At 39.3% G+C, this 127,718-nt stretch overlaps 2 protein-coding genes and 1 pseudogene across 4 annotated transcripts; all 3 read right to left on the reverse strand.

Moving 5' to 3' along the window:
- Positions 1–250: 250 nt before the first annotated feature.
- On the reverse strand, positions 251–43,825 carry LOC126071552 (guanylate-binding protein 4-like). 2 transcript variants are annotated; one of them, XM_049875737.1, is made up of 13 exons: positions 43,723–43,825; positions 33,202–33,276; positions 32,162–32,310; positions 30,683–30,878; positions 25,993–26,120; positions 14,116–14,225; positions 13,718–13,914; positions 11,791–12,036; positions 10,438–10,718; positions 3,510–3,722; positions 2,472–2,574; positions 1,782–1,969; positions 251–870 (listed from the first exon to the last, which is right to left on the reverse strand). In XM_049875737.1, the coding sequence occupies exons 2-13, from the start codon at positions 33,263–33,265 to the stop codon at positions 670–672; spliced, it is 2,076 nt and encodes a 691-aa protein (XP_049731694.1). In that variant the 5' UTR covers positions 33,266–33,276; positions 43,723–43,825; the 3' UTR covers positions 251–669. The 2 variants fall into 2 exon arrangements, with proteins under 2 accessions (XP_049731694.1, XP_049731693.1); XM_049875736.1 differs by having other exon boundaries at positions 32,162–32,313.
- Positions 43,826–50,364: 6,539 nt separating this feature from the next.
- Positions 50,365–77,964, reverse strand: LOC126071354 (guanylate-binding protein 7-like; annotated as a pseudogene).
- An 18,602-nt stretch (positions 77,965–96,566) lies between these two features.
- LOC126071561 (guanylate-binding protein 2-like) lies at positions 96,567–115,761 on the reverse strand. 2 transcript variants are annotated; one of them, XM_049875754.1, is made up of 11 exons: positions 115,516–115,761; positions 111,107–111,316; positions 110,462–110,589; positions 108,901–109,010; positions 106,342–106,538; positions 105,768–106,010; positions 102,887–103,167; positions 101,289–101,501; positions 99,100–99,202; positions 98,396–98,589; positions 96,567–96,918 (listed from the first exon to the last, which is right to left on the reverse strand). In XM_049875754.1, the coding sequence occupies exons 2-11, from the start codon at positions 111,294–111,296 to the stop codon at positions 96,805–96,807; spliced, it is 1,773 nt and encodes a 590-aa protein (XP_049731711.1). In that variant the 5' UTR covers positions 111,297–111,316; positions 115,516–115,761; the 3' UTR covers positions 96,567–96,804. The 2 variants fall into 2 exon arrangements, with proteins under 2 accessions (XP_049731711.1, XP_049731712.1); XM_049875755.1 differs by lacking the exons at positions 110,462–110,589; positions 115,516–115,761 and having other exon boundaries at positions 111,107–111,193.
- Between the last annotated feature and the right edge of the window lie 11,957 nt (positions 115,762–127,718).

Consider the following 127,718-nt stretch of genomic DNA (forward strand, 5'->3'; position numbering starts at 1 on the left):
TAAATTTATCATACACTAAATTTCTGTATGACTTTGCATTGATTTCTAGACTTTCAAGTCTGTTATATTGCTGTTTGAGTATTAAGATACCAGCACTACTGCGCTAATTGTAAAAAAAATGCGCTAATTGTAGAGATGTTTTAATGTATGGTTAGAGCTGGTCCCCCCTCATTTTTTTCCAAATTGCATTGGATATTTTTGTTTGTGGTTTTCCCTACAAACTTTAAAATAAATTGGTCTACTTCCAAAAAAAGGTGTGATATATTTATTTGAATCATGCTAAGTGTATATGTTGACTTATAGCATATTGACATTACTATTTTGTCCATTTTATTAGTTTTTGTATCCTTTAGTAACATTTTAAATATTTCTTCATAGTAATTGTACATTCTTCTTGGTAATTATATTCCACCATATTTTTTTTTGTTTTGATGGTATTGCAAATTTGATATTCGCTTCTATTACACCTTCTAATTTGTTTTTTCTCATTTCTTTAAATTTATTCTATTTTAATTTTGTCTTTGTTTATGGTAGTCTCTTATATTGTCTAGAAATTACTTTTTATTTTTAAACTTTTGTTAAATGAAACTCACATGACATATATACTTCAAAAATGAGTCACAACATAAACAAAAGAATCTTCGTTGTATAATTTCCTTAACAAGAATTCTAAGGCAAGACAAGTTTTAGTGCAAGTGACAGCAGACTTAGTGCTGCCTGTAATGTTGGCGCAGCAGCAGCAAGTACCTCTAAAATCCTGAAGAATTTATTTTTCTTTGTTGTTTTAATCTCTTCTCGTAGTTCATTTATCTGTTTGTTTAACATCTCAGGTTGCTTTGTACATCCTTCATCCAGCAGCTCTCCGTGCAACTATAAAGAGGCAAGGATACATTTTTAAAATCTCCAGTTTTGAAGCGTCCCGGTTGTGTCAGGTTAACAACCTCATTGGGTACAAGCACGTTGTGTCTATTTTTCTACCACCATAGAGGGCTCTTTGATGAATCTGTCCAATTCTCCATACATTTGGACCTGGATAGTCAGAGTATCCATAGTCTATACCAACCTAAGATTCTCTCAGGAATATCTCAATTAAAATGAGGAGAGGTCAAAGTTCGGTCAGGCCTGAAAATGATTCCCATAATGAGTTCCAGCCCAAATGATGCCCTTTCAGATGGAATGTAGGTTGATAGGACTTAATTTTCAGTTTCACCCAAGGGAGCATGCTACACATATCTAATAAATAATGGGAATTGCTGACCCTATAGATAACACTCATTATCAACCTGTATGTTGTGACAAGGAAAAAATTTTCCTCTGTGCTTTACAGGGTGACTCAGGCAGATTGGGAAACAAATGCAACCAGTGTTAGAGCTTTAGGACTCTTGCATTTCATATGAGGCCAAATCAGGTACTTTCAGGACTAGATGGATCTATTTTAGGTTTCTTTGATGTACCGCTAAGAATACTAAGGACTATAGGATGAGAGGCCCAAGATCATATTCAACTGGGGCACGATAAGACCATCCTATAATCAACACAAATAGCAGCCCAAAGACCTGGGAGATGTTATTCATTCTCTCCAAAGCCTAACACTAGAGAAGATGCACAGTCTTGTGGATTTTATGACTTCAGCTGGATCCGAATGGATTTGTTGTTTTATTGAATCATATGATGTTTACATTTCTTTAGGCTCATAAATTTGTTTCAAATTTTGACTCTCCCCTTTCTGATGTACCAGAGCACTGCTTGTCACGCACTGCCCGGGCCCAGGAGAGACTTACCTTCAGCTTATGCTCCAACATCTTTTTCAGCATTTTCAGAGAGCTTTCTGTTTCCCTCTGTGTTTTCCTTGCTAATTGCTTCATGTTTTCCTCAAAGCTCCTCTGTAGGTCCTTTATCTGCTGATTCTGATATTCACCTTTTAGCATCTCCTGATTCTTCTCAGCTTCCTCTATCCTCGCCTTCAACACTGTTCCACAAAGGTTTTAAAAAGGAAAGAAAAAAATAGGGTGGCACAGTGGTTAAGAGCTTGGCTGCTGACCAAAAGGTGGGTAGTTCAAGTCCACCAGCTGCTCCTTGGAAACCCTACGGGGCAGTTTTACTAAGTACTAGAGGATCGCTATGAGCTGGGATCAACTCGACGGCAACGGGTTTGTTTTTTTTTGGTTTGTGCTCTGTTTTTTTCTTTTATTCTGTATCAGAGACGCTAAATTGAAGGGAGGGTTTGACATCTCTCAATTCTCCCAATATCCACACCATAAAGGACACTTTTCAGAATGTGATGGGAAAGGCACTGCCTGTCTGGCTGGACGTACAACCACAACTCCCTTCATTATTTTCAGGTTGAGCAGAGTGTATGTTCTGCAGAAGCAGAGACATCTTACTGTTTCAGGAAGCTCTTCTTTTCCGATCTGTCACAGGGAATTGCAGGAGCCTCCCCACCCTACTGTGACTGAACACGGCCTGCATACCTGCTTTGGCCTTCTCTGCATCAGAGACGGCTCTATCTGACTGCAATATGGATTCCTCTATTGGCACTTGACGCTGCAGGAAGCTCAGGAGAATCTCATTTGCCTGAGGAACAAAAAGGAGCCAAAGTATAGTCTTTTGTTGTAAATTATTGTTGGATAAAACCCCAGGCATGACTCTGTAAACCTTTCAAGCTATTTAGGATCCCCTACTTCCTTTCTTTCTGTAACCACAGTATAAATTTCATGTGCATTTGTGAGACATGAAAACCCTCCATTATAGCCTACTTCCTATCTCTCAAGCCTCCTCTCCAAGTTTACAGCTATATAAACACATAACCTCTTGTGTTTTCATATTTTTGCGTACTGTATTTTCTGCTTCAATGCTAACAACCCATTATGAACCGGGATAACATCTATTGATACTTCATCTTGTACCTCCTATCTCCTTTTCCAGAAAGCTTTCCTAAGCCACCTTCCCAAATTCTAAAGGACACTAAGTACTATGTACTGCCCTACCAGCTGTATCACCTGCTGGTTGTTGGACCTTAGACAACTTGATAATACAACAAAGCACCTAAGACCATGACTGCTAAAGAAATAGAGTGCTCTATATGTGTTGACTATCACCATCATCATTATTATCCTATTCTGTGCATGGCAGTATGATAACTCCTAGTGCACTGTATTTAATTGACTATACATTTGTCTTTATTTTAGGTAATATAAATACCTTACAAACAAAATTGAACTCAATCTTTATATCACCTGTATTTAGAACAAAAACTCTCACGTTGCAGGATAATGAAAGAAATGTTCTCTTTCATTTTGATTCCTGATTCTAATTCCTTTCCTTGGGAGAAAATATTCTTGTCTCTTCAAGAGAACCTAATTGTAGATATAAAAACTGAAGGTGGTGAGATATCCCTGTGCTCTGCTTTGTCTCTCCAACAGATATAGTCCTCTTAGATTTTCAGAAGGCGAGACAAAGACTCTAAACCTCAACTTGGCTGGACTTCCTTCCGTCCTTTTATTCCTCACCTTAACTCCTTTCCTGGGCACTTGGGCATAGTCCTGCTCAATCTTCTTCTTTACTTCTAAGTAGAGACTGTATCCTCCAGGAACAGAAAAAGTTCTTCTTGAAATACTTTCTATCAGGGGCTCAGAAAGCTGCTTAAGAACAGCCTGGCAGTATTTGTCAGATGCCTCTTCATTCTGCATTGTGAAATCCTCCTTCTTTTTCTTTATGGTTTCCTGCAGGGAAATGTAGAGAAATACAATGGAAGGATGCTGTTACTCAGGATTATCCAATTGTGGACTTCTTGGAAAAAAGCAGCCTGACAGCTTCACAGTGGAGCAGGACATGGAAAGGATAGGATCAGAAGACATGTGGTACTTCCAGTTTTGACTAATTCTCTGTGAGATCTTTTGAACATCCTTAACTCTTTTGGGATTAGGTTCATCATATGTAAAATGGTGGGTGTGGTCAACTCCATGATTTTTTTAAGCTATGGTATGATTCCACCACTCCTCTGACAGTTGGTAGTACTGTGATGGCTTGAATGTTGCTGTAATGCTGGGGGCTAAGTAACTGGCATTTCAAATACTAACATAAAGATGGAGTAAAAGAGCTGCGCAGAAGATTTCAAATAGCTGCTGTACAAAATAAAATAATGTATTATAATGAAATGTGCAAGACTTGGAGTTAGAAAACCAGAGGGAAGAACACACTTAGCATTCCTCACACAGAAAGAACTAACAAAAATTCAAGCCAAAAGTTGTAACGTTGAAAGGTTCTATGGGTAAAACATTGAACAACGTAGGAAGCATCAAAAGAACACAGAAGGAATACCCAGAGTCAGTGTACCGAAAAGAATTGGCTGATGTTCAGCTGTTTCAGGAGGCAGCATATGATCAAGAACCAATGGTACTGAAGGAAGGAGTACAAGCTGCACTGAAGGCGTTGGTGAAAAACAGGGTTCTAGAAATTGACAGAATATCAGTTGAGATATTTCAACAAATGGATGCAATGGTGGAACTGCGCACTCATCTATGCCAAGAAATTTGGAAGACAGTTACCTGGCTAACTGACTGGAAGAGATCCATATTTGTGCCCATTCCAATGAAAGATCATCCAACAGAAAAAGGAAATTATCAAACAATACAATTAATATCACACACAAGTAAAATATTGCTAATGATAATTCAAAAGCAGTTGCAGGAGTAAATCAAAAGGCAGCTGCCAGAAATTCAAGCCAGATTCAGAAGAGGTCATAGAACAAAAAAGATATCATTGCTGATATCAGATGGATCATGGCTGAAAGCACAGAATACCAGAAAGATGTTTAACCTGTGTTTTATTGACTGTGCAAAAATATTTTACTGTGTGGATCAGAACAAATTATGGGTAACATTGTGAAGAATGGGAATTTCAGAACACTTAATTATGCTCAAGAAGAACCTATACGTAGACCAAGGGGCAGTTGTTCGAACACGACAAGGGGATACCGTATAGTTTAAGATATGGAAAGTTGTTCATCAGGGTGGTGTCCTTTCACCATACTTATTCGGTCTGTATGCTGAGTAAACAATCTGAGAAGTTGGAATATGTGAAGAAGAATGTGGGATTAGTATTGGAGGAAGACTCATTAACAACCCGTGACATGCAGATAACACAACCTTGCCTGCTGAAAGTGAAGAGGACTTGGAGCACTTACTGTTGAAGATCAAAGACTACAGCCTTCAGTGTGGATTACACCTCAACATAAAGAAAACAAAATTCTCACCATTGGACCAATAAGCAATATCATGATAAATGGAGAAAAGATTGAAGTTATCAAAGATATCGTTTTACTTGTATCCACAATCAATGACCATGGAGGCAGCAGCAGTCAAGGAATTAACTTATGTATTGCATCGGGCAAATCTGCTGCAAAAGACCTCATTAACTTTTTTTTTTTATTAACTTTTATTGAGCTTCAAGTGAACGTTTACAAATCAAGTCAAACTGTCACATATAAGTTTATATACACCTTACTCCGTACTCCCACTTGCTCTCCCCCTAATGAGTCAGCCCTTCCAGTCTCTCCTTTCGTGACAATTTGGCCAGCTTCCAACTCTCTCTATCCTCCCATCCCCCCTCCAGACAGGAGATGCCAACGCAGTCTCAAGTGTCCACCGGATACAAATAGCTCACTCTTCATCAGAATCTCTCTCCTACCCACTGTCCAGTCCCTTTCATGTCTGATGAGTTGTCTTTGGGAATGGTTCCTGTCCTGGGCCAACAGAAGGTTTGGGGACCATGACCGCCGGGATTCCTCTAGTCTCAGTCAGACCATTAAGTCTGGTCTTTTTGTGAGAATTTAGGGTCTGCATTCCACTGATCTCCTGCTCCCTCAGGGGTTCTCTGATGTGCTCCCTGTCAGGGCAGTCATTGATTGTGGCGGGGCACCAACTAGTTCTTCTGGTCTCAGGATGATGTAGGTCTCTGGTTCATGTGGCCCTTTCTGTCTCTTGGGCTCTTAGTTGTCGTGTGACCTTGGTGTTCTTCATTCTCCCTTGCTCCAGGTGGGTTGAGACCAATTGATACATCTTAGATGGCCGCTTGTTAGCATTTAAGACCCCAGACGCCACATTTCAAAGTGGGATGCAGAATGTTTTCATAATAGAATTATTTTGCCAATTGACTTAGAAGTCCCCTCAAACCGTGGTCCCCAAACCCCCGCCCTTGCTCTGCTGACCTTTGAAGCATTCATTTTATCCCGGAAACTTCTTTGCTTTTGGTCCAGTCCAACTGAGCTGACCTTCCATGTATTGAGTATTGTCCTTCCCTTCACCTAAAGCAGTTCTTATCTACTAACTAATCAGTAAAAAGCCCTCTCCCACCCTCCCTCCCTCTCCCCCTCGTAACCACAAAAGTATGTGTTCTTCTCAGTTTATACTATTTCTCAAGACCTTATAATAGTGGTCTTATACAATATTTGTCCTTTTGCCTCTGACTAATTTCGCTCAGCATAATGTCTTCCAGGTTCCTCCATGTTATGAAATGTTCCAGAGATTCGTCACTGTTCTTTATCGATGCGTAGTATTCCATTGTGTGAATATACCACAATTTATTTACCCGTTCATCCGTTGATGGACACCTTGGTTGCTTCCAGCTTTTTGCTATTGTAAACAGGGCTGCAATAAACATGGGTGTGCATGTATCTGTTTGTGTGAAGGCTCTTATTTCTCTAGTGTATATTCCGAGGAGTGGGATCTCTGGGTTGTATGGTAGTTCTATTTCTAACTGTTTAAGATAACACCAGATAGATTTCCAAAGTGGTTGTACCATTTTACATTCCCACCAGCAGTGTATAAGAGTTCCAATCTCTCCGCAGCCTCTCCAACATTTATTATTTTGTGTTTTTTTGGATTAATGCCAGCCTTGTTGGAGTGAGATGGAATCTCATCTTAGTTTTAATTTGCATTTCTCTAATGGCTAATGATCCAGAGCATTTTCTCATGCATCTGTTAGCTGCCTGAATATCTTCTTTAGTGAAGTGTGTGTTCATATCCTTGGCCAATTCTTGATTGGGTTGTTTGTCTTTTTGTAGTTGAGTTTTGACAGAATCATATAGATTTGAGAGATCAGGCGCTAGTTGGAGATGTCATAGCTGAAAATTCTTTCCCAATCTGTAGGTGGTCTTTTTACTCTTTTGGTGAAGTCTTTAGATGAGTATAGGTGTTTGATTTTTATGAGCTCCCAGTGATGTGGTTTCTCTTCGTCATTTTTGGTAATGTTTTGTATTCTGTTTATGCCTTGTATTAGGGCTCCTAAGGTTGTCCCTATTTTTTCTTCCATGATCTTTATCGTTTTAGACTTTATGTTTATGTCTTTGATCCACTTGGAGTTAGTTTTTGTGCATGGTGTGAGGTATGGGTCCTGTTTCATTTTTTTGCAAATGGATATCCAGTTATGCCAGCACCATTTGTTAAAAAAACTATCTTTTCCCCAATTAACTGACACTGGGCCTTTGTCAAATATCAGCTGCTCATATGTGGATGGATTTATATCTGGGTTCTCAATTCTTTTCCATTGAAGACCTCATTAAATTTTTAAGAAACAAAGTTGTCACTTTGAGGATTAAGGTGAGCCTTACCCAAGCCATGGTATTTTCAATCACGTCATATGCATGCAAAAGCTAGATAATGAATGAGGAAGACCAAAGAAGAATTGATGCATTTGTATTATGGTGTTGGTGAAGAATATTGAATATACTATCAGAAGAATGAACAAATCTGTTTTGGAAGAATTATAGGTAGAATTCTCCTTAGAACCAAGAATGGCTAGACTTTGTCTCATGTACTTTGGATATGTTTCAGAAGGGACCAGTCCTTAGAGAAGGATATCATCCTGGGAAAAGTAGATGGTCAGCAAAAAAGGAGAGGTTCCTCAATGAGATGGATAGATCCACTGTCTGCAAAGACGGGCTCAAGGATAGCAATGATTTTGAGGACAGCGCAGGACTACAATGTTTTGTTGTTTTACACATAAGGTTTGTATGAGTCAGAACCAAATTGATGGCAACTAAAAATAACAACATCATTAATACCACATGCAAGTAAAATTATGCTGATGATAACTGAAAAACAGTTGCAGGAGTACATTGACAGGAAAGTGCCGGAAATTCAAGCTGGATTCAGAAGAGGACATGGAACGAGGAATATCGTGGCTGATGTCAAATAGATCTTGGCTTAAAGCAGAGAATAACAGAAAGATGTTTATTTGACTATGCAAAGGAATTCAACTTTGTAGATCATAAGAAATTATGGATAACATTGAGAAGAACGGGAAATCCAGAACACTTAGTTGTGCTCATGCAGAACCTGTACATAGACCAAGAGGCAATTGTTCGAAGAGAATGAGGGGATACCGCATGGTTTAAAATCAGGAAAGGTGTGTCAGGGTCGTATCCTTTCACCATACTTATTCAATCTGTATGGTGAGCAGATAATCTGAGAAGCTGGACTGTCTGAAGAGGAACATGGTATCAGGATTGGAGGAAGACCCATTAACAACCTGTGATATGCAGATGACACAATTTTGCTTGCCGAAAGTGAAGAGGACTTGAAGCACTTACTGATGAAGATTAATTAATCAACCCTCCATTATGGATTACACTCCAACATAAAGAAAACAAAGATTCTCACAATGGGATCTATAAGCAACATTATGATAAATGGAGAAAATATTGATGTTGTCAAAGATTTCATTTTACTTGGATACACAATCAACACCCGTGGAATCAGCAGTTCAGAAACCAAACGACGTATTGCATTGAGCAAATATGCTGCAAAAGGTCTCTTTAAAAAATTAAAAAGCAAAAATATCACCTTTTGGGTTAAGGCGCACCTGACACAAGCCATGGCATTTTCATCATCTTATATGCATGCGAAGGCTAGACAATGAATAAAGAAGACGGAAATAAAGTACAGACTATTGAATATACCAGGGACTGCCAGCAGAATGAACAAATTTGTCTTGGAAAAGTACAGCCAGGATGCTCCTTAGAAATGAGGATGGCTAGGCTTTGCCTCATGCGGTCGGACATGTTATCAGGTGGGAACAGCCCCCTGAGAAGCACATAATCCTTGGTAAAGCAGAGGGTCAGCAAAAAAAGAGGAAGTCCTTCAATGTGTTGGGTGTAACAATGGGCTCAAATTTAGCCATGATTATGGAGATGGTTCAGGACAGGGCAGTGTTTTGTTCTGTTGCATGTAAAGTCAGTATGGGTCAGAATTGACTCATTGGCACCTAACAACGACAGCTACATAATATGATTAACAGTGACCTCACCATCAAAAATAAGCGACAGAGAGTTGACTGTGGTGGAAGTAAAGCTTCCTAGGGAACCTGACTTGGTATGGATGAAAAAAAAAAAAAAAAAATATATATATATATATATATATAGCAACTCGCCCAGTAATGACATCAGTGTACTCTGAACCAAGTTTGGAACCCTTCATGATTTCTTTCAGTGAAGGTTTTAGTGTGGGAATATATACAAACACAAACTTTTTCCTTCCATCCGTAAATTAAAATCCAGCTGGTTTTCCTCAATACGAACTAAGAATTTTTTCTCTTTTTTTTCACTTTACAGTAGTGAAACACAGACTAAAAGAATTTCAGAGAAAGTTCCTGTAGTAAGAAGAAATAAGCTTTTTATCAAATTCTCTGTCCTGTTGTGTTCACATCCTACATAGCCCTTCAGCCGGAGAATATGATGGATTTTACTCCTGTCATTAGGTCATGTTGTATGAAACATGTTGACTTTAAGGAGTGCAAATTACCAAGATGGCCATTTCCTAGTCACATGAACCCTTTAAAAGCAGAAACTTTTCTCCAGCTGGTGGCAGAAGAGGAAGTCAGAGATAGCAGAAATAAAAGGCGGATGTGATATACCTTTGCTGGCTTGACTGTGGAGGAGGGTACATGGAAAGTTTCCAAAGTAGCCTCTAGTACCTAAGAGTGCCTGCCCCACCCCCCAGCTAACGGTCATTCAAAGAATGGGAACATCGGTTCTACAACAGCGCAGATATGGATTCAGCCAACAATTCGGATGAGTTTAGTGGCTCCCCAGAGCCTCCAGATGAGAATGCAGCTCCTCTGACAACTCATTTTCAGCTTGTGAAACACTGAGCAGAAAACTGAGCCAGCTGGTATGGACTCTACTGTACAGAACCCTGAGTTAATAATGTGTGTTGCTTTACAGCTATGTTTGTGATAATTTGTTTGTAGTAATTGGAGCTAATAAAGTGCCCATCTTTAGGGAAAAAAGTGAACTGCAGTCCTGCAGAGCCCTGTCACTCACAAGAATCCAGGCTCCTCCTACCATGAGAAGGATATGAGCCATGGGGTCAAAGGTGGACTCCAGGCATCATTTCAGAAGGGCAGGAATAAGGCAGGATAAATATTAAGACACAGTACCACGAGATTCTTCTGGAATTCCCTCTTGTCATCCTTGAAGGAGTGCTCCATGAAGAGTGCAATGGCTTCCCTCTCACAGGCCGCGTGCATATCTAGCAGTTCCTGGAGTGTGTCTGTGGGGAGCCTCAAGCGCTGGGCCATCTGCTTGCTGTAGTGGTCAGCTGCCTTCTGCACGGCTGCTGAGTTCTCACGTTGGGCCAGAGTTGTCACTGCGTTCTCTAAACAAGGCACTGCTCCACTGTTGATGGCATCCACATAGGTCTCCACCAGAGTCCCCAGCCCTGCTTGAGACAGGAAATTTATGTATAAAATCGAGTTCTTACCCAATGGTTTACAAGCTTTAGGAATTTGCACTGAGAAAATCACAAAAGCACTGAAGACAATGAACTTTCATTTATTTTCTTCTTTGTGAATGCATTTCCATCTAAAAACATCATTGTTTTCCTGTCCACTCGTTCATTTTTGTTTTCCCATTCATCACATTATAATTAAAATTACTGATCACAGTCAATATACTCAGGGCTACCCTGAAAATATATTTTCCCATCAAATAAAATAAAAAGGAGTAGATTAGATAGGTGAAATCAAGTACATGAATAAGACTAGCTCCATATTTTGTGTGTCTAAGTACAAAATGAAAATGTGGAACCCATTGTGAAAAAAAAAAAATCAAGAATTTGATGATGGTGGCCCAAAGCAACACACTAAGCATAGGTCCTTCTGACTTTGGGCTCTCCTGACAATGGGGTACTATGTGACTGCACAGGTCACAGGGCCATGAAAACAGCCCGGTACATAAGATTATATTTAATTTTGTTTCTGGAAGTCTCAGGTGGTATGCAGAGATTCATGACCTGCTACTTATTTTCTGACTGGCTTAAATTCAAAATATATATTTTCTACACTTATGTATCACATAGGACTTCTCCTCACAACATAGACATTCTCTCTCCAGTACCATTTTGTCTTTTTATAATTGGTGGATTTGGATCTGCAGATACATTGTTGTTGTTAGGTGCAGTCAAGTCTGCTTCGACTCCTACAACCCTACAGGACAGAGTAGAAATGCCCCACACCGTTTCCAAGGAGTGACTGGTGGATTTGAAGTGCCAAGCTTTTTCGTAAGCAGCCCAGCTCTGAACCATTAAGCCAGCAGGCTTTTTATCTATTAGGCTTTGTGGAACACGCGCTCATGGGGACTTTAAGAAACACACATTTCAACGTGTGGCACGAACATGTGCTTCTCCGCATTCACATACAGATGCAAATAACATTACTGACAAACCCACCAAACAATGACAGCTTCACACACACTGATCAACAGAGACTTGCTTTGTGACAAAGGTGACTCACGATTGCCAGTAATGACGATTCCCTCTCTCAGGGTCTTGGTCTCTGCATGGTCCAAGATATAGGAACAGAATTCTTTTAATTTCACCTGGAAATTAAAATCCAGCTTTTCTTCTGGCACTCCTCCAATCTGGCGTAAGAGATTATGGTCACTTGTAGGCTGGTGAAAGACAAAGCACTTCCTTTTGGGGAAGAAATGCCTTATATACTCTCTAGACAGGTTGGAATTTTGGATTTTGGGATTCCTGCCTGCAGAAGTGGAAAAAGAGCAATCATTGAAGGGACGGCCTTCAGGCAAGGGTCCTGTCAACTTTTAATGATCTTCCCATCATTGCAGTTCCCTTGCCTATATATCTCCTTTTATTCAATCATGTAATGCCTGATGGCAAATCAACCTTGTGCCCATCTATCCAAGGCAGCAAAAATACATTTCTGTACAGAGCAGAGACGAGGAAGTACTTCTGGAGAGGAAGGGAAAGCATCGCTCTCAAGTAAGGAAACTTCTGTGTTGTTTCCTCTGCACTTGTAGGGATTCCGGTGGAACAGTAATTAATAAATGTTTATGGAATGATTGCCTAATGGAAAAATTGGTCAGCAGTACCTTTCTGATTCTAGTGTCTCCATGACAGAAATTAAATGTGGGCCTTAAAATAAAGTAATACCAGAAATAAGGGTAAGATACTGCTTTTGAAAGCATCAGGCATAAGAGAGATAATACCCAAGTCAGTAATTAAAAAAAAAAAAATTTTTTAGAAGTCATACTCCCCAGAATACAAATACTATAAATATGTTTAGGAATTCCTTCAGTAGAAACCTCCAAAAAGTACGGTTAAACTAATATAACTTGGGCACATCACCAGTTTTCTACGTCGGATTGAATCAGAGTTGACAGTGCCCTATAGAGTGATTTTGTGGAAAACATCATCTGTTCAATAAATACTTGTTGCTAGAATGAATGAAATGAATGCCTAAATTAAAAATAGATATTCTTTCCAGATGCCACAGTTGTCAACCCTCTTAGGTAAGATCTGTGTAATTTTTAATATTAAAATAGTAACATAATGTGTAAGGTTGTCAGAATGAAGAGAGTGAAGTCATGAGAAAGGTAAAATGAAGGATTTGAATGTCTTACTGGGGGTACGTTGAATTTTTTTTTTTTTCTGGAACACTTATGGTATAAATACCTTTTCTGCGAAAGATACGGCTTTGTGATTTGGTGTTTATTAACTTCCAATAGGGTGATCTATTTTTCTCAATGTAAAACAAATGTAGCACTTTTTTAGCACTTAAAAAGGAACATGAGCATGTACGACTTAAGAAGCTAGAGCACTGAATGCAATCTGAAATTTTCTTCTTTTTCATGATATGGTATCAATTGATCTGAAATAATATAATAATAACCCAGCATTGGGCCTGAAATTTCCTCAGTAAGCTTAAATGCTAGCAACTAGAGTTTTTCAAGTACACGTAGTCCCTGACTTACCAGGGTTCTGTTCCCACGACTCCATTGTAAGTCAGTTCTGATGTAAGACGAATACCAATTTATTTATATTTTTTAGTTCTCATAGCTTGCTATACAGTAGTGTTTTGAACAGTAAATCATAACATTGAATATCTGTGAGTGAATGTCTGACAATGAAAACATCGGCAACTTAAGTGCTATAACATTGTAAGTAGTACAGATCACTAACGACAAGATGTACAGAAAAAAAAAAAAGATGGTGGTACGTGTGGTTTGTCATAACTCAAATATGTCTTAGATGAGGAATCCATAAAAACTAATCATCAATCAGCATTCAAAAATTGCCAGTCACCATTTGCATGAGTCTTAATTGAGTTTCAAATAAAAATTAAAGTTAAGTGCTGATGACAGGGCTTAGTTGATCCCACCACCTAATGAATTTTCACCACCCAGGTCATGCTCTGATACCTGGAATCAGCTTCAAGGCATCCTCCAGGTACTCATCTTCAGTGATGGGGCTTCCATCTATCTCCAACTCCAGGGTGAAATCCCGTACAACCCACACAAAATCTGGAAAGAAACTCACAAACTCAGTGGAATCCTCTACTTCATCAGATCTGGAGGAGGATTTTGCTCTGATTAGCTCTGTTAGTTCAGTCACATAGCTAGGAACTTAGTTAAGGAAGGAGTTGTGGCTGATATAATACCTCTCAGTTCATTTAGAAACACATTTTATAAACATTAACTTCTGCCTTATATCCCCACCTCTTCAACCATAACAGTGGGCCACAGAAAAGGAGAAACTGTCTCAGTTGCCATTCCCATAAACTCAATAAAACATGGTAGTTCAGTTTCTGGCAGGATACTGCAGTTGCTCCAAGGCCTGGTTGTCGATGGTCTTCGTGCTGTTGTAGACAAAGGTGCTGCTCAAGAGCACGGCCAGTGCAAAGATCCACGAGTCATTCTTAGGGTCTGCCTAGAAAGTAAATTAGAGTAAGGGACTTGGGAGTCTACTCTTTATTTACTCATTCAGTTGTTTATTGACTAGACCTGGTAGCTCAGTGGTTAAAGTGCTCAACTGCTAACCAAAAGGTTGGCGGTTGAAACCACCAGAGGCTCCATGAGAGAGAGATTTAGCAGTCTGCTTCTGTAGTGATTTCCAGACTTGGAAACCCTATGGGGTCGCTGTCAGTCGAAATCAACTGGATGGCACTGGGTTTGGATTTTTTTTTTAATTGCTGAATAATATGTCTAAGAACACAAATTTCGAAGAGAATGTTGAATTTGAATCCCATTTTTTGTATTTACATTGGCCTTTCTCAGGGTCTCAGGTTTTTTTCAGTAATTAAAAGAAGTGAAGGACACTGTCAATATGCATAATATATATAATACAAGTCCTAGAACTGAATAGGTTTTCAGTAATAAGTGGGTAGTTGTTCCTTGTATAAATTTTATCTATCATGGACTGTATTAGAAATACACTACTATTTCATTAAATTTGGTAAGTATTCACTGAGTGTCTACAAAACGCCCGACACTGCATTTGGTTGTGTGGATACAAAGTTCCATAAGATAGTCTCTGCCCTCAAGATGACAGTATGGGTGGGCCGATACATATGAAAACATAACAGCAAATAAAATAATAACTTCAAGAGTGGAACCAAAACCTAGACTCTAAAAGAAAAAGTGGCAAGTGAAATAAACCAAAACAAGGACTCAGTAAGTTCAGAGACTGCAAGAAGAGACTGTCTTTCTGTGAAATGACAGCAGTAGGTTGAAAATAGCTGAACATGGAAGAGTTCATAGAGTGTCAAGGGAATCATGCTGGTGGAAGGACTAACACAAGGTAAGTCAGGAATATTAGAAAGTGTGATTCTCTAAAGGTGTTTTAAAGTTATTTTATGTAACTGAAGCTGTAGGTAGGTGGGAAACCCTGGTGGCGTAGTGGTTGGCAGTTTGAATCCAGTGGTTGGCAGTTTGAATCCACCAGGCCCTCCTTTGAAACTCACTGGGGCAGTTCTACTCTGTCCTATAGGGTCGCTACGAGTCGGAATCAACTTGATGGCAGTGCATTTGGCTTTGGTGGGTAGGTAGGTAGGTAGCAGTGGAAGACAAGGTTGGAGATGAGACTCAAGGTAAGACAAGAAGGTATTTGAAGGCCAGACTAATAGAATTAAATTCTACCCAAGTCACACCACCAGTTCTAAGGTCATGTACGGTATCCCTGCTGCAATTAGTCATTTAATGTTTGGTTTGTTTTGGTTCCTTGAATAATTACAATTTAGATAAAATGAAATAAGTTTAGGGTACGTCTTAGTTGTACTTTGGTGATTATTGAGACCTTTAAAACTGAACTTTTAAATTCAGAGTTTCTAAACCTCCCGCCACCCCATCCCACCCTTTTTTTTTTTTTAAGGAATAGAAACCAAAGATCTACTGCTGCTACTTTCAATTTAGACTCAGACTAATATAGAATGAGAAGAAATTATTGATTGCACCAGAAACTATAAAGACAAAATACATAAAATAATTCCATTTACAATGTTTTTCATAGGTGAAGCTCATACTTTTGTAGAGGTCGGTTAAGAATTCAAATCAAAATCCCGGAAGCCTACACTAAAAACTCTATGAATGTTCCCGGTGTAGTTGTTGTTAGGTGCCATTGAGTCAGTTCTAAAAGCGACCCTATGTACCACAGAATGAAAAACTGTCTAGTCTGCACCATGCTCACAATGGTTGTTATGCTTGAGCCCATTGTTGCAGCCACTGTGTCAATCCATCTCGTTGAGGGTCTTCCTCTTTTCCATTGACCCTGTACTTTACCAAGCATGATGTCCTTTTCCAGGCACCAATTACTCCTGACAACATATTCAAAGTATGTGAGACACAGTCTCTCCGTCCTTGCTTCTATGGAGCACTCTGGTTGTACTTCTTCCAAGAGAGATTTGTTCATTCTTTCGGCAGTCCGTGGTCTATTCAACATTCTTTGCCAACATTACAATTCAAAGGCGTCAATTTTTCTTTGGTCTTACTTATTCGTTGTCCAGCTTTAGCATGCATATGATACGATTGAAAATACTATGGCTTGGGTCAGGAGCACCTTAGTCTTCAAGATGACATCTTTGCTCTTCAACCCTTTAAAGAGGCCCTTTGCAGCAGATTTGTCCGTTGCAATGCATCTTTTGATTTCTTGACTGCTGCTTCCATGGCTGTTGACCGCGGGTTCAAGGAAAATGAAATCATTGTCAAATTCAATCTTTTCTCAGTTTATCATAATGTTGTTCATTGGTCCAGTTGTGAGGAGTTTTTTTTTTTCTCTGTGTTGAGGTGTAATCCATACTGAAGGCTGTGGTCTTTGACCTTCATTAGTAAGTGCTTCAAGTCCTCTTCCCTTTCAGCAAACAAGATTGTGTCATCTGCATAATGCAAATTGCTATTAAGTCTTCCTCCAATCCTGATGCCCCATTCTTCTTCATATAGTCCAGCTTCTCAGATTATTTGCTCTCATACAAATTGAATAAGTGTGGTGAAAGGATGCAACCCTGATGCACATCTTTCCTGACTTTAAACCATGCAGTATCCCCTTTTTCTGTCTGAACAACTGCCTGTTGACCTATGTACAGGTTCCTAATGAGCACAGTTAAGTCTTCCAGAATTCCCATTCTTCTCAATGTTATCCATAATTTTTTTTGATCCACACAGTCGAATGGCTTTGCATAGTCAATAGAACACAAGAAAGCATTCTTCTGGTATTCTCTGCTTTCAGCCGGGATCCATATGACATCAGCAGTGATATCTCTGGTTCAATGCTCTCTTCTGAATCCAGCCTGAATTTCTGGCAGTTCCCTGTTGATATACTGCTGTAGCTGCTTTTGAATAATCTTCAGCAAAATTTTGTTTGTGTGTGATATGTATTATATTGTTCACTAATTTCCATATTTGATTGGATCACCTTTCTTGGGACTAGGCATAAATATGGATCTCTCCCAGTCAGTTGGCCAGGTAGTTGTCTTCCAAATTTCTTGGCATAGATGAGTGAGCACTCGCAGTTCTGCATCCGTTTGTTGCAACATCTCAATTGATATTCTGTCAATTCCTGGAGTCTTGATTTTTGCCAGTGCCTTCAGCAAGCAAGTTGGACAATGTTCTGTTGTCATCCATAATATTTTTATTTGCTAATTTTCAGAAGTAGATTACCAGGCCTTTCTTTCTATTCTGTCTCCTTGGACTTCTTCCTTAACACCACATCAGTTCCTGATCATATGCTACCTCTTGAAATGGTTGACTGTCGACCAGTTGTTTTTGGTGTAATGACTCTCTATTCCTTCCATCTTCTTTGATGTTTCCTGCATCGTTTAATATTTTCCCCACAGAATCCTTCACTATTGCAACTTGAGGCTTGAATTTTTTTTGTCAGTTCTTTCAGCTTGAGAAACACCGAGCGTGTTCTTGCCTTTTGGTTTTCTATCTCCAACTCTTTGCACGTGTCATTTTAATACTTTACTTTGTCTTCTCACACTGCCCTTTGAATTTTCTGTCCAGTTCTTTTACTTCTTCATTTCTTCCTCTTACTTTAGTTGCTCGACATTCAAGAACAAATTTCAGAGTCTCTTCTGACATCCATTTTGGTCTTTTCTTTCTTTCCTGTCTTTTTAATGACCTCTTGCTTTCTTCATGTATGATGTCCTTGGTGTCATTCCACGACTCGTCTGATCTTCAGACATTAATGTTCAATGCATCAAATCTATTCTTTTGATGGTCTCTAAATTCAGGTGGGATATGCTCAAGTTTGTACTTTGGTTCTCGTGGACTTGTTCTAATTTTCTTCAGTTTCATCTTGAACTTGCATATGATCAATTGACAGTCTGTTCCACAGTCGGCCCCTGGTCTTGCTCTGATTGATGATATTGAGCTTTTCCATTGTCTCTTTCCACAGATGTAGTCAATTTGATTCTTGTGTATTCCATCTGGTGAGGTCCATGTGTATAGTGGCCGTTTATGTTGGTGAAAAAAGGTATTTGCGGTGAAGGAGTCATTGGTCTTGCAAAATTCTATCATGCGATCTCTGGCATCATTTCTATCATCAAGGCCATATTTTCCAACTACCGATCCTTCTTTGTTTCCATCTTTCACATTCCAATCACCAGTAATTATCAATGCATCCTAATTGCATGTTCGATCAATTTCAGACTGCAGAAGCTGGTAAAAGTCTTCAATTTCTTCATCTTTGGCCTTAGTGGTTAGTGCATAAATTTGAATAATAGTTGTATTAACTGGTCTTCCTTGTAGGTGTATGAATATTACCCTATCACTGAAAGCATTGTACTTCAGGCTAGATCTTGAAATTTTTTTTTTTTTTTAACTTTTATTGAGCTTCAAGTGAACGTTTACAAATCCAGTCAGTCTGTCACATATAAGTTTATATACATCTTACTCCTTACTCCCACTTGCTCTCCCCCTAATGAGTCAACCCTTCCAGTCTCTCCTTTCGTGATAATTTTGCCAGCTTCCAACTCTCTCTATCCTCCCATCCCCCCTCCAGACAGGAGGTGCCAACACAGTCTCAAATGTCTACCTGATATAATTAGCTCACTCTTTATCAGAATCTCTCTCCTACCCACTGTCCAGTCCCTTTCATGTCTGATGAGTTGTCTTTGGGAATGGTTCCTGTCCTGGGCCAACAGAAGGTTTGGGGACCATGACCGCCGGGATTCCTCTAGTCTCAGTCAGACCATTAAGTCTGGTCTTTTTATGGGAATTTGGGGTCTGCATCCCACTGATCTCCTGCTCCCTCAGGGGTTCTCTGTTGTGCTCCCTGTCAGGGCAGTCATCGATTGTGGCCGGGCACCAACTAGTTTTTCTGGTCTCAGGATGATATAGGTCTCTGGTTCGTGTGGCCCTTTCTGTCTCTTGGGCTCTTAGTTGCTGTGTGACCTTGGTGTTCTTCATTTTCCTTTGCTCCAGGTGGGTTGAGACAAATTGATGCATCTTAGATGGCCGCTTGTTAGCATTTAAGACCCCAGACGCCACATTTCAAAGTGGGATGCAGAATGTTTTCATAATGTAATTGTTTTGCCAATTGACTTAGAAGTCCCCTCAAACCATGGTCCCCAAACCCCTGCCCTTGCTCCGCTGACCTTTGAAGCATTCATTTTATCCCGGAAACTTCTTTGCTTTTGGTCCAGTCCAATTGAGCTGATCTTCCATGTATTGAGTGTTGTCCTTCCCTTCACCTAAAGCAGTTCTTATCTACTAATTAATCAGTAAAAAACCCTCTCCCACCCTCCCTCCCTCCCCCCCTCGTAACCACAAAAGTATGTGTTCTTTTCAGTTTATACTCTTTCTTAAGATCTTATAATAGTGGTCTTATACAATATTTGTCCTTTTGCCTCTGACTGATTTCACTCAGCATAATGCCTTCCAGGTTCCTCCATGTTATGAAATGTTTCACAGATTCGTCACTGTTCTTTATCGATGCATAGTATTCCATTGTGTGAATATACCACAATTTATTTACGCATTCATCCGTTGATGGACACCTTGGTTGCTTCCAGCTTTTTGCTATTGTAAACAGAGCTGCAATAAACATGGGTGTGCATATATCTGTTTGTGTCAAGGCTCTTGTTTCTTTAGGGTATATTCGGAGGAGTGGGATTTCTGGGTTGTATGGTAGTTCTATTTCTAACTGTTTAAGATAACGCCAGATAGATTTCCAAAGTGGTTGTACCATTTTACATTCCCACCAGCAGTGTAGAAGAGTTCCAATCTCTCCACAGCCTCTCCAACATTTATTATTTTGTGTTTTTTGGATTAATGCCAGCCTTGTTGGAGTGAGATGGAATCTCATTGTGGTTTTAATTTGCATTTCTCTAATGGCTAATGATCGAGAGCATTTTCTCATGTATCTGTTAGCTGCCTGAATATCTTCTTTAGTGAAGTGCATGTTCATATCCTTTGCCCACTTCTTGATTGGGTTGTTTGTCTTTTTGTGGTTGAGTTTTGACAGAATCATATAGATTTTAGAGATCAGGTGCTGTCGGAGATGTCATATCTGAAAATTCTTTCCCAGTCTGTAGATGGTCTTTTTACTCTTTTGGTGAAGTCTTTAGATGAGCATAGGTGTTTGATTTTTAGGAGCTCCCAGTTATCAGGTTTCTCTTCATCATTTTTGGTAATGTTTTGTATTCTGTTTATACCTTGTATTAGGGCTCCTAGGGTTGTCCCAATTTTTTCTTCCATGATCTTTATCGTTTTAGTCTTTATGTTTAGGTCTTTGATCCACTTGGAGTTAGTTTTTGTGCATGGTGTGAGGTATGGGTCCTGTTTCATTCTTTTGCAAATGGATATCCAGTTATGCCAGCACCATTTGTTAAAAAGACTATCTTTTCCCCAATTAACTGACACTGGGCCTTTGTCAAATATCAGCTGCTCATATGTGGATGGATTTATATCTGGGTTCTCAATTCTGTTCCACTGGTCTATGTGCCTGTTTTTGTACCAATACCAGGCTGTTTTGACTACTGTGGCAGTATAATACGTTCTGAAATCAGGTAGAGTGAGGCCCCCCACTTTCTTCCTCTTTTTCAGTAATGCTTTGCTTATCCGAGGCTTCTTTCCCTTCCATATGAAGTTGGTGATTTGTTTCTCTATCACCTTAAAAAATGACATTGGAATTTGGATTGGAAGTGCATTGTATGCATAGATGGCTTTTGGTAGAATAGACATTTTTACTATGTTAAGTCTTCCTATCCATGAGCAGGGTATGTTTTTCCACTTAAGTATGTCCTTTTTAATTTCTTGTAGTAGAGCTTTGTAGTTTTCTTTGCATAGATCTTTTACATCCTTGGTAAGATTTATTCCTAAGTATTTTATCTTCTTGGGGGCTACTGTGAATGGTATTGATTTGGTTAATTCTTCTTTGATGTTCTTTTTGTTGATGTAGAGGAATCCAAGTGATTTTTGTATGTTTATCTTATAACCTGAGACTCTGCCAAACTCTTCTATTAGTTTCAGTAGTTTTCTGGAGGAATCCTTGGGGTTTTCTGTGTATAAGATCATGTCATCTGCAAATAGAGAGAATTTTACTTCCTTCTTGCCAATCCGGATGCCCTTTATTTCTTTGTCTAGCCTAATTGCTCTGGCTAGGACTTCTAGCACGATGTTGAATAAGAGTGGTGATAAAGGGCATCCTTGTCTGGTTCCCGTTCTCAAGGGAAATGCTTTCAGGTTCTCTCCATTTAGACTGATGTTGGCTGTTGGCTTTGTATAGATGCCCTTTATTATGTTGAGGAATTTTCCTTCAATTCCTATTTTGGTGAGAGTTTTTATCCTAAAAGGGTGTTGGACTTTGTCAAATGCCTTTTCTGCATCAGTTGTTAAGATCCTGTGGTTTTTGTCTTTTGTTTTATTTATGTGATGGATTACATTAATGGTTTTTCTGATATTAAACCAGCCTTGCATACCTGGTATAAATCCCACTTGATCGTGGTGAATTATTTTTTTGATATGTTGTTGAATTCTATTGGCTAGAATTTTGTTGAGGATTTTTGCATCTATGTTCATGAGGGATATGGGTCTGTAATTTTCTTTTTTTGTAATGTCTTTACCTGGTTTTGGTATCAGGGAGATGGTGGCTTCATAGAATGAGTTGGGTAGTATTCCGTCATTTTCTATGCTTTGAAATACCTTTAATAGTAGTGGTGTTAACTCTTCTCTGAAAGTTTGGTAGCACTCTGTGGTGAAGCCGTCCGGGCCAGGACTTTTTTTTGTTGGGAGTTTTTTGATTACCGTTTCAATCTCTTTTTTTGTTATGGGTCTATTTAGTTGTTCTACTTCTGAATGTGTTAGCTTAGGTAAGGTAGTGTTTTTCCAGGAATTCATCCATTTCTTCTAGGTTTTCAAATTTGTTAGAGTACAATTTTTTGTAATAATCTGATATGATTCTTTTAATTTCAGTTGGGTCTGTTGTGATGTGATCCTTCTCGTTTCTTATTCGGGTTATTTGTTTCCTTTTCTGTATTTCTTTAGTCAGTCTAGCCAATGGTTTATCAATTTTGTTAATTTTTTCAGAGAACCAGCTTTTGGCTTTGTTAATTCTTTCAATTGTTTTTCTGTTCTCTAATTCATTTAGTTCAGCTCTAATTTTTATTATTTGTTTTCTTCTGGTGCCTGATGGATTCTTTTGTTCCTCACTTTCTATTTGTTCAAGTTGTAGGGACAGTTCTCTGATTTTGGCTCTTTCTTCTTTTTGTATGTGAGCATTTATTGATATAAATTGGCCTCTGAGCACTGCTTTTGCTGTGTCCCAGAGGTTTTGATAGGAAGTATTTTCATTCTCGTTGCAGTCTATGAATTTCCTTATTCCCTCCCTGATGTCTTCTATAACCCAGTCTTTTTTCAGGAGGGTATTGTTCAGTTTCCATGTATTTGATTTCTTTTCCCTAGTTTTTCTGTTATTGATTTCTAGTTTTATTGCTTTGTGGTCTGAGAAGATGCTTTGTAATATTTCAATGTTTTGGATTCTGCAAAGGTTCGTTTTATGACCTAATATGTGGTCTATTCTAGAGAATGTTCCATGTGCGCTAGAAAAAAAAGTACACTTTGCAGCAGTTGGGTGGAGAGTTCTCTATAAGTCATTGAGGTCAAGTTGGTTGATTGTTGTAATTAGGTCTTCCGTGTCTCTATTGAGCTTCTTACTGGATGTCCTGTCCTTCTCCGAAAGTGGTGTGTTGAAGTCTCCTACTATAATTGTGGAGGTGTCTATCTCACTTTTCAGTTCTGTTAAAATTTGCTTTATGTATCTTGCAGCCCTGTCATTGGGTGCATAAATATTTAATATGGTTATGTCTTCCTGATCAATTGACCCTTTTATCATTATGTAGTGTCCTTCTTTATCCTTTGTGGTGGATTTAAGTCTGAAGTCTATTTTGTCAGAAATTAATATTGCTACTCCTCTTCTTTTTTGCTTATTGTTTGCTTGACATATTTTTTTCCATCCTTTGAGTTTTAGTTTGTTTGTGTCTCTAAGTCTAAGGTGTGTCTCTTGTAGGCAGCATATAGACGGATTGTGTTTCTTTATCCAGTCTGAGACTCTCTGTCTCTTTATTGGTGCATTTAGTCCATTTACATTCAGCATAATTATAGATAAGTAAGTGTTTAGTGTTGTCATTTTGATGCCTTTTTATGTGTGTTGTTGACAATTTCATTTTTCCACTTACTGTTTTGTGCTGAGATGTTTTTCTTTGTAAATTGTGAGATCCTCATTTTCATAGTATTTGACTTTATGTTTGCTGAGTCGTTACGTTTTTCTTGGTTTTTATTTTGAGTTATAGAGTTGTTATACCTCTTTGTGGTTACCTTAATATTTACCCCTATTTTTCTAAGTAAAAACCTAACTTGTGTTGTCCTATATCGCCTTTCATCCCTCTCCATATGGCAGTTCTATGCCACCTGTATTTAGTCCCTCTTTTTGATTATTGTGATCTTTTACATATTGACTTCAATGATTCCTATTTTGAGCTTTTTTTTTTTTAATTAATCTTAATTTGTTTTTGTGATTTCCCTATTTGAGTTGATATCAGGATGTTCTGTTCTGTGACCTTGTGTTGTGCTGGTTTCGGATATTATTGGTTTTCTGACCAAAGAATTTCCTTTAGTATTTCTTGTAGCTTTGGTTTGGTTTTTGCAAATTCTCTAAGCTTGTGTTTATCTGTAAATATCTTAATTTCACCTTCAAATTTGAGAGAGAGTTTTGCTGGATATATGATCCTTGGTTGGCAGTTTTTCTCGTTCAGTGCTCTGTACACGTCGTCCCATTCCCTTCTTGCCTGCATGGTTTCTGCTGAGTAGTCTGAACTTATTCTTATTGATTCTCCCTTGAAGGAAACCTTTCTTTTCTCCCTGGCTGCTTTTAAAATTTTCTGTTTGTCTTCGGTTTTGGCAAGTTTGATGATAATATGTCTTGGTGTTTTTCTTTTTGGATCAATCTTAAATGGGGTTCGATGAGCATCTTGGATAGATATCCTTTCGTCTTTCATGATGTCAGGGAAGTTTTCTGTCAGCAGATCTTCAACTATTCTCTCTGTGTTTTCTGTCCTCCCTCCCTGTTCTGGGACTCCAATCACACACAAGTTATTCTTCTTGATAGAGTCCCACATGATTCTTAGGGTTTCTTCATTTTTTTTAATTCTTTTATCTGATTTTTTTTCAGCTATGTTGGTGTTAATTCCCTGGTCCTCCAGATTTCCCACTCTGCATTCTAATTGCTCGAGTCTGCTCCTCTGACTTCCTATTGCATTGTCTAATTCTGTAATTTTACTGTTAATCTTTTGGATTTCTGAATGCTGTCTCTCTCTGGATTCTTGAACTTATTAATTTTTCCACTATGTTCTTGAATAATCTTTTTGAGTTCTTCAACAGTTTTATCAGTGTGTTCCTTGGCTTTCTCTGTGATTCGCCTTATTTCGTTTCTGATGTCTTGAAGCATTTTGTAAATTAGTTTTTTATATTCTGTATCTGATAATTCCAGGATTGTATCTTCATTTGGGAAAGATTTTGATTCTTTTGTTTGGGGGGTTGGAGAAGCTGTCATGGTCTGCTTCTTTATGTGGTTTTAATATCGACTGCTGTCTCCGAGCCATCACTGGGAAACTTGTTTTTCCAGAAAATCCCCTGACTGGGGCGCTGGCTCCAGGCTCCGATATCAGTCGCTGCTTCCCCGTATTTGTTCATTTTGTATCTGTAAATCTGTGTTTGTTGTTCAGGGTTCGTAGATTGTTATGTATGTGATCGATTCACTTGTTTTTCCGAGTCTTTGTTGCAAGAGGGATCTGAGGTAGCGTCTACCTAGTCCGCCGTCTTGGCCCCCCGGCTGAAGTGTTCTTTTTGAAGATGAATGTAACTGCATTCCTCTTCAAGTTGTCATTCTTGGTGTAGTAGACCATATGACTGTCTGATTCAAAATGGCCAATGCCTTTTCCAAAGGTGGTTTAAGTAAATTGCTTCATTGATACCTTATTTGCATGTCTCCTACTTCCAACCCCATTATCTTCACGCTTTAATACACAGCTCCTATTGACTGCTTGGGTTGCAATTTAAATACCGTTTCCTCCTGGAAGCTTTCTCTAACCTGTTCTACTGAGCTAGGTTCCTGCTTTTGTGCATCCATGGCACCTTGTGCTGATCACACTGTGCACCTGTTGTGTCCCAAATAAATCCTAGGCCTTTACCTTTTTCAGTGCTGTGTCTGTAGCACTTAGCACAGAGCCCTGGAATTCAGCTGCTCAATAAGAATCTGTTAAACTGCATTATTCACCTTTGTGTTAAAAATAAGATCTATTCCTAATATACCAAAATGTTTGAGCATGCCGACGAAATATATTCAAGTAAACGGAATTTAACTTCATTATCTATAATTTGGCTGGAGCTCTGATGGTGCAATGGTTAAACACTTGCCTGCTAACCACAAGGTTGGTGGTTCAAATTCACCCAGTGTCTCCATGGGAGAAACACCTGGTGATCTGCTGCCATAAAAATTACAGCCTAGAAAACCCTATGGGCAGTTATACTCTGTCAAATGGGGTCACCAAGAGTCAAAAATTAACTTGATGGCCCCTAACGACAACATCTATGATTTTGATTTTCAGTTTCAGAAATATTTCACAAAAGTGAATTAAGATGGTGAAATTAAAAAGTAAGGAGATAATCAAGTGCAAAGAAGATTTTTACATGATTCTCTACCTTACCTTTTTCACGTTGCCCAGCCCTTCAATATCCAGAAGGACCAGGGTGTGATTGGGCTTGAAGGGGTGAGGTATACACAACATCCAGATGCCTTTCGTTACAGACTCCACTGTGGGGCCCACTTGGAAGCCTGCATTGTAAGGGGAGAAAACAACATATGGTGACAGCAGGTAGTCCAGGCTGCTCAGGACTACATTAATTAAACTTGAAGGACTGCAATTGCCTGGCATGGAGAGGGGTTGCTTCCATTTCAACAAGGATAGTCATCAAACCATTATACATATCAGGGACTTTCTCAAGAAACACTTTGCGTCCCCTATTCATTTCATTTTCTTAAAGGCTCAAACTATTGTCACATTACAGAATTAACATAATCTCTATTAATGTACGTATTTTTATCTGACACTCAAGAGGAAAAAAAGAGCACGAAATTTATAAGTAGAATCAGAGAGACAGCTGACAGGAGAGCTCTACGTTTCCTGTTCATCTATATATAGCACTTCCTTTTCCTTATTTCTACCACCTGCCTGTCCATTTGTGGTGCTGGGGTGACTTCTTGTTGCTATGATGCTAGGAGTTATGCCACTGATATTTCAAATACCAGCTGGGGCATCCATGGTGGACAGGTTTCAGTGGAGCTTCCAGACTAAGACAGAATAGAAAGAAAGGCCTGGTAATCTATTTCTGAAAATTAGCAAATAAAAATATTATGGATGACAACAGAACATTGTCCAACTTGCTTGCTTAGGATGTGACATCAGGAGAGATCAATTGCTTAAGGAAGACATCATGCCTGGTGAAGTAGAGTGTCGAAAGGGTGAAGGATACCCTCAGTGAGACTGATTGGTGCAATAGCTGCAAAAATAGGAACATGCTGGTGATTGTGAGGATGAGGCAGGACCAGGCAACATTTTGTTCTATTGTACATAAAGTATCCATGAGTTGAAGTGGACGGGATGGAAGCTATCTCTCTCTCTCTTTCCTTATCTAACTGTCTATCTATCTCTTTCGTTATTTGGGTTCCAAATTAAGAGAAAACCTCTTAAAAAGAGAAGACACTAAAATGGGAAGAACTGCAGTGAGTGGTCTCTCTAGTCCAGTTCTGCTGAAACAGGCTTTCAGTAGCAGAGTAGTGAGAACAGAACCCTGAAACATAGTTGAGGAATCTATAATTTGGGCCCTTATGCAAGTAGTTTAAGAGTCTTGATTTGTTAAACAACTGAAATCAATTAAGTGTTAAAGATGAATAATAATAAAGTCAGATAAAATATTCAGGATAATCGATGTGGTAATGGCATTCAAAAGTAATTAGTCATTGAGATCCTGGAGTATTTAGGAGGTTTCTAGCATTTTAGAACTGGGAAGTACTGAAGCCATCATTTAGTCCAACTCATTCATTTTCTGGATGATGCAAGTGAAACACAGAAACTGTCACTGGTTACCACAACTAGTTAATGGTAACGCCTGCGCTAAGAAAGACTCTCTGACTCAGCCTGGGTCTTTGTGGGTCACACTCACCTTGTCTACAGGGTAACAGTCTGACAGAATAGGAGTGGCCAATCAAGGTTTAATAGTAAAAAGGAAATGAAAGAGATTTGATGAATCTTGGCAAGCAAATGAATGAGAAAGCTAAAAAAAGAGGGAGGAGGTAATGGGCATTCCATGGCTTCATATCTTAGCAAGAAATACTTATAATTTCCAGCATGGCAGTGAAGATTTTGACATACCAGTTGTCTTTTTTCACCTCCCCTTTCCCTTTGTCAGATTCACTCTGCTGTTCTACATACTGACCTGTGCCCCAGAATTTTGACTTTTATGGCCTATATTACCAGAGCTTCTTTGTGTTCCAACTTCTGGTAGACTTCAGTCACTGGGGGGTACTAGCAGGCAACTAGAAGTCAGTCACATGTCCCCCCTACCCCAGCTCCTACTGGACCACAATCTCCCAGTAGCTCTGTTTCTCTACCTCAGGTCACAGCTCTTTTCACTTAGCCACTTTCTGTGTATTTCCCTATCTTTCATTGCCTTTCTTTGCCCTACCTGTTTCCTTGTAAATAGTCCCGCCATTAAACGTTCTTTAATGACCTCTTGAGTGGGTTATTTGTGTCCTGCCCAGATCAGGACAAATACATTAGCCTTGGCTGGATTTTCTCCCCCCTTTTCCCTCTGTATGTTCATCTTTCCCTTTCTCTTCGTAGAGAGAATAATGAGTTCTGTGATGCATAGTGTTGCCATTGTTGAAATTAAATCAACATCAATGTTTTTTTTTTTTTTCTTATTATTATTGCCTTTTTTTTTTTTTTTTGGTTTATTGTCTTAGGATGGGGGTATAATAGAAGGAAAAGCAGCAAAGGCCTGTAAGACTTCTTGCTGGCTTTGATTTCCAAAGGCTTAAACACACAGTGAAGAGGATTTGAGGGCCATGTTCAGAATCCTGATGATATGTCCTGTCCAGCAGTCCAAGATTTTGAGCATGTGCCATATGCAATGCTTCCTTCAACTGAGACTAGAAATGGATGTGATGAAATACCTAGGGGAGCACGATTCAACATGACTCACATTATTAAATTCCAAATCCTGTGTTTCCTCCAAGGGGAGACTATAAATGCGTGAATTGGTTTCTACTCTTCTATTTTGTGATAATCTTTGCTTCCTTGCTGATTAATATAGAGTAAGACCAACTCCAGTGCCCCCAGTGAGAAAGGACAAGGTATAATTAGAGGTTATCATCCTCCATTATCAGAGGTATAAATCACCGCCATGGTGATAGAAGTAGTGACCTGGTCCTGATTTAGACATTGATTTAGAATGGATCTCTTTCTTCGTATTCTTACGAGAATATGGAAGGGATGGAAAAGTCACATTTAAGGTGTTTAAAACATTTTGAGATCAGAGAATTCCTGAGAAGAGCACTGGGAAATTACCTGATTATTACTTGATCTTATCTTGAGCAGGAAATAAAAAGGATGTTGTTGAAACTCCCTCAGTGTTATCTGTCTTTCATGGTTCTAAACTCTGATACATCAAGAAATAAAATTCCTATGAGTTTATTTGCGGTAGGCAAGGAAAGTGCTTTTCACTGGATTAGTGATCAAAAATTACTCTAAAGAAAAGATAGAAGATGTTTTATTTAGACATCAGTGGGAAATTGGGAAGTAAAAACGGAGGAGGAAGAAATAAAGGAAATGGAGATAGGACTAGAGGATGATAAAGAGAGTAAGAAAGAGAGTTGGACTGATGGGATCCTGAGAGTCTAGTGGACAAGAGCTTTGACTGCTGGTGGTCTTGTAACAGGAAGTAAGACTTTTGAAAAAATGACTTCATGGTCTGCATAGACCAAAAGGACAAACAGGACTTATGAAAGGATTCTCTGAAACATCAATAAGAACAAAAGAAATTAAACCAAATAAAAAACCCCATAAAATGAGAAATCCAAATGCAAATTAATATATGAAAAGGTGGTCAAACTTATTTATAATGAGGTATATGACATACAGCCTCCAGTGTACAAATGACAGATAAAATTTGAAAAGTTGTTTGGTATTATTTAGAAAGGCTAAAGACACACGAACTTGTAATCTGGCAATTTTGATTCTGGGTATATCAGGTATATTACACAAGGGAAGCTGTGTACATGTGTAAAGATTATAAAAAAAAAAGATTATAAGTATAAGAAAATTCATGCCAGCTTTCTTCATAAAAGTTAAAAAATATATAAAGCACAAATGGTCATCAACCATAAATGGGCATATTTTGGTATTTTCAAAGAATGGAATGCTATAAAGTAGTGAAAAGAAATAAATGATGGACATACATGATAAAGTGGGTAAATCATGTAGATTTCTTAATGAGGGATACAAGCAATACACAAAAGAACACATATAATATAATTCCGTTATTATAAAATTTAAAAGCAAGGGCAAACTAAATTAAAAAAAATAAATAAATGCATACAGAGATTGTAAAACCATTTCTAAAAAGTAAAAAAAAAAACAAAAAACAGTACATAAAAATCAAAATACTGATGAGCTCTAGTGAGGTTGTAAGCAGGTATAATTTGGGCTTTTAGGTGTTGGTAAAGCTTTATTTCTTGACCTGGCAGTGATTCCACAAATGTTCACTCTATATTCATTAATTTTATTGTACATTTGTGTTTTATATAGTCTTCTGTGTGAGTTATAGTTCATGTGCTTGAAAAGATAAATAGGAGATAAAAGAGAAAGGGTACAAATTCACAAAGTTTTGCTATGAAATGGAGCAAAAAAAAAAAAAAAAGAATGATAGCTCCATTGAGATGTGGGATATTTCCTCCTTTCTGTCATTTTTGTAAATAGGACATAATAAAATATGTGTGTATACTACTTGGAATGACCCTATAGTTTCAGAAATATGATGCAAGAAAAAGATGAAATAATTGTCCAAGCTGAGTTCCTGAGCAGGAGAGGCTGATGGGACCCATGGGACCAGTGGGGTGGATCTTTTGATAAGGTTGGGAGAACTCTTCTTTATTACTGGAGAAAAGAGTGAGGTTTTGTGGACCTACAGAGTTAGGGTTGCAAATCTTATAAATACTAGAAGTTGACTTTATTGGGAGGAGTAGGGGTATTCCTTAAGACGACCGTCAAGGAGGTGTGATCAGCCTGCATTTTCACTGGTTCCAAGATAACGGCCCCTACCCAGGACAGCACTCACCATGGCTCTGTCCTGCCAGGCGGTTCATCAGGTAAGATTTGCCTGTACGATATAGGCCTACAATGGCCACCACCAACGCAGGCTGAGAAATCTTGTCGAGAATCTTCAGTGCGTTTGGATTCACCATCAGCTGTTCGTTCAGGTTTTCTATTAGACAAACGGGTGCCTCCATGATGGTTTTAAATGCCATGGTTTCCTGCAAACCCAGAAGAGTGTGTCAGTAAAATACAAGATCCCAAGGTCATCTCTAGTGAGGTTCAAGTCACGTGCATATCAGCTTCCTGCTTATATCAACTTTTTACTTTTTGTACATTTTTTAAGGGAAGAGTATGTAGCTTGGCATTGGCAGATCATAGAGTTCTTCCTTCATCATGCACATAATGCCTGGTGATATTGATGATGATGCTTAGGGTATAACTTGTCTCCAATGACTCCCTTCTCTGGAAATGATATTCTAGTTACTGAATCCCTCAATGTGACAATCCCTGGCACTGTTAACTTCTGTATATTATCTTACTGATCCTTATGAGAATCCTAAAGCTTAAAGAACTTCATCTATTCGTAGTAGATGAATAAAGGCAGTGTAGATAGGCTGAATGATTGGTCATGATTGTATCGACAAAATCAGGTTTGAAGAGCGATCTGTCTTGCTACACAACCTGCTACGTGCGTCTCAATCAACTTCATCAAATAAATTTTTTTCCCCTCTGATTAGTTTCCTAGGGAAACTGCAAGATTTCTCTTGACTAATCACATGTGAAATCACTATAGTACATAGTGTAGCATGAATGGATCCTCTTGTTTCTGTAATGTCATCTCATAAACTACTGAGAAGTTTCCAGACCAACTTGTCTGTATACAGGGTTTGTTTGTTTTATAGGGGATTTAAGGTCAACCTATATTTTGTGAAAGGCACGACAGTCCATAACATCCAATCTTATTTCTCACATTCATTTGTTTATTCATTACATATTTAATGAGTCTGGTGGTAGTTAAATGCTCAGGATATAAAACGATTAATAGAGTCCCACGCTTATACCATAGATTCTGTATCACGTTCAATTTTAGTTTGTCTGTGAGTAATAGAAAAGCCCTAGAAAACTGTTGCTTAAATACCTGAAATTTTATTTCCTTCTCTCATAAGCATCCAAAGAAAGAGTCCATGGCTCTGCTTCACAAAGTTATCGGGGGCACTAGTTCTTTCTGTTTTCTGCTTGGCTGTGTTTTCTCATGCTTCCTTATGGTCCCAGATGGCTTACCTCCACATGTCTGGGACACAGCATGGCTATACAAGTATTTGCTTAAAAAAATTTACGTCTGTAAAGAGGCAGTGAGTGTGGAATTCCAAACAACAAAAATGAAAAATGTAATATTGTGTCTGGACTAGAAAAGACTTTTTCAGGATGTCATGTATCCCCTACTCTGTGTTTTTGATCTGAGGCCAGTGGAAGAGAAAATCGAGATGACACAATTGGGTACCTGAGAGTTAGGAGCTAGAGTCCTGTCTTGCTCTATCAATTGCTTCACATGCTCCTGGTCACTCTTTTCTTTCTGTTCCATCATTCGTTGATACTTTGTTTCCTCCAGTGTTTTTTCTGGAGCCTGTACAGATTCAACCTTGACATGTTCTGCTGAAATGGCATAGGAAGAAAGAAAATCATGTAAAGTTGCACTTTTACTTTCTTCTTCCTTCCACACTTATTTGTTAGTGTTACTATTTCATGTAGGAAAGTCCCTGGGGCCATTTTTTGGGAGTAGCCATAATGCCACTTGCTGTGTTATACACACTCAGAAAGGGCTTTGGGAGGTAAGACACATGTCTGTTGTTCTTCCTCTAGTTGAGCGATTCTAGGTGTACCAGGCCTGGGAAGAGGGACAGTAATTACCCAAAGGGTTTCTGAGGACTGAGAAGGCTGAACCTCCTTTTGTACATCCACTCCCCCCGCATGTGAGCTCTCCCTGCTGCCAGAACCTAGGAGTCCCATCAATTCCTAAAGATCATACCAAAAACCCGTTGCCGTCGAGTTGATTCCGACTCACAGCGACCCTATACCTATACAGCCCCTATTTATTTGAGAGCTCTACGGTGCCTACACACTGAAGCTAGGTTAATTATCTCTAATATTGATGCCATATGAGGGCTTAGCTTGTATTGAAGCCATTATATTACCCATTGATAATTGACAGAATGAAGCTCAATTCTTCCCAAAGAGTTTGTTTAGTCCCCCTCTGATTTGTTCTATGTTCCCAACACTCCAACTCTATTACAGGACACAAGTAAACCCTTGATTAAGAGCATGAAGTTGAGGATATATGGAAAGGTGGTAAGGATGAGGATGAAAAAGTCAGTCCTGAACCGAACTGGACTGATATCTTCTCATTGTAAAATGTACCCTAATCACAAAATTTAAATCTCTCTAGAGTCAGTATGCCCTGGTGAGAGGAAGTGGAAGAGGAAAGCTCTGGTCTTTGTGTTATTAGATTGTGATACACAATAGACTTGTCTCTATGCTTGTCACCTGAAAATTCTGGATCTCTTTCCGAAGTTTCATTCTCTCCTCTCTGAATTTCTCCTTGAGACATGGTTCCTGTTCCTAAAGAAGGAAAAATGATGCTGAGTCTCACACAGTGTAAAATAGAATCACTAACCTTGTTCCAAATTTGCCAAATTAGTTTCCTTTATAGTACAATACTTCCGTTACCTCTCAAGATCTTTTTGACACTCATTCTTGAAATAATTTCCTCCCTTAACTGCCATTATATCACTCTGTCTTCAGCCATCTATCCTTGCTATTAATTTTTCTTGAGCTTTTTCCCTAGGTTCACAATTGCCTTTTTTTTCTTATAGTCCTTGAAATATTAGTATCCTAGAATTCTATACAGGTTTCCTCTAACTCACATTGAACACACTTTAAATTAATTGTCACTTTTTTTTGTTGTTTCAACTCTCACCTGTATAATATTGATTCTCATACATATGGCCTAGAAGGACGGTTGAAATCAAATGGGACTATCTCTACATGATGCCCATACCCCACCTTCACTGCTTCCCTACGGCCCACACCATGCTGTTTGGCTAGAGAGACACTGGGTCCATCCCGCCCCCACTTGCCAGCTCCTGCCATCCAATATTTTTTTCTCTTTCCCTTTCTTCCTATTCTACCTCCCACCTAACCTCATACACCACCTCCCCCACTTTCGCCTGCCTCCAGGTCTGCCCCACCCCCACCCACCACCAGCTACTCTTCCGTTTTTCTCTCTTTCTCTCTGTTTTCTTTTCTTTCCCCCTCCTGTGACCTAGCCCTGTGTGCCACCCCTCTTCCCATAGGTTCCTGGTGTGTTGCCACAGCTACAGCTTCCCTGCTGCTGAGGCCCACCACCTTATAAACCCACACCCCCCACTGCCACTTGACCAGCTGCTAAACTATGGGAAGAGAGCCCATGCAACTCCATGTCTGACACCCCCACGTATCTGGTGAGGAGCTGTGAATATTCCCATACCACGGGACCATCAGGAGCCAGACACCACCTGCCCAGTCCACCCTCAGCCATGTTACCAAACCAGTACACAGTGAAGCAGATTCACCCTGTTTGCTTCTACCCTGCCCACGCAGACAAGGGGGTGAGAACTATCAGGCCCACAGATGAGCAGGCAGCAAAAAACTCTTCACCTGCAAGTCTTGACAGATTGAAAAAAAAAACAAAAAAAGCAGGATGAAACAACAACAAAAAAAAATGAACATGCAATTATTAAATAAAGAAAATAATACCTTAATGTCTCAAAGACAGCAGACAATATCAAAACATATAAAAAAGAACAACAAGATGGCTCCGGCAAGTGATCAAAACAAAGAATCAGATGATCTCCTGGTAGAGGAAAAGGCAGTGGAACTACCAGATACTGAATTCAAAAGATGAATATTTAGGGATCTTCAAGAGATTAGAAGAGAGAGCAAGGAGAACACAGACAAAATCAAGGAAAAAAATTGACAAAGTCATGGAAAACACAGATAATATGATCCTACACATAGAAATATATATACATAGAAAATTCCAAAAATTCCATGAGAAAACTCCTGGAATTAATAGAAAGAATCAGCAGAGTAGCAGGAAAGACCAAAATACAAAATCGGTTGGATTCCAATACACCAACAAAGAAAATTTTGAAAAGGAATTCAAGAAAATAACACCATTTTTAATAAAAGCCACCCCAAAATAAAATACTTAGGAATAAGCCTAACCTTGGAGGTAAAAGACGTGTACAAAGAAAATGCTACTGCAAGAAACCTACATAAATGGAAAAATATACCATGCTCATGGACAGGAAGACTCAACATTGTGAACATGTCAAATCTAACCAAAACAATTTGTAGATACAGTGCAGTCCCAATCCAAATATCAGCAGCATTCTTTAACATGATGGAAAAACAAATCACTAACTTTGTATGGGGAAGAAAAAGGCCTTGGATAAATAAAGCACTATTGAAAAAGAACAAAGTAGGAGGGCACACACTACCTGCTCTCAGAGCCTTCTACAGAGCCATGGTAGTCAAAACAGCCTGGTACTGGTACAAAACAGGCACATTAACAATGGAACAGAATTGAAAACCCAAATATAAACCCATCCACCAACAGCCAACTAATCTTTGACAAAGGCCCGAGGTCCTTTAAATGGAGAAATGATGGTCTCTTTAAGAAATGGTTCTGGCAAAACTGGATGTCCATCTGGAAAAAAATGAAATGGACTGAAGATACCTCACATCATACATAAAAATTAAATCAAAATGGATCAAAGATCTAAATATAACATCTAAAACTATAAAGATCATGGAAGAAAAAACAGAAACAATGCTAGAGGCCATAATACACAGCATAAATAGGATACAAACCATAAGTAGCAAGGCACAAACCCCGGAAGGTAAACTAGATAACTTGTTGTTGTATATGAGATGAAGCCTTGCCATCTTTACTTCTTAGGAGCATTCTGATGGTACTTCTTCCAAGACTGATTTGTTCATACACAGACACATCCAAACACCCTGAGACACTGAGCTACTGGTGCTGAGGGCTGGGGCCTGTGGTCATGGGGGTCATCTAGGTCAATTGACATAATATAGCCCATGAAGCAAATGTTTTACATCCAACTTTGATGATTAGTGTCTGGGATTTTAAATGCTTGTGAGCAGCCATCTAAGAAACTTCCACTGGTTCCATCCTATCTGGAGCAAAGGAGAATGACTAAAACCAAAGACACAAATATCAGTCCAAGAGATTAATGGGCCACAAGTACCACTGCCTCCGGGAGCCTGAGTCCAGAACAACTAAATGGTGCCTGGTTACTACCACAGGCTGCTCTGACAGGGATCACAATAGAGATTCTTGGATAGAGCGGGGGGAAAATGTAGAACAAAATTCACAATCACAAAAAAAAAAAAAAAAAAAAAAGGCCAGACTTACTGATCTGACAAGAGACTAGAGGAATCCCCGAGACCATGGTCAGTGGATGCCCTTTTAAGTCAGAAGTGAAGTAATTCCTGAACTTACCCTTCAGTCAAGGATTAGACAGGTCTATGAAAAACAACAATAACACCTGAGGAATGTGATTATTGGTTCAATCATGTATATGAGATCAAATGGGCAAGTCCTGCCCAAAAGGAAAGACAAGAAGTCAGGAAGGGACAGGAAAAATTGACAGAAGGAAATGGGAAATTTGGGGTGAGGAAGGAAAGAGTGTTGAAACGTAGTGGGAATTGCGACCAGTGTCACAAAACAATTTGAGTATGAATTGTTGAATGAGAAACTAATTTGCTCTGTAAACTTTCACCTAAAGCACAATCAATCAATAAAAGGACTGAGAAAGAAAAAAAAAAGAGATTGGAGATTGCTAGTTTATACGGTAAATTTACAAGTAAACTTCTGTTTTTCAAATTGGACCATTGGGTCTTCTTATGATGATGATTACAAATAGGTGGTTGTCATCATTTTAAGGTCTATTCTGATGGCTAAGGTTGTGGGTCAACTTGACTGGCCATATTCTCAGTGGTTTGGCAGTTACGATGTAGTTTGGCAGTTATGTAATGATGTAATCACCTCCATGGCGAGATTTGCTATGAGCATCCAGTCGGTTGGTTGAAATGGAGTTTCTTTGAGTGTATGGCCTGCATCCAGTATATATGGACTTTTTGACAAAACTTGCTGGCTTTTGCTCTGCACTAGATCCTGCATCTGGCTTGTCACCATCTGACCTCTGGTTCTTGTGACTTGAGCCAAGAGTCTGCCATCTTACCTGCTGATCTTAGGTTCATCAGCCCCTGCAGCTACATAAGTCAGGAGAAGCCTTCAGTCTTCAGCCTTCAGCCTGACCCATGAATTTGGGACTTTCCAGCCTCTACAGACGCATGAGCTGTTTCCTTGATATAAATCTCTATCTTTCTATACACACACACACACACACACCTACCTTTGAATTGTGGCATTGGCAAAGAATATTGAATATACCATGGACTGCCTGAAGAATGAACAAGTCTGTATTGGAGGAAGTACAACCAGAATGCTCCTTAGAGCAAGGAGGGTGAGACTCTGTCTCACATAATTTGGACATGTTATCCAGAGGAACTAGTCCCTGGAGGACATCACACTTGGTAAAGTGGAAGGTCAGAGAAAAAGAGGAAGACCCTCAATGAGATGGATTGGCACTGTGGCCGCAACGATGGGCTCAAGCATAGCAAAGATTGTGAGGATGGCACAGGAAGGGGCAGTGTAACATTCTCTTGTACGCAGGGTCACTATAAGTCAGAGCTGACTTGACGGCGCCTAATAACAAAGAACATATATATGTTGGTTTTGCTTCCGTAAAGAACCCAGCCTAAGACATTTGGTGCTGAGAGTAGTTCTAGAGAAACAAAATTGTAAGGATGATTTTTCCGGATTTGTTCTCAAGTCTGGTTAGTTTGAAAGATGTTGATGACTCTACTTCCAGTAGTAAAGAAGGAATTGCTAGTCCATGGTATGAGGTGGCAATAAAAATACTCAAAATATCACCACCAGTAGATTAGGTTTTGGTGAGAAGTGAGGCTCTGTGTGATGGCATGTTTGATACTTTTCCATGATTTTGTCGGAATGAGAAGTATAAGGAAGCTGATTGGCTGGCTCTACTTTCCCTAGACAAAGTGGTGAAAGAAGGATAAGCTCATGGCTACAGAGTCAAAGCTCAAGAGCCACATAAATGATCCCAAAATTGCCACTTGTGCCCTGAAAGAAAATCTCATTTCTTGTAGTAAGAGAGCTGATATGGCGGAAAGCAAACCCAGAGTCTTACCGTATGAGTGGCTGAATTATAATGCCAATTGAATCCCCAACCTCAAATGGAGTCAGAAATTATAATGAGGGCATTAATTAGGAAGAAATGTGATCCTGAAATTGGGATAGGGACATATGGGCAGATAATCAGAAAGCTGGGGACGCAGAGCCTCTAAATTCCATTAAATCACCAGTGCCAACAAAACCATTAGCCCTTCCACCCCCATTTGATGCCATTAACCCAGCTATATCTGAAAAGTCTTTTTTGGGCACATCACCTGGGGCAATATGAGTCATTGCCTGGGGCATCTCATGAGGCAAATCCCTTGCAAGACATTGATTGCTAAATGTTCTTAAAACACATTGCCACCACTCATTTTTGCTTCTAGACCTATAAATAGACATAAGTCCCTGTTAGCCCCGAAAGCTGAAGTACAATGTGACTCAGGAGGAGGCATGCTACACTCCAAAAGAACTGCTTGAGTTTTCTAGTATATACAAACAGAAACCTGGGGAATATATGTGGGAATTGGTATTGGGTGTGGGGTAATGGTGCAAGAAACATAAAGTTGAATCAGTGTGAGTTTATTGATATGGGCCCACTAAGCACAAATTCTTCATTCAATAGCTTGAGAGGTTTCAGCTCCAGAGATTAGAAAAGGGTCTAATAGTTTATTTGCTTGATTTACTGAAGTCTGGATTATGGAAGCCTATCGAGGTGAAGTAGCAGATCTACGTTGGTATACTGCAGAAGAAAGTATCAAAAGGCTTAGGGAAATCAGCATGTTAGAGTGAATTTATCAGCTTAGACCCACAAGCCCACACGTGGAATGCCCAGAGGACACAACCTTTACCACAATGATGAGGAATAAATTTTTGAAGGGAGTCCCAGCATCCTTGAAAACTGCTGTGATTGCTATTCTTTAGAAGTGAGATTTGACAGTGGGAGCTGCCTTAACTGAATTAAGACACCTAACTACAGTGGGGCTGATTGGACCCCGTGATGATGGTAGGGGCCAAGTGGTGGCACTCAATCAACAAATACAAGGTGGGTGTGGTTACCATAATGAACACTGGAGTCAAAGCAGTAATCAGCATAGTCTGACATGTATGCACTTAGGGCGTTGGCTACTTACTCATGGTGCTCTTAGGAGTGGAAAGATGGAAAATCTACTAAATAGTACTTGATCTGTACAATTGGAAGAATTCTAGGTCTAGTGAATGGCAGTCGAACTTGAATCACCAGAGTATAGAGTCATGGCCCTTCGATCAATCCCCAGACTTGATCAAGCTTACAGACCCACCAGCCCTTGAATGAAGCAGAGGTCAGGTCCCCTTGAGGAATGGCCAAGCAATACTGCCAAAAATTTATACTGTTAATCTTTTCCCCAGACTTCCTCAAAGGGATCTGCAGCCTTTTATGAGAGTGATTGTTTATCAAGGAAAAGGAAATAGATTTTTGGGGGATATCTGGATACTGGCTCTGAACTGACACTAATTCCAGGAAACCCAAAACATCATTGTGGCCCATCAGTCATACTGGGGGGATATGGAGGTCAGGTTATTGATGGGGTCTTAGCTCAGGTTCAGCTCACAGTGGGTTCAGTGGGTCCCAAACCTATCCTGTAGTGATTTCCTCAGTTCAGGAATGCATAATTGGAATAGATATACTCAGCAATTGGCAGAACCCCCACACTGGAGCCCTGACAAGTGGAGTAAGGACCATTATGGTAGGAGAAGCCACGTGACGCCATTAGAACTGACCCTACCTAGGAAAAAATTAAAGCAAAACCAGTACCACATTCCTGGAGGGATTGCAGAGATCACTGCCACCATCAAGGACTTGAAGGATGCAGAGGTGGTGATTCCCAACACATCCCCATTTAACTCACCTGTTCAGTCTGAGAAAAAACAAAAAAACAGATGGATCTTGGAGAATTACAGTGGATTATTGAAAACTTAACCAGGCAGTGACTCCAATTGCAGCTGCTGTGCCAGATGTGGCTTCATTGCTTGAACAAAGAAATACCTGGTAGGCAGCTATTGATCTTGCTAATGCTTTTTTCTCCTTACCTGTTTTGAAAGCCCACCAGAAGCAGTTTGCCTTCAGCTGCCAAGGCTAGTGACACACCTTCACTGTCCTACCACAGAGGTCATGCTTTAACCCCTATCAGTGTGCTCACTGCATATCAAGATTCCATGTTCAGGCAGATTTTGTTTCTTTGTATACTAACAGGTTATTGTGACGCATTCTCTGATGAATCATGGCTCTTTTATTCTCTGAACTCTACTTTTAGAAGAGTATTTATACATAGCTGCTGACGTGGCATTTCAAAATAGACTGAAAGCATTTTTCTAATTGTGACATATAAGAAATCTTTATACCTCTCTTATTAATGCCTTAACTTTCATTTTTTTTAAACTTCTATGTCTCAATCTGTGCAATCTGAATTGAACCTGACACAACACAGGTTACTTCTTTGAGATTCAAACCAGTTTTCTCATGGGAATTGTGTTTTTCTGCCTTTGCTAAAATAAAAATCAATTTGCTGCAATGTCTGCAATAACAGCTGGAATTACCCTCCTTTCTGAGACAATTAGAAAGTGGACAAAATATACAAAACAACAATTTTTAACATGATGGACATCAGGTAAAAAAAGGGTAGTAAGCCCTAAGATTCGAGAAACAAACCAACAAAGTAGCCTTGTGATTGTCCTATTTCACTGACTTGAGAGAGCTTCAAAACACAGTTTCAGGAAGGGGACCCAGTCGGAGCCAGGCAGACACTCTGAGTTGAGAAAATGGAATTGGAACTATGTGGAGACAAAAAAGACTAGAATATCATGAATGGAGTACCATAAATGAGACAGCTGTATAGAGAGAGAACTCTTTGGTACCACAGATATCCCCTCAAGTATCAGCTGAAGGCTGATCAGGGCATGTGTGTAAAGAAACTACCCAAGATCAGTGAAAAGAACCACCCAGAGCATTAGAGGGAACTGTTCCTGAGGCTCTAATAGGACCAGTAATAGTGCTTGTTACATCAGCCGGACTAGAAAATCTCATAATTTGGGGGGCATTGGAAAAAGTACATTAAAGGGTCTCTCCTCGGTACTGCGGGCTAATTAGCTCTAGACTGAGCACTGCTTATGTCTTGTCTAACCTGTTGCCGTTGAGTCGATTCTGACTCATAGTGACACCGTAGTACAGAATTCAACCGCCGCATAGAGTTTCTAGGGAGTGGCTGGTGGATTGGAACTGCCAACCTTTTGGTTAGCAGCTGAACTCTTAACCACTGCACCACCAGGAAGTAAACCTTAGAAACAAAACTTAGAGGCCCAAACTGTTTGCAAGAATTCTCAAGAATAATTATAGGAATACAGAAATATCCAGCTCCCAAGAGGGTAAAATTCAAATTTTTTAGAGCCCAGTTAAAATTTACCAGGAATGCAAAGAAGTAGGAAAATGCAACTCATAATGAAGAAATAAACCAATCAATCAAAATTATGGCAGGACATAATAAGATGCTAGAATTAGCAGAGAAGGATATTAAAAATAGTTATTATCACTGTATTTTACTTGTTCAAAAAGTTAAGGTGAATAACGGGAGATATCAAAAAGACCCTTTGTACGTGAAGACATGAACAGAAAGGCAAAAATGAACAGAAGCACCAAAAAAGTCAATATATTTTGTCGGCTACAGAGTGCTTTGTTTGGAGCAAGATTAGATTTCGTAGTTGTATGATATTTGCCATGCCATTTAACCAATTTTAAACATGTTTTCTAGAAAATGGAAACTGTAAAACTTAGTCCCTAGGGCTATGTTGGGGCTAAAACTAAATCATGAATACCATAGTATTTCTTGGTTATAATGAGAGAGCAAGAAGAGTGAAAAATATAGCACAGAACAAAAAAAAAAAAGAATTGAAAGTAGGAGAAAAAGATTAAGAAACTTAGAAAAAAAGCTATTTGAAAAAAAATCTATATTTCCAGTCATCCACTTACAGGTTTTATTCTGTTCTGTTTTTCTTTTTTAGAGGTGGATAGGAGGAGGAGGAATAGCTGACAAAGAAGAGAGAGCTGGACAGACAAGTAGGTGATAAATGAAGTTACTGCCATGCCAAGGAATCCAGGGGAGATATTTCCAGAAGGAGGGATCAGATTTTCAGAAGGGCAGGGAAAGGTCACAGTAAGCAGAGATGTTGCACACTGTAGATTCTTTAGAGGAAAGTATCAGTAAAGTAGGGGGTTGAATTTCTACTTGAAAAGGTTTAAGGAATAAGTGGGCACTCAGAAATTGGACAAGTGAGCCTGGACTATTTCTAAAGGAAGAAATTCATTTTAAAAAATAGTATAAGCATATGATTAAAATGCATGTTCTTTTAAGACCCCAGACGCTACTCACCATCTACATTCTACTTTGGTGAGTAGCGTCTGGGGTCTTAAAAGCCTGTGAGTAGCAATCTAAGATACTTCACTGGTCTCATCCTTTCAGGAGCAAGGGAGAGAGATACAAGGGAAAGATTAGTCCAAAGGACTAAGGAACCACAACTAGCATGGCCTCCACCAGAATGAGACCAGTACAACTAGATGGTGTCCAGCTACCACCACTGACTGCTCTGACAGGGATCAAAATAGAGGGTCCCAGAGAGAGCTGGAGAAAAATGTAGAACAAAATTCTAACTCACAGAAAAAGACCAGACTTACTGGCCTGACAGAGACTGGAGAAACCCCAAGAGTATGGCCCCCAGACACTCTTTTAGCTCAGTAATGAAGTCACTCCTGAGGTTCACCCTTCAGTGAAAGATTAGACAGGGCCACAAAACAAAATGAGACTAAATGGGCACACCAGCCCAGGGGCAAGGACAAGAAGGCAGGAAGGGACAGGAAAGTTGGTAATAGGGAACCCAAAGTTGAGAAGGGAGAGTGTTGACATATTGTAGGGTTGTTAAGCAATGTCGTAAAACAATATGTGTACTAACTGTTTAATGAGGAACTAGTTTGTTCTGTAAACCTTCATCTAAAGTACAATTAAAAACAAAAACAAGGGTTAACCTAATAAAGTAAAATTCAAGCATTTGGAAATTAGAAAATAAAAAGAATGTTCTTTTCATGAAACTGCGCTTCAGCTTTTTCTTTCTTTTCTCTTTAACAGAGTCATTGGACTGTTTATACTATATCTTATTTACTCTTCTTTCCTTCTTATGAAAATAAGTAGTTCTTTCAGTTTCTTAGCTGCAGTTGGAACAGTACAGAGAAAGTTCCTTCAAAGTCTTTGGTAGTTTAATCGAGTCCCCAGTCAGCACAGATACTGTCAAGAAAGAAAAAGACAATCTTAAAGCCTTTTGAGCTCTCTGTTCAGGTTCTGCTAGTGCCTGATTCAGCCCAGAGCAAGACAGGGCCTGTCAGGGACGTGCCTGTAGCCTGAGGGAGCCAGGATTTCATCTGAACTGCTTTCCAACCTCAGGCTCAGGACAGCCTATCCTGGTGCTGGTCATTGTTAAGAAAACTAACTGACCCTTATGAATAAAAAAAAAAAAAAATTTAAATACCTTCCTAAAAAAACAAACAAAAAAACATTGCCATCCAGTGGATTAAGACTCATAGTGCATACCTTCATAAAAAAAAAAATTTTTTTTTTTTTTCCATACCCTTCCCTAAAGTTATCACAGGCTCTATGCCCTGGAGCAGAAGAGCTGAAGAGAAAGCTGCTTGATGAGAAAGTAGTAAGAATTCTCACCTGTTTTTTCCTCCACAGTATTGATGGAGAGATTTCTCTTCCTTCTCAGTCTCTCTCTGGATCCTGGGACTTTTATTTCACCCCTCCAAAAACCTGGGGCTTTCAGGACTTACTCAAGAATAAGGAAGGAAGGAAGTAAATAAAGCAACCTTTTCCGCAGAATTAGAGCAACATGAAACTGAAAGCACTGAGGGAAAGGAAGTAACTCAACAACCGTGAAAGATCTGCAGGAAGCCATGATAGATTTTCAGTAGCCTCAAATGCATGGGAAAGCTGGACAATGAACAATGAAAATAAAAGAAGAATCGATGCTTTTGAGTTACAGTGTTGGTGAAGAATATTGAATATACCTTGGACCGCCAGAAGAACGAACAAATCTGTCTTGGAAGAAGCACAGCCAAAATGTCCCTCAGAGGCAAGGATGGTGACACTTCATCTCATGTACTTTGGACATGTTATCAGGAGGGACCAGTACCTGGAGAAGGACATCATGCTTGGTGAAGCAGAGACTCAGGGAAAAAGAGGAGGACCCCCAACGAGATGGATTGACACAGTGACTGTATCAATGGGCTCAAACAAAGCAACAATTGTGAGGATGGAATAGGACTGGGCAGTGTTTCAACTGTTTTGTAGTACATAGGGTCACTATGAATCGGAATGAATTAATGGCACCTAACAACAACATTTTAACAACAACATGCTAGTGGGAGGGTACATGGGTTTTGCACAATTCCTCAACTAAGACCATCACCTTTTACTTTTGACAAAGCTCTTAGAGATCTTTTGCTATGAAGGAAAAAAAAAAAAAAAAAAGGAATGTCCATTTGATTGTTTGAATGCAATGAAATTTATGTCACATTTGGAGGCCAGTTTGAGAAGCCTCTTAGAATGAGAAACATCATGTTCTTTTTAGGTACAATTTTTTGAAATAACTAACACACTCACATTTATAGATGCAATAAGTGAGGGAAAGGACACATCTTACTCATTTATGAATACCCAGCCATAACCTGGCACTTAGTTCCCATACACAGTGAGAAGGGTAGCTTCCATGTATTTCACCCTTGTTCCAGGTTTGATAGTGATCTCTTCCCATGGGTTATCTAACATAAATTTCATAATAAATGTTTCCCCATAAATTTATAGAAACAAAGGCACAGAAAGATTTAATCACTTTCCAAAAGCACAACACTATGAGTAAACTGAACCTAAGCCATTTTGATCCCAAACTCTCTTCTTGAAACACTTCACTACACTGCCTTTCTCTCTTTGCCGAGTGAATAGTAATGAGAAGAGCAGTTTTTTCTTATTGATTGTTTTCTAAGTATTACTTATCTTCCATGTCTAATTCAGCCCTGACTACAATAAGGCAAAATAAGTGGTTTTTGTCTCCATTCTAAGATGGAAACAGAGAGTGTAAGGGAGGGTATATAATATCTACTTAATGCAAAACAATGCAATAAAGGAGTAAATATTGACAAACACCTAATTTTTCCCAATTTGAATAAATAAACCTTTGAAATGCATAAGAAATAGTAAAATATTTATGCAAAATCTTTTTAACTTAGTTATACGTATATTTAAAAATCACATTATATTTATGTAATGTACCCATGTAGATATGTCATTTTTTCATACTCACATTTCATAAAATAATTTTGTTCAAACTCTTCACATCTTTTTTTAACACTGTAGACTATCATTATTGAATCTACTTTAAATTAATTTAAATTATTTTTTCAGAGTGCATTATCCTTACTTCTTAAAGTTATTTGAAATGCAGTACTTTCTGAATCAAGGTATGATACTTATTAGATATTTTACCTTAAACCACTGGTATGTGATTCTAGACCATTAGTACAAGTCTTTATTATGTTTGTATATAACTTTTTATCTGTTTTTATTTATTTATTGTGCTTTAAGTGAAAGTTTACAATTCATTTTCTCAAACAAAAATTTATATGCACATTGTTATGTGACCCTAGTTGCTCACCCTATAATGTGACAGCACACTCCTTCTTTCCACCCTGCACTTCTCATGTCCATTCAACCAGCTCTTCTCCACCCTTCTCATCTCGCCTCCGGACAGAAGCTGCCCATTTAGTATCATGTATCTACTTGAGCTAAGAAGCACACTCTTCACAAGTATCATTTTATGTCTTATAGTCCAGTCTAAACTTTTTCTTAAGTGTTGGCTTCGGGGATGGTTTTAGTTTGGGGCTAACAGGGAGTCCAAGGGCCATGTCTTCTGGAATTCCTCCAGTCTCAGTCAGACCATTAATTCTGGTCTTTTTACTGGAATTTGAGTTCTGCACCCCACTTTTCTCCTGTTCTGCCAGGGACTCTCTGTTGTGTTCCCTATCAGGGCGGTCATTGGTGGTAGCCAGGCACCAGCTAGTTCTTCTGGTCTCAGGCTGATGGAGTCTCTGGTTTATGTGGCCTGTTCTGTTGGGCTCATATTTTACTTGTCTTTGGTGTTCTTCATTCTCCTTTGCTCTAGGTGGGTTGGGATCAATTGATGCATCTTAGATGGGCGCTTGCTAGCTTTTAAGACCCCAGATGCCACTCACCCAAGTGGGATGTGGAACATTTTTTTAATAAACTTTGTCATGCCAATTGACCTAGATGTCCCTCGAAACCATGGTCCCCAGACCCCTGCCCCTGCTATTCTGTCCCTTGAATTGTTTGGTTGTATTCAGGAAACTTCTTAGCTTTTGGTTTAGTCCAGTTGTGCTGACTTCCTCTGTATTGTCTGTTCTCCTTTACTTCACCTAAGATAATTTTTGTCTACTATCTAGTTAGTGAATGCACCTCTCCCTCCCTCTGCACCCTTGAGACCATCAAAGAATGTTTTCTTCTGTGTTTAAACCTTTTATGGAGTTCTTATAATAGTGGTCTCATACAATAATTGTCCTTTTGTGACTAATTCCTCTCAGCATAATGCCTTCCAGAGTCACCCATGTTATGAGATGTTTCAAAGATTCATTGTTGTTCTTTACTGTTGCATAGTATTCCTTTATGTGAATATACCATAATATGTTTATCCATTTATCTGTAGATGGGCACCTTGGTTATTTCCATCTTTTTGCTATTGTGAACAGTGCTGCAATGAACATGGGAATGCATATACCTATTTGTGTGAAGGTTCTTATTTCTCTAGGGTATATTCCAAGGAGTGATATTGCTGGAGCGTATGGTATTTTTATTTCTAGCTTTTGACAGAAGGGACAAATCAATTTCCAAAGTGGTCATACCATTTACATTCCTATTACCAGTGAATAAGTGTTCCAGCCACTCTACAACCTCTCCAATATTTGTTATTTTTTAATTTTTTTGGATTAATGCCAGCTTGTTGGGGTGAGATGGTATCTCATTGTAGTTTTGATTTGCATTTCTCTGATGGCTAATGATCTTGAGCATTTCCTCATGTATGTGGTGGGCACCTGAGTGTCTTCTTTGCTGAAGTGCCTGTTCATATTCTTTGCCCGTTTTTTAATTGGGTTATTTGTCTTTTTGTTGTTGAGGTTTTGCAGTATCTTGTAAATTTTAGAGATTAGAGGCTGATCGGATTTGTTGTAGCCAAAACTATTTTCCCAGTCTTTAGGTTGTCTTTTTACTCTTTTGGTGAAGTCTTTGGGTCTTTAGATGAGCATAAGTGTTTGATTTTTAGGAGCTCCCAGTTATCTAATTTCTCTTCTGGTGTTTGTGCACTGTTGGTAATGTTTTGTATTCTGTTTATATCATGTATTAGGGATTCTAGTATTGTCCATTATTTTCTTCCACGGTCTTTATCGTTTTAGATTTTATATTTAGATCTTTGATACATTTTGAGTTAGTTTTGTACATGGTGTGAGGTATAGGTCTAGTTACTTTTTTTTGCAGATGGATATCCAGTTATGCCAGTACCGCCTGTTAAAGAGACTGTCTTTTCCCCAATTAATGGACTTTGGGCCTTTGAAAAATACCAGCTGCTCATAGGTGGAAGAATTTAGGCCTGGATTCTCAATTCTGTTCCATTGGTCTAAGTACCTGTTGTTATACCAGTACCAGGCTGTTTTGACTACTGTGGTGGTATAATAGGTTCTAAAATCAGATAGTGTGAGGCCTCCCACTTTGTTCTTCTTCTTCAGTAATTCTTTACTTATCCAGGGTCTCTTCCCTTGCCATGTGAAGTTGGCGATTGGTTTCTTCAACTCACTAAAAAATGCCATTAGAATTTGTATCAGAATTGCATTGTATCTGTAGATTGCTTTGGGTAGAATAGACATTTTCATAATGTTGAGTCTTCCTATCCATGAGCAAGGTATGCTTTTCCACCTATGTAGGTCTTTTTTGGTTTCTTGCAGTAGTGTCTTGTAGTTTTCTTTGCATAGGTCTTCTACATCTCTGGTTAGATTTATTCCTAAGTACTATCTTTTTGGGGGCTATTGTAAATGGTATTCATTTGGTGATTTCCTCTTTGAAGTTCTCTTTGTTGGCGTAGAGGAATCCAACTGATTTTTGTATGTTTATCTTGTATCCTGATTCTTTGCTGAAATCTTCTTAGTTCCAGGAGTTTTCTTATGGATTCTTTGGGGTTTTCTTTGTACAAGATCATATCAGCTGCAAATAGAGATACTTTTACTTCTTCCTTACCAAATTTGGGTGCCCTTTATTTCTTTTTTAGCCTAATTGCTCTGACTAAGTACTCCAGTACAATGTTAAATAAGAGCGGTGATAAAGGACATCATTGTCTGGTTCCTGTTCGCAAAGGGAACGCTTTCAGACTCTCTCCATTTAGGATGATGTTGGCTGTTCATTTTGTATAAATGCCCTTTCTTATGCTGGGGAATTTTCCTTCTCTTCCTATATTGCTGAGATTTTTTTTTATCATGAATGGGTGTTGAACTTTGTCATATGCCTTTTCTGCATCAATTGATAAGATTATGTGGTTCTTGTCTTTTGTTTTTTTATGTGATGCACTACATTGTTGTTTTTCTAGCGTTGAACCATCCCTGCCTACCTGGTATGAATCCCACTTGGTCATGGTGAATTATTTTTTTGATATGACGTTGAATTCTATTGGCTGGAATTTTGTTGAGGATTCTTGCCTTTAAGTACATGGGGGATATTTGTGTGTAATTTTCTTTTTTTGTGGTATCTTTACCAGTTTTGGTATCAGGGTTATGCTGGCTTCATAGAATGAGTTTGGGAGTATTCCACACTTTTCTATTCTCTGAAATACCTTTAGTAGTAGTGGTGTTAACTCTTCTCTGAGAGTTTGGTAGAATTCTGCAATGAAGCCATCAGGGCCTGAGCTTTTTTTGTTGTTGTTGGGAGTTTTTAAATTACGTTTTCAATCTCTTCTTTTGTTATGGGTTTATTTAGTTGTTTTACCTGTTTGTGTTAGTTTAGGTAGGTGGTGTGTTTCTAGAAATTTGTCCACTTCCTTTAGGTTTTCAAATTTGTTAGAGTACAATTTTTCATAGTATTCTGTTATGATTATTTTAATTTTAGTTGAGTCTGTTGTGATATTGCCCATCTCATTTCTTATTCAGGATATTTGCTTCCTCTCCTGTTTTTCTTTTGTTTGGCCAATGGTATTTCTTATTTGGGTTATTTGCTTCCTCTTCTGTTTTTCTTTTGTCAGTTTGGCCAATGGTTTATTAATTTTGTTGATCTTTTCAAAGAACCAGCTTTTGGTTTTGTTCATTCTTTCAACTGTTTTTCTGTTCTCTATTTTATTTAATTCTGCTCTAATTTTTATTATTTTCTTTCTTCTGGTGCCCAAGGGCTTCTTTTGTTGCTCTTTATTTGTTTGAGTTATAAGGTTAATGCTTTGATTTTGGCCCTTTCCACTTTTTGAATGTGTGCATTTCTTGCTATAAATTGACCTCTGAGCACTGTTTTCACTGTGTACCAAAGGTTCTAGTAGGGTGTGTTTTTATTCACATTTGATTCTATGAATTTATTTATTCTGTCCTTAATTTCCTCTATAAGCCAGTAACTTTTGAAGCAGGTGTTGTTCAGTTTCCGTATGTTTGGTTTTTTTCCCTTACTTTTTCTTTGTTACTGATTTCTACTTTTATGGGTTTATAGTCAGAAAAGATGCTTTGTAATATTTCATTGATTTGGATTTTGTTAAGGCTTGCTTTATGACCTAAATGTGGTCTATTCTGGAGAATGATCCATGTGCATTGGAAAAGAAAGTATACTTTGCTGCTCTTGGGTGAAGTGTTCTGTATAAGTCTATGAGGTCAAGTTGGTTGATTGTGGCATTTAGTTCTTCTGTGTCTTTATTGAGCTCCTTTCTGGATGTTCTGTCCTTCACCGAAAGTGGTGTGTCAAAGTATCCTACTATTATTGTGGAGTTTCGTATCTCTCTTTTCAATGCTGTTAAAGTTTGTTTTATGTATTTTGGAGACCTGTCATTGGGTGCATATATAATCAATTCACTTGTTTTTTCTGGTCTTTATTTTAAGAGGGATCACAGGAAGCATCTGACTACTCCACCATCTTGGCCCCACCTCTCACTTTTTAGTTTTTACCTTTTTAAAATGAAACTAACACAAACATATGAACTTGAAAAATGAGCCACAATATCAGCAAAAGAATTCTCAATGTTTAATTTGCTTAACAAGAATTCAAGCCACATTTAATATGTTATTTGATAAATCTCATTCCTACACGTATCAGAAAAGGTAGTGCTGTCAGTAATATTTGGCCAGCTATACCAAGGGCCTCTGAAAACCATGAGTCATTATTTTCCTTTGTTATTTCAATCTGTTCTTGTAGACGATTTATCTGTTTATTTAACATCTCGGATTTCTTTTTAAATCCTTCATTTGGCAGTTCTTTTTGAACCTATAAAGAGAAAAGGATATATTTTGAAAATCTCCAGTTATGAAGAGTCCCGGTTTTGTCTATAGCAGCTTCATCCAGTATAAGCTCATGTGTCTATTTCTCTACCATCGTAGAGGTCTGTTTAATGAAGCTGTCCAATTCTCCATTTATTTGGGCCTGGGTAGTGAGAGTATCCATGGTCTCTATCAATCTAAGATTCTCTCAGAACTATCTCAACGAAAGTGAGGAGGGGTCAAAATTAAATCAGGCCTGAGAATGATTCCCAGAATGTGTTCCAGCCCAAATGATGCCCTTTCAGATGGAATGTAGGTTGATGTGACTTAGTTTTCAATTTCATCCAAGGGAGCATGCCACACACATCTAACAAATAATGGGAATTGCTGACCCTGTAGATAACACTCATTATCAACCACCATGTTGGGACAAGGAAAGAATTTTTCTCTGTGCTTTATAGGGTAACTCAGGCAGTTTGGGAAACAAGTGTAGCCAATTATAGAGCTTTAGGATCCTTGTATTTTATATGAGGCCAAATCAGGTACTTTCAAGACTGAATTGATCTATTTCAGGTTTCTTTGATGTGCTACCAAGAATCCTAATGACTATAAGATGAGAGGTCCAAGACCATAGTCCACTGGAACATGATAACGCCATCCTATAATCAACACAGATACCAATGAAAAGATCTGGAGGATGTTATTTATCCTCTCAAAAGCCTAATACTACAGAAGGTGCTGGTAGTCTTATGGAGTTAATGACTTCAGCTGGATCCAGCTGGATTTGAGCTTATAGTTAATTAAATGATGTTTGTGTTTCCCTTTAGTTTCATGAATTTGTTTCAGATTTTGACTTTTCCCTTTCTGATGTACCAGAGCACTGCTCACCATGCACTGCCCGGGCCCAGGACAGACTTACCTTCAGCTTATGCTCCAGCACCCTTTCCCACTCTCTCAGAAGGTTTTCTCTTTCCCTCTCCATCTTCCTTTTCAGTTGCTCCATGTTTTCCTTGAAGCTCCCCTCTTGAGACTTCATCTTTTTCTACTGCTCCTGATTTTTCATTTTCAGCAATTCCTGTTTATTCTCAGCTGCCTCTGTCTTGGCCTGCTCCACTGTCCCACAAAGGTTTTAGGGAGGGAAGAAAAGCAGTCAATCCTATGCTCTGCTGTTCTGATATTAGAGACTCTAAATTGAAGGAAGCGTTTGACATCTCTCAATTCTCCCAGTATCCACATCATCAAGGACTCTGTGATAGGAAAGGAACTGCCTGTCCAGCTGGACATGCAACCACAACTACCCTCTTTATTTTCAGATTGAGCAGAGTGTATGTTCTGCAGAAGGAGAGAAATCTTATTGTTTCAGGAAGATCTGCCTGTCAGATCTGTCACAGGGCATTGCAGGAGCCTCCCCACCCTACTGTAACTGAACCCTGCCTGCACACCTGCTTTGGCCTTCTCTGAATCAGAGAGGGCTCTATCTGACTGTAAGATGGATTCCTCCATTGGCGGCTGCCACTGCAGGAAGCTCTGGAGAATTTCACCTACCTGAAGAACAAAAAAGGAGCAAAGACACATCAGGTAGCAAAGATAAAGTCTCTTCTAATAAATTAGTGCTTGATAAAACCCCAAGCATGACCCTGTAAAGTTTTCAAGCTACTTGGGAATCCCCAGTGCTTCCTTTCTTTCTGTAACAACAATATAAATTCCATGCTTATTTGTGAGACACAAAAACCCTCCCTTTCAGCTCCTTCCTAACTCTCTAACCCTCTCTTCTAGTGATAGTGCCTAGCACCCACACAGGTTACAGTCAACCAGATTTGTTTGCAGTTCTACAAACACATAACCTCTTTTGTTTTCATATATTTTCACACTGTTTATCTTCTGCTTGGATGCTGACTACTCATTATCAACCAGTACAACATCTATCAGTACTTCAACTTCTACCTCCTATTTCCTTTTACAGAAAGCTTTCCTAAGCTTTCTTCTCAAATTTTAATAGTCACTATGAACTCTGTACTACCCTACCAGCTCTATCACCTGCTGGCTGTTGGACCTTAGATAACTTAATACTACAACAAAAGCACCTAAGACCACGACTCCTATTTAGAAAATGAGTGCTTTATATGTGTTGACTGTTATCATCATCATCATTACTATCATATTCTGTGTATGGCGGTATGACAACTCCTGTTGTTGTTAGGTGCCATTGAGTCAGTTCAGACTCATAGCAATCCCATGTACAAGAGAAGGAAACACTATCCGGTTCTGCACCATCCTTATGATTGATGTTTTGCTTGAGTCCATTGTTGCAGCTGCTATGTCAATCCATCTCATTGAAAGCCTTCCTCTTTTTCCCTCACTCTCCACTTTACCAAGCATGATGTCCTTCTCCAGGGACTGGAGTCTCCTGATTGCGTGTCCAAAACATATGAGACAAAGTCGCGTCATCCTCTCTTCTAAGGAGCATTCTGGCTGTACTTCCTCCAAGACAAATTTGTTCATTCCGTTGGTAGTCCATGGTATGTTCCATATTTTTTGCCAACACCACATCTCAAAGGCATCAATTCTTCTTTGGTCTCCTTTATTCATTGTCCAGCTTTCTCATGCCTATAAGGCAACTAAAAACACCATGGCTTGGTTCAGGTGGACCTTAGTCCTTAAAGTGATATCGTTGCTTTTTTAACACTTTAAAGAGGTCTCTTGCAGCAGATTTGCCCAATCCAATCGCTGTCTGAAATCTTCACTGCTGTTTCCGTGGGCGTTGAATTGTGGCTCCAAGTAAAATGAAATCCCTGACAATTTCAATATTTTCTGTGTTTATTATGATGTTGTTTATTGGCCCAGTTAGGATTTTTTTTCTTTCTGTTAAGGTATAATCCATACTGAAGGCTGTAGTCTTTTATTTTCTTTAGCAAGTGCTTCAAGTCCACTTTGAGCAAAGTTGTGTCAGCTGCATAACCCAGGTTGTTAATGAGTAATGAGTCTTTCTCCAATCCTGTTGCTGCATTCTTCTTCATATAGTCCAACTTCTTGGATTATTTACTCAGCATACATTGAATAAGTATGGTGAAGGGATACAACCCTGACACACACTTTCCCTGACGTTAAACCACGCAGTATCCTCTTGTTCTGTTTGAATGACTGCCTTTTGATCTATGTACAGGTTCTGCATGTGCACGATTAAATGTTCTGGAATTCCCGTTCTTTGCGATATTATCCATAATTTGTTATAATCCGCACAGTCCAATACCTTTGCATCACCAATAAAACACAGGTAAATATCTTTCTGGTATCCCAGGATCCATCTGACATCAGTAATGGTATCCCTGGTCCTATGTTCTCTTCTGAATCCAGCTTGAATATCTGGCAGTTCTCTGTCAATTTATTGCTGCAACTCGTTTTGAACAATCTTCAGCAAAATTTTACTTTTGTGTGATATTAATGATATTGTTTGATAATTTCCACATTTGGTTGGATCATCTTTCTTGGGGATAGGCATAAATATGGATATCTTCCACTCAGTTGGCCAGATAGCTGTCTTCCAAATTTCTTGGCATAGATAATTGAGAACTTCCAGTGCTTCATCTATTTGTTGAATCATCTCAGTTGGTATTCTGTCAGTTCCTGGAGCCTTGTTTCTCACTAATGCTTTCAGTGCATCTTGGAATTCTTTCAGTACCATTGCTTCTTGATCATGTGCTACCTACTGAGATGATTGGCTGTCAATCAATTCTTTTTGGTACACTTACTCTGCATATTCCTTCTATCATCTTTTGATGCTTCCTGGGTCGTTCAGTATTTTGTCCATAGAATCCTTCACTATTGCAACTCGAGGCTTGAATTTTCTTCACTTCTTTTAGCTTGAGAAATACAGAGTGTGTTCTTCTTTTTTGGTTTTCTAACTCCAGGTCTTTGCACATATCATAATAATACTTTACTTTGTCTTCTCGAGTCACCCTTTGAAATCTTCCCTTCAACTCTTTGACTTATCAATTCTTCCTTTTGCTTTAGCTACTCAGCATTCAAGAGCAAGTTTTAAAGTCTCTTCTGACATCTGTTTTGGTCCTTCCTTTCTTTTCTGTCTTTTTAGTGATTTCTTGCTTTCTTCATATATGATGTCCTTGATGTCATTCCACAGCTCGTCTGGTCTTTGGTCATAAGTGTTGAATGTGCCAATCTTTTTTCGAGATGGTCTCTAAATTCAGGTGGGATGTACTCAAGGTCATACTTTGGCTCTGGTGGACTTGTTCTAATTTTCTTCAGCTTCAACTTGAATTTGCATATGAGCAATTGATGGCCTGTTCCACAGTCTGCCCCTGGCCTTGTTCTGACTGATGGTATTGAGCCTTCCCATTGCCTCTTTCCACAGATGTAGTCGATTTGATTCCTGTGTATTCCATCCGGTGAGGTCTACATGTATAAAAAAAAAAAAAATGTATAGCTGCCATTTATGTTGTGGGAAAAAGATATTTGCAATGAAGAAATTGTTGGTCTTGTAAAATTCTTTCATGAGATCTCTGGGGTAATTTCTATCACCAAGGCCATATTTTCCAAGTACCAATCCTTCTTCTTTGTTTCCAACTTTTGCATTCCAATCACCAGTAATTATCAACGCATCCTGATTGTATGTTCAATAAATTTCAGACTACAGAAGTTGGTAAAAATCTTCAATTTCTTCATCTTTGGCCTTAGTGGTTGGAGAGTAAATTTGAGTAATAGATGTATTAACAGGTCTTCCTTGTAGGCATTTTTTTTTTTAACAGTGTTATACTTCAGTACAGATCTTGAAATGTTCTTTTTGATGATGAACGCAATGCTATTGCTCTTGAATTTGTCATTCCCAGCATAGTTGACCATATGGTTGTCAGATTCAAAATGGCTAGTACCAGTCCATTTCAGCTTGCTAATGCCTAGGATATTGATGTTTATGCATTTCATTTTTGACAATTTCCAATTTTTGTAGATTCATACTTTGTACATTCCACATTCCTATTATTAATGGATGTTTGCAGGTGTTTCTTCTCATTTTGAGTTGTGCCAGATCAGCTAATGAAGGTCTCAAAAGCTTGACTTCACATCATTCAGGTCAACTCTACCTTGAGGGGGCAGCTCTTCCCCAGTCATCTTTTGAGAGCCTTCCAACCTGAGGAGTTCATCTTCTGGCACTATATCAGAAAATATTCCACTACAACTCCTAAGGTTTTCACAGGCTAATTTTTTTTTTTTTTTTTTCAAAAGTAGACCAGCAGGTCCTTCTTCCTAGTCTTTCTTAGTCTGGAAGTTCAGCTAAACCTGTCCACCATGGGTGACCCTGCTGGTATTTGAATACTGGTGACATAGCTTCCAGCATCACAGCAGCATGCAAGCCTTCACAGTACGACAAACTGACAGACATGTGGAGGATGGTAACTCCTAGTGCACCATATTTAACTGACTATACATTTGTCTTTATCTTAGGTGATATTAATAAATACCTTTCTTAGTTATCTAGTGTTGCTAAAACAGAAGTACCACAAGTGGATGGCTTTAACAAAGAGAAATTTATTTTTTCACTGTCTAGTAGGCTAGAAGTCCAAATTCAGGGCTTCAACTCCAGGGGAAGACTTTCTCTGTTGGCTATGGAGGAAAGTCTTTGTCATCAATCTTCCACTGGACTAGGAGCTTCTCTGTGCAGGAATTCTGGGTCCAAAAGATGCATTCTGCTCCCAGCACTGCTTTTTTGATGGTATGAGGTTGCCCACTCTCTGCTTGCTTCCTTTTCCTCTTATCTCTTGTAAGATAAAAGGTGGTGAAAGTCACACCCCAGGGAAACTCCTTTATGTTGGATCAAGGTGTGACCTGAGCAAGGATGTTACATCCCACCCTAATCTTCTTTAACCACAGGAAGAGATTATGATTTATAACATATAGGAAAATCATAAAATGGAGGACAACAACACAATACTGGGAATCATGGCCTAACCAAGTTGGCACATATTTTGGGGGGACACAATTCAACCCATGACAGTACCTAACAAACAAAATTGAGTCTTGAATCTTTATATTACCTGTATTTAGAAAAAAAAACTATTACATTGCATGATAATGAAAGAGATATTCTCTTTCATTTGGATTCCTGATTCTAAATCCTTTCCTTGGGAAAAAATATTCTTGTCTTTTCAAGAGTATCAAACTAATTGTGCATATAAAAACTAAAGATGTCAAGATACCCTATGCTCTGTTTTGTCCCCAAAACTGGTGCTGTGGTCTTAGATTTTTCAGGATAGACAAGGCTCTAAGCCTCAACTTGGCTGGACTTTCTTCTGTTCTCTTATTCCTCACCTTAACTCCTTTCCTGGGAACCCATGCATAGTCTTACTCAAACTTCTTCTTTGCTTCTAAGTAGAGACTGTGTCCTCCAGGAACAGAAAAATTTCCTCTTGAAACACTTTCCATCAGGGATTCAGAAACCTGCTTAAGCTCAGCCTGGCACTATTTGTCAGATGCCTCTTCATTCTGTATAATGAAATCCTCCTTCTTTTTTCTCTGTGGTTTCCTGCAAGGAAATGTAGAGAAATACAATGGAAGGATGCTCTTAGACAGAATGATCCAGCTGTGGACTTCTTGGAAAAAGCAGTCTGACAGATTCACAGTGGAACAGGTCATGGAAAGGACCAGAATCAGGAGACATGTGTTACTCCTCCCAGTTCTGACTAATTTCTGTGTGATCTAGCAAACATCTTTAACTCCTTTGGGGTCAGGTTCATCATATGTAAAATGAAGGGTGGGGATGACATGATCTTCATGATTTTCTTAGACTACAGTATGATTCCACCACTTGTATGATAGTTTGTAGTACTGTGGTAGTTTGTATGTTGCTATGATGCTGGGAGCTAAGTAACCTGTATTTCAAATATGAGCACAAATATGAAGTAAAAGAACTGAACAGAAGATTTCAAAGGGTGGATTTAGAAGACAAAGTAATGTATTATAATGAAATGTGCAAGACCTGGATTTAGAAAACGAAACAAGGTGAGGCCAACATGACACTAGAGACAGGGCACCATGCTGTTCCTCTAAAACAAAGACTTGAAAAATTAAGTAAAAGAGATACAAACATCAATCCTGAACCCTAAGCATCGAATGAAGGGATAAAGAACTAGATCAAGCACTGAATGGAATAATAACAGAGAAAAGAGAACAAGGAGCGCTACAGAGTGGATGTCCACTACCAACTAACACGGCATGAATTCACCATCTTGACACATAGTCACCAATGAACCTGGACAGGGGTTACAGGAAGGTAATTTTATGGAGCTCCCAGACAGTGCACCCATTAACCAGAGAAGCACACTTTCTCACCCCCACCCATCTGCCCTTTATTCTGCCTTTGCTGCTTTCCAATGGGCCACAGTCACTCAGCCAGAGAGACACTAGCTCACTTCCACCCTGGGCCCACACTTCCCCAATGGATGGTTCCTCTAGTGCTATATACATATGTATGTATGTATATATGTATGTATGTATAGATAGATTGATAGTTAGCTAGCTAGCTAGATAGATGATATAGATAGATAGATGATAGATAGATAGATGATAGATAGATAGATAGATAGATAGATAGATAGATAGATAGATAGATAGATAGATAGATAGATAGATAGATAGATGATAGATAGATAGATAGATAGATGGTTGCTTTTTCTCTCTTTTTCCCTTCCTTCCTTTCCTTTCTCCTGCCCCCCTAGTCCCAGGAGCCACACTTACCACTTGTCGATGGAATGTGCCCCACTGCTCGGCTAGAGAGCCAAGGACACAGAGCTTCCCTGTGTCTGTGCCACCCCCAACAGCTGGCTCCCTCAGTGCCATTTTTTTTGTTTGTTTAGTTTCTTCTCTTTCTCTCCCTTCCTTCCTTCCCTTTCCCCAGCCCACCTAGCCCCACGTGCAGCCCCGACACCTTGTTGGTGGGCCATGTTGCACCGCTTAGATAGAAACTCACTGGCACACGGCCTTCCTGAGTCTGCGTGACCCCAAAGGTCAAACTCGCTCAGTGCCATATTTGTTTCTTCTCTCTCTCCCTTCCTTCTTTTCCTTTCTCCCACCCACCTAGCCCAATGCACCAGCTCTGCTTCTTGTTGACAGGTGGTGCTGCAGCACACAGCCAGGGAGCCACCAGCACACGGCCTCCCTGGTTCTGCCCTGCCCCACTGGCTGACTTCCTGAGTGCCATATTTTTATTTTTCTTTATCTTTCCCTTTCTCCATTTTCTTCTCCCTCCCACCTAGGCCCTCTACTGCTTTCGCCTTTTCCTGACAGGCCATGCCACATGACCTGCAAGAGACGCCAACTTGCTGCCTCCTTGGTTCCACCCTGCCTCCAAAGGCCCGATCCCTCGGTGCTATATTTTTGTTTCTTCTCTCTCCCTTCCTTCCTTTCCTTTCTCCCACCCACCTGTCCCCATGCACCACCCCTACCCCTTCTTCATGGGCCATGAAGCACTCCTTGGCTAGAGACCCACCAGCACATGGCCTCCCTGTGTCTGCACTGCTACCTCCAACCAGTTCCCACATTGCCATATTTTTTGTTTTTCTTTACCTTTGCTTTTCTCCTGTTCCCTTGTCCCTCCCACCTAGGCCTTGCACTGCCTTTGCTTCTTCCTGATGGGCTATGCTGCACCACCTGACAAGAGAGACACCAGCTTGCCACCACCCCATTTACGCCCCACTCCCAGTGGGTAGTTCTTTTAGCGCCTTTTTTTTTTTTTTTTGCCATTCATTTGTTTCTTCTCTTTCTCTCCCTTCTTTCCTTTTTTTTTTTCCTCCTGCCCACCTAGCCTCATACACTGCTCCCTCCACTTCTTGATGGGACATGCCCCCCTGGTTGGCTAGACAGCCACTGGCACATATCCTCCCAAGGTTGCTTCCCCACCACGAACTGACTCCCAAGGTGGCACAATTTTATTTATGTATTTTTTCTTCATTTTATTGCTTCTGTCTCTCTCTCTTATTTGTCTGTGCTACTTAGCTCTGCACATCACATCCTTTCCCTTCCTTCCTGCCTCTCTGCACAGAACACCAAGTGTTGTGCCCTGGAGTGGCAATTGCAAGGGTCCTGGACCCCAGCCCCACCTCCTCCTGCCCCTGGCTCCACCCTGCTGAGCTCCATGCCCCTGAAAAGACTGGTGTCAGCCCCAGATCCTACCCCACACAGTCCCCTGGCCTCACCCCACTGAGTATTGCCTCTCTGAGCTGCACAGATACAGAAACCTAGAGCCCCTGAACCCATGTCACACTGCTCCAGTTCGTGCTGTAAAGGACGCATCTCCAGCCCCCCTACCTCCTGCTGGACCTACTCTGCTGTAACATAGCTGAAAGATCAGCCCTGCTCACCTGGATAAGGTGGTGAGAATTATCTCGCCCAGAGACAAGCAAGCAACAAAACATGCCTGTGTGCCAGCCCAGACAAAACCAAATAAAACAAAAAAGCATGACAAAACAAACAAACCTGCAGTCAATAAACCAATAAATAAATAAACAATTCCAAAATATCTCAGAGACAGCAGCAACAAGAAAGCATTAAAAAAAAGGGGGCATGACGGCGCCAGTAAGTGAACAATATAAACACCATATAACATTCCAGTAGAAGAAAAAATGCACTGGAACTGCTTGATAAGGAATTCAAAAGTCTAATATTAAGGGCTCTCCAAGAGTTTAGAAAAGAGATGAAGGAACACAGACAAAACTAAGGAAAAAGTAGACAGAATCATTGAAAATACAGATGAAATCAGAGAAAATAGACAAAGCAATGGAATAATTCATAAACAATAATACATGAACAAAATGTCAAAATAAATAATTAGAAATGATACAAAAAAGATATTAGAAATCCAAAAGATAAATAACAAGATTTCAGAAATGGACAAAGCAAGAGAAGATTTTAGGAGAAAATTTGGAACAGTGGAAGATGAGATCAGCAAAATTGAAGACAAATCCTTGGATACCACATTGTTTGAGGAAAAAAAAAAAGAGAAAAGAATAAAGAAAAATGAAGAAAACCTAAGGACTCTGTGAGATACAATCAAGGGCAAAAATTTGCATCTGATAGGAGTTCCAGAACAGGGGAAGAAAATGGGAAACTCAAAGAGGATCACTGAAGATTTGCTGACAGAAAACTTCTCTAATATCATGAAAGATGAAAAGATGGCCATCCAATAAGCACAATGAACCCCATATAGGATCAACCACAAACGAAAAACACTAAGACATAACATAATTACACTTGCCAAAACCAAAGACAAAGAAAGAATCTTGAAAGCAGCTCAAGAAAAACTAAAGGTCACATACAAAGGGGAAACAATATGACTAAGTTCTGATTAGTTGGCAGAAACCATGAAGGCAAAAAGGCAATGGAATGACATATATAAAACCTTGAAAGAAAAAAAATTGCCAACCAAGACTAATAAAAAAAAATAGATCTTGCAAAACTCTCACTCAAATATGATGGTGAAATTAGGACATTGTCAGATAAACAGAAATTAAAGTAACAGGTAAAAACACAAAACCAAACTTACAAGAATTCTTAAAGGGCGTCCTTTGGTTAGAGAGCAAACAACATCAGACAATGACCTGAATCTAGACACAGGGCAGCATGAGCCAGATACCAACCTAGGTAATGAACTCTCAAGGATAAAACAAAAACAAAAAATTTTACAACAGGGAACCAGAGACATCAATCTGTAAATGACAACATCAAAACAATAAAATAGGGTATAAATGGTATAGGTATAGAACTTTGAAGTAGAAAGGAGGTCAAGATGATGTCAAGTAATAAAAGACGAGTCCAAACTTAGGAAGATGGGCATAAATTCCAAGGTAGCCACAAAGAGAGTTAACAAACCTGCTCATCAAAGTAAAGAAGAAAAACCTAAAGTGTCAGTAAAAACAACACCTACAAAAATGAAAGAAAAAAACAAACCAAAATTCACAAACAAAAGGAATTTAGCACAGGAGAGTAAAAGGAACAAAGAAAATGTCAGCACCACACACACACACACACACACACACACACACAGAAAAAAGCACTACAAAATGACAGCAATAAACTCACACCTACCAAAAATCACACTGAATGTAAATGGTTTAAATACACCCACAAAGAAACAGAGGGTGAGAGAATGGATTAAAAAAACAGGGCCCATCAATATGCCGCCTACAAGAGACATACCTTAGAAACAAGACATAAATATATAAAAAATCAAAGGATGGAAAAAATATATCAAGCAAACAGAAGAGCAGGAATGGCAATACTAATCTCAGATAAAATAGACTTTAAGAAAAGTCTATTTTATCTGAGATTAGTATTGCCATTCAGAAAGGGAAGGGTATTATATAATGATTAAATGGACAATCCACCAGGATGACATAACCATAATAAATAGCTACACACCCAACAACAGGACTCCAATATACTTAAACTCTAATGGGACTGAAAAGAGAAATTGATAGTTCCACAATAATAGTAGTAGACTTCAACGCATCACTCTTACTGGTCTGGTAGAGACTGGAGACCCTAGAGTATGACCCCCAGACACCCCTTTAACTCAGTACTGAAGCCACTCCTAAGGTTCACTATTCAGCCAAAGATTAGACAGGCCAATAAATTAAACAATAATACATGTAGTTCAACCATGTATAGGAGAATAAATGGGCACACTGGCCCTGGGGCAAGAACAAGAAGGCAAGAGGGCACAGGAAAGCTTGATGAATGATAATGGGAAATCAAAGTCAAGAAGGGGAAAGTGTTAACAAGTCATTGGGTTGGCAATCAATGTCACAAAACAACATATGTATTAATTGAGAAAGTAATTTGCTCTGTCATCCTTCACTTAAAGCATGATATAAATACATAAGGAAATAAAAGGAAAACAAAGGGAAGAACACTTTCAGCATTCCTCAAGCTGAAAGAACTAACAAAAAAATTTAAGCAAAAATTGTAATATTGAAAGATTCTATGGGAAAAATATTGAATGACATAGGAAGGATCAAAAGAAGATGGAAGGAATACACAGAGTCACTGTGCCAAAAAGAATTGATTGACCTTCAACCACTTCAGGAGGTAGCATATGATCAAGAACCAATGATATTGAAGGAAGAAGTTCAAGCTGCACTGAAGGCATTGATGAGAAACAAGTCTCCAGAAATTGACAGAATACCAATTGAGATGTTTCAACAAATGAATGCAACACTGGAAAGGCTCACTCATTAATGCCAAGAAATTTGGAAAACAGCTACTTGGTCAACCTACAGGAAGATATACATATATATGCCCATTCTAATGAAAGGTCATCCAACAGAATGTGGAAATTATCAAACAATATCATTAATATCACACACAAGTAAAATAGTGCTGAGGATAATTCAAAAGCAGTTACAGAAGTACATCGAAAGCAACTGCCAGAAATCCAAGCCAGATTCAGAAGAGGATGTGGAATGAAGGATATATCATTGCTGATGTCAAATGGATCCTGGTTGAATGCAGAGAATACCAGAGAGATATTTGCCTGTGTTTTATTGACTATGCCAAGGCATTCGGCTGTGTGGGTCAAAGCAAATTATGGATAATGTTGTGAAGAATGGAAATTCCATAACACTTAATTGGCTCATGCAGAATCTGTACATAGACCAAAAGGCAGACCTTTGAATAGAACAAGATACTATGAGGTTTAAAGTCAGGAAAGTTATGTGTCATGGTGGTATCTTTCACCATACTTAGTCTGTATACCGAGCAAATAATCTGAGCAGCTGGACTACCTGAAGAAGAACATAGCATCAAGATTGGAGAAAGACTCGTTAACAACCTGTGATGTGCAGATTACACAACCTTGTTTGCTGAAAGCGAAGAGGACTTGAAGTGCTTACTGATGAAGATCAATCAATCAATCCCTCAGTATGGATTACACTTCAACATAACTCATTGCTATTGAGTCGACTAAGGTAAAGAAAACGAAAGTCCTCACAGCTGGACTAAGAAGCAATATTATGATAAATGGAGAAAATACTGAAATTGTCAAGGGTTTCACTTTACTTCGATCCACAGTCAACACCCATGGAGTCAGCAGTCCAGAAATCAAACTACATATTGCATTGGGCAAATCAGCTACAAAAGACCTCTTTAAAGTGTTAAAAAGCAAAGATGGCACCTTGAGGCTTAAGGTGTACCTGACACAAGCCATGACATTTTCAATCACTCTATATGCGTGCAAAACCTAAACAATGAATAAAGAAGACCCAAGTAGAGAGAATATTGAATATACCATGGACTGCCCGTAGAATGAAAAAACCTGTCTTGGAAGAAATACAGCCAGAATGCTCCTTAGAAACAAGGATGGCCAGACTTTGTCTTACGTACTTGGACTTGTTATCAGGAGGGACCAGTCCCCGGAGAATGACATCAAGCTTGGTAAAGTAGAGTGTCAATGAAAGAGAGGAAGATCTTCAACAAGATGGACTGACACATCGGCTGCAACAATGGGCTCAAACACAGCCACAAGAGTGAGAATGGTTCGAGACAGGGCAGTGTTTCATTCTGTTGTACACAGAGTCTGTATGAGTCAGAACCAGCTCACCGGTAGCTAACAACAACAACAACGTAGTATGATTAACAGTGACCTTACCATCAAAAATGAGCAAAGGAGATCTGACTGTATTGGAAGTAGACTTTCCTAGGGAACCTGGGTTGCTATGGATGAAAATGTATATATAATATAGCAACTCGCCCAGTGATGATGTCTAAGTGTACTCTGAACAGAGTTTGGAACACTTCATGGTTTCTTTCAGTGAAGGTTTTCACGTGGGAATATATAGGAACAGAAACTTTTTGCTTCCATGTGTAAATTAATCCAGCTGGTTTTAGTCAATATGAACTAAGAAATTTTTGTCACTTTAGGGCAATGAAACACAGACTGAAAGGTAGAATTTGAGTGAAAGTTCCTATGATAAGAAGAAATAGCCTTTTTATCAACTTTCTCTGTGCTGGTGTTCACGTTCTACATAGCTCCTCAGTCTATGAATATGATGGATTTTACTCCTGTCATTAGGTGACGTTGTATGCCACATGTTGACTTTAAGAAGTGCAGATTACCCAGATGGGCATTTCCTAATCCCATGAACCATTTAAAAGCGGAAAGTTTTCTTTGGGTAGTGGCAGAAGAAGTCAGAGATAGTAGAAATAAGAGAAGGATTTGTGGCACTATTGTTGGCTTGACTACAGAGGAGGATATATGGAATAGCCCAAAGTAGCCTCTAGGACCTAAGAGCACCCATCTGGCTAACAGTCATTCAGAGAATGGGTACATCAGTTCTACAACCACATAGGTATGGATTCAGCCAAAAATTCAGATGAATTTAGTGGCTCCCCAGAGCCTCCAGATGAGAATGCAGCTCCTCTGAGAACTCACTTTCAGCTTGTGAAACACTGAGCAGAAATCTGAGTCACCTTACGTGGGCTCTACCCCCTACAGAACCCTAAGCCAATAATGTGTGTTGCTTTACAGCTATGTTTGTGATAATTTGTTTGTAGCCATTGGAACTAATAAAGTGCCCATCTTTAGGAAAAAAGGTGAACTGCAGTCCTGCAGAGCCCTGTCACTCACAAAAATCCAGGCTCCTCCTACCACGAGAAGGAGATGAGCCATGGGATAAAAACGTGGGCTCTAGGCATCATTCCAGATGGACAGGAATAAGGCAGGATAAATAAATACTAAGACACAGTACCATGAGATTCTTCTGGAATTCCCTTTTGTCATCCTTGAAGGAGTGCTCCATGAAGAGTGTAATGGCTTCCCTCTCACAGGCCGCGTGCATGTCCAGCAGCTCCTGGAGTGTGTTTGTGGGGAGCCTCAAGCGATGGGCCATCTGCTTGCTGTAGTGGTCAGCTGCCTTCTGTATAGCTGCTGAGTTCTCAAGCCGGGCCAAAGTTGTCACAGTGTTCTCTAAGCAAGGCACTGCTCCACTGTTGATGGCATCCACATAGGTCTCCACCAGAGTCCCCAGCCCTGAATGAGCCAGGAAATTTATGTATAAAATCGAGTTCTAACCCAGTGGTTTACAAACTTCAGGAATTTGCATTATAAAAATCACAAAAACACTGATTACAATGAACTTTCATTTATTTTCTTCTTTTGTGACTTCATTTCCACCTAAAAACATCATTGTTTTCCTGTCCACTCTTTCATTTTGTTTCCCCATTTATCACATTATAATTAGAATTACAGATCACAGTCAATACGCTCAGGGGTATCCTGAAAATATATTTTCCCATCAAATAAAATAAAAAGGAGTAGATTAGATAGGTGAAGTCAAGTACATAATTAAGACCAGAAACACAATTTGTTTGGCTCTGTAAAAAGGAAAAACATGACCTGTCTTGTGGAAGAAAAAAAAAAAAATCAAGGACTTGACAACACTTCCAAAAGCCTTCCACTAAGCATAGGTTTCTTCTGACACTGGGGCCTTTCTGACATTTGAGTTACTAGTTGTCGTCACAAGTCACAGGTCCATGAAGATAGCCGAGTATATAAGATTAAATTTTAATTTTGTTTCTCAAAGTCTCAAGTGGTGTGCATGGACTTATGTCCTGCTATTTATTTTCTGACCAGTGTAAATTCACAAAATATACTTTCTATCCGCACTGTGAGGCACTTATCCCATAGAACTTGTCCTCACAATGCAGACATTCTTTCTTTAATTCCATTTTGTCTTTTTGTATATTAGTGGATTTGGATCTTCAGGTATATTAGGGTTCAGGAAACCCTCAGATATGTAGGCTTTAATTAAGAAAAATGTATTTCTACGTGTGGCATGAACATTTGATTCTCCACATTCACATTTACAGATTTAAACAAAATTACTGACAAACCCACAGAACAGTCACAGTTTCACACACATTGATCAACAAACAGAAATGCTTTGGGACAAAGGTGACCTGTGGTTTCCAGTGATGACGATTCCCCCTCCCAGGGTCTTGGTCTTTGCATGGCTGAAGATATAGGAACAGAACTTTTTGGATTTCATCCAGAAATTACAATCTAGCTTTTCTTCTAGCATTCCCTCAACCTGGTGTAAGAGATTGTTGTCACTGGTAGGTTGGTCAAAGACAAAGCACTTCTGTTTGGGGAAGAAATGCCTTATGCACTCTCTAGATAGGTTGGAATTTTGGATTTGGGGATTCCCACCTACAGAAGTGGAAAAAGAACAATCATTGAAAGGACAGCTTTCAGGCAAGGGTCCTATCAACTTTTGTTTCCATGGATCTTTGTGGAGCAGTGGTTAAGCATTTGGCTCCTCACTAAAAGGTCAGAAGTTCTAATCTACCGGTTGCTCCTTGGAAACCCTATGGGTCATTTCTACTTGGTCCTATAGGGTCACTATGAGTCAGAATCAACTCAGTGTCAATGGGTTTGCATCATTGCAGCTCCTGTGCCTGTAAGTCTCCTTTTATTCAATCATGTGATCCTCATGACAAATCAACCCTGTGCCAATCTATCAAAGGCAGCAAAAATCCATTTCTGTACACAGCAAAGAGACAAGGAAGTTTTTCTGGAGAAGAAGGGAAAGCACTGATTTCAAGTGAGGAAACTTCTGTGTGATTTCCTCTGCACTCGTATGGATTCTGGTAGATTACTACTTAATAAATGTTTATTGAATGATTGACTAATGGAAAAACTGGACAGTAGTGCTCTTCTGATTCTAGCGTCTCCATTCATGTAAGAAATTAAATGTGGGCCCTAAAATAAAGTAATACCAGAAATAAGGGTAAGATATTGCTTTTGAAAATATCAGGCATAAGAGAGTTAATACCCAAGACAGGAATAAAAAAAAACTTTTAGACATTGTAGTGCCCAGAATACAAACAGTATAAATACGTTTAGTAATTCCTTTAGTAGGAACCTCCAAAAAGTAAGGTTGAACTAATGTAATTTGGAAACATCAACAATTCTCTGTATCTACTTGATTCAAACTTCACAGTGCCCTACAGAGTGATTTTGTGGCCAGTATTAGGGGTTCAACAAATACTTGTTGATAGAATGCCTAAATTAAAATGGATATTCCTTCCAGAAGTCACAGTTGTCCATTCTCTTAAGTACGATCCATGTAGTTAATTTATAATATTAAAATAGTAACATAATGTATCAGGTTGTAAGAATGAAGAAAGTGAAGTCATGAGAAAGGCAAAATGAAAGTCTTACTGGAGGTATGTTGAATTTTTTTTTTCTGGAACATTTATGGTATAAATATTCTTTCTGTGAAAGATACAGCACTGTGATTTGGTGTTCATTAACTCTCAATATGATGAGCTATATTTCTCATTATAGAACAAATGGGGCACTTAATAAGGAACATGAGAATGTAAGTATGTACAACTTAGGAATTTAGAGCAGCAATTTCAATCTGGAAAAAATTTTTTTCATGATATGGTAGTAATTGATCTAAAATAATATAATGATAGAGGCAGAGCCAACATGACACTATCGACAGAAGCACCATGCCATCCCTCTGCAGAAAAGACCAGAAAAACTGAGTAAAACATATACAAACCTCAATCCTGGAACCCTAAGCATCAAGTGAAAGGGTAAAGAATTTGATCAAGCACCAAATGGAAGAAGAAACTAAGAGAGAACAGATAACAAGAAGAGCTATGGATTGGAGGTCCCATACCAGCTAATGAGGCACAGATTCACCATCTTGGAAAGCAACCACCAAGAATCAGGAACAGGTAGCATGGGAAGGCAACTCCACAGGACACCCAATAAGAGACAGAGCACCTAGTAACCAGGGATACACTTTTCCACCCCCACCCTTCTTCCCTCTACACAACCTCCACTACTTTCCAATGGGCCACAGTCACTCAGCTGGACAGACACCAGCTCACTGTCTCTTGGGTCTGACCCACCCCTAACGGGCAGTTCCCAGAGTGACTTTTTTTTGTTATTGTTTTCTTGGTTTTGTTTCTTTCTTTTCTCCTCCTCCCTTCCTTCCTTTCCTTTGTCCCACCCAGGTATCCCCTTTAGCCTTCTCCACCCTTTCTCAAAGAACTATGTCACATTGCCTGGCTAGAGAGCCAGCAGCACACGCCCACCCCAGGTCTGTGCTGCCCCAACCAGCTGGCTCCCTTAATGCCATTTTTTTTTTCTGTTTCTCCTCTCTCTTTCCCTTCCTTCCTTTCCGTTCTGTTGCCCACATTGTGCTGTGCACTGTCCCTCTCCCTTCTTGAAGGGCTGTGTGGCAGTACTTGGCTAAAAAGCCACAAGCACATGGGCTCCTCGGGTCTGTGCCACTGTCACTGGCTGGGTCTCTCAGCACCACATTTTTTTAGTTGGTTTGCTTTTTTTTTTTCTGTTTCTTCTCTCTTCCTCTCACCTCCTTCCTTTCTTTTCTCCAACCTACCTAGCCCTGTGTGCTGTGCCAGGTCCTTCTTGAGAAGCTGTGCTGCACCACTCAGCTAGACAGCCATTGGAATATGGCCTCCCCTGGTCTGCGCCACCTCAATAGCCAGCTTCCTCAGTGCCATATTTTTTATTTTTCTTTATCTTTCCCTTTCTCCCTTGTCCTATTCCCTCCCACCCAGGCCCTGAATTACTTCCATCCCTTTCTGAGGGGCCTTGTTATGCCACCTGGGGCTAGAGACATCAGCTCTCCACCACTACCAATTCTGCCTCATCCCCAATGGCCAGCTCCCTCAGCATCATATTTATTTTCGTTGTTGTTGCTGTTATTTTGGGTTCTTCTCTCCCTTCTTTCCTCTCCTTTTTCCCACCTATCTAGTGCCTGTGTGCCTCCCACATCCCTTCTCGACAAGTTGAGAGGCATCACTTGGCTAGAGAGCCACCAGCACTTGTCCTCCCCGATTCTGCCCTATCCCCACCAGCCAAATCTCACTGTGCTACCATTTTATTTACTTTTTTCCTTCATATTTTTTTGCTTCTGTTTCTCTTTCTTCTTTCCCTTCTTTCTCTCATCCACTTAGCTCCACATATCACATCCTCTCCCTTCCCTCCTGCCTATCTGCACTGTGTGCTGAGTGTTGCACCCCTGAGGGGCAACAGTGTGAACCTCACCTTTGAAACTGCCCTGCATTTCCTCCTGGCCCTGCTCTACTGGCCCCAGTTCATACTGCAAATGTCCCATCCCCATCCCCCCCCCACACTGGACTTACCCTGCTGCACCATAGCTGAGCAACTGGCCCTTCCCCCCTGGACAAGGTGGTAAGAAGTATGCCCACAGATGAGCAAGCAACGAAACACACTCATCCCACCTGCCCACATATAACCAAATAAAACAAAAAAGCAGAAGGAAACAAATAAATCTACCATCAATAAATGAAGAAAATAATTCCTGAATCTTCCAGGGATAGCAGACAATATCAAAACAAATTTAAAAAAGGACAGGATGGCTCCAAAAGTGACCAAAATAAAATACCAGATGACCTTCTGGCTGAAGAAAAGGCACCGGAACTGCCTGAAAGAGAATTCAGAAGTCCATTCCTGTTTGCGGATGATATGACCCTATATATAGATATCCCAAAAGACTCCACAAAAAAAATACTGAGCTAGTAGAAAGATTCAGCAGAGTAGTAGGATACAAGATAAATATTAAAAAAAAAAAAAATCAATTGGACTCTTATGCACCAATAAAGAGAACTATGAAAAGGAAATCAGGAAAGCAACACCATTCATAATAGCCACTTAAAAAATAAAATACCTAAGAATAAATCTAACCTGGGACATAAAAGACCTATACAGAGAAATCTACAAAACACTACTGCAAGAAACCAAAAGAGACCTACATAAATGGAAAAACATACAATGCTCATGGATAGATAGACTCAACATTGTGAAAATGTCAATTCTATCCAAAGCAATCTACAAATACAAAGCAATTTCAATTCAAATACCAAAAGCATTCTTTAATGAGGTGGAAAAACTAATCATTAACTTCATGTGGAAAGAGGCCTCAGATAAGTAAAGCACTATTGAAGAAAAAGAAAGTAGGAGGACTCACACTACCTGACCTCAGAAACTAATATACAACTACAGTAATCCAAACAGCCTGGTACTGCTACAACAACGGACACATTGACCAATGGAACAGAATAGAGAACAGAAATGTAAATCCATCCACCTATAGTCACCTGATCTTTGACAAAGGCCCAAAGTCCATTAAGTGGGGGAAAAGACAGCACTTTTTAACAAAAAAGAAAATAGAGAACTATTTTTAACAAAAAAGAGATAGAGAACTTTGGTGAAGGGTAAGACAGTACACAGTATTGAAAAAGTCAAAACAACTTGGCCAAGGCAAGGTCATGGAAGCTTTATAGATACATCCAAACTCTCTGAGAGACTGAATTACTGGACTGAGGGCTGGGGACCATGATCCCAGTGAACATCTAGCTCAGTTGGGATGACATAGTCTATAAAGAAAATGTTATACATCCTACCTTGGTGAGTAGCATCTGGGGTTTTAAAAGCTTGTGAGTGGCCATCTAAGGTACTCTACAGGTCTACTCCATCTAAAGCAAGGGACAGTGAAGAAAACCAAAGGCACAAGGGAAATATTAGTCCAAAGGACTAATGGATCACAACTACCACAGTTTCCACCAGACTGAGTCCAGCAGAACTAAATGGCACCTGGCTACAACCACTGATTGCTCTGACAGGGGTCACAGTAGACAGTCCCAGACAGAACTAGAGAAAAATGTAGAAGAAAGTTCTAACTCACAAAAAAAGATCAGACTTACTGGTATGGCAAAAACTGGAGAAACCCCAAAAGTATGGTCCCCAGGTATCCATTACTTTCAACTCATTACTGAAGTCACTCCTGAGGTTCACCCTTCAGCCAAAGATTAGACAGGCCCACAAAACAAACAATACATGAAGCTCAACCAAGTACACCAAACTACTTGGGCACAACAGCCCAGGGACAAGGACAGAAAGGCAGAAGGGGACTGGAAAGTTGGACGAATGGAAATGGGGAACCTAAGCTCAAGAAGGGGACGGTGTTGACATGTTGCAAGGTTGGCAACCAGTGTCACAAAACAGTATATTAATTGTCTAATGAGAAACTAATTTGCTCTGTAAACCTTCATCTAAAGCACAATAGACATAAATAAAATGTAGAATGGAAAAAATATATGATAATAATCCAGCACTGGGCCTGAAGTTTCCTCAGTAAGCTTAAACGCAAGTAACTGAAGTTTTTCAAGTATAGGTAGTCCTGATTTATGACAGGGTTCCATTCCCAGAACCCCACTGTAAATTGATTCCAATGTAAGTGAAATTTCTTTTTTTTTTTTTTTCTGGTTTTCATAGCCCGCTATATAGCAGTGTTTTGAACAGTAAATCATAACATTGAACATCTGTGAGTGAATGTCTGACAATGATAACATCAGCAACTTAAGAGCTGCAACACTGTATGTAGTACATATTACTAAGAAAAGATGTACAAAAAAAAAAAAAAACAGGTGGTTGTAGGTGCGCTTCATCTTAACTGGAATATGTCCTAAGTCAGGGACTATCTGCAATAGCAATCCACAAAAACCAAACACCAATCACTATTCAATCACTATTCAACAATTGCCAATCACCATTTGCGTGTGTCTCAATCAAGTTTCAAGTAAAACTTAAAGTTAAGTGATGATGACAAGGCTTAGTTTATCCCACCTAGTGAATTTTTCATAATCCAGGACACACTCTGATACCTGGAATCAGCTTCAAGGCATCCTCCAGGTACTCATCTTCAGTGATTGGGTTTCCATCTATCTCCAACTCCAGGGTGAAATCCCGTACGACCCACACAAAATCTGGAAAGAAACTCCCAAACTCAGATCTGGAGGAGGATTTTGCTCTGATTAGCTGTTAGTTCAGTCACATAGCTAGGAACTTAGTTAAGGAAGGAATTGTGGCCTATATAATAACTTCCAGATCATTTAGAAACACATTTTATAAACATTAACTTCTGCCCTATATCCCCACCTCTTCAACCATAACAATGGGTCACAGAAAGAAGAAACAGTCTCAGTTGCCATTCCTATAAACTCAATAAAACATGGTCATTCAGCTTCTGGAAGGATACTGCAACTGCTCCAGGGCCTGGTGATTGATAGTCTTCATGCTATTGTAGACAAAGGTGCTGCTCAGGAGCACGGCCAGTGCAAAGATCCATAAGTCATTCTTTGGGTCACCCTAGAAAGTAAATTAGAGTAAGGGGTTTGGGAATCTACTCTTCATTCATTCATTCAGTTGTATATTCAGTAGCCCTGGTAGAGCAGGGGTTAAAGCATCTGACTACAAACCAAAATATTGGTGGTTGAAACTACTAGTGGAACCAAAGGAGAAAGATGAGGCAGTCGGCTTCCACAGAGATTTACAGCCTTGGAAACCCCATGGGGTCGCTGTCAGTCAGAATCCACTGGATAACTGTGGTTTTGTATTTTTTTTTTTTTTAATGCTGAATAACATGTCTAAGGACACAAGTTTTTAAGACAATGTTAAATCTGAACCTCATTTTTTTGTATTTACAGGGACCCACTCAGGATCTAAGGATTTTTTTTAGTAATTAAAAGAAGTGAAAGACACTGACTTGACGGCACTGGGTTTATATAATTCAGGTCTCAGAACTGAGTAGGTTTGCAGTAATAAGTGAGAAATTATTCCTTGTATAAATTTTACCTATCATGGGCTATATTAGAAATACACTGCTATTTCATTAAATTCAGTAAGTATTCATTGAGCATCTACAAAATGCCTGACACTGCATTTGGTTGTGTGGAAGCAAAGTTCCATAAGACAGTCTTTGCCCTCAAGATGATGGTACGGAAGGGCAGATACGTATGAAAACATAACAGCAACTAAAATAATAATCTCTTTCAAGAGTGAAACCAAAAGCTATGATCTAAAAGAAAAAGTGGTAAGTGAAATAAACTGAAACAATACCCAGTGTGTTTAGAGCAAGAAGAGACTGTCCTGCTGTGAAACGATGGCAGTAGGTTGAAAACAGATTAAAGAGTTGGTAGAATGTCCAAGGAATCATGCTGGTGGAATGACTAACACAAGCTAAGTCAGAAATATTAGAAAAAGTGATTCTATAGATGTATTTTAGAGTTACTTCATTTAACTGAAGCTGTGGGTAGGTGGGCAGGAGTGGAAGATGAGGTTGGAAACGAGACCCCAGATAAGACAAGAAGGTCCTTGAAGGCCAGGCTAATAGAATTAGATACTATCCAAGTCACATCACAAGTTCTAAGGTCATGTATAGTATTTCTGCTGCAATTAGTCATTTAATGTTTGGTGTGTTTTGTTTTTTGAATAATTACAATTCGGATGAAATAAGTTTAAAGTACATCTTAGCTGTACTTTGGTGATTATTGAGGTGATTATTGAGAACTTTAAAATTGAATTTTTAAATTCAGAATTTGTAAACCTCTCACCCCACTCCCTCACCCCCCCCCCCTTTTTATTTTTGCTGTAATGGAGACCAAAGACCTACTGCTACAACTTTCAATTTAGACGTGGACTAATAGAAAATGAGAAGGAACTATTAACTGCACCAGGTACAATAAAGAAAAATACTTAAAATAACCCCATTCACGAGGTTTTTCATGGGTGAAGCTCATGCTTTTATAGAAGTCAGTTAAAATTTCAACTCAAAATCCCAGAAACGTAGGCTAAAACCTTTGTGCATGTTCCCAGTATAGGTGATGCTATTCTGAAGGTAATTTAGTTAAATTGTTCATTGAAGCCTTATTTACATGTCTCCTACTTCCAACCCCATAATCTCCACACTTTAACTTGTAGCTGCCATTGACCTCTTGGGTGGCAATTTAAATACCATTTCCTCTTGGAAGCTTTCTCTAACCTGTACAATTGAGCTAGGTGCCTACATTTGTGCATCCATGGCACCTTGTGCTGATCACACTGTGTACCTGTTGTCTCCCAAATAGGTCCTAGGCCTTTACCTTTTTCACTGCTGTGTCTGTAGCACTTAGCACAGAGCCCTGGAATTCAGCAGCTCAGTAAATATCTGTTAAATTGCATTATTCACTTTTGTGATAAAAATAAGAAGATTTATCCCTAATATATGAAAATGTTTGAGCTTACCAAAGAAATAAGTTCAAGAAAACAGAATTTAACTTCATTATCTATAATTTGGGTGGAGCTCTGGTGGTGCAATGGTTAAGCATTTGGCTGCTAAATAAAAGGTTGCCAGTTCAAACCACCCAGCTGTTCCCTGGGAGAAAGACATGGAGATCTTCGGCCATAAAGATTACAGCCTAGAAAACCCCATGGGGCAATTGTATTTTGACACATTGGGTTGCTAAGAGACAAAAATCAAATTGATGGCCTTTAATAATGACAACAACAACTATAATTTGGATTTTCAATTTAGAGGAATATGTCACAAATGTTAATTAAGAAGGCGAATTAAAAGGCAAGTAGATAATCAAGAGCAAAGAAGATTTTCCCATGATGCTCTGCCTTACCTTTTTCACATTGCCCAGGCCTTCAATATCCAGAAGGACTAGGGTGTGATTGGGCTGGGAGGGGTGAGGTATACACCACATCCAGATGCCTTTGGTTACAGACCTCACTGTGGAGCCCGCACGGAAGCCTGCAATGTAAGTGGAGAAAACAACATACGATGACAGCAGACAGTCCAGGCTGCTCAGGGACTACATTAACTAAACTTGAAGGACTGCAGTTGTCTGGCGTGGAGAGGGGTGCTTCCATTTCAGCAAGGATAGCCATCTTACCATTATACATATTAAGGACTTTCTCAAGAAATACTTTGTGTCCTCTATTCATTTCATTCTCATAAAGGCTCAAACTCCATCACTTTACAGAATTAATATAATCTCTATTAATGTGTATATTTTTATCTGACACTCAAGATGAAAAGAAGCATGAAATTTATGAGTAGAATCAGAGAGACAGCTGAGATGAAAGCTCTATATTTCCTGTTCATCCTTATGTAGCACTTTCTTCTCCTTATTTCCACCACACAGCTCATCTGTCAGTTTTTTACACTGGGGCAACTTGTTGCTGCTACGATGCTGGGAGTTATGCCACTGATATTTCAAATATCAGCAGGGACATTCATGGTGGACAGGTTTCAGTGGAGCTTGTAGGCTAAGCCAGAATAGAAAGAAAAGCCTGATAATCTACTTCCTAAAATTAGCAAATAAAAATATTATGGATGACAACAGAACATTGTCCAACTTGCTTGCTTTGGACATGTAATCAGGAGAGATCAATTGATTGAGGAAAACATCATGCTTGGTGAAGTAGGTGCCAACAGGTAAAGAAGACATTCGGAGATGAATTGGCACAATAACCTCAAAGATGAGTTTGAAAAGCTGATGATTGTGAGGGTGACGCAGGACCAGGCAACATTTTGTTCTCTTGTACGTAAAGTATCCATGAGTTGGAGTCGACCCAGTGGAAACTATCTCTCCCTCTCACTCCCTCCCTATCTACCTATCTGTATATCTCTTTCTTTATTTGGTTTCAAAATTAAGAGGAAAACTTTCAAAAGGAGAAGACCCCAACACAGGGAAGAACTGCAGTGAGTGGTTTATAGTCCGGTTCTGCTGAAACAGGCTTCCAGTAGCAGAGTAGTGAAAAGTGAACCTGAAATACATTTGGGGAATCCATAATTTGGTCCCCTATGCATGTAGTTTAAGAGTCTTGATTTGTTAAACAACTGAAATCATTTAAGTGTTAGAGATGAATAATAACAAAGTCTAAATATTCAGGAAAATCAATGTGGTTTTGGAATACAAGAGTAATTAGTTGCTGAGATCCTAGAGTAGTTAGGAGATGTTTAGAATTTTAGAACTGGGAAGGCCTGAAGCCATCATTTAGTCCAACTCACTCATTTTGTGGTTGATGCAAGTGAAATTCAGAAACTGCCACTCATTAATAGAGCTAGTTAGATGTACAGACTGCACTAACAAAAGCCCTCTGACTCAGCCTGGGGCTTTGTAGGTTACACTGATCTTGTCCATAGATCAACAATCTGATGGAACGGGGTGGCCAATCAAGGTGGAAGTAGTAACAAAGGAAATGAAACAGATTTCATAAATAGTAGAGAGTAAATGCATGAGATAGCTGGGGAAGAAGGAAGAAATAATGAGGTTTTGTATCCTGGTGAGAAGTAGCTATAATTTCTGGCGTGGCAGAGAAGATTTTGATATACCAGTTGTCTTTTTCACCTCCCCTTTCCCTTTGTCAGATTCACTCTACTGCATACTCACCTGTGCCTCAGAATTTTGACTTTTATGGTCTGTATTACCAGGGCTTCTTTGTGTTCCAAATTCTGGTAGACTTCAATCAGTGGGTGGTACTAACAGGCAACTAGAAGTCAGTCATAAGTCTCCCCTCCCCAGTTCCTACTGGACCACAGTGTCCCAGTAGCTCTGTTTCTCTACCTCAGGTCACAGCTCTTTTCACTCAGCCACTTTCCGTGTATTTCCCTATCTTTCATTGCCTTTCTTTGCCTGCCTGTTTTCTTCTAAATAGTCCCTCCATTAAATTTTCTTTAATGATCTCTTAAGTAGGTTATTTGCGTCCTTCCAGGACCAGGACAAATGCATTAGCCTTGGCTGGATTTTCTCCCCCTTTTTCCCTCTGTATATTCATCTTTCCCTTTCTCCTGTGCAAGAGAATAATGAGTTCTGTGACACACAGGGTTAGCATTGTTGGAATTAAATCAACATCAATGGTTTTCTTTGATTTTTGCTTCTTTTTTGGCTTACTGTGTTAGGATGGGGGTATAACAGAAGGAAAAGCAGCAAAGGTGTGTGAGACTTCTTGCTGGCTTTGATTTCCAAAGGCTTAAACCCACAGTGAAGAGAATTTGAGGGCCATGTTCAGAATCCTGATGATATATCTTGTTCAGCATTCCAAGATTTTGAGCAATGCTTCCTTCAACTGAGACTAGAAATGGTTGTGATGAGATACCTAGGGGAGCACAGTTCAGCATGGCTCACATTATTAAAATCTCACTTAAAAAAAAAATGGTGGGGGCCAAGATGGCTGACTAGGTAGACGTTACCTCGGATCCCTCTTGCAACAAAGACTCGGAAAAACAAGTGAATCGATCACATACATAACAATCTATGAACCCTGAACAACAAACACAGATTTAAAGAGTTGACCTGAATGACAGAGACAGAGAACGAACAAATATGGGGAAGCAGCGACTGTTTTCAGAGGCTGGAGCCAGCATCCCAGTCAGGTAACCTTAGCACCGGGCTTAGCACTGGGCCCAGGAGAGCTGAACACAAAATCTTGTGACGGCGCAAACAAGGGGTGCACCCCTACCCCCTTGAACTGACCCCAGGAGGGGGCCCAGCTGGTCCACGCCAGCGGCATGGCGACGCGGCTGGTGGGAGAAGTCCCCGGGAGGCAGTGACTGGTTATGGAGCCAGGAGTGCAGCATCCCAGCTGGGGAAACTTGGTGCCGGGCTTTGGACTGGGCGCAGGGGAGCTGAACTTGTGGCACAAACATGGGGCGCAGCCCTACTCCCCTAAACTAACCCGGGAGGGGGCCCAGCCGGTCCGCGGGGGTGGTGTGGTGATGCAGCGGGCGAGACGAGAAGTCCCCAGGAGGCAGTGACTGGTTTTGGAGCCAGGAGTGCAGCGTCCCAGCCGGGGAACCTTGACTCTGGGCTTTGGACTGGCAGCGGAGGATATGACCACGACTTTAGCGGGCCAGACCCTCGGGGGCAATCTCCACACAGCCAGCACACATAGGCGACAGATAAAATAGTCATCCCAAGCAAGATAAGCAACTTTGGCTATGTTTCGGGGTGCTACTCTCCTGTTTTTCTGCACCCCCCTTCCCAGGCGGCTTCATTAACATTGGAATTTCCTGAGCCAGAGGGAGAACAGCTCCGGCTCCGCGGCAACATTGCTTTTCCCTTTTTTTTTGGTCTTTTCCTAACCCATTCTTCCGACCTGAGAGAAGCAACCACAAAAAACCCAGAGACCAAAAATTCTTCCCTAATTGGACTAAACACACAGAACCAGCTCCAGCCAAGCATATATGATCCAAATCTCGGGCTTTCATCCTTACAGGGAACAAGGTGGTGGTTATAATCCAAAGGCATTTCTGATAGGGATCTGACTGCATTTTTTTTAGTGGATTTACTGGAAAAACAAGTTTCCCAGGTCTGATATCTCTGCTTATTCAACAGAGTCCTAACTGACCCACAACAGGGAACTGAGGGCTGAAGCTCCCCCCAGACCACCTAGCCTCTTGCCTTAGGGGTCTAAGGAGGGTGACACCTACCAATCAGTAGACATACTTGCATTGGAGGCCAAAGGTACAGCTGCAGTGCCCTTCCACCAAGGTGCTATAGGAATAGAGACACATCTACGTCACTGACACTTGGGGGAAGCCTGTCAGCATCCTGCCCCCCCTGGAGTGTGAACCCCAGCTGCTAATAGAATCTGGTACACACAACTATCACCACTACTTCTCGAGGTGGATAGGTGTTAGGGTGCAGGACACACTTGATGACCCAAAATCAGATTCTACTCAAGAATAGTGAATAGACTCAGGCATATATATCTGGCAACAGCCCAAACCAGCTGGTAATAGGTCATAAGTAAGTTAAGGGCTACAACAAACAAGGCGGCACAATCTAGTAGCCCATTCACTTATATTGAAAGAAAACAAAACAAGATAAGACTCAGTGAGCAATTATAGAATAAACCACTCCTATATATTTTTATATCTTAGTGATGGCTCGGAGACAGCAGTCGATATCAAACCACATAAAGAAGCAGACCATGACAGCTCCTACAACCCCCCAAACAAAAGAATCAAAATCTTTCCCAAATGAAGATACAATCCTGGAATTATCAGATACAGAATATAAAAAACTAATTTACAGAATGCTTCAAGACATCAGGGATGACCTCAGAAATGAAATAAGGCAAACCGCAGAAAAAGCCAAGGAACACACTGATAAAACAGTTGAAGAACTCAAAAAGATTATTCAAGAACATAGTGGAAAAATTAATAAGTTGCAAGAATCCATAGAGAGACAGCATACAGAAATCCAAAAGATTAACAATAAAATTACAGAATTAGACAACGCAATAGAAAGTCAGAGGAGCAGACTCGAGCAATTAGAATGCAGACTGGGAAATCTAGAGGACCAGGGAATTAACACCTACATAGCTGAAAAAAAATCAAATAAAAGAATTAAAAAAAATGAAGAAATCCTAAGAGTCATGTGGGAATCTATCAAGAAGGATAACTTGCGTGTGATTGGAGTCCCAGAACAGGGAGGGAGGACAGAAAACACAGAGAGAATAGTTGAAGATCTGCTGACAGAAAACTTCCCTGACATCATGAAAGACGAAAGGATATCTATCCAAGATGCTCATCGAACCCCATTTTAGATTGAGCCAAAAAGAAAAACACCAAGACATATTATCATCAAACTTGCCAAAACCAACGATAAAGAGAAAATTTTAAAAGCAGCCAGGGAGAAAAGGAAGGTCTCCTTCAAGGGAGAATCAATAAGAATAAGTTCAGACTACTCAGCAGAAACCATGCAGGCAAGAAGGCAATGGGATGACATATACAGGGCGCTGAAGGAGAAAAAGTGCCAGCCAAGGATCATATATCCAGCAAAACTCTCTCTGAAATATGAAGGCGAAATTAAGATATTTACAGATAAACACAAGTTTAGAGAATTTGCAAAAACCAAACCAAAGCTACAAGAAATACTAAAGGAAATTGTTTGGTCAGAAAACCAATAATATCAGATACCAGCACAACACAAGGTCACAGAACAGAACATCCTGATATCAACTCAAATAAGGAAATCACAAAAACAAATTAAGATTAATTACAAAAAAAAATCTCATAATAGGGAATCATTGAAGTCAATACGTAAAAGATCACAATAATCAAAAAGAGGGACTAAATACAGGTGGCACAGAACTGCCATATGGAGAGTGATACAAGGTGATATAGGACAATACAAGTTAGGTTTTTACTTAGAAAAATAGGGGTAAATATTAAGGTAACCACAAAGAGGTATAACAACTCCATAACTCAAAATAAAAGCCAAGAAAAACATAAAGACTCAACAAACATAAAGTCAAATACTATGAAAACGAGGGTCTCACAATTTACAAAGAAAAACATCTCAGCACAAAAAAGTAAGTGGAAAAATGAAATTGTCAACAACACACATAAAAAGGCATCAAAATGACAACACTAAACACTTATTTATCTATAATTACGCTGAATGTAAATGGACTAAATGCACCAATAAAGAGACAGAGAGTCTCAGACTGGATAAAGAAACACAATCCGTCTATATGCTGCCTACAAGAGACACACCTTAGACTTAGAGACACAAACAAACTAAAACTCAAAGGATGGAAAAAAATATATCAAACAAACAATAGGCAAAAAAGAAGAGGAGTAGCAATATTAATTTCTGACAAAATAGACTTTAAACTTAAATCCACCACAAAGGATAAAGAAGGACACTACATAATGATAAAAGGGACAATTGATCAGGAAGATATAACCATAATAAATATTTATGCATCCAATGCCAGGGCTCCAAGATACATAAATTAAATTTTAACAGAACTGAAAAGTGAGATAGACACCTCCACAATTATAGTAGGAGACTTCAGCACACCAGTTTCGGAGAAGGACAGGACATCCAGTAAGAAGCTCAATAGAGACACGGAAGACCTAATCACAACAATCAACCAACTTGACCTCATTGGCTTATAGAGAACTCTCCATCCAACTGCTGCAAAATATACTTTTTTTTCTAGCGCACATGGAACATTCTCTAGAATAGACCACATATTAGGTAATAAAACAAACCTTTACAGAATCCAAAACATCAAAATATTACAAAGCATCTTCTCAGACCACAAGGCAATAAGACTAGAAATTAATAACAGAAAAATTAGGGAACAGAAATCAAATACTTGGAAACTGAACAATACCCTCCTGAAAAAAGACTGGGTTATACAAGACATTAGGGAGGGAATAAGAAAATTCATAGAATGCAACGAGAATGAAAATACTTCCTATCAAAACCTCTGGGATGCAGCAAAAGCAGTGCTCAGAGACCAATTTATATCGATAAATGTACACATACAAAAAGAAGAAAGAGCCAAAATCAGAGAACTGTCCCTACAACTTGAACAAATAGAAAGTGAGCAACAAAAGAATCCATCAGGCACCAGAAGAAAACAAATAATAAAAATTAGAGCTGAACTAAATGAATTAGAGAGCAGAAAAACAATTGAAAGAATTAACAAAGCCAAAAGCTGGTTCTTTGAAAAAATTAACAAAATTGATAAACCATTGGCTAGACTGACTAAAGAAATACAGGAAAGGAAACAAATAACCCGAATAAGAAACGAGAAGGATCATATCACAACAGACCCAACTGAAATTAAAAGAATCATATCAGATTATTACAAAATTCTACTCTAACAAATTTGCAAACCTAGAAGAAAGGGATGAATTCCTGGAAAAACACTACCTACCTAAACTAACACATTCAGAAGTAGAACAACTAAATAGACCCATAACAAAAAAAGAGATTGAAACGGTAATCAAAAAACTCCCAACAAAAAAAAAAGCCCTGGCCCGGACGGCTTCACTGCAGAGTTGTACCAAACTTTCAGAGAAGAGTTAACACCACTACTACTAAAAGTACTTCAAAGCATAGAAAATGACGTAATACTACCCAACTCATTCTATGAAGCCACCATCTCTCTGATACCAAAACCAGGTAAAAACATCACAAAAAAAGAAAATTACAGACCTATATCCCTCATGAACATAGATGCAAAAATCCTCAACAAAATTCTAGCCAATAGAATTCAACAACATATCAAAAAGTAATTCACCACAACCAAGTGGGATTTATACCAGGTATGCAAGGCTGGTTCAATATTAGAAAAACCATTAATGTAATCCACCATATTAATAAAACAAAAGACAAAAACCACATGATTATCAATTGATGCAGAAAAGGCATTTGACAAAGTCCAACACCCATTCATGATAAAAACTCTTACCAAAATAGGAATTGAAGGAAAATTCCTCAACATAATAAAGGGCATCTATGCAAAGCCAACAGCCAATATCACTCTAAATGGAGAGAACCTGAAAGCATTTCCCTTGAGAACGGGAACCAGACAAGGATGCCCTTTATACAAAAAAAATTATAAAACACTGCTGACAGAGATTAAAGAAGACCTAGATAATGAAAAGATATTCCAAGTTCATGGGTTGGAAATGCCAGTATTACCCAAAGTGATCTATAGATTCAAGGCAATTTCAATCAAAATTCCAATAATCTTTCTAAAGAAATGGAAAAACAGTCCTAATTTTATATGGATTGGCAGGAGGCCCTGAATAGCTAAAGCAAAACAAAGCAGGAGGTCTTACAATTTTTGACTTAGAAACATCTTACACAGCTACAGTAATCAAAACAACCTGGTACTGCTATAATAATAGATACGTAGACCAATGGAATGGAATTGAAAGTCTAGAAGTAAACCCACACAGCTATGTTCAACTGATTTTTGACAAGGGTGCTAAGTCCATTCAATGGGGAAGAGAAGAGTCTCTTCAATAAACGGTGCTGGGAAAACTGGATTTTCAGAGGCAGAAAAATGAAACAGGATCCATGCCTCACATCACACACAAAAACCAATTCAAATGGATTTAGGACCTAAGTGTGAAAACTGAAACCATAAAATTCTTATAAGAAAATACAGGGGCATGGCTGTTGGGTCTATCTTTTAACAATGGATTATGTGATATAATAACAAAAGCACAAACAGCAAAATAGAAAATAAATGGGACCCCCAAAAGTTAATACTTCTGTTCATCAAAAGACTTTACCAAAAAAAGTGAAAAGACAACCAAATGATTGGGGGAATATTGTCAAAGATCATGTATCCAATAAGAGCCTAATAACCAAAATAAATATAAAACTTTAAAAACTAAACAACAAATAACCCAATCAAAAAATGGGCAAGGGACTTGAATAGACATTTCACCAAAGAAGATAACTCAAATAGCTAACAAGCACATGAAAACCATGCTCAACATCTTCAAGCATCATAGAGATGCAATTCAAAACCACAATGAGATAACATTTCACTCTCACTAGGGTGGGTAAGATAAGTTGTGGGAAAATTGGGACCCTTAGGCGTTGCTGGTGGGAATGCAAAATGGTACAGCCATTGTGGAAAATAGTGTGGTGGTTCCTAAAGAAAAACTACAAATAGAATTACCATAAACCAAAAAAAAAAAACCTAACCCATTGCCTTTGAGTTGATTCCGACTCATAGTGACCGTATAGGACAGAGTAGAACTGCCCCATAGGGTTTCCAAGGAGGGGCTGGTGGATTTGAACTGCTGACCTTTTGGTTAACAGCTGAGCTTTTAACCATTACGCCAACCAGAACTACCATAAAAAAAAAAAAAAAAAGCCTGACTTTTCAGATCTCTTAGAGTTGCTGTCTGTCAAATCCTTATGTCCTTTTAATAGATTTTCACAGATCAAATTAACTCGCTGTTATACACACATACCATTTGTCTGTCAGTTTGTCAAACTGTGGTGACTTATGTGTTGCTATGATGCTGGAAGCTATGCCATTGGTATTTCAAATACCATCAGGGTCACCATTGGTAGACAGGTTTCAGCAGAACTGCCAGACTAAGATTAGGGTGAATGGCCTGCCGATATATTTCTGAAAATTAGCCAGTGAAAACCTTTTCGATAACAACATTGTCCTACATGGTGCTGGAAGATAAGCCCCTCCGCAACGCCCCCCGCCCCACCCCGGCCCATGTTGGAAGGCACTCAAAATACAACTGAGGAGGGATTAGTTCCTTAGAGTTCAACTTTATGGCACAAATGGAGTAAAGCCTTTGGAGCCTTCATTTCCTGATATGGCATGACTCGAAATGGGAAGTAATCACTGCATACATCCATTGGTAGTAGGAACATGATGCACAAAGCATGAATCAAGGAAAATTGAAGTCTTCAAAAATGAAAAAAGAAAAACACTTGAATATAGATATTCTAGGCAAGCTGAAATGAACTAGCATCAGCCGTTTTGAATCTGAAAATTACTTGGTCAACTATGCAAGGAACAACAAATTGAAGAGGATCAATGTTGCTTTCATCACCAAAAAGAACATTTCATGATCTATCTTGAAGTACAATGATGTCAATGATAGATTAATATCCATACATTGACAAGGAAGACCAGTTAATATGACTATTATTCAAATTTACACACCAACCACAAATGCCAACAATGAAGAAATTAAAGATTTTTAAGAATTCCTGCAGTCCGAACTTGATCAAATGTGCAATCAAGATACATTGATAATTACTGGTGATTGGAATGCAAAATTTGGGAACAAAGAAGAGCCAGCAGTTGGAAGATATAACCTTGGTCCTAGAAACGATACTGGAAATCAAATAATAGAATTCTGCAAGACCAATGACTTATTAATTGGAAAAACCTTTTTTCAACAATGCAATTAACTACTATACACATGGACCTTGCCAGATGGATTACACGGCAATCAATTTGACTACAGCTGTACATCTGTGGAAAGAGGTGATGGAGAAGCTCAATATTATCAGTCAAGACAAAGCCAGGGGTCGACTGTGGAATAGACCATTAATTACTCATGTGCAAGTTCAAGCTGAAGCTAAAGAAAATAAAGCAAGTCCATAAGAATCAAAGTATGGCCTGAACACATCCTGACCGAAATTAGAGACCATCTCAAGAACAGATTTAACACATTGAACACTAATCACCAAAGACAAGAAGAGTTGTGTGATGATATCAAGAGTATCATGCTCGAAGGAAGTAAAAGGCCATTAAAAAGAAGAGAAAAGACCAAATGGTGTCAGGAGAAACTCTGAAACTTGCTTTAAGCACAAAGTAGCTAAAGTGAAAGGAAGAAATGATGAAAAGAGATGAACAGACGATTCAAAAGGGTGGCTTAAGAGGACAAGGTAAATTATTATAATAAAATGTACAAAAATCTGGAGTTAGAAACCAAATGGGAAAAACAAAACTAACATTTCTCAGGCTGAAAGAATTGAGGAAAAATTCAAGCCTCAAGATGCAAAACTAAAGGATTTTATGTGCAAAAAAATTGAATGATGCAGAAAGCATCAAAAAAGATGGAAGGTATACAGAGTCACTGTACAAAAAGAATTGGTCTGTCTTCAGCCATTTCAGGAGATAGCATATGATCAAGAACCACAGGTACTGAAGGAAGTTCAAGGTGCACTGAAGGTATTGGCAAAAACAAGGCTCCAGGAATTGATGAAATACCAATTAAGATGCTTCAAGAAATGAACGCAACACAGAAGCGCTTACTCACCTATGTCAAGAAGCTTGGAAAGCGGCATCCTAGCCAACCAGCAGGAAGAGATCCATATTTGTCCCCATTCCAAAGAAAAGCAATCAAACAGAATGCAAACATTGTCTAACAATGTCGTTAATATCACATGCTAGTAAAATTTTGGTGAAGATAATTCAAAAACAGCTACAGCAGTATATTGACAGGGAATTTCCAGAAGTTCAAGCTGGATTCTAAAGAGGACATGGAACAAGAAATATCATTGCTGATGTCAGAAGTATCTTGGCCAAAAGCAGAGAAAGCCAGAAAGATGTTTACCTGTGTTTTATTAACTATAAGAAGGCATATAACTGTGTGGATCACACAAATTAAGGATAACAGTATGAAGAATGGGCATTCAAGAACACTTATCGTGCTTGTGTGAAATCTGTGCATGGCTAAGGATGCAATTGTTCTAATTGAACAAGGGAATGCTGCCTGGTTCAAAACGGGAAAAGTGGGTTGCAGGGTTGTATTCTTTCACTGTACTTATTCATCTGTATGTTGAACAGGTAATCTGAGAAGCTGGACTATATGAACGACATCAGGATTGGAGGAAGACTCATTAGCAACCTGAGATAAGCAGATGATACAATCTTGCTATTGTAAACGATGGTGACTTGAAGCACTTACAGATGAAGGTCAAAAACTACAGCCTTCAGTATGGAATACAACTGAATATGAAGAAAATGAACATCTTTACAACTGGACCAATAAACAACATCATGAGAGATGGTGAAAAAAAAAAGAAGTTGTCAGGATTTCTTTCTAATATAACTGCAATCAATGCCCATGGAAGCAGCAGTCAAGAAATCAAATGGCATATTGCATTGGACAAAATTGCTGCAAAAGACTTCTTTAAAGTGTTAAAAAACAAAGATGTCACTTTGATGAGTAATATTCACCTAACCCAAAAAAACCATGGTATTTTCATTCATTTCATAGCATGCCGAAACTGGAAAATGATTAAAAAAAAAAAAAATTGGAGAACTGGAGCATTTAAATTGTGGTGTTCACAAAGAAAATTGAATATATCCATGGACTGCCAGAAGAAGGAACAAATCAGTTTTGGAGGAAGTATAGCCAAAACACTCCTTAGAATTGAGAATGTTGAGACTACGTCTTGCATACTTTTTAGATACATTATAAGGAAAGACCAGTTGCTAGATAATGGCATCATGTCTGGTAAAGCAGAGGGTCAGCAAAATGAGGGAAACCCTCAATGAGATGGATTGACATAATGGCTGCAACAGTGGGCTTAAACACACCAGCAAAAGTGAGAGTGGTACAGGCCTGAGCAAGATTTCATTTTGTTATATATTACATTGTCACGAGTTGGAGCCAACTCAATGGCAGCTAACAACATAAATACAAGCACTGTTTGAGATCAGGGAAGAGGGGAGACCAGGCAGAAGCAAAAACCAGCAGGGCAGGGGGCTCCACTGTTGCACACATGATGTGGCGGTGGCAGCTCCATCCCCATATGACTTCAAAGTTCAGCTTCTGTCGTCTGTTTTTCTCTCAATAATGACCAGAAAGAAACCCCAGGCCCCTGCCCACTTTCTAGTGGTGGCTGTGTCTGCAGACAGGGCAGGGTCTCCCAGAGACACAGGAAGGCCTGTCCCAGAGTCCTGGCTTGGCAGAAGTGGGAAGGCACCTCGTGGGTCCCTGTCCCTGCCCTGCCCCTGGCCAGAGAGGCAGAGTGTAGGTGGGCGGGACCAGAAAGCATGTTTTGTGACATAAGTTATTACTGTCTTTACATATATATTTATATATATACATACATATGCATAGGAGGCTCTCTTACTCACCTTTGAGACTAAGGCATGCCTGACCCAAGCCATGCTATTTTCAATCACATCATATGCATGCAAAAGCTGGACAATGAATAAGGAAGACCTGAGAAGAATTGATGCCTTTGAATTGTGGTATTGGTGAAGAATATTGAATATACCATGGACTGCCAAAAGAATGAGCAAATCTGTCTTGGAAGATGTGCACGCAGAATGCTCCTTAGAAGCAAGGATGGCTAGACTGCTTCTTACATAATTTTGACATGTTATCAGGATGGATCAGTCCCTGGAGAGGGACATCGTGATTGGTAAAGTACAGGAGCAGCGAAAAAGAGGAAGCCCCTCAATGAAATGGACTGACACAGTGGCTGCAACAATGGGCTCAAGGATAACGAGAATTGTGAGCATGGTGCAGGACCAGGCAGTGTTTTGTTCTGTAGTACATAGGGTTGCTATGAGTTGGAACTGACTTGACGGCACCTAACAACAACATCAACAATATGTACGTATATATATATACAAACAAAAAACCAAACCTGTTTCAGTTGAGTGGATTCTGACTCGTGGCAACCCTACGTGTTACATAGTAGAATTGCTCTGTAGGGTTTTCTTGGCTATAAACTTTACAGAAGCAGATTTCCAGACCCTCCTTCTGCTGTGCCACTGGGTGGATTTGAACAGTGAACCTTTAGGTTAGTAGTCAAGTGCAAACTGTTTTGGCCACCCAGAGACCTTCATATACTATATATATTTGTGTTCTTATTATTTTCTATATAAATCAAATAAGGTTTCTCTTGCTGCTGTGGCATCTTGAAAAAAGAACAGGGCAGATTTTTATATTTGTTGCACCTATCTCTTAAATAATGGGGCATGCTATTAAATATAGGCTATATTTTTATATAACCAAAGGAAACCCTGGTGGTGTAGTGGTTAAGTGCTATGGCTGCTAACCAAAAGGTTGGCAGTTTATATCTACCAGGTGCTCCTTGGAAACTCTATGGTGCAGTTCTATTCTACTCTGTCCTATATAGGGCCGCTATGAGTTGGAATCAACTTGACGGCAATGGGGTTGTTTGTCTGTTTATTTGTTTATATAAACAAAAAAAAAGAAACCCATTGCCATCGAGTCGATTCGAACTCATAGCGACCCTACAGGACGGAGTAGAACTGCTCCATAGGGTTTCCAAGGAGCGCCTGGTGGATTCTAACTGCCGACCTTTCGGTTAGCAGCGAATGTTTAACCACTGTGCCACCAGCGCTCCATGTGCTCTAAAAGTACATGCATTTACTTTTTCAGCCCTGGGGGACATCTTTCCAAGGTAGTCAGTGTTAAGGTCTTTAAAATTGCAATATAAAGATAGGTGTGCGATCTGTTATCTGGAAGAACATGTCACATGAATTAAAACAAAGAGTGGCTTCAAATATGGCCCTGCATTTTAAAGTCCTAAGACCACTCTCTGAATTCCAGAGGTGGAATGTTTTTATATTAAGCTGCTTTTCACATAAAGAACCCCATGCCACATGCTTAGGGGCAAAGCTACAAGAATTCATTTTTTTTCAGCTGGGGTTAATGATTCTCCTATACAACGGAGGTAAGGCCGAATAGTTAGAACAACCACCTACAATATGTGTGAGTGTAGAGAAAGAGTATACAATGTGTGCGTAGCCCTATGCTAGGTATTGAGGATCTATCAATATTAATTAGATGTAGTCATTGGACTGAATAGGACTTGCTCCACTGAGTGAAATGGACTTTTACTCAAATAATAAAAGCAAAGGAATGGAGAGAACAGGGAGGGAGGAGTACTGGATGCTTAAGTAGCCAGCCTCAAAACACCACTGAAACATCTGAAATTTTTACACAGGAATTTATTTTGTTATCAGTTACGTGAAATAGAACAACTTTTACTTTTTTTTTTTTCAAATAGCTAGGCAGTTATTTATATTTCAATTTGTTTCTGCATCAACCGTTCCATTCTGCTTCCATTGATTCTTGTTAGATACAATACCTCACTTTAAAATTACTATAATTTTTATATTTTAAAATATCTGACAGTGAAATTCTTTCCCAATACATTGTTTTGTTTCCGCTTATCAATAAACTCTTCTGAGTGAACATTAGGGTCACTTGGTGAGGATCCTCCGGAATTCTGTTGCAACTGTATTAGATATAGCAGGTAAATATAAATTGACTTATACATATTTAAAATTTATATTAAATTAAAAATAACAGATAATTTATAGCTAATTATAGATTTTATATAGACATATAATTAATATTTTTAGTTGATTTTTTCTATTTGGAGCACGGTTTGTTGCATTATTAATTTGCAATCTTTTTTTAGTCTCATTATTATTTGGTAGTTTTCTACATTTTTATTACAATTCAAATTTCCTGATAAGTTTATTATTGCATTAAAATTTTTGAAATGCATATTTACTGAATCTTTTTTTTCTTTTTTTTACCTGTTTTCTGACCAGTTATGTCTGTCATTATAAAAGTTATTCTCTGGATTCCTGGAAGGGGGAAAGACTGAAAAGATTAGAAAGAGGAAATGTAGGGGTGGCCTGAGAATGTGTGGCCATAATCACCCACAGGGTTTTGATAGACAGAGAAGATTGAGCCTTCATTAATTAACCCACTGTGCACAGAGGTGAGCACTTCCTCTGACAAGGCTCAGGACCAGGACTCACATCAGTGCTCACAGACCATACAGTCTCCACCTAACTGAGGACTGTGCACTGTCTTACACTGACACCAAGTTAATTGTCCCTGACAGTGGGAGCTAATGGCCTCCATTATTTGCAGCCAGCAGAAGACTCAATGATCACTTGGTAGGAGAGATCCTCAACTGTGCCAAATGGCTTTGTTCAGTCCACATCTGATTTGCCCTATGTTCATGAATTCCAACCCTAACCTAAAACCCAAGTAAACTCTTAGTAAGAACATGAGGTTGAGGATATCTGAAAGGATGATATGAATGAGACATAAAAGTCTTCCCTGAAGAGAACCCACCTGGTATCTTCCCATTGTAAAATGCATTCCAATTTGCTGTATTCGTTAAGCGCTGTCGAGCTGGTTCGGATTCATAGTGACCCTATGGACTACAGAACGAAACACTGCCCGGTCCTACACCATGCTCACAATCATTGTTATGCTTGAGCCCATTCTTGCAGCCACTGTGTCAATCCATCCTTTTCAATGTCCCTGTACTTTACCAAGTGCAGACAGTGTTCCACTGCTATTCATAAGGTTTTCACTGGCTACTTCTTTTCAGAAGTAGACTGTTGTGTCCTTCTTCCTAGTCTGTCTTAGTCTGGAAGCTTAGCCGAAACCTGTCCACCATAGGTGACCCTGCTGGTATCTGAATACCAGTGGCAGAGCTTCCAGCATCACCGCAACTTACAAACCCCCACAATATGACAAACTGACAGATACATGAGGGGCATTCCAATTACACAGCTTAAAATCTCTTGAGTCAATATTCACAAATTCAAATGTAGGATTCAGTTGAAGATCATACTAATCATTGGTACCTGTTATGGATTGAATTGTGTCTCCCAAAAATGTGTGTCAATATGGCTATGACATGATTCCCAGTATTCTGTGATTGTCCACCATTTTGTCATCTGATGTGAGTTTCCTATGTGCTGTAAATCCTACCTTTATGGTGTCATTTTAAGGACTAAAGTGTGCCTGACCTAAGCCATGGTGTTTTCAGTTGCTTCATATGCATGGTGATGTGAAGGCTGGACAGTGAATAAGGAAGACTGAAAAAGAATCGATGCATTTGAATTACGGTGTTGGCGGACAATATTGACTATACCATGGACTGCCAGTAGAACGAACAAATCTGTCTTTGAAAAAGTACAGCCAGAAGGTTCCTTAGAAGCAAGGATGACAAGGCTTTGTCTCACATACTTTGGATGTATTATCCGGAGGGACCAGTCTCTGGAGAAGGATATCATGTTTGGTAGAGGGTTAGCAAAAAAGAGAAAGGCCCTCAACAAGGCGGTCTGACACAGTGGCTGCCACAATGGGCATAAGCATAACAATGATTATGAGGATGGCACAGGACTGGGCAGCATTTTCTTCTGTTGTATATTGGTTTGCTATGAGTTGGAACCAACTCGATGGCACCTAACAATAACAACAACATGATGTTAATGAGGCAGGATTAGAGGCAGTTATGTTAATATGGCAGGACTCAATCGATAAGATTAGGATTTATTTTGAGTCAATCTTTTTGAGATATAAAAGAGAGAAGGGAGCAGAGAAACAGGAAGACCTCACACCACCAAGAAAGTAATACCAGGAACAGAAAGTGCCTTTTGGATCTGGGTCCCTGCACTGAGAAGCTCCTAGACCGGGGAAGATTGATGACAAGGTCCTTCCTTTGGAGCTGACACAGACAGCAAGCCTTCCCCTGGAGCTGGTGCCCTGAATTTGGATTTCTAGCCCACTAGACTACGAGAGAAGAAATCTGTTTGTTAGAGCTGTCGACTTGTGGTATTTCTGTTATAGCAGCACTAGATAACTAAGACAGTACCATAAATAAGCAATTGCTCAGTAAGTAACACATTGAATTCACACTTAAGCTTCATCTTTGCAATGTTTATGGCTCAAGAAAAGTACTAGGATGGCATGGATGAACCTGGAGGGCATTATACTGAGTGAAATAAGTCAAACACAAAAGCATAAATATTGTATGAGACCACTGTTATAAAAATTCAAGAAAAGGTTTGCACACAGAAAGAAACATTCTTTAATGGTTACCAGAGAGGTGAGGGGGAGGGTGGGAACTTTGGTGAAGGGAAAGAAAATACACAATAGGGGGAAGTCAGCACAACATGACCAAGGCAAAAGAAGACACTGAGACGTATGCAAAGGTAAAAGACAACAATGGTAAATAATATTACATATACAAAAGACAACTGGGGAAGAGCTGCCTCCTCCAAGTACAGTTGACTTTAATTACATGGATGGAGTAAAAATTTCCAGATCTTCATTTATTGTTGTGGCATGATTCAAAATGAGAAGAAACAGCTGCAAACATCCATTAATAATCTGAACCTGGAATGTACGAAGTATGAATCTAGGAAAATTGGAAATCGTCAAAAATGAAATGGAATGCGTAAATATCTACATCCTAGGCATTACATTAGCTATTGGCCATTTTGAATTCGACAATCATATAGTCTACTATCCTGGGAATGACAACTTGAAGAGGAATGGTGTTTCATTCATCGTCAAAAAGAACATTGCAAGATCTATCCTGAAGTACAATGCTGTCAGTGACAGGATAATGTCCATATGCCTGGAAGGAAGACCAGTTAATACAACTATTATTCAAATTTATGCACCAACCACTAAGACCAAAAATGAAGAAACTGAAGATTTTTGCCAGCTTCTGCAGTCTGAAATTGATTGAATGTTCAATCAGGTTGCATTGATAATTATTGGCGATTGGAATGTGAAAGTTGTAAACAAAGAAGGATCTGTTGGAAAATATGGCCTTGGTGATAGAAACAATGCTGGAGATCGAATGATAGAATTTTGCAAGACCAACGACTTCTTCATTGCAAATACCTTTTTTCACCAACATAAACGGTGACTATACACATGGATCTCGCCAGATGGAACACACAGGAATCAAATCAACTACATCTATGGAAAGAAACCAAAACCAAAAAAAAACCAAACCCAGTGCCGTCGAGTTGATTCCGACTCATACCGATCCTTTAGAACAAAGTAGAAATGCCCCATCCGTGGAAAGAGACAATGGAAAAGCTCAATGTCATCAGTCAGAACAAGGACAGGGGCTGACTGTGGAATAGACCATCAATTGTTCATAAGCAGTTGAAATTGAAACTGAAGAAAATCAGAGCAAATCCACAAGATCCAAAATATGACCTTGAGTATATCCCACCTGAATTTGGAGACCATCTCAAGAATAGACTTGATGGGTTGAGCACTAATGACTTAAGACAAGTTATGGAATATCAAGGACATCATACATGAAGAAAGCAAGATGTCATTGAAAAGACAGGAAAGAAAGAAAAGACCAAGGCGGATATCAGAGGAAACTCTGAAACTTACTGTTGAACATCGAGTTGCTAAAGCAAAAGGAAGAAATGATGAAGTAAAAGAACTGAACAGAAGATTTCAACGGGTGGCTCAAGACAACAAAGTAAAGTATTATAATGATATGTACAAAGAGCTGGAGATAGAAAACCAAAAGGGAAGAACATACTCAGGGTTTCTCAAGCTGAAAGCACTGAAGAAAAAAATCCAAGCCTTGAGTTGCAATAGTAAAGGGTTCTGTGGGGAAAATATTAAAAGATGCAGGAAGCATCAAAGGAAGATGGAAGGAATACACCGGGTCATTATACTAAAAAGATTAGTCGACGTTTAATCATTTCAAGAGGTAGCATATGATCAAGAAACAATGGTGCTGAAGGAGGAAGTCCAAGCTCCACTGAAGGCTCCAGGAATTGATGGAATATCAACTGAGACGTTTCAACAAATGGATGCTTCACTGGAAGTGCTCACTCATCTATGCCAAGAAATTTGGAAGGCAGCTACCCGCCCAGTTGACTGGAAAAGACCCATATTTACACAATATTTCCCAAGAAAGGTGATCCAACCAAATGCGGAAATTATCAAACAATATCATTAATATCACATGCAAGCAAAATGTTGCTGAAGATCTTTCAAAAGCGTCTGCAACAGCATATCAACAGGGAATAGCCAGAAATTCAGGCCAGATTCAGAAGAGAATGTGGAACCAGGGATATCATTGCTGATGTCAGATGGATCCTGGATGAAAGCACAGAATACCAGAAGGATGTTTACCTGTGTTTTATTGACTATGCAAAGGCATTCGACTGTGTGGATCATAACAAATTACAGATAACATTGAGAAGAATGGGAATTCCAGAACACTTAATTGTGCTCATGAGAAACCTGCACATAGATTGAGACACAGTCATTCAGACAGAACAAGGGGATACTGAGTGGTTTAAAGTCAGGAAAGGTGTGCATCAGGGTTGTATCCTTTCACCATACCTATTCAATCCGTACGCTAATCAAATAATCCGAGAAGCTGGACTACATGAAGAAGAATGGGTGCCAGGATTGGAGGAAGACTCATCTGTGTTATTCAGACGGCACAACCTTCCTTGCTGAAAGTGAAGAGGACTTGAAGCACTTACTGATGAAGATCAGAGACCACAGCCTTCAGTATGGATTAGACCTCAGCATATAGAAAATAAAAATCCTCACAACTGGACCAAGAGGCACATCCTGAGAAGATTGACGTTGTCAAGGATTTGATTTTACTTGGCTCCACAATCAACACCCATGGAAGCAGCAGTCAAGAAATCAAAAGATACATTGCATTGGGCAAATTGGCTGCAAAGGACCTCCTTAAAGTGTTGAAAAGTAAAGATGTCACTTTGAAGACTAAGGTACCCCTGACCCAGCCATGGTATTTTCAATCGCATCATATGCATGTGAAAGCTGGATGATGAATAAGGAAGACAGAAGAAGAGTTGATACCTTTGAATTGTGGTGTTGGCAAAGAATATTTAATATACCATGGACTACCAAAAGAATGAACAAATCTGTCTTTGAAGAAGTACAAACAATGCTCCTTAGAAGCGAGGATTGCAAGACTGCGTCTTACATATTTTGGATGTGCTGTCAGGAGGGATCAGTCGCTGGAGAAGGGCATCATGCTTGGTAAAGTAGAGGGTCAGATGAAAAGAGAAAGACCCTTAATGAGATGGATTGACACAGTGGCTGAAACAATGAGCTCAAGCATAACAATTGTGAGGACAGTGCAGGACCAGGCAGTAAGTATTTCATTCTGTGGTATGTAGGGCCGGTATGAGTCGGAACCAACTTGACGGCACCTAACAACAACAACAACAATATATAATGCTACAAGAACAGTAAAAACAAACAATAATTTACAAGTGGGTACATAGGTAGATATGTAAGCTGAATAGATGGGGGGGTGGCGTATGGGTATACACCCATATGCATATATAGGTTTGGCAGTAGATGTTTCTGTGTATATATTTGTATGTGTTGCAAATATATCCATGTACGTAATAGAGCACACAGGGGGCACAGTTATGAAAACTTAGCCATAACCAAACACCTCGAGGGGCCTGAATTACTGGGCTTGAGGGCTAGGGACCATAGTCTCACGGGCCATCTAAGCCAACTGGCATAATATAATCCATAAAGACAATGTTCTAAATCCTATTTTGGTGAGTAGTGAGTAGGGTTTTAAAAGTTTGCCAGCCAACATCTAAGATACAGCTATTGGTCTCTTCCAAACTGGTGCAAAGAAGAGTGAAGAAAACCACTCAAGGAAACAATTAGTCCAAGTGACTAATGGACCATACAAACCACAGCCTCCTGTAGCCCAAGACCAGAAGAATTAGATGGTGCCAGGCTACCACTACTGACTGCTCTCACCGGGATCACAGTAGAGAGTCCTAGGCAGAGTGGGAGAAAAGTGTAGAAACAAAACTAAAATTAACTAAAAATAAAAAAGATCAGACTTACTGGTCTGATAGAGACTGGTGGAACCCCTGTGACTATGGCCCTTAGACACCCTTCAAACTTGGAACTGAACCCTCTCCGAGTTCAGTGAAACAATAGGCAGGCCTATAAAGTGAACAATAACACCAGTGAAGAAGGAGTTCCCCAGAACACTCAAATATATGAAACTGAAAGGGTAGCATTTATTCAAAAAACAAGTTCAGAAGGCAGGAAGGGGCAGGAAAGCTGGGTGAATGGAAATGGGGAGCCTGGGGTATCAACTGGGCGAGCGCTGAGAAAAAGAAAAGTACAAGCATGATTACTTCAAGTTTAGTGTCAATTGTCTGATCTGAAGTTGCTCATTTGACTTATGCTGTGGGGAGAAGGAACTAGAGAAGGAAACTCTGTTCTTTAGATTTTTAGAGTATGATACACTGCGAGCCCCTCTGACTGCGTCTCTGGATAGACTCGATTTCGTTTTGAAGTTTCTTGCTCTCCTTCGCAAATCCTTCCTCGAGAAGTCGTTGCTGTTCCTAAAAAGGGAAAGCAGTGACTGAAACTCACAGTGTATATATATATTATATATATATGTCACTGAAACTCATACAACATAAAAGTTGTCCCATAATTGACAAATTAGTTCCCCTTTCAGAACTTACATTAACCCCTCAATAGCTTTTGACACTTGTTCTTGAAAATCTTTCCTCCCTTAATTTCCATGGTATCACTCTCTCCTTAGTCTTCTATCTCTGCCATTGATTTTTCTGGGCCTTCTACTCTTGCTTCAGAAATGTTCCTGTCTTATAGTTTCTGAAATATTAGTCAATATTTCATTCTTGGGTCCCTTCACCCATATTTGACACAATCTTTGTGGAAAAGCTATCACTTTTTTTTTTTCCTTTTTTTGCTTCAAGTCTCATCTATACAGTGTAGAATTTAGAAAGGGAAGAAGGATGGGTAAAATCCAGAATTGTGGAAAATGTCTAATCAAGGAATTAAGTACAAGTCTCCACAATTTTGGTGTGATGAGATCAGGCCTGCAGTGGCCCATACTGCAATTCTGGCTCAACATAGAATCGGAGTTGGGCCTGGAGACCAGGAAGGTACTGGCAGACTGAGCACTTAACCAGTGTGGGTAAGTACTTAGATGGTAAGGGGGTCTTCCTACTCATTAGGGCACATACTGAGATAAAGTCCTACCAGGTATGACAGAAACAAAATCACTTTGGACTCCCCTCAGTAGGAAAACCTGGCTGAATATTTTTCCAGGGGGTATGACCCAGAACGGAAACCCTGGTGGCATAGCGGTTAAGTGCCATGGCTCTTAACAAAGAGGTTGGCAGTTCGAATGCACCAGGCACTCCTTGGAAACTCTATGGGGCAGCTCTACTCTGTCCTATACGGTCGCTATGAGTCGGAATTGACTCGATGGCAGTGGGTTTGGTTTTGGTTTTGGAGATGACCCAGAAAAGTTACTTGTCTCTCATGAAATTACAATTTCCTCACTTGAAAAATGAAAATATAATAGTATCTGTGCCATTAGGTGAGGAATTAATCACGGAATGCAGGTAAAGTACTTTGTTCAGTGCCTGAAAACTAATAAAAAAACACCAAACCTGTTGCTGTTGAGTCGATTCCAACTCATGGCAACCCTATATAGCTACTGTTTATTATGTAGTGATACAGCAAAGAAGGAATTTTATCCTGCAAAATCCTGGGGCAGGGGGTGGGGAGAAAAGTTTTGCACTAGATAACCAGAAGACAGATGAGCATACATATGAGGTGAGAAAAAAACCCATAGAACTAGACTTGCTCTTCTGTTTTTAGAAGTCCTTGGGTGGCACAAACAGGCCTTTATAATCAGAGATGGGCACCTATAGAAACACAAAGGAAATGCAAGTACAGTAGGACTTCTAGCCTGGAAAGGCCTTTCTTGTGGATGTTCACCCCTTCACTGGGTTTTTGACTCAGCACAGTGGAAGAGAAAATTTAGATTGCACAGTGGAATACCTGAAGTTTCAGAGCTATAGTTCTCTCTTGCTCTTCCAGTAGCTGGGCCCTGTCCCTCTCCATCTTCTCAGTCAGTTGTCTCACATGTTCCTGATAGCTCTTTTCTTTCTGTTCCATCATCTGCTCATTCTTCTTTTGCATTTCTTCCAGCATTTTGTTTGCAGCCTCTGCAGATTCAGCCTTTATACGTTCCACTGAGGAGGAAAAAAAAATGTAGAGAAATATGAAGATTGAATTTTTATGCTTTTCATTCTTTGTGTGTGTGTGTGTGTGTGTGTGTGTGTTCTTATGTCATGGAGAAAACTCTTGTGGAAAATTTTGCACTGGATAACCAGAAGACAGATGACCATACACATGGGGTGAGAAAAAAATCCCATAGAAGAATGATACTTGCTACTCTGTTTTTAGAAGTTCTGAGGTGGTGCAAATTTAAGCACTCGACTACTAGCTGAAAGGATGGCAGTCCCAACCCACCCAGCAGCTCCTCGGGAGACAGGTCTGGTGATATACTTTGGAAAGGTCACGGCCTTGAGACCCTATGGAATAGTTCTACTCTGCACACATGCCATCGCCACAAGTTGTAATTGACTCGACAGAAAACAACGTTCTTTCTCTGTATTGATGATTCCAGGTGGTCCGACATAGTTAACCTTATCATTTCTTGGGCTTTCCATCTACCTACAGTGTTTTCAGCTTGTCCTCACCTTCAATTTCTTTTTCCTTTTCAGTCAGTGACTGATCAGTCCTTAAAAGTGCATCAGCCACATCCTCTTTGGATTCCAAGTACTTCCTCATTGTCTCTTCTGCCTAGTGATGCAGAAGTTAGAATCAGGAAATGGAGCCTATGGGTTAAAGCAAATCTCTGCAATATGCCTGTTAATTCAATTCAATTTTACCACCCATATGACAACTCATTTTAGAATTTGAATAGCACTTCAAACTTAACATCTAAGACCCAACTCTGGATCCTCCTCCAACCTGCTCCTTTTGTAATCACCCCAATTTTAGTAATTAGTAACTCTGTTCTTCCAACTGTATGGTTACAAACCTGACAGTCATCCTCGATGCCTTTTTTCTCACATGTTCCACCAATAATCATCAGCCAATTGGTAGGCTTAAGCTTTAAAATATAACCGGAGCCCATCACTTGTCACCCACGCCACAAAACTCCAAGGCATCATCATTTCTTGCCTGGACAATTCTAGCAGCTTCATCGCTCATCTCCCTGCTTCCGCTCTTCCTCCCTTATAGTCCATTCCACACAGAACACCCAGAGTTATTCTACAGTATTTTAAGTCAGTCACATCACTCTTATGCTCCAAACCCTCTATTGACTTTCCAAATCATTTCAAATAAAATTCAAAAGGTTTTTCAGTGGCTTCAAGGCACTGCCTTGTCTGGCCTCTGGCCTCTGGCCTCTAACCACTTCTCGGACCTTTTCTCCTGTCACACCTTTCTTTATCTACTGCTCTCCTGCTACATCAGCTTTTTTTGCTATTCTTAGAATATAAGCCAATTTCTTCTTCTGGGCTATTTCCTTTTGCTGTTCACTTTGTTTGAAAGTTTCTCCCCCTAGGTGTTCATTTGGCTCAGTCACTGCATAACTTCTTTGAAGATTCTGCTGAAATATTACCCCATCAACAGTGCCTTCTCTAGGAAACTACATAATAAAATGGCTCCACATTTCCCTCCTCTTTTGCCTTTAATCTGCTTCATTCCTTTTTAGAGTACTTTTTGTCACTGTGACAGTGATAGCTAGAGTATTCCTAGTAGCTCTTCTTTGTCTGTATTTAACAGCACCCTGACTTTTTTCCAACTGGGCACAATGCTGAAAAATGCCACATTTTCTACTCAACATTCCTTGTATCTGGGGTGCCCATTTAATTAAATTATGGCCAATGACATTTAAACACAGGTGTTATATGCTACTTCTCAGAAATCTCCTTAAGTCAAGTTAACTCACAGCCCTTTTACACTTTTGTCTTTCTGTCTTCTTTCCACTTGTAGTGTGGATCTAATGGCTGAAACTCTGACAGCCATCTTGGACCATAATGTGACCTTGAAGATGAAGGTCATGTCCTGGGACCAAGATGATTGTAGAGCCTTGTACCAACCCTGGACTCCCTCTTCCTTATTGTACAAAGAGAGAAAGAAATATCCATCTTTTTAAACAAACTGTTAGTTTTTTTTTTCTTTTCTTTTAAAAAAGCATGTTGCCAAACCTAATACTGAGTATACCAGCATGGAAGAGTAGTTAGGAGCACAGATTCTGAAGGCAGACTACCTAGGTTTGCATTACAGCTGCACCAGGCATTACTTGTGTGATCTTGGGCAAGTCCTTTCATTTCTGTGCCTCGATTGTCTCATTTATAAAAAGGGAATATTAAAAATATGTAACTTTTTTTTAACCCATGGGGACTGGTGTGAGGATTAAATAAGTTAATATGTAAAAATCTCTTAGCTTGGTTCCTGGCATGTAGTAAGCTTTACAGAAGTATTAAATATTGTCATTATTTTGTCTGTCAGCTATTTTTTGTTTATTGCCTGTGCCTACTTGTGAGAACAGGGCTTGGTCTATTTTGTTCACTATTCTATCCCCAGCAACTCGAAAAGTGTCCAGCATATAGATAGACCTGAGTAAAGAGTTGTCAAATGATTGGAGGAATAAATGAGTTAACGAATTCCACAGTCCTTGAGTGCTGAATCCCTACTTCCAAAGAGGAATCCCCTATCTGGCCCAAGGTAGAGTCTCTTATTGAATGAACCAGTGAATGGATGAACGAAAGGCAGAAACACTTCGTAGCAATCACAACGCCATCTTGCTTGTTCCCACCGGCGTTTGAAAGAGTCATCTCAGCAACTTCTCAGAAACAGTATCCAAAAGATTGTTTACCTCTATCCCCTTTCTGGGCACCTGGTTGTACTTGTTCTTCAGCTCCTGTTTCTTCTGAATAAAGAGACGATACCCTCCTGGCTTAGAAAATATCCCCTGCTTCACATCTTCTTCTAGAGGACCAAATATGTCCCGAAGTAAAGCCTCACAATAATCTGTGGATGCTTTTACATTCTGTTTACAGTAATCATCACGCTTGGCTTGTAACTGGTCCTGTGAGGTGATAAAGTAGCACAGAAGGCATAGTAAGCAATGAGGAAGATGTTGATCACACACAAACTATTGGGAAATGTTTCTCTGGCACAGACTGTGGCATCTAAATAGGTCCACATCCCTCACCTTGTCCTGAATCCTAGGACAGCCCTAAAAACTGTGCCTGGTAGAAAAATCTATCTACTTCCGTGTTTGTGATTACCCCTAGCTTCTCAGCATCAGGAAATAACTCTCAAACACTGACATTATTTCATATGAAACTTTTGTCTTTTCAAGTCTCTAATTTCAGTAGTAGTTCAGCGTACAAACGTAGGAAGCAGGCCTGTGTGAAGTTCCTGGTTCAACCACTTTGTGATTTTGTGACACTCGACATTTGTGAACTAAGGTTTTTTGTCTGTAAAATGGGTGAGGGGGTGGGTGTAATATCTACCTCATAGATTTCCTGTGTGAATTACATGTAGTGATGTAAACTATTAAGCCCAGTGCCTTTTCTGTAAGTGCTCAGTAAAGGGTAACTGATTATTCAGTACGTTCTTTAATAAGAGAATATACATGTTCTCAATACAGTGTAATGAAGGTAATGGTGATTGTACCCTAGGTTTTGTCAGTATTCAGAAAGCCTAATGGAATAGCATCTTCACCAACATTAAATCACTCACTAAATATTAAGCTTTTGCTTTAGGCTGAATGGATGTCATGTTTGCTACCTTGACCATCTATTTTCATTGGAACCTCTGAGGCAGGGATATATCCTCTGTAAAATCCTGCATTGCAAGCCAGGGGAAGGAGTGTCACTTGTCAAGGGGCCATTTGTCATGTAAAAATCCTTCCTTAACTTGGAAGGAGGTAGACTTAAAAAAAATATTCTGAAATAATATTCTTATGATTGGTTTCTCTTTCTTGGTTTTCAGAATTTTTAGCTAAGAGCAATGTAAAAAGATAAATTATTACGGTTTTTTAAAAAAATTGAATCCTCCTCCCAGATTATTAGTTGGGAACATGAATGTAATGTATCTTTGATTACTTTTGAAAGAGAAAATAAAGCACCCCTTTATAATTTTTTTTTTATATAATTAATTTTGAATAATTTAGTTATTTGTTTAAAATATGCTATCCAGGGTAGGGGAAATAGCAAAAGGGGATTTTTATGAAGAATGTGGCCAACTATGGTACCATTCTCTACAGGACAATAGCAAAAAAATTAAAAAAAACAGCCCCAAAAATCCATTGCTGTTGAGTTGATTCTGACTCATAGTGACCCTATAGAATAGAGTAGAATTGCCCCGTATGGCTTCTAAGGAATGGCTGGTGGATTTGAACTGCTGACCTTTCGGTTAGCAACTGAGCTCTTAACCACTACGCGACCAGGACAATAGCAAATGTACCCCTAAATCCTTCTGAAATTTTTGGTCCACATCCTTGAAGGAGCTCTTGATGAAGATCTCGATGGCCTCTCTCTCACTGGCCCTGTGCAGGTCCAGCAGCTCCTGGAGGGTTTCTGTGGGCAGCTGCACCTTCTGGCCCATCTGCTGATCATAGTGGGCAATGGCCTTTTGCACTGCAGCTGAGTTCTCTATCTGGGCCAAAGCCAGGACTGCATTCTCCATGCAGGGCAGATCCCCGCTGCTGATGGCATTGACATAGGTCAACACCAAGCTCTCCAGGCCTACAGAAGGGAACAAAACTGGTGACTGTCAGTTGGTGGGAGGGAGGAGAACAACCTGTATTCTGTTTAGTCCTGAGAATGTAAATTTAGGTATCTCTAAAAAAACTACTATTCCGTATACCTTTTAACTGTTACAAGTTAATAGTTTAAAGAATTTTTCTGAGAAAGTATACTGATGGAAAATTTGTGAGCCTCTAAGTCTAGAGGCATTTAAAGTTTTTGTTTCCTCTTCCTCCCTCTCTTCCAAAAGAAATTATTGAAATATATGATCAGGATGAGATTGTTTTTGCCAAGATATTAGGCCTTTGTCTTTTGTTAGCCTTTCTCTCTCTCCCTCCACTCTCCTCTTTTTCCTTACTCCCCTTCCTCCTCACTTCTAATTTGTGAAAAGGGTCATGCAGAAGACTTGGCTTTCCTTTTGTGGTGCAGGCCACTAGACATGTGTCTGGCCTAGGTAAATGGGTGTTCTTGGATATCCTCTCATCAGAGCTGCATGTAGAGTGATCAGCTCATCCCGACTGGCCCTGGATTTTGCTGGGTTTAGGACTGAAATTCCCACATCCTAGAAAAATCCAGTCTTGGGCAAACGAGAATGGTTGGCAACCCTACATATGGTAGTTCTTTGGAACTAATTTCTGGGCCTTTCTGTCTCATACCACATCCTCACCCTTTTTTATGGTTGTAAGTTCCATTTATATGGATGATTTCCAAATTTTATTTCCTGCTCTGCCTTCATTTTTTAGGCTTTAGATGTTGTATATTTAAATTCCTTCCTAATATCCCTTCCTTTCTATATCAGAAGAAACTAAATATTAAAAAATCCAAGTCTGTACAACTTCATTTACCCTGAAAAACTATTCCTCCTCCAGATTTTCCTACCTTGGTAAATAATACAACCAGAGAAGGAGGTGCTCAAGCCCCAACCCTGGAATCAGGCTTGATGCTTCCTTCCCTTTAATCCCTATATTTCATCCATCATCAATCCTTACGGATTTCACATCCAAAATATGTGTGGAATCTGTATTTTGCCATCTTCACTGCTATAACCTTACCCAACACTTGCCTGTCTATTGTTGGACCATTGTAAACAGAATCCATCTTTTAATTCATTCCCTTACATGCGTACAAAACACTATCTACAAAATACTCAGAGGAATACTTTTAAATACAATAGATAATTTACCTCTCTGCCTAATCTTCTTCAATATCCTCCCGTTAAGCTTCGAATAAACTCTAATCTCCTCCAAGTGATCCCCCAGGCCTTTCAAGAGCTGTTCCCTGCATGTTTCTGGAATCATGCTCCACTCTTATTCACTCTACTCTTGTTCCAATCACATTGTCTCTTATTTTCTTGAAATTGCAAAGTTCTTTCCTGTCTCAGTAGCTTCTCGTATAATATCCCCTCTGTCTGCAAAGCTATTGCTCCCTGTTCTTCTTCTGGTTAACTCCTACCGATTTTTAAATTCTCATGTTAAACATCACTTTTACAGACACGTATTCTCTATCCTTGAGCCTAACTTATATCCCATCTGCCCAGACCCCCTTATTCTCTCATACCAAAAGCAAACCAAACTCATTGCCTTTGAGTCCATTCCAACTCTCAGAAACCCTAAAAGACAGAGTAGTACTAACCCATAGGGTTTTCTTGGCTGTAATCTCCATGGCAGCAGATTGACACATCTTTCTGTGCAACTAGTGGGTTCGAACTGTTGACCTTTCGGTTAGCAGTCAAGTGTTAACCACTGTACCACCAGGGCTCCCATTACTCTCTCATAACGACATATTATTTTGATTCATTGTGCTTATCACCATTTACCATTATGCATTTTTAAACTTTTTTAAGTACCTTTTTATTCCTATTATTCTGGAATGAGGATAGGAATCACATTTCTTTTATTCACCATTATACCCAGTGGTTGGTACAGTGGTTATTACATCCCAGGCATTCACCAAATAGTTTTTAATTGATGGATAAGAGAATTGCACTGTTAGTGGCAAAGCCTGACACTGACATATATAATTATAATGCATTTGCCTTTTCCTGCCTTTGTCACCCTGTATAGATTTCCTGGAAGGATATTTCATAAGTGAGGAGCTGAGAAGTTGATATAGTAAGTTACTGTGACAGAATTGAAGTCTAATTCTTTTCCCTTTTTCACCTTACTATTATGAATTTTAGATGACCCTAGAAATAGTTTTATCTTTCTATACTAACTTCTCAGCTCCCCATTTATATTAGATGACCCTAGAAATAGTTTTACAGGAGCCATGGTGGTGTAATGGTTAAGAGTTCAACTGCTAACCAAGAGGTCAGCAGTTCAAATCCACCAGCTGCCCCTTGGAAACCCTATGGGGCAGTTCTACTCTGTCCTATGAGGGTTACTATAAGTCAAAAATGACTTGATGGCACCTAACAACAACAACAACAGAAATAGTTTTAGTTCCAAGGTAAATTTCATAAATGCGATCCTTGTAGTGTGTTTTCCTTGGCATCAATGGTCTGTACACTTGTTGGAAGTGGTCCTTATGCCCCCCTCTTTTATCCTGTAAAAGGGGCAGAGGAAAGTTCAGGTAACGAGTGAGGAGAGAGAGAGACTCACGAGGTCCATTGACTATGATGTTGCCTGAAAGAGTCTTGGGCTTGGAATGGCTGAAGATGTAGGAACAGAACTCCATAACTTGTTCTACAAACTCAGGGTTCAGCTCTCCCTCCTGGAGCTGCTCGAGTTTAATAAGGTACTTCCTCTGAGCAGGCCGGTCAAAGATGAAGCACTTTTTCTTGGGGAAGAACTTTCGGATGCATAATCGAGGATAATTAAAGTTTTGGGTTTTTTGATCAGTACCTGTGGGAATAAAAATTAGAAGTAGTACAACTTCAAGCTAATTACTACAAATAATTGATTCCTCAATGTCATAACTTTTACAAGCCTATGTAAGGAAATAAAATTCAGCTAGGAACAGAAATTAAAAAAAAGGAATGGGGGTAGAGAACGAAAAGTCTTTCTCCAAGGAGAGAAATATGATCTAATTAACTTAGCCAAGTGATGTTTTCCCACTATCTAGCACAACTGCCAGGGAAGCATGGTTAAGAAAATCTAACTTTCAGCACCTATACAGAAATGGTCATTTTTGATATTGTTATCTGTTTGTTACCCAAACATCAGTTCCAGGAACCTTTTTTTAGCTTCAGTGAAAGCTCCAGGTACTCGTCAGCAGTGATGGGTTGTCCATCTGCTTCCAGCTCCAGGGAGAAATCTCTCAGAGTCCACACGAAGGCTGGAAAGAAGCTCACAAAGTCAGCTGAGTCATCAACCTCACTATTTTCAGGTGAGGATTTTGCTCTGATTCGATCTGTCAGCTCAGTCACATAGCTGAGATGTTAACTTAGGAAAAGTGCAGAAAATCAGTGGCATTTTAAGGCTATATTTACTTCCAATGCTTATCTGAAACAACTTGTTTCCTCTTCATTATCTTATTCATTCAGTCCACAAACATTTTTTGAGCACCTTTATGAACCAGGCATTGCTCCAGGAACTAAAAATATTGCAGTGCATGAGTCAATGCTACCATCATAGAGCTTACAGTCTAATGAGGAAGACAGGCAATAAGCAAGTAAATAAAAATGTAATAAAAATCAGATGTTGATACCAACTGTCTTGAAGAAAAACAAACCAGGCTGAAGGGTTAGAGGGTAACTACGTGTGCATCTGCATTTGGTGTTGGTTTATGTAGTCGTCCAGATATTCCTCTCTGAGCTGATGTTTGCACAGAGATCTAAGTGAATGGAGTGACGCATCCACACAGAAACCCACTGAAGGAGCATCCCAGGCAGAGGTAAAAGCACTTGCAAACTGTGAGATAGGAACTAACTTAGCATGTTCAATGTATAGCAAGAAGACCAGTGAGGCTAAGACAGATTCTAAAAAGAGACAGCAGACAGACCATGTAAGACCTGGAAGCCATAGTAAGGGATTTAAATTTAATGGGAAACTCTTTGGGGGGGTGGGTTAAGAGAGCATATAGTCTGATATATTATTTTAAAAGATCATTATGGCTGGTATAGCATCTATAAGAAGTAGGAGTATAAACAGGGAGAGCAATTAGGCAATTTAGGAGGCAATACAGATGAGAGATGATAGATGGCTTAGCTTAGGGTTATCATAGAGGAGGTTGTGAGAATTGGCCTGGGGAAATTTTTTGAAAGTGCTGCTTACAAGACTTGCCAATTGATAGTTTCTAGGGTATAAGGAAAGGCACCATTCAGGATGATTCCAAAATTTTGATCATCACCCAGGTGATGATGTGGGAACCTACTGTGATGAGGAAAACTGGGAAAGAATGGGCTTGTACAGGAAAAGTAAGAATTCTGTTTTGTATATATTAAGATTGACATCTAATGGATCTAAATGAGGTAATGAGAAGTTGCTGTATATACGAGTTTAAATCTCATTATAATTGAGAGCAGGGGTTATGACTGGAGATATAAATTTCATGGTTATTGACATTTAATTGATACTGAGCACCTTGGGACTGGAAGAGTTGAGAAGAAGCCCCAAAACTAAAGAGCTATAATACTTTTTTTTTTTTTTTTAAACTTAGAGACCAAGAAAAGGAAGAGGATGAAAGGGTATAGCTAATGAAGAAGGTGGAAAATTAGAGAAATTTGCTATTCTACTGCAACAATGGTCTCAAACATAGCAACGATTATGAGAATGGTGCAGGACTGGATGGTGTTTTGTTCTGTTGTACATGGGGTCGCAGTGAGTCAAACCAACCGGACGGCACCTAACAACAAAAACAATATGGTATTCTAGAAGACAAAATAATCAAGCATTTTAGAAGGGAAGAAGAGATCATTTTTTCAAATGATGTTGAAAAAGCAAATAAGATGAGGACTGAGACCTGCTCATTCGATATGGAAACATGAAGGTAACCTTGACAAAAAAGCTAATTTCATGGAATGCTTGAAAGTGAGTTTGTGGAAATGGGTGAAATTGTTGTTAATGACTAAGACTAGGTAATACAGGGAGGTGAAAGGAAAGGTAGTGTGGAAATAATGGAACTGAGAGATCAAAATGTTGGATGAGTGTATATTGGCTGCTGAAGTCTCTAGAAAGACAGTGAACTAGGAGCTAAAACTCTTTAACAAATGAGGGGTATGTTTATTGAGATGACCGCAACAAAGAAGGGTCATATAATCTGGGGGCATGTGCTTCAAAGTAGCTTTTCTTTTTCTTTGGGAGTAGAAAGAGAAATTATATGAAAGCTGTAATAAGGAGTACATATGACACCTAACTCATTTCTGGGACCTGTGAAATGCAAGGTACAGAGAAAAAATCAGCATTTGAGGCCCCTTGATGGGCCTGCAAGGGAAACAATGTTGGCAGGGGACAGCCAGGTAACAGTTAAAAGGAAACATTTAGAGAAAATGATAAGGATATAGTGATTTTGTTGAACTGAGAACATAAATTCTAGAGGACTTTGAGTGTTTGGAGTTAGAGGGGAGATTAAATCATACAGGGGATGTACAGACTGTTGTATAGATGAGGATAATGTGTGACCAGGTAGGTTTGGATTTCTTAGGGTGATTGAGGTATACTGGAATGTTGAGAATAATGTGATTCATTATGGAAAGAACTTATGAATTCTGTAGTTGTCCACCTCTATAGCTGGTGAAAAAATGAAGCCACTCCTTTCTAGATTTAGTGCTATTCAGGAGCACAAAAAGGATACTGCAGTTGGTCCATGGCCTGCTGGTTGATGGTTCCCATGCTATTGTACACAAAGGTGCTGCTCAGTAGTATCGCCAAAGCAAAGATCCAGGAGTCATTTTGGTTGTCTCCCTAGAAGTCAGTGCAGAGACCACATAGAAGAGTGACTAAGAGCATGTTCTTTCAATTCAGATAGACCAAGTTCGAACTCCAGCTATTCCTCACATTACATGTGAAAACTTAGGTAAATCATTCCCCTATGTATTATTTATTTTCCATCTGTACAATGAGTTCTTAACATTCAATTTACAGTATTGAGAAATTTAAATAATGTATTGTATATAATTCTTATTGTATATAATTCATTGTCCAGCTTGAATTAAATGAATTATATACATTATTTAAATGAACAATGAATAAGGAAGACCGAAGAAGAGTTGACGCCTTTGAATTGTGGTGTTTTTGAAGAATACTGAATATACCATGGACTGCCGAAAGAATGAATAAATCTGTCTTAGAAGAAGTACAGCCAGAATGCTCCTTAGAGGCAAGGATGGTGAGACTGTGTCTTACATACTTTGGATATGTTGTCAGGAGGGATCAGTCCCTGGAGAAGGACATCATGCTTGGCAGAGTAGAGGGTCAGCGGAAAAGAGGAGGACCCTCAATGAGGTGGATTGACACAGTAGCTACAACAATGAGCTCAAGCATAACAACGATTGTAAGGATGGCTCAGGACCGGGCAGTGTTTCGTTCTGTTGCGCATAGGGTCGCTATGAGTCGGGACCGACTCGATGGCACCTAACAACAACATTGTATATAAAGGCATACCGGTGTGTTAAGAACATAAGTACTTAAAAGTGGTGGCTATTATGATCAGCTACTATTAAAACATGTCTCCTGAACTTAGATGTCACCCTATTCCATTCCAATGACACATCATAGTAAAGAACTTTTTAGACAATTGTTAAAACATGCTATTTTAGCAATATTTTTTTAGCCCAAGACTTGTAAGAGTCATAATGTATCTTCCTTCATAAACTAAGATGTTGTCATCAGAACTTACACTTTGACTTGTTTTCTTACTAATAGTTCTGCTATGGATAAAACTGCTCTTACTATCTCTCTGTGTCCCCGTGGTGAAACGTCAGGCATGTTTATAAAATGTCTAATCAGGTTTAGTGGTGCTTTCAGCAGGCTCAACAAAACATTTTGCTATGATATATATGAAAGACACATGGCTAAAAATGTCATTAGTCATTAGTTTATGGACTGGATAACCTAATTAATTGACCTTATTATCCTCTCCTCATATTTGTGCTGTGGGGTTCAGGGTACATGGTATGCCCTGACTCCCAAATGAGTACTTTATGCTGAGAGGTTATGTTTACTTTTCTCACACATAGCTGGCTTTAGTTGGCTAATGACTTAGATCCTAGGTCAAACTTTCACTGCTACCAAGTAAAGGAAAAGAATAATATATTGATATGATCAACTGAAACCATAAATCAACATTCGGGGAGTGATAGTGCAGGGAGGGCTACATACCTGCCATATGTGGAATTTAAAAGATTTGTGTTTACCTTCTCTACATCTCCCAGGCCCTCAGTGTCAAGCAGAACTAGGGTATGGTTTGGCATACTGGGATGAGGCACACACCACATCCAAATTCCCTTGGTGTGAGACTGCACTGTGGAGCCCAGGGAGAAGCCTGCAAAGGGGAAATGAGGTATTTTGGAACGGAGTTTTAATAGAAGGTGGTTCTGGATATTGACATAAAACTTAATGTAGTGAAGGTTAGAAGATACAACTGAAACCACAACCAATATTGATCTTAATTGCAGAGAATAGTGAAATTAGGATACTCAATACAGGTTGAAACACATTACCTTAAAGATCAGTGCAAGCTTCCTGTTACTACATGAAAATGTTAGCAAATACCTTAGAGTTCATTTTCATGTACATTAATTTTTTTTATTACTGCTTTATTCTATTCAGGAAAGATATATTTATATTGTTAAAAGGGGAAACAAAAGCAATGCATGAAGCAAGAATGAGCTGACTCATCCTCCCAAACAGAGTGAAGATAAAAATTTCAACTGTGGACCTAAAGTTAGCTTTCAATATTCATCCCACCTCTAAACTTTCTCCCTTACATCCCAGTATTCAACGTTGGGTAGCGTAAGTGATCAGAAAGTACTAGGAAGAGCTTTGGTGGTGCCACTTACCTTTTTTCTTCCCAGCCAGCTTGTTCATCAGGTAGGATTTACCTGTGCGGTAGAGGCCCACAATAGCCACCACCACAACGGGCTGCGTAACTGCAGACAGGATCTTCAAAGCTTCCTGATCAGCCGTCAGTTTCCCATTAATGTTCTCAATGAGGCACACTGGGCCTGGCATGTGGACCTCTGAGGCCATGTCCACGGTGTTACCTTTGTCTTCAAGGGAAGAGATGGAATGGAATACAGTTTCTAGACAGTTAGCTGAGCTAAAACATTACAATATGGACAAAATTTTTGTTTTCTGTTCTTGAATTTTGTTCCCTGTTCCAGTTTTAAAACTACCTTGTGGCACACCTGGGTGAGGTTTCATATTATATTGATGTAAAGTGTGTATCATTTCAAATTAGATTGTTATAAATTTAGGATGTTAAATGTAATCTCCATGGTAACCACAAATAAATTATCTCAAATATATACATAGACAGAAATGAGAAGGGAATCAAAATAGTGCCTTGCAAAAATCAAATAAATACAAAAGGAGGTAATGAAAGAAATCAAAAGAACAGAAAATGTATATGACCCACAGAAAACAAATAGCTAAATGGCAAAAACTTTCTTATTATTACTTTAAATGTAAATGGATTAAACTCTCCAATCAAAAGGCAGCAATTAGCAAAAATGATTAAAAAACAAATAATCCAATTATACACTGTCTATAAGAGGCTTATTTCAGGTATAGAGACACAGATAAGCTGAAAGTGAAAGGATGAAAAAAAAAAAAAAAATTCTGTGTAAATAGTAACCAAAAGAAAGCTGGGTGGCTATAAGATAAAATGACTTTAAGTCAAAAACTTTTCCAAGAGACAACAAGAAGTATTATGTATTGATAGAAGGGTCAATTCATCAAGAAGATATAACAGTTATTTTTTTAATACCAGAGCCCCCAAATATATGAAGAAAGCAGTGGCAGAATTGAAGGGAGAAAGAGATGACAGTTCCACCATAATAGCTGGAAACTTCAATACACCACTTTTGCTAATGGACAGAACATCTAGAATAAAGGTCAATAAGGATGTGGAGGATTTGAAAAACACTAGAGACCAACCAGACCTAACAGACATATATAGAACACTACATTCAACAATAGCATAGTAGACCTTTTTCTCCAGTGCATACAGATCATTCTCTAGGACAGCCCATATGTTAGCAACAAATCAAGGCATCATCAATTTAAAAAGATTGAAATCATAGAAAGAATTTTTCTGATCACAACAGAATGAACTTTGAACTCAATTACAGAAGAGAAACTGGAAAATTCACAAATATGTGAATATTAAGGATACTCTTAAACAACAAACCAACAGGTCAAAGAAGAAATCACAAGGGAAATTAGAAAATACTGAGATAAGAATGAAAATGAAAGCAGGGCATATAAAAATATATGGGTAGTGCAACAAGTATGCAACAAGGAGTCTATAGCTATAAACACCTAGCTATAAAAGAAGAAGATTAAAAAAGAAGATCACAAATCAGTAATCAGAGTTTACACATTGAGAAACGAGAAAAAGAGTAGGAAACTAAGCCCAAAGCTAGCAGAAGGAAGGAAATAAGAAATATTAAAGCATAGATAGAGAACAGAAAAATAATAGACTCAATGAAACCAAAATTTGGTTCTTCGAAAAGATAAATAAAATTGACAAATCTTTAGCTAGACTAACAAAGAAGAGAGAAGATGCAAATAACTAAAATTAGAAATGAAAGTGGGGACATTATTACCAACCCAAGAAATAAATATGATTGTTAGAGAATTCTAGGACCGCTGTACACCAACAAATGAGATAATCCTCATGAAATGGACAAATCCCTAGAAACACACAAATTATTCAAAATGGCTCAAGAAGAAATAGAAAATCTCAACAGACCTACAATAAGTAAAGAGATTGAATCAGTAATCAAACACGTCCCAACAAAGAAAAGGCCAGGACCAGATGACTTCGCTGGTGAAATCTACTAAACATTTTAAAAAAATTCAAACCAATCCTTCCGAAACCCTTCCAGAGTAGGAAACACTTTCTAATGCATTCCACCAGGCTGAGAGAACCCTGAAACCAAAAGCCAGATAAAGACACCACAAGAGAAGAAAATTACAGACCAACATCCCTTAAAAATATAGATGAAAAATTCTCAACAAAATACTAGCAAACCAAATCCAAAGTCATATAAAAAGAAGTGTACACAATGGCCAAATTGGATTTATTGTAGGAAAGCAATGGTGTTGGAACACACCCAAATCATCCTAATACACCACATTACTAGAACAAAGAGAAGAGCTGATCATGAAAATTGATGCAGAAAATGCATTTGACAAAATCCAACACCCTTTCATGATAACAGCACTCAGAAAACTAAGAATAGAAGAAGAATTTCTCAACATGTTAAAAGCATTCATGAAAAATCTACAGCTAACACCTGAATGTTTTCTATATAAGATCAGGAACAAAACAAGAATGCTCACTTTTCCCATTGTCATTCAACATTGGACTGGAAATTCCAGCCAGAGCAATTAAGCGAGGAAACTATATAAAATTCATTCAAATTGAAATGGAAGAAATAAACTTATCTCTATTGAACAATAACATGTATAGAAAACTTCAAATATTCACCAGAAAGCTGTTAGAGCTTTAAACAAATTTAGCAAATTTATAGGTCATTAAAAAAAATAAACTCTTGCCATCGAATTGATTCCAACTCATAGTGACCTTATAGGACAGAGTGGAGCTACCCCATAGGGTTTCCAAGGAGTGGCTAGTGGATTCGAACTGCCGACCTTTTGGTTAGCAGCCGAGCTCTTAACCACTGAACCATCAGGACTCCAAGTGCATTTGGTTTTAATACAAGGTTATAATATCATCACGAAAAAATCAGTCGTGTTACTATACACTAAACCCAACTCAGTGCCGTGGAGTAGATTCTGACTCATAGCGACCCTATAGGACAAAGTAGAACTGCCCCAAAGAGATTCCAAGGTGCACTAGCAATTCAAAAAGGAAATTAAGAAAATGATTCCATTTACAGAGCATCTAAAATAATAAATACCTAGAAATAAATTTAACCGAAGAATTAAAAGTCTTTTGCAGCGTAAAGTAAAAAGCATTACAGAAAAGAAATAAAGACCTAAATTAATGGAAAAGATCCTTGGGCCCACACGTCCCGCCGGCCTCGGACCCGAAGGCCCTACGGCCGCGGAACCGGGGTCGACCGGGCACGGCGACCGGGAGGCGGTGGATTTTTTCTTCCCAGCACCACCCCCCCACCCCCGCCCGGCCCCATTCTTTCTTTCTGTTTCTTTCTTTCTTTCTTTCTTGCCCCCACCTCTCGGCCGCCGCCGCCACCCCATCATCCTCCCTCCTCTTCGCGGACTCCACTGGCTGGTAAATAAAAGGTTGGTGGTTGAAACCTACCAGTGGCTCTGAGGGAGAAAAGACCTTCTCCTGTAAAGATAATTTGAAATTTTTGATCGTTTTATTGATTTAGAAAGGAGTGAAAAGACTTCTATTAGTTACGCATTATCTTTGTGTTTTTATCTTGTGTCTCAACCCATTTTAACCTGAAGCGATCATGATATAACATTCGTTAGCTCTTTGAGATACAAACAAATACAGACTACAAGCACCCCAGTGTTTATCCTATGGAAAAAGAGCAAGTTGCTTCCAATAGAAAGTTGATTTTTACTGTCAGTAAAAACTCAATAACTACCTGACATGGTTTCACTGAGGGCTTATATGCAAAAGAATGCCAGTGCTGCCCCAACTGGGCTTCTTATCTATTCACTGGAAGATGGCAACAGGCTTTTTTTTTTTTTTAAAGTTATCAAGACCCATTTCCTATTTCAACAATGGCCCACAGGGACTGCTGGAAATGTAATGGCCTATTTGATTTTATAGCATGAGGCAAACCACCATTAAATGGGAATCAATCAATTACTGACTCAAAAAAAGCAACTGCTTAAAGGTTTTATAAGCTCCCAAATCACAATAACTTTTCAAATTATTATATAATGTTGCCTCTTTTTTGCAGATCCCAAGTGGCCTAACTTCTGTTTACCTAGAGCTATAAAATTTGGTAATAAAGGGAGAGATGGAACCTGAGCTTTACTGAGTAGGTTCTGTCAGAAACAAAGGCAATTTACAAAGGTGTCTAGAAAGAAATGAGTCTTGAAACATTCACGAATCTCAGTGTAGGCCATATCTCTGCTCGTGGCTAATACAACAGAAAGCACGGCAGTGGACACTTAACAGACATGCCACCTGCCTGGCGTTCCACATCCAGCTCAGCTGCAGCACATTTTGGGGGCCATCGTTTTAAAGAAATCTAACTGACCTTTACAAATTTCTCCCCACCCTGCCCAGCCTTACCTGGAGAAGAGATTCTTTAGAGCTGGAAATCAAGCTGCCTTAATGAGAAAGTCCTAAGTGTGCTTTCCTTCTTTCCCTTTCTTCTGAGTTTAGCTGCAGTGGTTTTCTGTCACTTTTCTCTTTCACTGGAAACTTGGGCTTTTATCTTACTCTTCCAATGTCCCAGGGCTTTCCAGATTTTCTTCTGAGCTCAGATGACTAAAAATAGACACAAAAGAGCCAGCTCTGCAAAGAAATCAGTTAACAGGAAACTGAAAGTACATAGTGAAAGGCGGTGACTCAACAACCATGAAAGGAATTGTGGGAACCCAGGGCGTGGGTCAGTACATGGTTTTGACACTATTTCTCAACTGTTATGGTTATTGCTGTTAGTTGCCTTCGAGTCTGTTCTCAAACTGATCCATAGGGTTTTCAAGGCCGTGACCTTTCAGAAGCAGTTCATCAGGCCTGTCTTCCAAGCTGCCTCTGGGTGGGTCCCAACTGCCAACCTTCTGTCTAGTAGTTGATTGTTTAATTGTTTGCGCTACCCAGGGACTCCATGTCTCAACTAGCACCTTCAAATTTTATTACTGGAAGAGAGCTTAGAGGCTGTTTGCAATTAAAAACAAAAGTCCATTGGATTGTTTTAAACATAATGACATTTTTTTCAGGTTTGGGGGCCAGTTGGAGAAAACTGGATGAGAAAGCCTCATATAATATTCTTCTAGGTCCAGTTTCCTGGAAGATTAGACCAATTCACAATGGACCTACTTAACCATGTATAATGAGGGCTGTAAGTGTCCCAAGGGAATGGCCGTGTCTTATACATTTATGAATCCCCAGCCCTAGCCCAGGTCTTGGCACTGAGCGCTTAACAAATAAAATAACAAGGATAGCTCGTATTTATGGCACACTTAACTCAAAAAAAAAAGAAAAGCTGGTGATAATTCCTCTGTGTAGATTATCTCATCTAATTCTCATCAGAAATACTTTTAATACAATGTTACAGAGAGATAAGATCACAGAGCTAACAGGTAAGATTTGAAACCAAGCAGTCTTGCTTCAAAACCTACGCTATCAACCATGTCACTAAAATTCCTGTTTTTGCTGAGTAAACAATAAAATGTTTCCTATTTATTTATTGCTCTCTAAGGCTAGACTTTTTACATATCTCACTTAAACCTCGAGATAATCCTACACCACTGGGGTATTTATTATGCCCGTTGTTGAAAGAGAGAAGGGAGTCAGAGAGAAGTTTGGTAATATGTCCAATGCCATTGAGCTGCACCAAGTTAGCAAGGCGTTGCATGGGGTTTAAACTTTAAAATCCATTTGAAATAAGTACCCTATGCCTTGGCCATTTCACGCCTCAGGATATTTCTGACAGAGGCATATGCACACATGCACCAGGGCCTTATGTAGAATGATCCTATCAACAATATTTCTCATACCTCCACCCCGAAAATGACCCAAATGTCCAACCACAACAGAACAGGTAAGTAAATTGTGGGGCATTTGTTTAATGGGATGCTTTATAACAATGAAAATGACCAAACTACAGCTATACCCAACCACAGGAATGACTCTTCCAAATGTATTGTTGAGCAAATGGAGCTGGACACAATAGAATATATACTGTTTGACACACATGGGGTCACCATGATTTGGAGTGGACTCAATGACAATTGGTTTTGTTTTTATAAGCTGGAAAGTGTTCATTTTCCCATTTCCTTTTTAGAGTGTTTCCTTGGAGACTAGTAGGACAGAGTCTGCTCTCTAAAATTTTTTTTTAATTACTTAAAATCAGCTTTATTGACATGTAATCTACATAAAATACAACGCACTCATTCTAAGTGTACAGTTTGATGAGGCTTGGCAATGTATATACTACCAAGATATAGAATGTTTCCATCATTCCAGAAAGTTCCCTCTGCCCTTTCCTAGTCAATCTCCTACCCATACCCTGAGACCCCAGGCAAACGTGGATCCACTTGCTGTCACTATAGATTAGATTTTGCTTTTCTAGAGCTTCACATGAATAAAATTATACAGGTCGCCCTTTTGTATCCAGGTTCTTTCACTGAGCATAATGTTTTTGCTGTTCATCGATGGTGCTGCATGTATGGAAATCTCATTCTCAACAACAGATTTTGGTAATGGAAAATAGAACAGTTTTCAATTCTGGATAAAGTTTTTTGAATGTTCTTAATTCCACACCTGATTCTGATAAGATTCCTTGAATCAGTTCTCCAGCATGGAGGACTCTTCCCTTGTAGAGCTGCGGGGGAAGAGGAGACATTTCCTGTTTCTTTCTTGTTTAATTTTTGGAAACAATTTTGTGTGTGTGTGTGTGTGTGTGTGTGAGATTTGGGTGAAAGTTTACAGCTCAAGTTAATTTCTCATTCAAAAATTTATACACGTATTGTTTTGTGACATTGGTCAAAATCCCCACAATGTGACAGCACACTCCCCCTTTTTGCCTCAGACTCCCTGCATCCATTCTACCAGCTCCTGTCCCTTCCTGCCCTTTCATCTTGCTTTTGGGCAGAAGCTGCCCATTTGGTCTCGTATATCTGATTGAACTAAGAAGCATGCTCCTCGCATGTTTTCTGTTTGTTTTTTAGACAAACATGTCTAATCTTTGAAGAGTGGGCTTTGGGAATGGTTTCAGTTCTGGGTTAACAGAGTATTCAAGGGCCATAGTTTTGGGTGTTCCTCCAGTCTCTGTCAGACCATTAAGTATGGTCTTTTTATGTGAATTTGAGTTCTGTTCTGCATTTTTCACCTGCTCTGTCTGGGACTCTCTGTTGTGTTCCCTGTCAGGGTGGTCATTGGTGGTAGCCAGGCACCATCTAGTTCCGCTGGTCTCAGGTTAGTGGAGTCTCTGGTTCATTTGGCCATTTAGTCCTTTGGGCTAGTATTTTCCTTGTGTCTTCGGTTTTCTTAATTCTCCTTTGCTCTGAGTGGAATGGGACCAATAGATGTATCTTAGCTGGCTGCTTGTGAGCTTTTAAGACCCCAGACGCTACTCAGCAAAGGGGGTCGTAGAACATTTTCTTCATAAACTGTGTTATGCAAATTGACCTAGATGTCCCCTGAGACTATGGTCCTGAGGCCCCAGCCCTAGCTACTCTTTCCCTTAAAGTGTTTGGATATGTCTAGGAAACTTCTTTGATTTTGCTTTGGTCCAGTTGTGCTTACTTCCCTTGTATGTTGTCCTTCCCTTCACCAAAGTTGACCCTTGTCTACCATCTAGTTAGTGATTTACCCTACCCCTCCCTCCCCACCCTTGTAACCATCAAGTACTGCTTTTTTCTATGTCTAAACCCTTTCTTGAGTTCTTATAATAGTGGTCTCGTACAATATTTGTCCTTTTGCAGCTGATTTATTTCACTTAGCATAATGCCCTCCAGATTCATCCATGCTGTGAGATGTTTTGAAGGTTCATCATTGTTCTTTATCATTGTGTAGTATTCCATTGTGTGTATGTACCACAGTATATTTATCCATTCATCTGTTGCTGGGTACTTAGGTTGTTTCCATCTTTTTGCTATTGAGAATAATGCTGCAATGAACATGAGTGTACATATGTCTTTCTGTGATAGCTCTTATTTCTCTCGGGTATATTCTTAGAAGCAGGATTGCTGGATCCTATGGTATTTCTATTTCTAGTTTTTTAAGGACACGCCATGTCGTTTTCCAAAGTGGTTGTACCAATTTACATTCCCCAGCAGTGCATAAGAGTTCCAATCTCCCCACAACCTCTCCAACATTCGTTATTTTGTGTTTTTTGGATTAGTGCCAGCCTTGAGAAGGTATCTCATTGCAGTTTTGATTTGCATTTCTCTAATGGCTAATGAACACTAGCATTTCCTCATGTGTCTGTTAGTGGCTGGAATGTCTTCTTTGGTGAAGAGTCAGTTCATATCCTTTGCCCATTTTTTAACTGGATTTTTTGTCTTTTTGTTGTTGAGGTGTTGCTGTATCTTGTAGATTTTAGAGATTGGACCCATATCAGATATGTTGCAGTCAAAAATTTTTTCCCAGTCTGTAAGTTCTCTTTTTACTCATTCGGTGAAGTCTTTTGATGAGCATAAGTGTTTGATTTTTAGGAGCTCCCAGTTATCTAGTTTCTCTTCTGGTATTTGTGCATTTTTTGTTATGGCTTGTATACTATTTATGCTATATATTAGAGCCCCTAGAGTTGTCCCAATTTTTTTTTCCATGATCTTTATTGATTTTATATTTAGGTCTTTGATACATTTTGAGTTAGTTTTTGTATATGGTGTGAGGTATGGGCCCTGTTTCATTTTTTTTTACAGATGGATATTCGGTTACTCCAGCACCATTGTTAAAGCCACTATCTTTTCCCCATTTTGGGCCTTTGTCAAATATAAGCTCCTCGAAGGTGGATGGATATACGTCTATGTTCTCAATTCTGTTCCATTGGTGTATGTGTCTGTTGTTTTACCTGTACCAAGCTGTTTTAACTACCATGGTGGTATAATAGTTTCTAAAATCAGGTAGTGTGAGGCCTGCTACTTTGTTCTTCTTCAATAATTCTTTACTTATCCAGAGCCTCTTCCCTTCCCATATAAAGTTGATGATTTGCTTCTCCATCTCGTTAAAAAATGCTTTTGGAATTTGGATCAGGATTGCATTGTGTCTGTAGATTGATTTGGGTAAAATTGACATTTCCACAATGTTGAGCCTTCCTATCCATGAGCATAGTATGTTTTTCCACTTATGCAAGTCTTTTTTGGTGTCTTGCAGTAGTGCTTTGTAGTTTTCTTTGTATAGGTCTTTTACATCCCTGGTTAGATTTATTCCAAAGGACCTTATCTTCTTGGGCCCTATTGTGAATGATATTGATTTGATGATTTCCTTTTCAAAGCTCTCTTTTTGTATCCTGATACTTTGCTGAAATCTTCTGTTAGTTTCAGTAGCTTTCCTGTGAATTCTTTGGGGTTTTTTGTGTATAAGATCGCATTGTCTGCACATATGGATACTTTTACTCCTTCCTTACCAAATTTGTATGCCCTTTATTTCTTTTTCATGCCTTATTGCTCTGGCTAGGACCTCCAGCACAATGCTGAATAAGAGTGGTGATAAATGGTCTGGTTCCTGTCCTCAAGGGGAATGTTTTCAGTTTCTCTTCTTTTAGAATGATGTTGACTGTTGGCTGTATATAAATGCCCTTTATTATGTCGAGGAATTTCCCTTCTATTCCTATTTTACTGAGAGTTTTTTTTTTAAACCAGGAATGGGTGTTGTGCTTTGTCAAATGCATTTTCTGCATTGATTGATAAGATTATGTTGTTCTTTTCTTTTGTTTCAATTTATGTGATGAATTAAGTTGGTTGATTTTCTAATGTTGAACCATCTCTGCATACCTGGTATGAATCTCACTTGGTCATGATGTATTATTTTTTTGATATGCTGTTGAGCTCTATTGGCTAGAATTTTGTTGAGGATTTTTATGTCTGTGTTCATGAGGGATAGTGAGCTGTAATTTTTTTTGTGCTTGTGATCTCTTTGCCTGGCTTTGGTATCGGGGTTATGCTGGCTTCATAGAATGAGTTTGGGAGTACTCCTTTTCTACAGTCTGAAATGTCTTTAATAGTGCTGGTGTTAACTCTTCTCTGAAAGTTTGATAGAATTCTCTAGTGAAGCTGTCCGGGCCAGGGCTTTTTGTTGTCGGTGGTGGTGGTAGCTTTTTTTTGTTTTGTTTTGTTACCTCTTCAATCTCTTCTTTTGTTATGGGTTTATTTAATTTCTCTACCTTGGTTTGCATTAGTTTAGGTAGGTAGTGTGTTTCTAGAAGTGTGTCCATTTCCTTTCAGTTTTCAAATTTGTTGGAGTACAGTTTTTCATGGTATTCTGTTATGACCCTTTTTATTTCAGTTGAGTCTTAGCTGGCAATTTTTTTTTTTTTCCTTCAAGTCTTCATATATGTCATTCCATTGTCTTCTTGCCTGCATGGTTTCTGCTGAGTAGTCAGAGTTTAGTCTTATTAGTTCTCCTTCCTAGGTGACTTTTCATTTATCCCTAGCCGTTCTAGAGGTTCTATCTTTGTCTTTGGTTTTGGCAAGTTTGATTATGATATGTCTTGGTGACTTTCTTTTGGGGTCTACCCTGTATGGGGTTCATTAAGCTTCATGGATAGATATCTTCTCATCTTTCATGCTATCAGAGAAGTTTTCTGCCAGCAATTTTCAACAGTTCTCTCTGTGTTGTCTGTTATCCCCCCATCCTGGTACTCCGATGACACATAGGTTATTCCTCTTGATAGTATCTCACATAATTCTTAGGCTTTCTTTTTTTTTTATTATTCATTTTTCTAATTTTTCCTCACATAAATTGGTGTCAAGGGCTTTATCTTCAGTCTCTCTAATTCTGACTTCCATTGTCTCAATTCTGCTCCCATGACTTTCTATTGAGTTGTCTAATTCTGAACTCTTATTGTTAATCCTTTTAATTTCTAGTTGCTGCCTCTGTATGGTTTCAAGAAGCCTGTTTATTCTGTCATTTTGTTCTTGTATTGTTCTCCTATTGCTTTGTCTGAGTTTTGTCTGCTGTCCTTCCTGATCTTTTGGAGAGGTCTTTAGTCTTTTGAATTCTTTCTCAGTAGTTCTATTGCCTTATCTTCCTCTGGAAATTTTTCTGGTTCTTTATTTTGGTAGCTTACTGGAGCCATCTTGACCTGCTTCTTTATGTGATTCGATATTGACTATTATCTCTAAGGCATCAATAAGTTATTATAATTATTTATTTATCGTACATTTTTTTACTGTGTCCTGACTTTTTGTTTTGTTTTGATATGGCCATGTAGGCTGGGTATGTGAGCTACTTCAGTTGTTGTCATTTTGAAGCTCTCACATTCTGTCTCCAGGCGGTCAGAGCAGCTACTAGGTGTGTGAGCCCAGGAGTCTGTTCACTTTTCTTGTGGGGGTTCAGCACAGGTGACCAGGTCATAGGTCACTGAGTGCATGGTGCAAATTCTCACCTACAGTCCTAGGTGGGCAGGGCTGAGTAGGGGTGTTTGGAGCAGGCACAGTTTTCTGGCTGCAGTGGAAGGCTATGTGTGGAGCAAGGTAAGGGGCTGACAGCTGCCCCCAGGTGCCTAGGTGGTAGGTGTGTCCCTAACCCCTAGGGCGCATAGCAGGGGGTGTTGTAGCCCATGCTAGGGCACCCAGCACTGTTGGCTAGAAGGACTGGGAGACACCAATAATTCTCAGACCCCTGTCCATGGGTGGTTAGATGGAGTGGGTGGTACCACCAACCCGTGAGCCCCTAGTGTGGGTGGGTGAGGCCTCTGCTTATGGGCCAGGGCAGTGTGAAATGTATTGAATCTGTAGCTCCCCCTTGGCTGCTGCAGTTGAAAATGAGCTTCAGGTGTATGCCCTGCTGTTCTATGCTAATGAGATTATGCTATGTAGAATTGACCCATGCAGGTCTGGGCAGGGGTGAAGGGTGCTACAAGTCCACGAACCCCTTACACTAGTGAGTGGGCAAAGGGAAAAGCCTCCTGACCAGCCCTGAATTCTCAGCTTAGGGGGCATGGCATTTTTTAATGCTGCATGACTGGTGTGGGGGTAACAGCCTGAGGTCCCAGGCTTAGGGGGTTTGGCATTATGGAATACTGTGGAAGGTGTCCCAGCAGAGCAGGCTGGGGAGTGGGTGAGGGGAAGCAAGTATTTCTACACTGTGCAACTCTGAGGGAGAGGGGTTAGTTTTTCCCTGCCTGGTAGGTTAGAAGCTTGCACTTAACTTTCACCGGCCTGGTGTCCCTCCTACTTGCTTCTGGATGTGAATGCAGATTCACTGCTTCTTGGCTGCACCTGATATGATGGGGCTCATCTTTGGATGTTGCATTTGCCTCAGCCCATGTGTGCTGCTGTAGTCTCAGATAGCGGGGCTCTGGTAATCTCATGACCTGTACTTCTCCACTGCTTTTGAATTGTCTCTCTTTCCACCAGCCTCTCTGTCTGATTCTTCGGCTTTGTCTTTGATGATTAGGGTTCCTAGACTCTCATATGTAATTGATTTACTTGTTTTTCCAGGTTTTTGTTGTAAGAGGGACGACGGAAGCATCTGACTATTCTGCTATCTTGGCCCTGCTTTCTTTAAACTTCTGAATGTTTTAAAAAAAAAAAAAAAAGAAAAGAAAAACCTCTCTCTGGGGCTAAATAAAACCACTGCTAGCTTTACAATCCAGAGATGTCTCCAATGATCTAGGCTCCATCCCTTCTGAAATATCGACACCCAGGAAAATAGAGCTTCAGTCTCCCTGACACCCTAGCAGCTTAACCTAGAGATCTAGCCAGGGTGTAACCGTTTGCTTGCCGGGGAGATGGGAAAAGTTTCACTGTTCTTTCAGATGAAGGCAATTATCTAAACAAATGGCTTTCTCAATTCTCAAGCATAGAATGAACTATATGGGGGAATGTACAAAGTTCTTTTATGGGAAAACAGAATACCATTGATCCTGAGGAAATATGTTACATGCTGTCTAAAAATAATGTAGTATAAAAGGATGGTATCTGCTTGAATGTGTATGCATGTTCTTGGTCCTACTTATGCAATGATAAAACAGTGTTCTTTTTTTGCCCATATTGTCATGGAGAAGATTTTCTTTGTTAGTTGGACTTTAATTCACTGGCCTTATGAAAGAATTTAATTTGCTACCACACCCTCCCAAGCTCTTTCCAGATGAATTAAAGTTATTGTCTGTAGATAAATTTGGACATGTTGGTTGAGAATAATTCATTTCATGGTATGTACCAACTGAATCTATTTATGAAAAAAAAACATAAAAATCAATAATGAATAGATAAAAGTCTAGAAGGATATAAAAAATGAGAATAGTTCATTTCATGGTATGTACCAACTGATTCTATTTATAAAAAAAAACATAAAAATCAATAATGAATAGATAAAAGTCTAAAAGGATATATACCCCCAAATTAATATCTCTAACTCATTGATGTGTCTGCAGATTACTTTTTATTTTTATATTTTTCTGTATTTTTGAATTTTTTCAATTACTAGGAATTATTTTACAATCCTAGAAAAACACACAACAATAATTTCCTTTTTGAAAAAGAAAATCACTTATTTCGAGAATTATTTTCTACCAGGTATCAGCTATTGCAATTCATTGATTATTTATTTGTTAAACCCCACTGCCGTCGAGTTAGACACGTATTTAATAAGCTAAGACTGCATATGAAGTCTGCCATATGTTTGTGTTTGTGCACAGTTGATTTATTTATACTAACATAGGTTAGATAGGAAAGACTGCTTGGAATGAGAGTGTGTAGTGATCCCCTGGGTTGGGACACAAACTAGGGGCATTTGATATAGTTTGAAAACCCAAACTCCGTTGCTGTCGAGTCGATTTTGACTTATAGTGACTGTACAGGACATAATACAACTGCCCCATAATGTTTCTAAATCCATAAATTTTTATGGAAACTGCTACATCTTTCTCTTGTAGAGCTGCTGGTGAATTTGAACTGATGAACTTTCAGTTAGCAACCAAGTACTTAATACTCCACCAACAGGGCTCCTTTTGGATATAGTTACAGGGACCAAAAAGTAGTGTTTTATCTTGGTGAGGAAATGAAGGAGGCAATGCTATTTGACAATGGCAGGTGGAACTGGGGCAATTTACTATTTTACACAAGTGGTAATTTACTTTAAAACATTTCCAAATGAGAATTGTGATGTGTATATTTAAAAGCTAACACCAATTTACACCCCTGAGGGAGTTAATTAGCATATGAATTACCCTAATCTGGAAAAGAAAAAGAAAAAACAAACCAGTTGCCATGGATTCCCACTCACAGTGACCCTATAAGACAGAGTAGAACTGCCTCATAGGGTTTCAGGGAGCACCTGGTAGATTTGAACTGCTGCTGACATTTTGGTTTATAGCCAAACTCTTAACCACTGTGTCACTAGGGTTTCCCTAATCTGGAAAGATCCCCTTAAGAGTTGGTGATTTAACACATGTAGCATTTTTTCCTTAATTAACAACCACCTCAACCCTTTGCCTTGCAGTAGATTCTGACTCATAGTGGCAGATTCTTAGGACACAGTAGAACTACCCTATAGGGTTTCTAAGGAGCAGCTGGTGGATTCCAACTGCTGACCTTTTGGTTAGCAACCAAGTTCTTAACCACTGTGCCACTGGGGCTCCAATTAACAGCAGTTTGTTAATTGGCCTAAGGGCTGGTAGAAATAAGGAGTTGATGTTGAATTACATGATTGTTAGAAGAAATGAACAAGACCTATGCCCATGTATGAACAGGACATAAAATATGACAAGCCTATTAACTCATCCACCTGTGCAGTGATCCAGGATTAGAACCTGCTGTCCTGCTTCTCTCCACTCCAGATAGAGTCCTGCCACCTGATCTAACTTCAAAACCAGAGCTCCTGCCACACAATCTAATCGCATCCACCTTGGAGTGAGACTTTGCTTCATAGAGAGAGACCTCCCCAGGCTTCAGACATGTTATTTATATGTCCTTATCTACTTGTTATATTCAATATATTTATAAATGGCAGAATTTCATATGAGGGTGTTTTCATTGTAACTCAAACCTGGTTTCAAACCACCAAGGACTACCAATGTTACCAAATGAACTTGACATCTGCCAAATGACATTTGGCTTCATAAAATGCCTCTCCCCCACCCCTGGGGGTGGCGGGGGGGAACACTGCTGTTTAGTCGATTCTTACTAATAGCAACCCTATAGGACAGAATAAAGCTGCCCCCATAGGATTTCCAAGGCTGTAAATCTTTACAGAACAAGACACGCATCTTTCTTCCGTGGAGCCACTGGTGGGTTTGAATCGATGAACTTTAGGAAAAAAATCCAAGGGTTAAGACTGTAGAGAGCTCCTGTGGGTGTCAGGAACAGTGTGAAACAGAATCTAAAGCAGGTCAAGAGCTTCAGGAAGCCCAGCCAATGCAATCAGGGCTTAACCTCAGTGGAGTTTTAGTTAAGCTTCCCTGTCTTTGAGAGAGCAGTTGGAGAAGTCACACCCATAGTTCTACAAGGGTATTGGGCAAGATCCCTGAACAGAAACTCTACAGGATCAAGGCTAAAGCCAAATGCTAAATGGAAAAGTGGAGCCCATGTCACAATCAGGATTGTCCTCAAGTGTTGGTTTTGACAGGGTTAAGTCATGTGTGGAGAGATCTTGATACCCTGGTCCTGGCCCATGGACCTATAGCTTTGGGGAAAAGGGGAGAGATTCTGTATTCAGTTTGAACTAACAAACAAAGCTTTCTGAAACTATTAGTATTTTACAGAATCCATGTGCTCAACTTTTCCAATCAACACCCTATAATTAGAAGAACTAGTTGAGCCCTGAGGCTTTTAGGGTCCTTTCAGGATGTCAGAGGTGGCTTGTGCTGGAATCTGGATCAGCCAGTTGTAGTGAGACATTCCTGTGCTGGTTATATTTCTACACAGCTCCTGCCCATCCAGACACTGAGGAGACCACCTGATACTGTCTGGTCAGCCCTCCTACCTCCTTAAGCTGTTTTTGATATTCCTAAACAAGTGTCTGTCTACATTTTTTGAATTTTTAACAGATTTTCTTCCTTACCCCACCTCCCAAAACTGAAGCGTTTTCTTAGGAAATAAATTCTGCCAGGGCTAGTCAAGTTCACCCTAACAGGTAAGAAGGCAGCACCACCAAAGTAGGCTATAGACTAAGTCTGAGAAATAAAAGAATGTATAGAGGGCTAAAGCCGATAACTTCTTGCTACATCAAAAAACCATGTGAAAGAATGGATGTTAAACTGCCTTCCTCCAAAACTGTTGAAAAAGTGCTTGAAATAGATCTTCTATTCTTTCAACAAATTAATAATTTGTTAATTTTCAATTGTGTGCAAGGCTTTTTACATGGAATATTATCTTGTGATGGATATAAACTTTATTCAACAAATTACAACCTATGATTAAACTTCAAAATAGGTAAGGAAGCCGCTTTTATTCTCCTATACCTCATTCCTGGTCCCTTCTTGATCTCTGTTGTTGTTGGCTGCCATCAAGTCGATTCTGACTCATAGCAATCTTGTGTGACAAACTAGAACTGTCCCATAAATTTTTCTTGACTGTAATCTTTAAGGAAGCAGAAGGCCAGATCTTTCTCCTGTAGGCCACTGGGTGGATTTGAACCACCAATCTTTCAGTTAGCAGCTG

Source organism: Elephas maximus, chromosome 3 (assembly GCF_024166365.1).
Source record: "Elephas maximus indicus isolate mEleMax1 chromosome 3, mEleMax1 primary haplotype, whole genome shotgun sequence".
Classification (NCBI taxonomy): domain Eukaryota; kingdom Metazoa; phylum Chordata; class Mammalia; order Proboscidea; family Elephantidae; genus Elephas; species Elephas maximus.

Coding starts and splice junctions, on each gene's coding strand:
- LOC126071552 (XM_049875736.1), bottom strand. CDS start 33,265: ATGTCTCAAGGAGAAATTCAGAGAGGAGAGAATGAAACTTCGGAAAGA. Junction 30,879..32,161: donor CTCTAGCTCCTAACTCTCAG/GTACCCAATTGT, acceptor CTGGGTTTGCAG/GAAACCATGGCATTTAAAAC. Junction 13,915..14,115: donor CAGGCCTTGGAGCAACTGCA/GTATCCTGCCAG, acceptor CTAAGTTCCTAG/CTATGTGACTGAACTAACAG.
- LOC126071561 (XM_049875754.1), bottom strand. CDS start 111,296: ATGGCCTCAGAGGTCCACATGCCAGGCCCAGTGTGCCTCATTGAGAAC. Junction 110,590..111,106: donor GCTGGCTGGGAAGAAAAAAG/GTAAGTGGCACC, acceptor TCCCCTTTGCAG/GCTTCTCCCTGGGCTCCACA. Junction 103,168..105,767: donor CATCATAGTCAATGGACCTC/GTGAGTCTCTCT, acceptor TCCCTTCTGTAG/GCCTGGAGAGCTTGGTGTTG.